The 118,887-nt window shown below is 41.0% G+C and overlaps 4 protein-coding genes across 12 annotated transcripts; all 4 read left to right on the forward strand.

The window, feature by feature from the left end:
• Positions 1–12,363: 12,363 nt before the first annotated feature.
• On the forward strand, positions 12,364–59,474 carry adamts10 (ADAM metallopeptidase with thrombospondin type 1 motif, 10). 5 transcript variants are annotated; one of them, XM_085774813.1, is made up of 26 exons: positions 12,364–12,689; positions 19,678–19,820; positions 20,630–20,839; positions 23,191–23,359; positions 23,812–24,014; positions 25,610–25,693; positions 28,632–28,777; positions 30,052–30,095; positions 30,415–30,520; positions 33,254–33,400; positions 33,684–33,825; positions 35,047–35,154; positions 35,623–35,768; positions 37,070–37,133; positions 37,315–37,417; positions 40,984–41,117; positions 44,485–44,608; positions 48,162–48,242; positions 49,765–49,928; positions 50,045–50,171; positions 51,969–52,098; positions 52,580–52,784; positions 53,587–53,763; positions 54,753–54,918; positions 55,703–55,744; positions 55,877–58,923. In XM_085774813.1, exons 1-26 carry the CDS (start codon positions 12,584–12,586, stop codon positions 55,984–55,986), a joined length of 3,381 nt encoding a protein of 1,126 aa, XP_085630939.1. In that variant the 5' UTR covers positions 12,364–12,583; the 3' UTR covers positions 55,987–58,923. The 5 variants fall into 5 exon arrangements, with proteins under 5 accessions (XP_085630939.1, XP_085630940.1, XP_085630943.1 ...); XM_085774817.1 differs by having other exon boundaries at positions 12,434–12,689; positions 23,249–23,359; XM_085774816.1 differs by lacking the exon at positions 12,364–12,689 and adding an exon at positions 17,332–17,542.
• A 2,692-nt stretch (positions 59,475–62,166) lies between these two features.
• myo1f (myosin IF) lies at positions 62,167–81,766 on the forward strand. Of its 2 annotated transcripts, XM_085774819.1 has the most exons (29): positions 62,167–62,340; positions 62,600–62,761; positions 66,424–66,552; positions 67,328–67,417; positions 67,516–67,610; positions 68,055–68,142; positions 68,272–68,361; positions 70,365–70,496; positions 70,601–70,735; positions 71,394–71,526; positions 71,949–72,145; positions 72,284–72,364; positions 72,516–72,602; positions 72,761–72,847; positions 73,479–73,646; positions 73,874–73,959; positions 74,056–74,137; positions 74,250–74,356; positions 74,441–74,539; positions 74,660–74,804; positions 75,623–75,737; positions 75,829–75,998; positions 76,600–76,745; positions 77,822–77,968; positions 78,054–78,202; positions 78,328–78,393; positions 78,884–79,091; positions 80,417–80,577; positions 80,665–81,766. In XM_085774819.1, the coding sequence occupies exons 2-29, from the start codon at positions 62,759–62,761 to the stop codon at positions 80,739–80,741; spliced, it is 3,273 nt and encodes a 1,090-aa protein (XP_085630945.1). In that variant the 5' UTR covers positions 62,167–62,340; positions 62,600–62,758; the 3' UTR covers positions 80,742–81,766. The 2 variants fall into 2 exon arrangements, with proteins under 2 accessions (XP_085630945.1, XP_085630944.1); XM_085774818.1 differs by lacking the exon at positions 62,167–62,340 and having other exon boundaries at positions 62,575–62,761.
• A 703-nt stretch (positions 81,767–82,469) lies between these two features.
• Positions 82,470–88,330, forward strand: acer1 (alkaline ceramidase 1). The gene is made up of 7 exons (XM_085775437.1): positions 82,470–82,786; positions 84,031–84,143; positions 84,249–84,363; positions 84,987–85,125; positions 86,400–86,537; positions 86,650–86,787; positions 87,204–88,330. The coding sequence occupies exons 1-7, from the start codon at positions 82,726–82,728 to the stop codon at positions 87,379–87,381; spliced, it is 882 nt and encodes a 293-aa protein (XP_085631563.1). The 5' UTR covers positions 82,470–82,725; the 3' UTR covers positions 87,382–88,330.
• Positions 88,331–94,516: 6,186 nt separating this feature from the next.
• Positions 94,517–118,628, forward strand: mllt1a (MLLT1 super elongation complex subunit a). Of its 4 annotated transcripts, none has more exons than XM_085774823.1 (12): positions 94,517–94,707; positions 99,733–99,913; positions 101,658–101,740; positions 104,165–104,308; positions 105,794–105,919; positions 109,123–109,836; positions 110,330–110,417; positions 112,973–113,084; positions 114,583–114,682; positions 115,357–115,425; positions 116,659–116,730; positions 118,430–118,628. In XM_085774823.1, the coding sequence occupies exons 1-12, from the start codon at positions 94,696–94,698 to the stop codon at positions 118,556–118,558; spliced, it is 1,830 nt and encodes a 609-aa protein (XP_085630949.1). In that variant the 5' UTR covers positions 94,517–94,695; the 3' UTR covers positions 118,559–118,628. The 4 variants fall into 4 exon arrangements, with proteins under 4 accessions (XP_085630949.1, XP_085630947.1, XP_085630948.1 ...); XM_085774821.1 differs by having other exon boundaries at positions 94,518–94,707; positions 115,357–115,434; positions 118,430–118,627; XM_085774822.1 differs by having other exon boundaries at positions 94,520–94,707; positions 110,327–110,417; positions 118,430–118,626.
• Positions 118,629–118,887: the final 259 nt, after the last annotated feature.

Genomic DNA, 118,887 nt, shown 5'->3' on the forward strand with positions numbered 1-118,887 from the left:
TTGTTTAAATTCCCAGGAGACACTGAGGATGGATCGCAGACACCACGGTGATGAACTTTCTAAACTCTCTGACATTTAATTTAAACTGAAAGAGAAAGTGAGTTTAATTACAAACCAACCAACCGCTGCTAACGCACTATGTAAAGAGTATTAGCCATGATGCTATAGGACATTTATGACATGACCGAAACGAACCAAAAACGCTTTCTCGAGACGCTTCTCCTCCAACAACAGCAACAACAGCAGCCAAGTATTGTCTCAGACCATGTTCTTTTCAAAATAAAGCTTTTAGAGCATTTGTACTTCACTGTATGTCGTGAACCAAAGCGCGAAGAGCGATGAGGTGACACATGACACAGTTACTGAGCCAGCTTTGAACCCACGATGCTGCGTGGTATACTGTAGCCTATCTCTCACACCAGGTCCGGGACTGTTCTCATCAAAAGTTACATAAAACGACAGAAACTGGCAGAACACAGTGTGAGAAAAAGATGCTTTTGTAAATGAGGTGTTGCAGAGTTAGCAGATAGTGACCGGACGAGCAGTGGAAACAGTCAATGTGAGTCACTGTGTTTTCAACAAGCGGAGGAGTAAATAAGTGACACATGCCAAAAATCCACAGGGTCAGACAGCTCGTTTTCCACTGCGAGGAGGTGATTTTATTCTGGCTGGATTCAGCTCCTCTGAGTAAAGAAATTTGTACTTGAGTACAAAGCAAAAAAGCACTTTCTCTCTGTGTGTTTTTGGAGAGAACTGGCTGTTCAGGGTTATCGGTTTTTAGTGTCAGCGATGGGGGTGTACACGAACACAGAGAGGAGATCATGCAATCCTGACCTTAATGATGACGAACTCTCTGCAAGTGACAGTAAAAGCTCAGACACGTAGCTCCACCGCAAGGTGCCCTGAGCTGTGTTTCCTCTTAGTTGTTCACATCAGCTGTCTCTCAGCAAGAAGTAAAAAATGATCGGGGCGGTGCGTGGCGCAGTGGGTAGAGCAGCCGCCCCATGTAGAGGCTGCAGTCCTCACCGCAGGCGGCCCCGGTTCGAGTCCCGTGTCGGGCGGCCCTTTCCTGCGTGTCATTCCCCCTCTCTCTGCCTCCCCCTTTCCTGTCTATCTCTACTGTGTACTATCAAATAAAAGGCAAAACGCCAAAAAAATATTTAAAAAAAAAAAAAAAAAAAAAAAGAAGTAAAAAATGATCTAAAACCTATTTTCAGGTTGTATTACAGCAAAAAGCTGCACCTGTTTGGAGTGTCATTAGTTCAAGCAGAATATCAAAACCAAAGCACGTGGAAAAATTTGACATTTTGGCCTAAAGTAAGTGAAATTCATCCTTCGAATGTCTGTACAAAATTTCATAGTACTCTATCAAATAGCTCATGAAACCTTTCACTCAAAGCCAAAGCTGTCACAACCTCATGGTGCCGTTAGAGGAAAGGTCAGGGGGTCACCAAAACTCAGCCAGATTCATCCTCTGGGGAGCACGCATGTCTGAAAATGATAGTTTACAGTTATGTATATCAACACAATAATGGCTTAGATTTATATAGCGCTTTTCATGGCACCCAAACTGCTTCACAGAAACCATTCATCATTCATACCACATTCACACCAGTGCTGGTAAGCTACATGTTGCCTAACAGCCCCTCCGACCACCACCAAATATTCATGCACATTGCCCAAGGACACTATGACATCGTGATTTGTACCGCCAACCCTCCTGTTATTGGACAACCCACTTCACCTCCAGAGCCACTGTCTCGTCCCACTGTGTCCCCACAAACTAGTTGCATTGTTTTATTTGTTGATCATTTTGTACAGTAAGTAATCAACAACACACATAAAACCTCTGATCAAGTCGTACTCTACTTCACTGTGAAGCTGCAACCAACAAGTGTTTTCATTACTAATCCACCTCACAGTTCTTTCCTTGACAACTGATTGATTACTCAGTGTACAAAATTATCCAAAAAACAGTGAAAACTCCCCTTGTTATCATGACATCACAGGTATCATGTTCGGACACGTCTCCAACACAAACATGTCGAGTCCACTGTCATAGGAAATTCTCCAATCTTCACAACTGAGAATCTGTTTTCAAGGACTTTTTGTTGTTTCTGCCCAGAATCGACAAAAAAAACAAACAACATTTTAGCTGTTTTCTTAAATTGTTGCCAAATCAAAGCCAACTGATCAGTTGATTGATCATGGGTGGGTGTCGTGTATCATGTATGTGTGGGTCGGGGTAAAATATTGGGCAGAAGGGATTTGAAGGGAAATCACAAAAAGCTAAATCAGCCCCTGAAGCGTCGCTCAACCTCGTCGCCTCATTTCACTCTCCTGAATCATACGCGTGAACTCCACCATGAGGTCAGCGATTTAATTTATCTCTCTGACTATAACACAAGCTCTGTGTGTGTTCATATGTTTTTTCTGTAGATTATGTGATTCACACCAAATCAAGCTCATTCCAGAAACAGCTAGTATACGAGCTATTATAGAGTTTATTTTAGGTCGTGATAATGTTGGGTTGTGCTATCAGGAAGTGAGCGCCGTGAAATGTTACGCAAAAACATTCCTTGATACGTGCATCAACTTTTTGAGTTTGTGTAGGCATCCACCGACAGATAGTGTGTCCTTGAGCCGTCGCGCATGAGCTGATTTTTCCCCAAACTGGTCTTTAAAAACAAGTGAAGGCGTAGGAGGGCTTGACCTGAATATCACATCAGGGGCCTAAAATGCCCCAAATTGAAGCATAATTTCCTGCAGTGATGGAAACAGTTGTCTCTCTCTGTTATGATTCACATTGTATCATGTCCCAAACTCAACCTGAGATGTAAATATAGAGTCAAAGGAGGGAAGTTAAATGTCACTTTTATGGACTTTTTTTTTTAATGGCTCAATACGGCATCTTACAGTAACATTAGCAGTAGTTCTTTCACTTCTATTAATAAGAAAAACAACATCTGCAACTGTCACTGCCATCTACCTATAAAGAGGCCCCCTGTGTCGCTTGTGGTTAAAACAACTATGTAATATTAAAACCGCCTGTGTGTGTGTGTGAAGACTCTAAACGTTACACCGAAAATTAACAAGCGCAGTTTGTCCATAAAAAAAATAAATAAAAAGTCTTTCTTTTGTCCAGACCAATATTACTCTGTGACTGTGGCTGGAACATTTTCGCAGATAGGCCATGCTTCAGTCCAGGCCCCAAAAATACATCCAGTAATTTCAAGAAAGGTTACAAGCGATAAAAGACACATACACACAGACCTCTTGGGTGTGTTAAAACCGACCCATTTTTGGTTTTCTATTCCAAGGCACAATGAAAAGCAGCTCCTTTTTTTGTTGCATTTTGCACATGTAATCTCTACTTTAGTGAGCCACAGCAACAATGCCTCGGCCCGGCTGCGGTGCACACACTTTTTTATTCTAGTCCTTTTTTTTTTTTACAGCTCGGAAACAGCTGTGGAAATGATTTTTTTTTCTTTTACTTTAATTGAAGATTTTGGATTGAACAGAACAGTGGGACTATAAATAAAGCTCACAGATCAGTGCATGTTAACAGGCTCAGTTCAGATTAAATTAGAGACGTGGTGCAGTTTAAGTTTCCCTCTTGAGGATGTTAAATTAAAATGTTAAAACACACAATGAACAAGTAGCTTGATGAGAAACAACCCACTATTAAACTGTTCTACATGAATCCCTGTTTAGTTGTCTAGGCTTGTGTTTAACAGAGAAAGAGAGACTGTCTTCAGTGCTGTCGATTTTTGTTGAATTATTTGAAGGTTTCCTCAGACTGCTGAGTTTTAACTTACTTCTCTTATCACCTGCTGCATTATTTTTGTGTTTTTCACAAAGGAAACAAGTGAAATCTAGCGATGCATAGTTGTTTTATGCTCTTAAAACAGATATAACAATCTACTTACGTGTCACTGCTTCACTGCTCAACAGAGCGATGCTGCTGCTTCAAAGATAAAAGTATATCTGTTGATCTGACAGCAGGGTGAAGTGCTGCCTACAAACCGGTGTTATAAGGAACCACACACACACACACACACACACACACACACACACACATACACATGAACACGAACACACACACCAAAGCTAACGTATACCCAGAGCTCTGAAATCAGCTTGACTGCCACCTGTTTAATCTACATTTTGTACTTTTCCCTCCATACTGACTGGACTATTAAAACAAGTAGATCACACAACAATAAAGGAACAGTTCAACACTTTCCCAAAAATAACTTTATTCTCTTGGTTTTGGTTAAATATAAAGAAAACGAGGAGCAGACATTATGGCTTCACTCAGCACAAAGACCAGAAACACAGGAAACTATTAAGCTTGGCTCTGTCCAAAGATCAAACCAGACACCACAACCTTGTATTTCATTTGTTAGTTTTTTACTTCACCCTTGCACAGAGCCAGGCTGAGCCAGGCTGAGCCAGGCTAACACTTTCCCCTGGTTTCTAGTGTTTGTGCTAAAAAATGAACAAACGCTCCGATAGGTTACAGAATTTAACTCAGTCAAGTGTCATTATCATAAAATCTGAGTTTGTCTGTGGAGCTTAACTTGACTTTTTCTTTTAATTACACAGAGAAAAATAGAAATACGGAAATGTACTCAAAAGGGTACAAACCCTTGTTGCTCCAGGCGTACCTTTTTTAGAGACAATTTTGTACCCATTGGTGCCGGTACATTTTTGTACCTTTTCAAAATGTACCAGTTTAAGTACAACTGTACTTAAGTACAGTAGTATTGTACTTGTACAATATATACGTGTACTACTTGTACTTGTACATATATACCCTGGGTATATATGTAACCGGTGTGTGTGTGCTTGCTCTGCGACCTGCCCTGAGCAAGGATAGATCCCACGACCTCCTGCACCGGAGGCGACGATGCTAACTGCTTCGCCAAGACCTTCTCCTTACTGGTACCTCGTGACTGGGGCACACCTGCAGACCTCCATTACATATATTTACAAAATAATTACTAGTTGAATGTTTAATTATTATCCCTACTTTCCTACTTAAGCTACTATTTTTTTTCTAACACACTGTCTCTGATAATGTACCTTTAGGGGGTAAATACGTGTACCTTAAGTAGGCTACATATATGTACCTTTTGCCATTCTGGAACATTTATGTGCCTTTTCTACCCCCAAAAGGTACACATAGGTACTCTAGAGTACAATAATTGGCCCTATAGGCTACAGTAGGACAGAACTGTACCTTTAAGTACAGAAATGTACCCCTATTTTTCTCTGTGTAGAAACATTGAACTAACTTTCTTCAAAGAGATTTTTCATTCTATTTGACACATAATCGAATGACACGTCAATATCACACTGTTACCATGAAATGTTTGACTTCTTTTCTTTAAATTCACATGGTTATTGTCTTCCAGTGAACTAATCAATCACTTGTTTGTTTCAGCTGTGTTTCATAAACCACTCTGACATGTAGGCCTACACACATCTTTACTCCAACACCTGTGCAGCAAACACAGCAGCAAACCGATGACAGAGATACTTTGAGTAACCTCCCCTCCCACACACACACACACACACACACACACACACACACACACACACACACACACACACACACCGGCTGTAGCTGCTTCCTTGGAGTCGTAGATCTGGCAGCCAATCATCAGGATCTAGCCGAATCAAGTCAAATAAAATCAGACCAAACACAACTGCAGAAGAAATGGTGCGCCTTCAAAATAAAACTAAAATTAAAAGCAGCATTTATGTCGACAAATCATCAGCAAAATGTGTTTCTCTCATGTTTTGTTAGTAAACTTCATTCTGCACTTTATTTGAATGTTAGCTTCTTCCTGAAGCAAAGTGTGTACGCAGTTCAAACTGTTTGAATTTGTGAAGCCTACTGCGCAGTCTTCCCCATTTTCTGTTGCTGTGATTGTATTTGAGGAATCTTAATTTAGGTGCATTTTTATTTAAGATCCATTGTTTGTGTCTATATGAAGAAATTTTAAAGTTCTGTACGGATGCGTTTGTTCTTAATTAAATGAAGCACCTTTGTGAAACATTAGGTTGATGAATGTGTTATGAAATTATGTCCTTCTTCTTACACATAAAGTGATTTGCAACTTGAAAGAAAAAAAAGTGTCAATACAGTATGGACGGCAATGAAAATGTGGCTGATTAGGGGACTTAGGAAGTATTTTATTCAGACATATTTAATCAGCATGATTAGAACCATCATGTAGATATGTCCACATCTTGGCCTGGCCTTACATGATGACCTTTGACCTTTGTATTGGCGTAATAGACCTTTTCAGAGAGTATAAACAAGGTGTTACCAAGGATACGAATTAAGGCTCCATTCCATTTAGTGTAGCAGAGCTTTTTCTAATGAGCCAGCATGCAGTTTAGCCTGAATGGAATGGAGCCTTAATTCGTATCCTTGGTAACACCTGTCTTTGTTTATCCACCTTTTTCCGAACGTCAAAAACGTAGCCTGTTTTGCCGGTTTTGGAATTTTATGTTTACGTTTCCATGGTTTCAGTAGCCGCGGTAAATGCATGGATTTTTTTTTCCCCCCCCAATGAAAATATGTAAAACGCATGGATCATCACAGCAGCTTTTAACAGTGGATATCACACAAACTGACATCCGTGTTAAAAGCCAGCGTTAATAGATCCATGCGTTTACCGCAACTATGACAACGACTGAAAACCATGGCAACGTGAACGTACAATTCCACCAAACCGGCAAACCGGAAGCCAGTTTTGACCATAGATGACGTTCAGAAACTTGTGGATACTCTCTGAAAAGGTCAAGAAAGAAAGAAAGAAAGAAAGAAAGAAACCAACCAAAAGGAAAGAGAGTTTGAACACAAGTGAACCACTTTTATTCTGAAAGCTATAACCGGACATACTGTCGTCGCAGTGCGGCCGCCTTCACGCCAGGCTGCCTGTGTGTCTCTGGTTGTGGAAGTGGAAGAAGTTGAGTCTCCTCAGTGATCCGCCGGCGCCGCCTCCTCTCCTCTCCTCTCCTCTGCTCTGCTCTGCTCTCCTCTCCTCTCCTCTCCGCTCCGCTGCTGAGGACAAACTCACACAGCGGAAAACTTCTGGGGACGCAGGAAGGTAGGTCACCGAGAACCGGCCACACTCTCTCTGCTTTTCCGTGCACAGCTCCGGAGGGGGGAGAAAAAAAAACTAAACGGCGCTGACAATGATGCTGTCAAAAAGCGGCGGTTTCTCTGAGCTCCTGCAGCCTCATTTCTCCAGAAAATATCCCTGCAGACACTTCAAGTGTGTTGCCTTCAGTTTAAGACCTACGAGTTTTGTCATAGTTGTAACATAAGGTCGTAACTTGCACCTGTATGGACTTTAAGTTGTCTTGTGGTTTTTTTGTTTGTGCAATATCTAAAAAAAGAAAAAAAAAAGAAAAGAAAAATCCACCACTGGATCATGCTGCTTGCTCATACACTGTCCCTCAAGAGCTGCATGGATCTATGGATCCCCTCAGTGCCTGATGACAGGGCAGTCAGTGTGTGTACTGTATGCGTGTGTGTGTGGATGATGTGGCCGACTGCAGACATCAGGTAGAAGGGTGGCATTGTGTCGTTGACCGGCTGGGGGAGCAGCTTGCAGTTTCTCCCTGATGTAAGAGAAGGAGTGGGCTACAGTCCTAACACCATGACTGGCTGCAGGAGAAGATATTGCACTATTAGCATAACAAACATGACTATAATTGACATCTTATAGGGATTACAGTCACCATACATCATGTTAAAGGTCACTTTTTTTAGGCTGATGGACATGCTGTAATTAGCACCAAGACATGTAGGCTACAATATGTGCATGTATGGACATGGATCATGGAATGATAGATGAGGACTTCGTTTCATCTGCTGACTTGGCAGAAATCTGCAGGTGCATGTGTTGCATTCACGGTCTTTGTGCAGCAGCATCATTATGTTTTTGTTTTTTTATTTCACTTTGGGTTAAAAGGTTTGTTAAAAGCATAATTTAGGGAGATACCAAACATCATTAACAAGATTTAGCACATGCTGTAGTTGCACACGCTGTCATTTGTGTCATCTGGATCATTTTCATGTATGCTCGGCATTTCTGTGGCACATCAACAAAGAGTCTGTATTTATCCTGGACCGATGGTGTCATGGTCGATCCTACAGCGATTTTGCCATATTGGCCAAAAAAAAAACACACCTTTTGACTGCATCGTTGTCTCTTTTGTGATCTGAGGTGGGTTGATAAGACATTATTTTGATAATTATGCATCACTCAAGAAGATTTCCAAGCGGCAAACCCCTTAATTCATAGCTGTAGCTTTTCAAATGTGAGTATTTGCTACTCTTCTTTGTCTTATGTGGTAGTAAAAAAAGGGTATTTTTAGTGTTTGGGCTTGTTGGCAGCTTTAAAGCAGATAAAAACTGCACAGAAATGAATATGATAAAAGACAGAAAGAGAAAAGCTTCCACTACCATCTGTGCTCTGTTCCCAGTGCTGCTGCTGCTGGCTGACTCACTTCGTGTCGAGTCAGCTCTCTCTCTCACTAAATATTGTTTCAGACTTGAGAGGCACATTTTCGGAGTTAGGGGAGCACATCCGAGGTTCTCCGGCCTGTTTATGTTCCCACTTTTCATCTGCACACTGTTTATTTGGGGAAATTGAGAAAGGAATGCCTGCCTCTTTCTCTTCCCTGCATTCGTACCAGACAGAGAGTTTAGTCTGAGATGTATCCCCCCAAGTTCCCTCTGTCATTTCCATCACCTGTTTTCACCTGGAGACCTGTGTGAATCTTCACTTTGTCTTCTTTCTTCTTCTTTTTCTTCAATGAGGGGAGGAAATGCTGCTGCAGCAGAAACGCTGCATCTGACTTGTGACATTCGACTCATGGGCCATTTGATCCCACAGCCTCATGGTCTTATTAGGAACGAGAAGACACACAGCTGCTTTAATGAAATAATAAACTGAACCTAAAGCTGATTCATGAGCTACTCCCTGATCAAAGTGCAGAAAGAGAGAGAGAGAGTGTGTGTGTGTGTGTTAGAGAGCAAGAGAGAGGAGAGAAGGGGGGGTGCTAGACTTGAAGCTAAGCTGAGGGACATTTAGCATCTGTTTGCTCTGCACAGACTTTACTTTGAGCCGGTCATATGGGTTTGATTAGTGTGCTAGTTTTCGGATAGCTCCGCTCTCCCTGGCAACAGTTAGAGACAAGGACAGCATAGTTAACTCCAGTCTTAAAAGAGGAAAAAAAAAACACTCACTGTACATCCTTTTCACCACATGAAAAGCACCAGTCAGTGCTCACTAGTGGATGACAAGATGAAAAAATGATGTGTCAAAACGCTTCTGCGTCCACTGGCTTGATTACATTGCAAATTTGGCCCACCCTTAAATTCCCACCTAATTATCCTGAGCGGTCCAATTTTTCTCTCTCTTGTTATAACAACGACCCCTTTCTTCTCCCCCCCCTCCTTCTTTTCTTTCTTTCTTTTTTTTTCTTTCTTTTTTGTCAAATTGTGATTGCGTTGGAAATTGTGTGGCCTGTCTGCAGCTCGGACCACTTTCTGTCTTGGCCGTGATTGCAGCTATATGCTCGATAATCATAGTTCATCCAAGCAAAACACAGAGCGAGCAGAGAGAGAGAGAGTCAGTGTATGTGCTCACTTGGCCTGCTGACAAACATACGTTTTTTATTTCGCCAGAAGTGATACAGCCCAGAGGGAAAGTTTTGCACAACACACCATGGAAGATGTACGACACCATCACCTCTGCGAGACAGCTCACTCTTAATTTAGCTGCATTTTCTGTGCGGTTCATAATGGAGCAATAATTTACGGAGGGAAGGCAGTGCAATGCGTGTTGTTGTGGGGGATCTTTTGAACGCTGTCCACAAATCTTTTTAAGCAGCTTTACTTGAAAAGCATCAAGGGACAGCGTTGGGGGGTCCGGTCTCTCCCTCCCTCTCTTGTTTAAACAAACAAGGGGAGAGTTAGTGGTAATGAAAAGCACTTGATATCAAGCTGCAAGTTTAATAACCTCACAATAAATCGAGAGCGGGAGCAGAAGTAATGAAAATGGAGGGGAGTTTGGCTTGTGCAGGAAATGACTGGGAGAAAGCCTGAGGGAGGGGAAAAGAGAAAGACTTTCAGTTGTTCCACGTATGAGCTGCAACAGTACAAAGACCCCTCAGTGTTTTTTAAGCTAGTTCTCCTTTTTCTGTACCTTCCCATTGCTGTTTGAAATGAAATGAGAGGCACATTAGTGCTTTTTTTTTTTTCTTCAACTCATTCCTCCACACTCAGTTCAGGGTATTAACACTCAAGAATGGTTGTCCCAGCTGGCTCGAGCAGCTTACACTCTTACTGTCTCTCTTTCATTCCCCTCGGGCTTTGCACTCGTTTTTTTTTCTTTCCTCCTCTTTTCAGGAGGCAACTTGTTCCCCCTGCTCTCGTCACCAAAAAGTTTCCCATCTGCTTCCGATTACCTTTGGCTGCAGTTGGTTAGCCGCCAGCCATCTGGGCCAGTGTGGCGTCTCTTGCTCGCTCCTCTCTCCCCAGACTGCTCTGAGGGTGGGGGGCCGCGGTGGTGGTGGTGGTGGTGGTGGGGGGGTGCGGGGCAGGGACATGAGTGAACTGGGTGGGCAGACTTTACTGGTGGATAGCGCAATGGTTGGGTTTTAGCTGACACTGCAGGAAACTCAAGTCAAAGAGAAAGGCACCCATGAAAATGTGACTCCTGATCCTGGCTCAGGTTTGTTTTTGTCACCGGGACTGTGGGTCTGAGGAAGTCATTTTCACTTGTTATTATAGCGCAAACATGCTCAATGTCTCTTAGTAAAAAGATCAAATGGAATAGTGCTAAGTTATGGTTTTTATAGTAGAAGACAGTCACATAAGAAGTGTGAAAAATGCGTCTGCACTTGATTTTAACATTTGATTGTGACAAATTTCAATGGCATTTTGCAGTTTTATGCAGATGATGCGCCGCTGTCTTAACCAAAAGAATTTAGATACCACCAACGTGTCCTGTATTATGTATTTCCTTATGCCACAAGTTTTCCTTCAACTTAAATTAAGTCCACTGTAACTTGAATGTTGGTCCGCATCACTTTTAGTAATGTGTTCCTATTAAACTGTCCCAGTACTTGCATTGCGAATGCGAGTCATTCTCTTCATTGGAGGAGCCTCTTGTTTGTTGCACAACTACAGTTTATTTAAAGACATCACTGGCAGGTTCCCAACACATCCTTAGGGAAGTTACTTTATTACACCTGTCCTTTTGAAATTCATTTGAAGATTTCACTGCTCATTGTTGTGGCCTTGCATCAGGCACCACTGATATCGAGTCTGAAGAACTGACTGTAATCTGTTTTTGTTGTTTATCTCATTGACTTTTGTGTTTTTGGGTTTTACTTACTCCTTTAAATCTGTGTTTTACTGTAAGGCGCCTTTTCTTTCAAATGTTTCATATAAATTAAGTTACTATGTCATTATGGCCAAGAGCCCTTGCATTTACTGCTTTGCAAAAACTCACAAATATTAATGAGCATCTGCCTTAAAAAAACTCTGCCTCTAATTATTACAGTGCTCTACCTTTTGTCACAGATGTAAACAAACTTCATATGGACACTCATACCATCCGTCTGCTGGCCAGGACACCAGCCAATTAGTAAGCTGTACAGTCAGGCAGCCAGCCAGCAAGTCACTCAGCCATACAACCAACCACCACAGTCAGCCAGCGTAGCGGTGATGGCAACCTGCTGCTCCTCTCAAATTGGCTCATTTTACCCCCAGAGCCTCTGACATAATACTCACTTCAAGCCGTGTTTGGGCATTAAGCGCAGCTTTTTACAAGATCAATGGCTTCCTTTGTGTTTGAACTCTTTCCGGTGGGCAGGCAGCTTAAAGAGTGGGGCCTCAGGGGCCCCAGGTTGGGACCTGCTGTTGTCTCTGGTCATCAGAGTGAAAGACAGGGTGTTTGCCCTTCGCCAAAGCCAAGATTGATTAGCTGAGGGAACAATGCAGGACTGGGCGGCCCTTCACTGGATGCTGAATATGAACTGGGTAGATTTGTCTTGTTAGACTGGGAACTGCATGGGTCAATGGGATCTCATGCTCTCTCTGTCTGAGCTCTACTATGTCTCCCTTGTTCCTCCCTCCTCTTTGAGCCTAAATCCGTCTCTCCCCTCCCTTTCACTCCCTTTCCTGGCTTTCCTCTTGTAGTCACTAAACAGTTTCTCCTCCACAGGGCAACACAGTGGAGTCTGAACCTGCCATTGCTACTGAGCGCCTTGGGGAGATCTGTCCAGGGTTGTTTGTTTTTCCCTACTCCTATGAGGACTTCTCCAGGATCCATCACCACTCACTCACTCACTGACCGACACACTGTAGAGGCTGCTATGTCCGTCTGAACTCTCCCCGCTCCTCCTGCAGCCATGGCCCGACAGAGCGCTGAGCTGTCCCACTGCTAGGCGACGGGGCATCCGAGAAGGGCAGGAGACATGTTGGGACAGAGGCCTGGAAACCACTGCACTGAATTCAGTTACTATAGCAACTACTGTAGTAACCATGGAAACGCTACGGAGGACTGGTCTGGTCTGCACTGTCATCGTCATCGTCATGGTTGCCACCGAGGTCGCAGGAGGTCACAGAGATGAGTTTGCTCAGTCACAAGGTGAGAGAAGGCGATTATATCTTACATTGGGTTTTTCACTTTGTGTGTGTGTGTTTCCTGTTTACTTGTATCTCTACCTTTCCGACAAACACCAGAATAACTTAACACAATAAGAAGCATCCTTCCAGTTCACATATTTTCCAATACAGCTGCAAGAGATCAATACAGAATAAAACAAGACAGGTATCTGAAAGCACAAACAAAGCCTCAGGAGTTGGATCAAATGTCCAAATCACAGTGATTCAGGTACAAGCAAACAGAAACAATAGATCCTGCAGAGACTTCACTCCAGTCCAGTCTCCAGCTCAGGGAACCAGCGCAGGTTGGACACAATGACCAACCCGGTCCAGTGGCACCTACCGACCCCCGAAGTGTTGGGTGTTTTCTTATACAAGCAGCTGTTGAGGTTTTTTTTTGCAAAAACCACATACACGACAATAGACTAAATATTGGGGAAACAAGATCACTGTTTGAAGTTACCCAACCCAACGCCACCTGTAACAACTTTTCCATTATACCTGTTGTGTTTTAAACTGAAGACAAAGCATGGCAGCCAGTCAGAACAGTTTTTCATTTTATAAAAATGTCTTTTTGGTTTCCCTAAGCAAGGGAAGGCAAGGCAATGCAATGCAATTTTATTTGTATAGCCCATTTTTACAAACAGTTTGTCTCAAAGGGCTTTACATGGCATCATAACAACATCCTCTGTCCTTAGACCCTCACATCCACTGAGGAAAAACTCCTGGGAAAACCCTTTTAACAGGGAAAAATTGGAGAAACCTCAGGGTGAGCAACAAAGGAGGGATCCCTCACCCAGGACGGGCAGACGTGCAATAGAAGTTGTACTGTATACAGACAAGAAAACAGTTTATATCACAGAATATGGGAAACATAGAAATGTTAACAAAACAACAAGCAACATGCAACAACTTAAACTCTCCCACAGAGAGAGTAATTGGCATAAACAACGGCCTATCTACTGTAAATTTCCCATCACAACTTTATAGTCTGAGTCTGAAGCCACGGTGGATAACGCAATTCAAGTTTAATTTCTCATCACTATGATGTGTGAAAAGAGTTTTAGAGACCCTAGAATAAAACACACTATTAACCTTATTCTCTTAGGTCTCTATAAATAGTGGGGAAACATCAGCGGTTTACTGTCTGTGATCCTGTTTTATAATGTGGTTTGTTCTAATTATTTTCAGTCTTTTCGAGCACAATAGCACTTTAATGTATTTTACGGTCGAGGTTCCCAGAGTGAAATCTGTTCTTCATTTCAGGAAGGAGAAAAAAAAAACCTTCTTGGTGCTACCCATGTTAAGAAATCCAGAATAAAACCTGTTTTTTTTTCAAATTTGTATTAAATGTGAATGAGTGATAAGGATTTAATTTTGTTCTAAAGATAACCACGTGTTCCATGGTTGCTGTAATTGTTTTTATTTGTAATTCACATGCAAAGTGCACCGATGAGGAAAAAACTTTGGCCAAATCAGGTTCAGGATCTGACCCACCCGGCTGCCTGACCGGGCGGAGGCACGCTCCAGGCCTGCAGGTCTGGGGCTGCTGAACTTGAACTCTTGCTTCCACAAATCATGTTGCTGCGGCACCGCCACGCGCCTGCCCCCTCCGCACCTCTCGCCACACAGTCCCTCTGTCTCTCAAATGCATGCTGAAGCTGAGGCGACTGAAATCTCCTGAAGGCAAAAGACATAAATTCCCTGAGTGTCCGTGTCTCGTTACCCTGAACAAGGCTGTGATTGTGTATTTCCTAAACTTAACCTCTGACCCCTCACCGCCATCTGTCTCCAATAGTCTGCCATGCTGCTTCCTTTAAATAACCCACTACTCAAACACTGACGTGGCTCAATCCCTCAGAGACCCAAGGACACTTTGTACAGACATCTTGGCCTTAAAAGCTGAACTAACTGATATTTTGATTTTAAAAATGGATCCAGTGACTATGTCTAATGTAAATTACTTGCTTGCAACGGTGAAACCACAGGGAATTATCACCCAACACTGCAGTTTGGTAGGGTCACTGTTTTGATTTTCGGGCCTGCATCAATTTTAGTTCCAGCGTTATTCTAGTTGCACACACAAGACACGCACCAAACAAGAGGCTGACAAAGTCTAAATAGACGAAGAACCTACTGAGGCATCAGCATCACTCTGAATATGGCTGTGTAAATATGCAACCCTATCAAGTTCACCAGAACATATCTTATCAGGTGATAATACGGAGATGCTTTGTTCTCAGCTTTCAGTTATTAATGCAGTTTAAGTAGAAATTTATGATCCTTAAGACTTAAACGTCCTTGTTTCCACACAGAAATGAAAATGTAGGTGTGTGCCGCTATCAAAATGATGATTTATTCAACTCTGAACTGTTTTTTTGGTTCAGAGTTTCTCTATCATCCATAACAAACACAACAACTCTACGTTGCCATGTGCTAATCTATCTGAAGGTGCAAGTAAAATTTGAGTTTTTTGTAAATCTGTATTTTTATTCGGTTGTCAGGATTGGTTCAATATTTACAAAACAAGAAACATCTTAGCAATAAAGTGTTTTATTTTCCCCGTCCTCTCTAACCTCTGGACTAGACTCTTGTCCAGGCTTTGGCTTGTATCTTAACACCGATGATAACCCCTTTGAGTCATTTTTGATTAAAACTCTTACAACAGCAAACGAAAATGTGGGAAAAAGTGCTAGAAGCATGAAAATCCCTTTTTCTGGTCCATTAGTCAGTGTGTGTGCTTATTTAAAAAGAGTGACCCGCTTGTTCTGTTTTGACAGAACCCACAAATTCAGTGAAGGACTGTGCTCATTTTCGCATTTTGGTTGATTTATACTTTGATACACATTTCATCATACAGTAGTTTATACAGTCATTATACAGCCACTTATCTCCGCTGTGATAAAGGAAAGGGAGGCAGGTATGGTTGAAACTACTTTGAGACCCAGTTTTTAGTGGACTATTACAGCGCCTATAACCTACATGGCCGCAGACGCTGGAACTTAACCCCCATATCTGATTGTCCAATGTCTCTTTGGAAACCGTGGGCAAAGCTTTCAATAATATTTTGGACTCTGGCTGCAGAGCTTTTGCTCCCATTCAGCCAGAAGAGCAGTGGTGAGGTCCAACACTGATGCTGGGTGATAAGACCTGGCTCCCAGTCACTGTTCCAGGGGGGAAGATTACTTGTTTATGGACCTGGCTTTGTGCACGGCTTTAAACAGGAAAGGAACCAATCCAAACTGTTGCAACAAACTTGGAAGTGCACCATTGTCTGAAATATCATTGTATGTTGTAGCAATAAGATTTCCATTATCTTGCGTGGCACAGTTCATGTATTTGGGGAGTAGAGTCCAGGAACACAAACTTGTAACATGGGCTAAAATAGAACAAAAATGAAAATGAGGCTTTAATTCAATGGCCGTAAAATCTGACTTCAAATCAGCCGTGTTGTTGCTCCATAATGTGTAAATAACCAGCTGCTTGCTAACAGGTTTTCCACATCAACCTAATATGTGATGATTTGTCAGTGCGGTGGTGAAAACTAGAGAGTACTGGACCCAAGTGACCATAAATAGTAAGTAAGTATTTTGACAGTGATGTCCACATACTTTTAAAAGACAGACACAGTCAGGTGGATAAAATGAGAGTTATCTAAGGTGATATTTGTGATATGCAACAAACTATGCCTCATTTAAAATCACTTTACTGGGATTTTTTCTCACTCTTTATTGTTTGCACTGATTGTAAATTCCTTGTGGCATAGTTTTAAAAGAAGCAGAGCAGCAGCGTTTGGTCCAAGGTGCCATGAAGGTGTGCCTGCTGGGATGGAGGGAGGGACACTTTTCCATCCAGAATATTTCCTTCCACTATTTGCATTAGGTGATAACAGGAGCAGGGTGATGCCCTGCTCATGGGTGGATGTGTATATTTATCAGCACGGAGGCCTCTGTATCTCACTCTTTTAGCCAGGGAGTGTCTCCTGTTAAATTTAGCAAGTGTGTTTCCATTCTCAATCTCTGTTATGCTGCATGATACTGTACGTCTACTGAACATTTTCAAATGCTAAATGAACACGGTGTATTTTGCACTGAGAAAATGTGATGCAAACCTTAACGCATGTTGTTATGTAATGTTTACTGTCCATATAGCTGGAGTCCTCATGTCATGTACACAATTAATTTGTCATGAATGGGCGAAACAGGCGTCTTGACAGAAAGCATTTGGAAAAACCCTTTAAATGCGTTTCTCACTTGAAAGGCATTAAACTAAACTGCTAAAAGATTAATTTGCGATAAAATTTTATATGTGAAAATAAAAAGTAAGGGTATTGTAAACTGTACACACCCAATTGTGATTAGCACACCAGTTTTATGTGATGTTTGATTCTGTCAACATTACATTGCTGCTTTCAATGCAGATGTCCTGACATCTGGTGTGTGTCTGTTACTGTGAGAAGCAACATAAACTATCAGGAACAGAAGCATGATAATGATTTTATCTTCTTCTAGTAGTTCAGCCACTGTTTTTGTTGTATTTTTAGATTAAGAAAATCTATATTAAGGACTGTTTGCATCTCTTTTTTTTTACTCTGTGAAGCAGACTGTGGGAGCCAACACACACAAAAATCCTGCAGAGAGAAGAGGTTCAAGTGGCTTTAAAAAAAAACACACACATCCGTTCAAACATAAAGCTCAAAGTGCAGACTAATTTTTTTTCCCTGGTTTTCATTAGTGCAGCAGTTTATTCTGTGTGAGGTCTGATTAATTTCTTCCATATCTACTTTATTACCCCTCCCTTCATTTTCTCTCCAGGAGCTTTTCCTGTGCTTCAAAGGTAATGGTTATACCACCTGCCTGATCAGTGGCTGTGGTTCTGTCAGAGCAGGACGGAAGTGTTGTTGTGGGAAAAAAAAGAAGCTCAGACCTTTCAGAAAGGTGATGCATTTGGGGAATTTGATGGGATTTTGGTGCCTATCAGTACAGTCAATATTGCAGTTGTTGAACATCCTGTTGCTATTTTCAACTGCTGCTAGCCTAGTGCTTAGCTTAAAAGGATAGTTCAACATTTTGGCAAATTCGCCAATTGCCACAATTCCTATAGTCATAGGAGTAGGTTCATCATTACCTTTAATTGTCGGTGCATGTTGTTTTGAGATCCGTGGGGCAGAGACGTGAGCTGCTCAGTGAACACAACGGAGGTGAACGGTACTTTCGCCTTTCCCTCATCAAACTCATCAAATACACAATCCAAATAACTCCAAAACGCTCTGCACACCTGCACATTCACCACGCTATGAAATAATCATGTATAATTATGTAAACACATGAAGCAAATACTCCGAACTACATACCTGCGCTTTTGAGATCACTCCGCCAAGCAGCCGTGTCTGTAATGTAGTTTCCGGCTACGCATTTGCCTCCAAAACAACTCTGTCTCTGTCTATTATTTCATAGCATGGTGAATGTGCAGGTCACAACTTCTCCACAAGAGCGTTTTGCAGTTGTTGGATTGTGTATTTGATGAGTTTTGAGGGACAGGGGACCTTGTACCATTCACCTCCATTGTGTTAGCTGAGCAGATTGCGTCTGCCCTGTGGATCTCAAAACAACATGCACCGATAATTAAAGGTAATGAACCTACTGCTATGACTATAGGGATTATGGCAATAGGCCAATTTGCCAAAATGTTGAACTATCCCTTTATTGTTATTGAATTACATTACATAAACCTAAGTGAGCGAGTGACAGAGAGAGACATTTGCAGTAAAAAAAAAAAAAAGGTGTCAGGACAGACAGGGCCGAGTAAAAATGATGGCGATTCTGAGACAAGACCAACACCTTGAAAATTTCTACAACACGAGTGAAAACACAGCTCTGTAATGATAAAAGTGTTGGTGTGTGTCGGACAGTAGAAATGTTGCTGCTTGTGACTGACAGTAGGAGTGAAACATTGCTTTCCACATTCTGTATAACTGTAACAGTAAGTGGGAGTATCTTCAGTCCAAATCTTGTTAAATGTATTGCATGTTTTTCCAGTTTGTAACCACTATCATTGAATTTGCTGTGTTTGTCCAATACTGTGTTCTCACAGTTTGGAAAAACTGCGCCGCTTCCAGTAAAAACTACACCGGCCATCCTGCCTTCTTGAACCCCTTTACTGGAAGCTGGTTTAGCTCGCTTCATAGTTGTGCACCTATACAGTGGAGGGAAAGAAAACCCAGACACTCATTTACCATGTCTGAAAAGAGAGCAGGCATCATCCATTTTTGTTCTCATGATTGAAACCACTTGAACACAGAGCATATTTTGTACTAAACTTCCCATGTCGAAAATACAGTACAACCTCATGAGTTCCATGTGAAGGCAGCATTTGTAATTGTGCTTGCTGTTTATTCAAGCCAGACCTATCCGCTGCCTACAGAGTGGTTTTCCCCAGTACAGAGCTCTCCAAGTCTGTACCAAGGAACTCTGATCTCTGGGTATTTACTCTGTGTGGGAATGGGCTGCTTCTCCACCGAGCGGGGCCAAAGGTTTGATTTAAAAAAGAAAAAAGAAAATCTGGGCTCATTTGCCGGTGACCTTTCCCCGTTAGTTAGCTGTTTGGAGGCTATGTGTGTTTGGACAATAAATCTCCACCGGGCCCCGGCACAGACTGGGACAGACAGGAAGTATACAGTTTCAGGGTAACTATGGCAACATCCCTTTGGCCTCACGAAGATGAGGGTACTTGGAGCGGAGGGGCCTTGTCAGGATTGGGCCGAAAAGTCAGCAAGTTTCTCTATGCCAACTGGGTTACTCTCTCAATAAAAGCCCTTACAGCTTTGTTAAAAATAAGCAACCCCCCCCACCCCTTTGTCTTCATCTGTTTTTAATTAGAGTCAATTAGATTAAGTTGAATTTGGCTTTTTTACGTTAAATTGTGAATGTGTTTTTTATGCCCTCTTTATTTCTCTTTCTCTTTCTCCCTAGCTGCCTTCCTGTCCAGTCTAGACCAGTACGAGATCGCCATCCCAGTACGTGTAGGACCAAATGGCGAGACGCTGGATGCAGAAATGCCACAACAACACCACAGGAGAAGACGACGCAGCACTGAAGACCAGCTGCCTGACTCTGTATTATGCTTTTTTTTTTTAATTTGTTGACCATAATATCATTCTTCTTTTCTTTCTGTTTTTCTCATATTGTTGAAATACTTTCAACTTCTTGAAGGGATAGTTCAACATTTTGGCAAATTGGCCCATTGCCATAATCCCTATAGTTATAGCAGTAGGTTCGTTACTTTTAATTGTCGGTGCAAGCTATTTTTAGAACGGCGGAGCAGAGCCGTGAGCTGCTCAGAGCTACGCTACGGAGGCTCATGGGATTTCTTGGTTTCCCTCATCAAACTCATCAAATACACAATCCAACAACTCCAAAACGCTCTGGTGGACAAGTTGTGACCTGCACATTCACCACGCTATGAGATAATAACAGAACGTTACCAGACAGAGTTGTTTTAGAGGTAAATTCATGCAAAATCGCTGATGTGCGTTCCCGTTGTTGGCAGTTTTTCAGCAAGCAGTCTCTGCATTTGCCTCGAAAACAACTCTGTCTCGTAACATTCTGTTATTATCTCATAGCGTGGTGAATGTGCAGGTCACAACTTGTCCACCAGAGCGTTTTGGAGTTGTTGGATTGTGTATTTGATGAGTGTGATGAGGGAAACCAAGAAATCCCATTAGTCTCCGTAGTGTAGCTCTGAGCAGCTCACAGCTCGGCTCGGCCGTTCTAAAAACAGCTCACACCGACAAATAAAGGTAACGAACCTACTGCTATGACAATAGGGATTCTGGCAATGGGCCAATTTTCCAAAATGTTGAACTATCCCTTTAAGTGGCATTCATAAACTAAACTCTCTATTTTTTTGTTTTTTTGTCCCAAGCTCTTCTACCAGCTGTCCACGTCACGTAACAACTTCCTGCTTAACCTGACGCTGCAGGGAGGCCTGCTGTCCAGACAGTTCAGGGTGGAGTACTGGAAAAGGGGTCGATTAGCCTGGAGCCACCCTTACTCTCCCCACTGCCACTACATCGGACACCTCCAAGACCAGCCGCATTCCAGCAAAGTGGCTCTGAGCAACTGTAACGGCCTGGTAAGACCTGCACCCTCCCAGTCTAATCCACAGCTAATACAGTGAGTGAGGTCAGCAGCGGCGGCAGTGCTGGCTCAGCCAATAAGGGATCAGATACGCATGATTCCAACATCAAGCGTAACATTTTAACAAACCTTAAAGTCTTAAAGCCGGCCGTAATCAACGAGTGTGATCCTCTGAGTGAAATGACCTAGAATAAAACCTCAGGTATATCTAATCTAAACCCTAATCTCAAAAGAAGCATTCACCTTTCATCTCTTTTTTTCATGAATTTTCCATATTCCTATTCTGAACAGGTCAAGTTGCACAAGTTTTTTAATGGTCACTAAGCTGTATCCATTGAGGAAGAGAAGGGATTTACATTTTATCTACTGACTGTAGCCACAATAGTACAGAATACAACTCAGCAAGTATAAATTTACTATTGCCAGACTCATGGCATGGAATGGATGGAAGCAGAGCTGGGAATATCCCAATGTATGTAACTTGTGAGTGTTTAATTCACCACACAGCTCAAGGTGGATGTGGAACAGTATAGTTGGTTGTCTGAGAGTTTGCTTTGACAAAACTGAATACTATGACCTCTAGATTTGGGTTTAATCACCTTGAACCAACTGATATGACTAACTACCTTTGCTGACTCTAATGCGACATGAAAGCGGCATCAGTGTGCTTGAATTGAAAGGGAACAGTTTACTCTACAAGAAGTGCTTGTTCAGATCGTCTAACAATGTGTGAACCAGAGAAGAGAAGAGAAGAGAGAAGTCCTAACATTGCGTGAAGGTGCCGTTCTTGTCGGGTTTGCCTGTTTTGGAAAGTTTCAGGGACGCAGCCCTTTTCAGTTCTGATGTCGGAAAGATGGGGGGGATCCAACAACCACTTCCTTTGAAGCATAATGAGTCCTTTAACATTTGCCTGTTAACACACAATGTATCAGGTTCTGGCATGTTTTCTTGAGGGTGTTCAAAGGCAGACTGGGAAATGTAGGAGATTATTAACTGAAGTCAGCAATCATGTAAGAGGAGGCAGGCAGGCAGGCACTGAGCAAAGATATGAACCGAGTGTCTGGTTTTTGAACTTGTGGAAATCTCAGCAGCTTTCCAAAGTGGACTTTTAGTTTAGCTTTTAGTGCAGCGTCAGCTCCAGCTCATTTACCTCTCGTTCTCGCAGGGGTCATCGTCTCAGCACACCACAACAGAAGACTGGCAGCTGTATGTTGATGCTATTATGAACTGCAGTGCATCATTTTGGTTGATGCATGATTTCTTTCCTGCACAGCAGCACGGTGTAACTGTGTATCCCTCTCACTCCAAACAGCCAGGTCCCACAATAACAGTTGTATACACAGTCGAGGATTAGATGTGTTCACTAAGCGTTAATAAGCAGCACACGTAATTACTGTTGGTCAAACCAGCATGAGCACATTTCACCAGTGAGCAGGCTGTGTGTCCAGAGGAGCATCACTAACTTTATTAAGGGATTAAAGGCACTTTGAAAGCTGCCGCAGTGAGTCGAGGGGAGACACACTCGCTCCGGCTGAGGCCAACACATCTGAGCAGAATCAAAGGAAGTGTTAGTGTATCCCGTCTCTGTCTCACTCTTTCATTTTTCTCGCTCTCATTCACTCTTTCATGCTCTCTCACGTGTGTTTGTCTGTCTCTCTTGTGTGTGTGTGTGCGTGTGTGTGTGCTGTGGGGTCCTGATCCTTTTCCCAGATGGGTCTGCAGTTCATCACCAGAGGACTCTATAAGAGGGACAGTCTTTGTAGTGAGACAGTGGGAACACAGAGCAACATGATCGCGATAGGCTTGTATCGCTAATATGAAAGCGTCTCCAGTTATAGGATGAATGTCAGTCCTTCAGCTCACATTATGAGTTCTCTTATTGTTCAGAAATATACACCACAGCAATACATTGAACCTTAACCTGCTGGTTTGTTTCTCGTTTCTCTGTCAATATTGAGAGTAAAGGTGATTGAAAACAGGTTCAAGTCAATTCATCGGTGGGTTGATATGTATTTATTGCTGTACTGAGTTTGTTTTGTAATGCTTATTAGGCAGCAAATGTCACTGGGATAATAAGTTAGGGATTATAATGTATCTTTGTATTCAGCCTGTGCATATTCTCATTTGTCCAGGTCATAGTATCTCAAAGGAATTTTAAATCAAAAGCAACTGGACTATTCCTAGACAAATAACCAAGTCCAGTCGCTTTCGATTTAAAATTCCTTTGAGATATCTTTGTATTGCAAATTTTGTTATATTTGTGTCATGATGGCAATTGTCCCTGTTATTCTATTCTATTCTGCTCTATTCTGCTCTACTCTGCTCTACAAATCTGTCTCTCTGCAGCAGGGGGTGATTGTTGCAGGGGGAGAGGAGTACCTGATTGAACCCCTTGTCTCAGCAGATAACCAGACCAGGACGGAGAGGGGGGAGAGAGCAGAGGGGCGCCCCCATGTGGTTTACAAGCGGTCATCGCTTCGCCATCAGTACAAGGGCCTATCCTGTGGAGTCATTGGTGAGAGAGGGGGAGGGGGGGGAAGGTGGTGGTGGTGGGGGATTTACTGATCTTTTTAGTAGCAGCGGTAATGTCCAGATGGGAATTGAAAATTTCCACAGGCTGATTTGCATAACAGCCAGCAGCCGAAGATCGTTGCGTGGTTGTGTCTGCGTTCCCAGTTGTGATTGGGTGTGACCAAGAGTCTGCGTTACAGGGCGTTGTTGAAAAAGCAAAAGAATGTTCGGAAAACCATGTTTTGACAAATAAAAGTTAAAAGAAAAACATTCGACTTTGTGATGTTGGGCTGCGTTCAGGAATCATTCTGGTTGTTCAGAAAAGTGTTTCAGATGATCATTAATCTGATGCAGTGAGCGATTCAGCTGGAATGCTGCTGAGTTATTGTCTCTGCCGTCTTTCTGTCTACATGTGTTCAAAAGTCTGTGCGTCTGTGTGTGTGTGATTTCTCTCAGATGAAAAGCCGATGAAGGGAGCATCATGGTGGCAGCGCACACTGAAGACGCCGCCACATCACGTCGGCCGCGGCCAGCTACCTCTGAAGCGCTCGGTTAGCCGGGAGCGCTACGTGGAGACACTGGTCGTGGCCGACAAGATGATGGTGGGTTACCACGGTCGCCGAGACATCGAGCAGTACATCCTGGCCGTCATGAATATTGTAAGTTTCACAACACAAATGACGTGAATAGTACACAATGCACTTTTGTTATTGGAGCACATGAATGAAAGGGGATTATTATTCCCAGTTTGACGATAAAACATAGTAAGATCACGAGGATGTGGTGGTTTCAGCAGCCGGTCGTGGTTCGGTTACTTGTCATTTGTACAAAACAGATTAACAACTTGGAGTCAACTAAGAAAGCATTTCTTTTCAAAAGACAGTTCACAAGTTTCCCTGCATCTCTGTTGCCAAATATTAATCACACATAAACTTGTTGATGCATGAAAGTGTCAAAAAATAAAGCAAACCAGATTTATTTCATGAATAATGCCCAAGAGAAAGAAAGAAAAAAGAAAGAAAGAAAGAAAGAAAGAAAGAAAGAAAGAAAGAAAGAAAGAAACACTGCAAAAACTCAAAATCTTTCCAAGAAGATTTGTCTTATTTCTTGTCAAAATGTCTCATTTCTAGTCAAAACTAATCTCTTTCCACTTAAAATAAGACTCATCACCTAAAAAATTAACTTGTTTTTAGATAATTTTCACTTGTTTCAAACAAATTTTCACTTGAAATAAGTAGAAAAATCTGCCAGTGAAAGCAAGTTTTTTGTGCTTGTAATAAGAAAGAAAAACTTGTCCCACTATCAGATTTTTCTACTTATTTCAAGTTAAAAAAAAATGCTTGATAGAAGTAAAAAGTGTCTAAAAACGAGCTACCTTTTATGTGATTTTATGTATTTGTTTTGACTAGAAATGACATTTTGACTAGAAATAAGACAAATATTCTTGGAAAGATTTTGAGTTGTTGCAGTGAAGAAAGAAAGAAAAACAAACATGTGGATTGTAGTGTGGATGATGCCACACGTTTTAGTCAGACTGGCTCAGGTTGTATGTCATCATCTGCACTATTTCTGTCACAGAGGATCACTTCACACACAGGTAATCGCTTACAAACTAACACACATACACTACACACACTTGTTAGGAATGCACTTAATGAATAGTCGGTCAGCTGCTATTGTTACAAACCAGGTTGCATCTGGAGTGTTACAGAATCATAGTAGAAACCAACAAGCGTCTCTTTAAGAGGCGTGAAGCAAAGTGGGCGAAATTACACCAGACACCAATAATGACAAGTGTCACAGTGCAGCTTTATGTGGTGCTGGTTGTGGTTTTCGCTCCAGTCTCTGTGCTGTTTACAGTTGGCTCTCTTTAATAATCTCTGGCACTTGTGATGTTATGATGCACTGACTTTACAGCTCTTATGAGACTCATATTTGTCTATTTAGTAGAGTGTTTGGTCATAACTTTAAATTAATCTCAGTAGGCTGCATAAGATACAGATGCCCTGTTAATCCACATCTGTTTGCTTTCTTAACAGGAAAATCGTAGCTGAATCAGACTGTTTTTATTTCTCAAATAGTGGTAGTTTTCCGTTCGTTTTCAAGACTGAGCTTTTTTTTCTTTTCTGTGACGACTTTCTGAGCCTTTACAAATGTTTATTTATTTACAGTGGATTACTCCAGTGTCTGTGCTGCTCGTCTGGTGTATCAGCTGTTTTTAAGACTGGTCTTTTCTTGTTTCCCTGGAGGTCAGGTTGCCAAACTGTTCCAGGATTCTAGCCTGGGGAATGCAGTCAACATTGTGGTGACACGGCTCATCCTGCTCATGGAAGATCAGGTAAATACCCCTCGTCTTTGTATGCCTCTATGCGTCCTCCTTGTCCCCCCCCCCCCCGTCTCTATCCTGGCTGCACAAAACCCCTTCCCCGAGCGAGCAGCGTCTATGCACTCCTTGTTTGTGTGTCAAATTATTGGCTTAAGCGTCTTTTCCTGCACCACTCCCGGTGGACTGTGTGTAAATGTGTCTAGTGAATAGTGGCTGTAATGAAAGGGACAAGAGGATGTAGGGAGGGAGGCGTAGAAGTGGGTGATGGGTGAGGAAAGAAACGGTTCGAGGAATGAGGGGAGTTTTGTACCTGTCAGACAGAACTGCTTTGTAACCGTCAGGCTTGTTACTGCGGTGAACAGGGACCTCTCAGACCACTGACGCACTTACAGGGTGTAGAAAATCTCAAAGTTAGATTTAGATGCTGATGGATTTAGATGCACAAAACCAAATGTTTTGAATTAAACGCGCAAGAGAACTGACTTTGTATTCATTAGATTCCTCAAGGTGAGGTCTTTTCAAGCTGCACTCACTTCAGGCGGTCGACCACTTTTGTCTAGAATGAGTGGACTTGAATGGACTGACAAAGATGTTTGTACAGACATTCATGGTCCTTGGTGTATGAATCCACCTAGTGTTGGTTATCCTCTTGCCTTTTCTTATGACATTAAGCGGATAGTTCAACATTTTGGCAAATTGGCCCATTGCCATAATCCCTATAGTCTCAGCAGTAGGTTCGTTACCTTTAATTGTCGATGTAAAATGGGATTTCTTGGTTTCCCTCATCAAACTCATCAAATACACAATCCAACAACTCCAAAACGCTCTGGTGGACAAGTTGTGACCTGCACATTCACCACGCTATGAGATAATAACAGAACGTTACGAGACAGAGTTGTTTTAGAGGTGAATTCATGCAAAACTGCTGATGCGTGTTCCTGTCAGGGGCAGTTTTTCGGCAAGCCGTCCCTGCATTTACCTCGAAAACAACTCTGTCTAGTAACGTTCTGTTATTATCTCATAGCGTGGTGAATGTGCAGGTCACAACTTGTCCACCAGAGCGTTTTGGAGTTGTTGGATTGTGTATTTGATGAGTTAGATGAGGGAAACCAAGAAATCCCATTAGCCTCCGTAGCGTAGCTCTACAGTTTGCGGCTCTGCTCCGCCGTTCTAAAAATACCTTGCACCAACAATTAAAGGTAACGAACCTAGTTCTAAGACTATAGAGATTATGGCAATGGGCCAATTTGCCAAAATGTTGAACTATCCCTTTAATGGTGGCGACAAAATATTTATCGCTACGAGATCGTTGATAACCTGATTTAACCTCTAATGCCACCAGCAGGTCAAGGTTCATTCAAAGTCATGTTCTCCTCTGGATTAATCTTAACAACTTTGATCTGTGACCTCTTTGGTTACATTTTTTTTTAAATTATCTAGTACTTACGAAGGTCTTTGACCTGATAATATCTGCAAAACAAATGACATGTCCATCAGCCTCAGCTGCACTTTGTGTTTGATGCCAATCAGCAGATTTTGGCAAGAAGATGATCTTGGAAATCATTGAAACTTTGTCATTGTGAGTATTTTATGCACCACTGTATCTAAACACAGAGCAGCTCGTATGGCTGTGCACCCTTATGTCCTGTTCCTATTTCTGTATAATACGAGTTAGTGAAAGGAGGTTAGAAAGGACACAGAGTGAGAATCCACCCCTGACCACAAGGCAGGAGTTCGGCTCATAAAAAGTGCATGACCTTACCAGCATAGCTCCGAGACGACGGAGCCCTCAGACAACCCAGTAAATGGCCTTATTAGCCTGCCATTAACAGCATGTGGCGAGACAGTGCGGCCAGCTCCATCTTGATGTTGACCTTCTTGCGATCTGACGGATGAATCAAAGTGAATAAAAGGTGCATTACAGTGTGGCTTTGCGGTTTCCTCTATAGATGTCTTATTAGGGAACATTTATGATTCATACTTTTCATACTGCCTTTAAATTAGCTCCATAATTTACCGTTCGGATGTGTTCGTCATCTGAGAGATTAAAGAAGTAAATGTTAGGATCATTAGCGGTGTGCAGTATTAGTGTTGTTATTCTTACTCCATGGACCATTGAGGTTGAGGTCGGGGACAGGACTGAGAGTAGTCTGAGTCGAGTGGTTCTGTTGCTGGTTTCCAGGTCTGAAAACGGCAAGCTGCCCCTGGAAAGGAAAACCAGGCCAGCAGTGGGCCCAGAAATGAGGGACTGTGGGATGAGGCAATTACTAGTTATGTCACCACATGCATTCCTGGGTTACGAGTTCTCGCCAGCTGTGGCCAGCAGTGCACTCCCTTCTTCTCCTCTCTGCACTCTCATAATACTAGAAAGCACCTTCGCTCTAATCCTACCTCCGCATTAGCTTCCTTTGATACAGGGGAGGGAAGTTTTTTAATCTTCTCAAGGCTGAAATCCAACGTTTAAGTGTGGTCGCACTAAGTATAGTCACTGTCCACTGAATCTCCAAATATGGGGATTTTTATTGCAAAGATGAAGTAGAGACTTGTGTGCAATGGTATGAAATGAGAAAATGTATGAGCAATGAGAAAAATCTCTTACTTTTTATGTTAAATAAACCATTAAAAGCCCACTGGATTACCTGGAAAATGATGAGTTACACAGCTGAAAACACAGCTTCTTCTTTTCTTTTTTCTTTTTGAGATGCATCTTTTTTTACGGGACACACTGGTGCAGCCTGAAACACAAATACAGGAAGAGTCGGGCTGGGTTATCAGCATTATCGGTCTATAATCTGATTGTTGAGATCATCTCTTTGTTGACACGAGAGTAACTTAACATTAATTTAGTAACTTTGCAAAAACATAAAGAGTGCTGTAGTTGTAAAATGAGTTTTTGTTTTCCTAATTTGCGATTTTTGAGTCTATGTTTCCTTTCTCAACTCTCTTTCAGCCAACACTAGAGATCAACCACCACGCAGGGAAGTCTTTAGACAGCTTCTGTAAGTGGCAGAAAACCATCCAACACAGGAGCAGCTATGGGAACGCCATACCAGACAATGGGATCGCTCACCACGACACTGCTGTGCTTATCACCAGGTTAGGCCACAAAATTACACAACAGGGCTGCTGATAATGAAAAACATGTATTTTGTCTACTAGCAAGCACTCGGTTCAACGGAGCAATAAGTTTCCAGTGATACAATAAATGAACTCAAATAACTTTCTCAGACCTTTGTGTCCATTCTCTCAGTAACACACCAAATTACATAACTTCTTCCTTGAAACTTTCCAGGAAATTATTAGGAAATTGCAGACTTATAAAATAAAATGTTACCATTTATATCGCATTGGCAAAGTGTTACTGCAGCAAGGAGCTCTGTAAAAGGTTTATTTATACAACTCTTGCCTCCTGAAACAACCTTTCGTAAATAAGAAAACGTTAAAGTCTGTTTTCCTGTTCGTATAAGCCTACGACAGTGTTATCTCTGCACTGATTTCTCACATTCCCAGCCCCTCTCAAGTCCAAGAGAATTGGCTTATGTCTTGTTCTGTCTGGGGTGACGATAGCTGAGGTCGCCGTGCCCGGCTCAGCATCTGGAGAAAAAAAAAAAAGAAAAGTGAGATCTGAGGAGTTTGCAAGAAACCATGAGAGATTTTTTAAATGCCTAAATAAAATGGTGCGACGCCCCGAGACACATGAGAATGAGAAAAGTTGTCTCTTAATGTGACAGCGCTGCTTTGTCTCAGTTGTCATTTCATTTCTTTAACTCCGCTCTGTTACTGATACTGTAGCAGGAAAACAGCCACAACCTTGGTAGGCGCATATTAAACACTGATGCTATTGACTGAGGAATGTGCATCAGCAAACAGTCCGACCACAGTTTGGTTAGTCATTCGATGCGGCCATAAATGCTTCCCTATTCTCCCAAACAGGATGTGTTATAAGCTCATGTTGCAGGAGGTTAACAGAAATGTCATTACTGATCTGTTAGTTATGGTTGTGGTGGTGGCTTTGTGGGAACATTTAGATTTTCTTTTACGATGGCACTTATCAAGCGGAGGATGGAAGCGCTCCAGACAGATGACACCACAGTGACCGTGCAAGACTTCCTGCTATTGTTCTTTTAAAACTATATCTGTCTGCTATCACTGCTGTCCACGGCCTGTCCTCAAATGTCTCTGTGTATATTTTGAATGTACTGCAGTGCATGCCTATCTCCAGTATATCTGAGCGTGTGTGAACACACATGCAAGTGGATTTTAACATCAACACACACACACACACACACACAGTCTGTTAAATGATGCTTTTGCTTATGTGTGAGTGTTAGTGTTAAACACCCTTGTTTATTTTTCTTTCCCACCTGCAGGTACGACATCTGCATCCAAAAAAACAAGCCCTGTGAAACCCTAGGTAACACCCTCTCTCACGCATTTACACACACTCCTCTCTGTGTCTGAACCCAAATGCACCCAAAACACTGATCCCAAACCTTATCATGACACTATTAACCATAAAACAAAGTCCTAACACTCAAAAAGCCGTTTGAAGCGACTGTCTGAACTAAGAGACCTGCCCAAATGTCCTCACTTTCAAGATCTAAAATCACAAGTAGTCCCAACTCTCTCTCTCTGTCTCTCTCTCTCACACACACAAGGTTCACTGAAGTTGAGATTTAAAGATGTGGTCTATAGTTCAGTCAGGTTTTATATTCATGCACTGTGTGTAACAGGTCTGGCTCCTGTAGGAGGGATGTGTGAGCCAGAGAGAAGCTGCAGCATCAATGAGGACATTGGTCTGGGAACAGCCTTTACTATCGCCCACGAGATAGGACACACGTGAGTAACACACACACACACACACACACACACACACACACACACACACACTATACATTTTATGTTGTTCAGTATACTTGTCAAACTGCCTCTTCTGTCAATTATTTATTATTTCCCGGCTCAATGAAAGCCACTTGGGTTAAAAATCAAAATGTTAATGGTTCATAACTTTCTTTTGCAAGTGGACTGCTCATAAACAAATTTATCTTCACTTCATTATTTTTGCAGCAAGATTTATGCATTGTTGAGGTCTTCAGACACCACAAAAGTTACCTAAGATCAGATAAGATAAGAAAACTTTATTGTCCAATGGTTTAAAAACACAGTGGAAATTTGCCTTTGGCATCTTGGTAGTCAGCCAACAACAACAGCTGGAAACAACCAGCACAATAACAAATAAATAAATAATCACATGCAGTACAACAATACAATATCATGCAGCAGCTGCGGTTTCACTATAGCTCAAAGTTCACTTAAAGATGCTGTGATTCAGGATATCCACTGCAGACGGCACAAATGACTTCTTGTACCCAACTTGGCTTTCCTGATGGCATCGGAGTACATTGCCTTGTCCTCAGTTAGTTGGTCAGATGGTTGGTTCACAACTTTGGTTCGGAGTGAACTATCTGTAGAAATATTGAACAGATCTGCATCTATCGGTGACGGGGATGGAAGCTGTTTGACCCTGATAACCCGGCTGAATGCCTGGTCTGCAGACCTGCATCGTACATCATACATTTGCAGTCCAGAAAGGTTATTAATTTTCTTAAACAGAATGCAATGGCAGTGACATGTTAGAAGTCTCTTAGGGTGTATTTAAACCTCACAATTTTTCATGTAGAGTTCATACTCGTGAAGCTATGACCCACTGCGTCTGTATGAGAAGTTCATAACCCCGCGTGTGGAAAAACACAGAATCCCTACCAGGTCTAAGGTTGCTGTTTTTTAGCTGAGCCTGACACACAAAATATCTATGTAGGGTTCCCTGAGGTGTCTCATGTATCTCCCTCCACAGAGAGCCTGTCCTCAGAATACATCTCCAAAGTTTTTGCAATCTTCTGAGAATGTGTTAATAGTTGTGTATTTTCTTTCAGCAACACTATTTACTTTCCAGTGGAATTTATAACATGTGGGTTTAGTACGGCGCTTGGAGAAGCCTAATTTTTTTATATCTAGATCCTCTGGGTGACTTGGAGACTGTGATTTACAAGACCAGCTGTTCTGGACCACTTAGTAACTAGTAATTGTATCTGCCTATAAGCCTTATTCCTGTCATGAATGCAGTAAATCAGCAGAGATTACTATTCATTTCTCAGTTTTTTCTGAGAAACCATCAAGTTGGTTTGTTTTGGGGGAGTATTTTTCTTGCTCAGAGAGTAATGAGTATTACTCAGTTTCACTCTGTGTGCACACACAACACTTAGAAGTTTTACAGCAGATGGTAAATCCATTGAGGTCCTGCCTCCCTAATGATTAACACAGGTAGCTTTCGAGTACTCAGACCCCAAGGCTGTCTATCCAACATGACTGGACATAGTGTGCTGATTTGTGTTTACATGTGTGTGTGTTTGTGTGAGTGTGTGTAATCAGTCAGCTTCCCCAGCCCCAACACTATCAACAGTTGTTTTTAATTGCCATATAAATTATTTAAACATCACAGTGCACATTAGATTAAACGCAGGCCTGTCTGTGGTTGAGGGCACCCACATGAAAAGACGAGACAGACCATGAGAGTAATGACTCGGCTGAGGGATAAAACATTTATATTTCAGGCTCAAACACGGCTTCTGTGAGTGCTATCACTTTCTGTCATGATTGTTCAGTGAAGAAAAACACCAAATAGATCAGGAACACTGCGAAACTTTCGACTATTTGGATCAGGATGTTGTGTCATTAATATATCATGCCATGTTGTAGATGGACCAAGACAAATTTCCCTTTGTGGGACAAATAAAGTTTATTTGATTTTGATTTATTTGATTTGATATATATCAGCAATTAATCTTACAGTGACTTTGATGACATGATCTCAAGCCAAGTCAAATCAAGTTTCTTTATTTGTCTCCCTTGGGAGAAATTTGATTTGGATGCAGGGTGCTGCTGCATAGACAATAAAAAACAGCCACAAGACAATAAATACACATGAGACAGTGCAAACACAATAAAAACATACAGAAAAACAATGTGCAAAAAACACTGGCTCATCCTGAGCTGTGCAAAGTTGCAATACATGTTTATGTTTGCTCGTTAATGAGCTTGACTGAAAGAGGGACAAATGAGTGTTTGTACCTTAGAGGAATCTCCTCCCTGGGTGCATTAGTTGGTGTTCATCATGTAAAACATGAGAAAACATGAGAAATGTTCTTCGCCTGATTGATCTAATCTAATGTCTTTGTGTTGTCTGAACAACAAAATATTTTATTTATAGTGGAAAAACTTTGTGAAACATTTAAACTTGACCACATAGTCGTCTTCTTGTTTATAAAAGGTCAGTGAGAAAACAAGTACTATGTCTAAATCAGAAAAACTGCAGGTACTAGAGGAATATCGTCCTAATAATGAAGCACGTGGTCATATATATATTTCAATGGATGAAGGTGAACACTTGTGACAGCTGTGGACTATCACATGTCTGTTCTTTAGATCCCTCTTGGTTATCCACAGTGATCTTTTTTCCACTGTCCCCATCCACACAGCCTCAAAGTGTTGTCACTGTATCATCATGGGCTTTAGGTTTGGCATGAACCATGACGGTATGGGAAACGCCTGCGGCCCTCGCAGCCAGGATACCGCCAAGCTGATGGCTGACCACATTACCATGAAGACAAACCCGTTCATCTGGTCCGCCTGTAGCCGGGATTACATCACCAGCTTCCTGGAGTGAGTCAGCCTATCAGATATCTGCAACACCACAAATAATTTGGTAATTATAGGTTTCAGATAAGAAAAAATCACTTTGGATGTCAATGTAACGTTTTTGATGGTCAGAGAAACATCGAAGTTACAGATGGGTCCTGACTGTGGGCGATTCAGTTTAATTATTGTCTGCCTGTTCAGAGCCTCAGTGAAAACAGCTTAACTTTGGATGTCCTCAAAACAAACAATTAAAACAGTAGTTACCGCGTATTTTAATCTCCATCCTCTTCTGTTTGCTGCGCTTTAGCTCAGGTATGGGATCCTGTCTGAACAACGTACCTCCCAAGCAGGAGTTCGTGTACCCCACCACAGCCCCTGGTCAGGCCTACGACGCAGACGAACAGTGCCGCTTCCAGTACGGCGTCAGATCTCGACAATGTAAATACGCGGTGAGTTGCTCCTCATTCATGTCTCAGTTTACTTTTCTTACTGTTTTTTCCTCCTTATACATAGTGAAACTCATTAAATCCTTCATCACAGCAGATTAGATTGGAATTTATTATCTTTTTGTGGTACATCGCGTTTTGCAAACTATTTTTAGAACGGCGGAGCAGAGCCGTGAGCTGCTCAGAGCTACGCTACGGTCGGAGGCGCATGGGATTTCTTGGTTTCCCTCATCAAACTCATCAAATACACAATCCAACAACTCCAAAACACTCTGGTGGACAAGTTGTGACCTGCACATTCACCACGCTACGAGATAATAACAGAACGTTACAAGACAGAGTTGTTTATGAGGTAAATTCAGAGACTGCTTGCTGAAAAACTGCCCCAAGCGGGAACACACATCAGCTGTTTTGCATGAATTTGCCTTGAAAACAACTCTGTCCCGTAACGTAACGTTATTATTTCATAGCGTGGTGAATGTGCAGGTCACAACTTGTCCACCAGAGCGTTTTGGAGTTGTTCGATTGTGTATTTGATGAGTTTGATGAGGGAAACCAAGAAATCCCATTAGCCTCCGTAGCGTAGCTCTGAGCAGCTCGCGGCTCTGCTCCGCCGTTCTAAAAGTAGCTTGCACCAACAATTAAAGGTAACGAACCTACTGCTATGACTATAGGGATTATGGCAATGGGCGAATTTGCCAAAATGTTGAACTATCCCTTTAAGTTCTCATGTGAATTTGACACAGCATACTGCATTATTGTTCAGACGTTGTCGGCAGCAGGTAGCTTAAAATGAATTTTATTGAGTGTGGTCTCTGTAAACATTATAAATAAAGCTCCTCTCTTTGTATCAGATAATTATCTCTCCGATTTGTGTTCCTCTGGCTCTCCCGTCCAAGTCCATGTCTCAGTGATGACGTGAAACATCTTGCAATACCATCGCTGAATAGCATCCACTTTATTGCATGGTCAACTTTTACAGGGCCAGGCTCAGAGCGAATGGACATCTGGAGGAGCGCACTGCTTTATAGACTCATTATTATCGATACTATGTGGTCAGAGCATATGTACACAATAAAATGTAGCCCCATGTGTTATAGACATCACTGTTGAGAGGAGTCAGCAAATCCACCGCGTGTCTCTGTAATGAGTTTCTATAGAAACACTCTTGACTTTTCGTTTTTCTTTTCCCTGTATTTCTTCTCCTTTCATTGACACACACAGGAAGTCTGCAGTGAACTCTGGTGCATGAGTAAGAGCAACCGTTGCATCACTAGCAGTATCCCTGCTGCAGAAGGAACCATCTGTCAGACCAACACGATAGAGAAAGGGGTAAATAAACACTGAAAAGACACTCTTTTTTTCCTACGTTATTCCTTTTTAAAAGTTGGACATAAGGATGTTGCTGGTGTAGATGGGACAGAGTTTGGGTTGGGAGTTGGTTTTGTTCATCTGGGACCAGTCCTGATTTTTTGCAGCAGGACTAAAAAAGCAGCACTTATTCTCATGTTGACTCATCTTCTCTGACATGTTTTCCAATAAAAATATTTATAAGAGGAACTGCTTTAAAAGGGGAAAAAAACCTCTCTGATTTTTTTTTTTTAGAAAAATCTCTTTCTGGGTCCGTGATATCTTGTACTCTTGGTTTATTTTGCTTTCCATTTGAGGTTGTGATTGATATGATGATATTTGCTCCCTACGGCCTGTTGGTTAGCTTTTTTTTTTTAACCATATACCATCCCACAGTTGTAGCTATCATAGGGAATCATAATGAATCTTTTTTTGACGCTTCCTGCACAGTGGTGCTACAAGAGGGTGTGTGTGGCCTATGGGACTCGTCCAGAGGGCGTGGACGGAGGCTGGGGACTGTGGTCGCCCTGGGAGGAGTGCAGCAGGACGTGTGGAGGTGGAGTCTCCTCTTCCATCAGACACTGTGACAGCCCCAGGTAAAGGCCTCAGCTGGATCAGTGTTGTGTCTGGTGAAACCTAATTGATTCATACTAAAGCTGACTTCAAACTTCTATAGCTTAAAAATGACAGAATCGGCAACTAGCCTGGGCTTTTGGATGCAACAGTGAAAGTACCTGGCTAATTTCTTTCTAGTTAGCTACCTAGAATGGGTTGCAGGTGAATTGTATGATTGTGCCAAATACAATACATTTCATTGCAGGATGTGTTGACTTAAAGAGATATTCACACATAGTATCGTGCAACTAATATAATGTGACAAGATAATGCGAGATAAGATAAGGTAATACAGGGGAATACAACACATAATGATGTGCGATATGATTTAACCTAATATAATGTGACAGGGTAGTGTGAGCTATAGTAAATATAGGGCAGTACAAGACATTATAATATAATATAGCCAAGTGTAATATAGCACAATATAATATATAATAGCATATTATAAGATCATATGGAGTGTCATATATACATAATTTATATTGTGGTGATAGTGATATATTGCAGATACCTGCATGATGTTGCAAACTCATTTCTTTTCCTATTAGTATTTCAAACCTATACTTTGATGTCTTTTCTGCAGGCTTGAAAAGGACACAATGGGAATGAGATCCTCTGTTATTGTTTTTTTAAAAATGAAGAAAAACTGGCAAATTGGGGCATTTTTAACAGGCTTCAAATATGTAACAGAAGCGACTGATCCACGTTAAATACTGGTTTTACCGGTCTTATGAAACTCAATTCCAAACGCTTTCCAGATATACAGTATATAATAACACATATTCAAATATCTAGCATACCTCTTTAATCGGGTATGAAATAATTCTCAGTCGGAGTCGTCTGAAAACAACTAGCAGACTTGCTTTGAATCACAGTCACCAGATCCATCATCTTGAATTGATTAAAATGGGAATGAATTGACCCAAATCTGCGGCCAACAGTGTTGTCTCCTATTATTTCTGAGCATCATCTTGCACATTTGCTTTGGCTCCATCATGTTTAAATTTGTTGAAAGTTAAGCAGAAGCAGCCATTTGATGGTGGCTGGCTCTGACTTCCTTTTCAGCTCCTTTTTTAAAATACAGAGGTGTTGTCGTGATGGTCTATGATAAACAATGAAGCAATAAAAGAGACAGACGGCAAGATTGAAAACACCCTGATGAATGCAGACAAAGCAGGGATCGGGAGCCAGCGCTGTGTGGTGATGTGATGGAGGTTAGATCTTGTTAAATTGTACTCAGATGTGACTGACTGGCCTGATTCTCTCTGTTTGGTCGCAGGCCAACCATTGGTGGAAAGTACTGTCTGGGGGAGAGAAAGCGCTTCAGGTCCTGCAATATTGATGTGAGTATCGCTGCTCTTCATCAACATCAACATCATCGTCGTCGTCGTCAGCAACTGGTCAACACTGCATCCTTAGCTTGACTTCATTTGTTGCACAGGAGTATTTGTGTATGTATAAAGTGTGTATAATATATATATATATATATACATGTATGTTTGTGTTTGTGTGTGTGTGTTTTAGGAGTGCCCTGCAGGCTCTCGGGATTTCAGGGAGATTCAATGCTCCAACTTCGACAGCGTTCCTTTCCGGGGAAAATTTTACAGCTGGAAGCCATACAGAGGGGGTGAGTGAGTAAAACCTGTGTGTGTGTGTGTGTGAATTTATATTTGCTGCAATGCGATCTCGACTGCAGATGGCCTCTTTCACCAACCAGCAGTTGTTACAGTTCGGTTCTGTGACGATGTTGTAAAGTAGTAATTGTTGCGATGTCTAATGGGTAACCAAACAGGTGGCGATCTGACACAAATACATAAAATAGCTCCATTTTGGACGTAAATAAACCAAAACCAGGAAGTAAAACGGACACTGTGAGTTGTAAAATGTGCTGTTTGTTCAGCCTGGTAGTTTTATTTACAACCTGCATGACCAGTTGTAATTCTTGCTCCAACTTTATCGTAGTGCGATACATAACACAGGTGGTACCGATAAAAGATTTGTTTTCTACATCTAGTTTACCTTAAAAAAACACAAAAGTCTCACAGCTATAGCAGCTATTAACAGGCCGTTATGAGCACAGCAGTCTGTCCACCATCGCTCTCGTCACTTCAGAGTTAACTGCCTAAACATGTGCTGTATAATCTAGTTAAAATTAGACCACATAGACCAGATATATATGCTAATACGCGATTAATAATAATCCAATCACAGAATCGTTGGTATAATATGTGCTTTTAGATTTCAAAAATCTGTTTTTGTAATAAAACTCCATGTATAAAGAAATGTGACAGTTATTATAAATACACTTGACATTTGATTGTAGGACATTTATACTTATTGTGGAATCATTTTATATTAATTTGCAACTTAAACCTCACACAGTCAGTCAAAGGAACGTGTTTTTTCCTCTAAAGACAAATTTAAGTCTTGAATGACTCTGCGATAATAAATAAGTTGATGACATGAGATGAACAGAAGTCTGGAGACAGAAAGGGTGTGTGTATGTGTGTGTGTGTGCGTGCATGCGTGTGTGTGTGTGGAGTGAAGGAGAAAGTGAATCGAAGCTGCAGACTCTCTCTCCCTCCAGTCTGGATCGCAGATGCTGGCTGCCGAGAGCCACGCATCCCACAATGCTTTGCAAGAATTCCTTGCTCCTGATGAACACTACACTGGACGTGAAAGATAAATAGTTTCAACGACATAACTGCCTTTAATCTAGCCCTCCAATAACATAATGGCTTACAGAGATGGCCGGCCAGCCAATTCCAACTTCAGGCAACAAGTGCTCCTTTCATCAAGTCAGCTGATTTTACAATGGAAATCCCTTGCAGCTGTTAAAATAGGAACAGTGCCATAGACTCTGCCCTGCGTTAAGGCCAGATCACACCGCCCAGCCCCTTCTCCGTCCTCTCTCCTCAAGTCCTCATTTCAGCTTTTCCACTTTCCACTTTCACCCTCTCACTCACTCAAGGAAGAGCTGCTTCCTCACTATTCATTCTTTGTCTTGTCTGCTCTGGATGCCTCCTCTGATTTTATTTAGTTCACCATTATGCAATCTTTCCCTCTCTCTTGTCTCTCTGTCCGGAGACATTGAGTAACACATACGGCCCTCTCTCCGCTCAGACAGCCAAGGACAGTTCATTAAAAAAGGTTCTGTCGTTTAAGGCAGTCCTTTTTCAAACTTCTTCACATTGCTGTTCTCAGTCCAGCAGCAACCTTCACATTCAACCTTCACACTCCATACAACACACCCTGCAAGTTATAATACACACACACACATGCACACATACACACACAACTACCCTGCCAAAGCTAGGCACCATGGGAATTGTAGTTTTCCGTGGTCTGACCACTTTATCGTCTGGAAGCCCTGCCAGTGCATACTCTCTTTCTCTCTTTCACTTTGCCTTTTTCTTTCTTTCTTTCTTTCTTTCTTTCTTTCTTTCTTTCTTTCTTTCTTTCTTTCTTTCTTTCTTTCTTTCTTTTTTTCTCTCTCTCTCTCTCTCTCTCCTTCCCAGTACATACTGTACCTGCTTCAGCGTTGCCAGCACAAACAAACACGGCCCAGACTGATGTCAACAGCCACTCAAATAGTGGAGCTGTTGGCAAGCTGTACAGATGAATGAAGGATATATACCACTTGGCTAGAGGAAACATCTCTACCAAGTGTGTGTGTGTGTGTGTGTGTGTGTGTGTGTGTGTGTGTGTGTGTGTGTGTGTGAGAGAGAGTGTGTGTGTGTGTAGAGTCTGAAAGGATTAAAGCATAGAGTCATGCATGTGCACCTCTTGGTACCACCTAGAATCAGCTGCCCATATTATAACTGCACGTATGCCTTTTTATGCTGCTTTTTGATTTGATGTGGTGCTACAAACAAAGTTGTGTTTTTATATACAATGACTATCTATCTATCTATCTATCTATCTATCTATCTATCTATCTATCTATCTATCTATCTATCTATCTATCTATCTATCTATCTATCTATCTATCTATCTATCTATCTATCTATCTATCTATCTATCTGCTAATAAAGGGTATTGTGTGATGCCAGGATGGTTTAATGTCTCTCTTGACTTGTCCTGTAACCTGTAATCTGCATTGCGACACGGTTATCTGTCTTCATATGTGTGTGGTTTATGTGCTTGGTTTTCAAGCAGTGCATGGATGAAGTCTGATATTAGAATTGATTAATAATGTATGTTGTTTGGCAGCCTTTGGCCCATCCACTATTTGACTGTTGGAGAATTAACTAAATAAAATAGTTAGGCATTTTGTTTCATCTCTGCTGCAATAGGTACTCTGGCTGTGTGGTGCATTAATGCCTGAATGTTAACATGCAACATCTTACAAATATATAGTATTTTAGTGTAGCGTGGACCTGCTTAGATACTTTCACACTTAATAAATGATCAAGAAGTAAACCAGCGTTGAAATGATGAAGCTTTTAATTGATAGAAAATAAATTATGTCGATGCCATTTCTACTTTTGACGAATATTTTTGTGACGAAGTAATGAATTGATCAATAGATTTATCACTACCAGAACATATCCTTAGATTAAATTAACCTTAACTTGGATTGGAGAGAAGATGAATAAAAGACTAATGACTGATAAGCATTTGTAAGAATTAGTTTGTGGTTTTCATGCTTGAGTTTATTACCTGATTACATAATTTGCAGTTACATAACTCTGCTTTATCTGCTACAGCACAAAGGTAATACTGACATTTCGGGAGTGTGTGCACATGAGTTGTTGTTGTTTTAGTCCGAATTTAATATTTCTGCTATTTCAGCTTCAGGATCAGGCATTCATTCATCTTCTTGTCAGGTCTGTCTGGGAGTCAAGCCACTGTGTTGGTGTGCTACTTGTGTGTATGTTTGTATGCATTTATTGAGGCAGAACAGTAGTCTTGTGTCTGTGGTTATATATTCCAAAGGAAGCAAAGACTTAATCACATTCAGCTGCTTGTTCTCTGGTTGTCAGCACTGAAAAACATTTCCCAGTCCCCTGTGAACTTTCTCTCTCTCTTTAATTCCGCCTTGTCACTCTACACCCGTCATTAGGACGTGATACATTCAGCAGAACAAAGACTTGCAGCAAGTTACTCATGTCAAAATGACCGAGCCTTTTCTTTTTCCTGTTGTTGTTGTTTTAAATTACATACTTCATTAAATTGTGTCTGTGTGTCCAGGTGGTGTGAAGCCCTGCTCCCTTAACTGTCTGGCAGAAGGTTACAACTTCTACACGGAGCGTGCTCCGGCTGTAGTGGACGGCACACCTTGCCGAGACGACTCCCTGGACGTGTGTGTAAACGGAGAGTGCAAGGTGAGACCAGAAGCTTCTAAATGTGTTTGTATGACTGCGATGGCAACAGCTGCGGCCCAGAAACATTATGTGTTTTCAGGTTGTCCTCCGTCCACTCATCCCGTTCTTGTGAACACGATGTCTCAGCAACGTTTTGAGGGAATTTTACTTGGACTTAAGGATGAACTGATCAGATTTTGGTGCACAAAGGTCAAGCAAATTGACCCCAAAAAGATGTTTAGGTTATAACTCTTCCAACTAATTCATATACTCAGAAGGACACAATTTAAAGAGGAACTCTGCAGGATTTGTAGCTTAAATATGCTACATTTTTGACCTGAATTAAACAGCTTTGGAGTAATTGTGATGGTTTAATAAATGAATAGTAACTTGTTACAGGGAGAATGGAGGGTCTCTGCCTTCCACGTAGCGTCTCTTGGCTGAAAAACAACCGCGTAACCCGTAACCTCTTGTTTATGGCAGATAAGACTACACAAATATACGCATCGTAACATCGAATATGATATATAACGTTAGGTACCGCTCTATTGATTGATTTCTCGCTGGCATCGTTGTAAACAAATGCACATGGCCAGGAGGAGGGTTAGTAGAACAGCGGAAAAGAGACCGGACTTGCATAGTTCCCCTTTAACACAAAGGTGTAAGAGGATAAAAGTGAGAACTTATTAAATCCCAATGGTCAAAGGTCAGCTGTTCAACACTGTGCCTTTCTGTGAACAGAAAGGGAGATTCAGACCACATATCACGCAATTTGCCTGGTTGGCAGAGACGTACAATTAGGAAACAGCGATTGTATTCTCTCTCATTGCTGGCTTTCATTGAGGAACAAGCTGTTGTAGGGCACTGTCCGTCTGCACGTGAGCAGCCCGTTTAAGCTGAAGCAGCAGAATAAGGAGTCAACACAAGACTGTCTTCTACTGAGATAGTGTTGTTTATACTCGCTGTCTAGACTCTGGACGGCCGCCACGGTTCAGTTTACACACAGGCTGCTGACGATCATCACTATCAGCTGCTGGACTGAAGAATTATCGTAACTTTGGCAGCACTCGTAGATTCCCATTACTGATGCTCCCCTCTTTAATCCCGGCTGTTAATGAAAACAAAACATCTTAACTGCTGTTCATATTAACGAAGTGGAGACCACCTGCCTGTGCTGCAACAGGTCCCTGGAACCCGTTTTGACACCCACATGACTCATTTGTCAAGGGATGTAGACAAAGAAAAACACTAATGGTAACAGCACACAGCTTACATGATTGGTGTTGATCCCCAATTTGTTGTTTTTGGATATTCTTCCAGTCTAAAAACTCAGCTGAAGCTTTGCATATGGAGTAAAGGATGTGAGGGCAAAGGCAAAAAAAAAAATGAGAAGCAGCAACTCCAAGACAGACGGCTTGTTGTTTTGTAGAGAGCCAAAGATTTTTTTTTTTTTCATTTTTTCCCCCCATTCACTTAATTTGAAGTGTCTTATAGACTGAGAGGCTGAGGAAGGCTAAGGATCCTGAACTCATCCAAAAAGACGATTTTGTTTATCAACATCCCCTCTGTTCTCTCCTCCTCCTTCACTGCTCTCTTTTTCCTGTACTCTGCTCTGTTCTGCTCTGTAGGAACTCGCTGACCCTCCAGCTCAGCTGTTAGTCTGTCTGCACTGCAGGCTGGCTCACTGCGCTCTTATTATCTGTCTCTCTTTTCCTCATTCCCTCTCTGACTCTACATTTCTCCATTCCACTCATTTTCTTACTCAATTGTTCCTCTATTTTTTTTTCCTTTATCTTTCTCTTCTTCTTTTGCACAATTTTTCTGTCTGCTATCCAGTCAGCACCTCTTCCTTTCTCTCTCTCTCTCTCTCCCTCTCCTCCTCACCTCTCTTATATTTTATGCACGCATAAAACTTCAAACACTGTGGAGAAATCTCTATCTCTTGTTTGCAGCCTCATGCTGGCGTTGGTTCAGGAGTTGGCGTCTGACAATAAGAGAGAGGGGAAAGACAGGGAGACGGGGAGAAGTGGGGGAGGCAGAAAAAGGCCTAAGAACAGATGGTCCAGTTGAACACAACATGCTGCTGCAGACGAAAGGCATGTCAGCTAGAGACGCTTTTTCCCGGATCTGTTGGACAAAATATAGTGTGTACAAAACATTAACAACACCTGTTCTTTCATGAAATGAACAGACCACGTAAATCCAGGTGAAGGCTTCGCTCTCACGAGGATCCACTGTGTAGTGTAAAGCAGGAAGCAGAAATGCAACCTACACTTTGTTGGAAAAAAAAAAAGAAGCTTTTCCTGCTGTTGGTCTGTCATTGTAAAAAAGAGTCTCATGCAGGAACGACAAAGTGTCGCATAAAATTTCAGAATTGAATTTCTCCAGTCACATCCTTAGAGCCATTAATTTACACAAAACCTTTCATTCTTGTTAGTTTTTTAAGTCATTTAAGACTAAGACGGGCCTGTGTGTCATCTGTTCATCCAATTATTTTTTCATGTGTATCAAAAATAGAATAGTTAATATAACAAATGTGATTTTTCCATTTTAGATTACCTCAAACATAAAAATGAAATGGGGTTCCAACCAACTGTTATCATCATCATCATTTATTTTCTCGATTAATCACTTTGTCTGTAAAATGTCCAAAAATAGTTTTAAAAAAAGTCAATTACAATTCCACAGAGCACAGAGAGCTGAATGAATGGATGATACACAGACGGTGTCGTTGAAACCCAGTTTTTGAATGTCACATATGCCACCACCGTAGTTTTAATATGGATTATGTGTTGTCCTATTGACTCAGATGAGCTTTAGTAATCAATACCTGCCTCCAGAGACAGCAGGTCTCCGCTGGTTGTGACCTTTCATCATTTTAAACTTTAATAAATCACAACTACCACGTTACAAACCCACCAGGTAACGACGAGGTGAATCACACTTTGAACTCTGGATTTAGTTTTGAACTGTGATCTAATCCACGTTAAAGTCATAATAAACTTAAACCTCATTATCCCTCTCTACAATAAGCAACTGTCATATGAATATATGAGAATGAGAGCAGTTGCCATTCATTTTCTGCACCTTTGTTTAGCTTTGGTTCACTGTTAAAGAGTTTGAGTAAAACCACCTGCTTTGCTCATCATGAAACTTATTTATGTCGACAGCTATGAGTTTAGCAACCTAAGAGCATTATGTCTGCACAGGATCAGAAAGCACATCTGGACTTACCATCTGATATTTCTGTGTTTTGGAAAAGTGGTCTGGAAGACATTAGAGGTAATCCCTCAGCCCGGCCTATGACACCTCTCGACTTACTGACTGTGCCCCTTCACCCATGACCCCGGGTGACCCCGCTGCTCACTCATTTCTCCCTTTCCCGCAGCACGTAGGCTGTGATCGCATCCTCGGTTCAGACGTTCGTGAGGACCGCTGCCGGATCTGTGGGGGTGACGGGAGCAGCTGCATGTCTGTGGAGGGACTCTTCAACGACTCGCTGCCTGAAGGAGGTACAGAAATAAAACACTCGACGAGTACCACTTTCACTCTCCCCGTCGTCCCAATGATTAGCACTTTGGAAACTGCTGCTGCAGACGTTTCCTCTCTTTGATGTGTCCTGTCGTCATTAGCAGAGGGGAAACATGGTTTACTCTTTGACCTCAGCATTGAAACTGTCCTCTACTGTAACAATAGGCCTTCACCAAGACAAGTTATGCAACATAACTGTTCTCTTGTACCAAAAAATGTGCACATGCAAGCTTTGGATTCGGATATTTTGGATTGGGAATGGGAATGCATCTTGGAAAGCAGCCTTGCCAAGTGAGTTAGGATACCCCAGATATTCAAAATGTATCATATAATTGTCTGCTCACATGCAAAGCAGCATACCGTCACAGATGTTTAATTGATGACGCCAATAAAACTCCACATAACACTCAGTAGTATCAGCACCTGTTTTACTGTGCATGTATATCCAGCAGTTTAAAGGGGATGCAGCTCAGGTTTAAACTTTAAATATTAGAGATAAAAACAGTCACTAGTCTTGTCAGCCTAAAAGTTTACATCAAGCAGTGTTTTAATTTCTATTTAACAAGGTTAATAACTCCGTGGCTTGTCCTGTAACACCCTGTTAGGCTTTGAATTGGGTTATCAAGAACATATACTTGTGTATCGTCTGCATACATCAATCACATTTGGGCTTTTAAACAAAGGTCCATGTATCTGTGAATTAAGATTACACTAATACCTCATAAACAAACAAACAAAGACGGTGAAACATTTGAAACTCAAGATCACATACAGATGTACAACATTATTCCTGAGCCAAACCAAGACCTCTAAGAACATAACTCCTTGAAAAAACCTCAGAGCGCATAATGAAGAGCACATAAAAAGAGGGTCCAAAAGTGCATATACATACATGCATACGTAAAGTGTATGCATGCATATATTTATCTAGCAGCCTACGAGGGACACGTGGCAGACGGATTTAGGTGAGGTCCAACCAGTGTGGCTTGAGGTCCAGCTGCTTTCGTATCTATTCTGGGTTACATTTCCCACCACAACACCAACTCCAGAGTCTCTCACCCAACTGTCAACACCACTCACCCCCTTTCAGGATTCCTCAGAGGGGACACACCCTGAGCAGGCAGCCATGCTTTGGACCACAGCGACCAGGCTTAGTCCGTCAACCCCAGCTGAGGTCTCGACAACCACCCTGAAAATATCTGAAATTATCACTGGACGGAAACAATCAGTTAGTTAGGCTGGAGTTGAAGTGTAGGTTGTGTGTGTGTGATCTGGGGATTTATTGCTACAGAAAGAGAGATGCAGCAGAGGTCAAGATTTCCTGAGGTTTTTTTTTCTACTATGACTCAAATTCAAAAAATGGTTCCTGTGTGCAACTAGATATTGTCTTAATTGGACTTTCCCTTACTAGAAAAAGGCCCCATGTCCTTTTAACTCGCACCCGCAGTTTGTAACTTTTTGTTTCTTATGTGTCGTGTCCAAGCCAAAGCCAAGACACCACCGTTAGGGTTATTTTCTCAGATTTTATAAACCTCCCGACTGAGCCGCGGACAACATTTTACATCTGTTTTCAGAGTTTAAGTAGTACAGCTCGTGACAAATAAACTGATCTTTATATGTAAAAATAGTGGAGTACCCCTTAATCAGCTGCAACCCCAGAATGTGTCGGAGGAGTCGGTCAACAACCGTTTGCAAGCAAAGATCAATGATGTCATTTATAGAGCTGCTATAACAGTCCCTTGGTCTCAGGGTTTCCACAGGGTTGTGGAGCCTGTTTGCAGCGTTTACTCCCAGTCAGAGCATTAGTGAGGTCGAACACTGATATCAGGAGACAAGTTGCGGATCTGTTTCCAGGCCTGTTCGATGTGTGAGGACCGGAGTGTCCACATACTATTGGCCACATAGTGTAAAACCAATTAGTTGTTCAGTCAAAACTATAAAACATCAGAAAACTGATATATGGCCTTCCAGCTGTTTTAGATATCAAATAATGTTGTTTTGTCTCATGCAAAACTCAATCTACTACCATGAAAAACCAAGAAAAGTAGCAAATTCTATGGAAAGTTGGACCCATAAAATGTTTGACATTGCGTAAAAAAAAACAGCTTAAATTTTCTGTCTTCTAATCGTCTAATTGATGCAGCTCTAGTGTATAATTTCACAGATGCTTTTTTGCCAATAAAACATTTAGTGAGTTCACTTGAGTTGACACTTCACTACCTGCTTAGCCATCGAAAGTCCTGAAAGGTATAAACTCAGTTGACTTGGTCAGGTTGGTGTCTTCACTAACCAAACTGTATAGGCCCAGGACTGAAGGCTTATTCTGATCCCATGATCGGCAGAATCGCCCAGTCATGTCTACAGCAAGCTTTTCATTTTTCTCTGAACTCCTAAAGCCTTAATCTAGCTCTTCTTGTCTCTGCTGCAGTGATTTAAATACGGTCTGTATGCTGGCATGGAAGGAAGCAGTGCAGATATGAGAAAGAAAACATGTGCACCAAGACAAAATAATACCAAAGCAGATCACCCAAGAAACCTTTAATCTTCAGCTGTGATGTTCAGATACTATAACTGACTGATAACAGTCTCCTTACACCATACAGTACATAGAGTGCTTTTATGATTGAGCCAAACAAACCAAAAGCTTCACTAGGGAAAGATCTCAACCACAAAGAGAGTGGAGGGTTGTTAAAGATGCAATGTTATTCAATTCATGCTCTCTGCTTTCAACTTAGATCATGCTGTGCAATAACGTCCCTTTTTTAGTCTCGTTCCTCCTGTCCGGTTCTGTGGTCCTGTGAGGCGGCGAGCGAGCGGTTACTGAGGTGTCATGGGCCAGGGGTTTACAGCTTCTTGGCTCTGTTAACAACACAGATCCTCTGATTGTTAACAGAGGAACCTCACACTCACACTTTTGCTCTCTCTCTCTGTCTCTCTCTGTGTGTGTCTGTCTCCAAAGCCAAAAAACCTCAAGCTCTGTCCCTCTAATCTTCCACACCTCCATCTAAAAAACCCAGAACAGGGTTAGTCTGACCTCTCAGAGCTCCACAGAGAGGTCACAAGCCAAGCCTCTCCTTTCCTCTTGTGGCCAAAGCACTGGAAGGAATTATTTTATTCCTCTATTTTTTTATTTTTTTTTATTCCCTCTTCGCCCAGTGAGGTTGAAGTTATTTACAGGGGGTGCAGAGCTGAGAAAAGCAGAGCGAGGCGGGCGGGGAGGAGGTGAGATGGACGTAAAAAGAAAAAGGGACAAGAGACCAAAACAGATGGAGGGAATGGAGAGAAGAAGAGAGGAGAAGCCGGCTTCTTGGCAAAGTTCTCGCTCTCTAGCAAAGAGCCGAGCTGAGCAGCTGAGGCCGGCTGCCCAGGAATGCAACTGGAATCTGAAGCCTCTGCTTAGTCCATTGGTGTCCCACAGAGCTAAACACTACTTATGAGTGGCTCTCCTGATCCCCAGTGAATAAACCTCCTTCACCTTGCTTTCATTTTTTTTAATTCTTTCTTCTTTTTGTTTTGCGTTTGTGTGGGTCTCAGGTTATGAAGAAGTGGTCCGAATTCCCAAAGGATCAGTGTTCATCCACATACAAGAGCTCAACATCTCCCTCAACTACCTTGGTAAGATGATACTCAAAGCTCAGTTTTGGTTTGTCTGTCAGGGATCAACTATGACAAGAACCACAAAACTGCACTCCTACTGCACTAATTGGCCCTTTTTTTATGTCATATTGCAATAAAATGTGTCTGTTTGAATGTCCTAACCTGCTCTGGAATAAGTCCAGCACCTCAGAAAATGCATTGTCTTACCAAGAGTTGTGGTGATTGATCATTTGTCGGTTAAAATCTCTGCATTCAAGTTGGCTTTTTTTTGTTTTCACACCAGACTTTTTGACTTGTTATTGCAGGGAAAGCACAGGTGCAGAAGTACTTCGGTTTCAGGTTTCTGCGGTGGTGCTTGCTGGCTCACCGTCCCCACTTTACTGGGATACAATAGAACAGAGCCATCATCAATGTTATTAGTAACACCTGTGCTTTTCCTACTATGACAAGTCAGAGGTCTGCTGTGGAAAAGGCCTGTATCACTGAAATATACAGGGCTGTGCAAAGGCTTAGGGAACTAAGAGCAATGAGGAAAATCAAAAATATTGGCTCAAATACGAATTTATTTACTTAATGCAAAGTAAAAAAATTAAAAAAAATCAACCACCCTGTACCTTTAAAACAGCAATACTTCTCATTGCCAGCAGTCTTTTGAAAGTTAAACATCTGCCTGATGAAGAGTCTGCCAGAAGCAGCTCATGAATAAATTTTGCTACATTTATGTCGGTTGTTGGTCAGACGATAATAGACCTTTCTCACACCAGACGTTTTGGCTCGTCATAACTGGGAATTGGCATTTCATTTAGATGAGCTAGTTTCAGGTGTGTGCGTTTGTGTCTGTGTGTCTGTGTGTGTGGTGTTGTGCGTGCTGCTGGCTCACTGTAATGGCTTACAGGGACGTTTGATGGAGAAAGATTTGTTTCACCTGCGCCTTTCCTGCTATGACAAGTCAAAATGTCCATCGTGAAAAAGATCTATAATGAGCAGCCAAGTTGGAAAAACAGTTGACGTCGCGTCTGAGATATTAGAAATTTCTAACAGCTGCAATATTTCCCACTTGGTAAAATGAATTACAGAAGTGTCTACAAACCGGTGTCAAAAACATTGTAGTGGAAAGAAGCTCGTCTAGCTCACCCAAAGTGCATTACAACCACTCCAGAGAAAGATTGTGTTACTTTGTGTGAATTTTACATGACAAGGTAGATTATGTTGCCGTCTTTGCACAGTGGTGTAAGCTACAGTAAGATAACTTTTGGATGTAGTGGTGCTAGATTGCTGCCTGGTTGTGGGATGTAATTAATAAGGATATTGTCTGCAGGATACTAGTTTTCCTCTGCTTCCAGTGTCCCGGCTTGGCTAAATTTTGGTCTGTGTTGTAAAACACCCTTGTTGTTTGAGTGTTAAATGCCAATGACTGATGATCTGTAATCTCTCAGAAAGAGAACTGAGGCAGAAGCAAATAGGAGGAATTAGGAAAACTTTAACTTTTTTACTTTAACTTCACTGTCTTCAATCAGTCTCCTTTTCCTCTGTGCCCCAGTGTTGAAGAGTAAAGGTGACCAGTATTTTATCAATGGAAAACTGACCATTGACACACCGCGCAGGTTTGATATTGCTGGTACCACCTTCCACTACAGACGTCCCACTGACGGCCCAGAAACTCTTGAAGCTCTGGGGCCAACAAACATAACCCTTATTGTCATGGTAAGAATAAAAGTACAGCACATGTTTAGACAAAAATATAAATAAGTCCAGAAATGTTTCATCATCATCATCTTGCAGTGTTTGCAAATGTTTTTGCTCGTCCTTTTGTTCGACAGGTGCTGGTGCGGGAGGAGAATCCAGGGATCCACTATCGTTTCAACCCCCCACTCAACAGAGATCTCCTGAACGGCTTTGCCTGGCACTACACCTCCTGGTCGCGGTGCTCAACCCTCTGCGCCGGAGGTAGAAACACACACTAACTAAGTCTTTTCATTTGAGAGGAAATTACATCCCCATGTACTTCACTCTAACCATAAACATTACCACTGCAGTACACACCTAACCTCAAGTCTAACTGTTCGATAAAGCTAAAAACTGAGTCTCAACCCAAAAATTTAAGAGGTGGAGAGAAATGTGGGGTTAGTCTCAATTTTGTGATTTGCCATGCATATTAGTTGATCATTTTGGTTTTAATTTGGTTCATTTAAGTTTGTTTAAAGTTATAGTTCAAGTTAAAGTTCACTTTTATTTATATAGCACAATTAAAAAGACCTGTAACAGTCATCCAAAGTACTACACAGAGCAGAGACAAAAACAAGAATAATGCATGTACAAGAAACAAGAAGTATAATTAAACATTATGGGTGTGTCCTTATTGATTGTAGGACATAAACACTCGTAAAACCACAATTTAATAATCTTACACCCTTGTTTTTGAAACGACCAAGATATAATGTGCTGATTAGTGATGCTTAGAGTTGCTGATAGGCACATTTTTGCACCTTTAGACAGATTTAGGCTGCCTTTTTTCCCTCACCTAACAAATACAAGCCCATTTCCCACAATGTCAAACAGTTCCTTAGAGTGAGTTATGTATTTAAAGCCCCATCAACCACAGTGATCGTATATTCTAATCTACTTAATTTATATATTTGAAAATATGTTTATAAGAACAGCCCAGTATATGTGTTATGAATCACATTAATCATCTCCCCCCTTTCTGTCTCTCTTTCACATGGATGTACAAATTACATACAGATGCACGAACACACACATGCAGTGGTCCATTAAAAACGCACACAGTACACAGTAAATCCCTGCTGTAAACTATCACTGACCCAGGGAAGCCACCATGGGACCAGAGTGTTTATGGAGTCCGTGCTGAAGCCAGAGGCGTTTGAGCAGCTCACAGGCTCTGAGGTTTTGGAGATATCACACATAGCTAATCTCCTTTTTCCTCTCTGGCCTTTGAGAGTTAATGATCCATGCGGCTGCACCTGATAAGAGCCAGTTTCCCCCTTTGAGAAATAAATTCTTTCACTTACCATTACGTGGAGTGGAGGGCGTGAACTGGGAGGATAAATATTTAGTTTACTGTTTTTCAAAGCAGGCAAACATTTGATCTTCTATTTCTTATTTATTTTTTGGTTCTTTTTTTTTTTTTTAATATACTTCTCATGTAATCAAAAGGGATCAGACTGAAACAGTCTCATTTAGTTTCTATGAGCGTGCATGTGCGCGCAAGTTACAGCAGTTTGGGAATTTGTTATATTTCCATAAATGTCTCGGCACAGCTCTGGTGGAATTAAACACAGCTACAATCCCCAGTACGATACATAAATTTTGTGATATAATAATTTATCACAGTTTTAAATCACACCTGTGCAGCATCACACTGTGCAGACATTAGTAGCAGTGGAGTTGCAGGTTTTCTTTAATGTGGCGATCCAGGAAGCTCAAGTGATAAACTGCTGTTTTGCAGAAGAGCTGATGCACATTAATGTGTTGTGTGTTGACTTTTAGAGTGCCAATGAAAATGATATGGGCAGTGTCAGCCAGACGTCAGCCATTGTTTCATATTTCCGTCAAGCTAACTTGTTAGTGCAGTTGGAGTATTAACATGCATGAACAGAATCACTCAATCAATGTGGCAAGTCACAGATTTAAAACAACTGACAAGGAGACTGAATCTTTATAACTAAGACTTGTGTCCTCGTGTCCTTGTATAACTTTCTATTGTTCCTTTGTCTCTCCTGTCAGGGGTGCAGATCCAGCAGGTGGTGTGCAAGAAGCAGGCCGATAATTCAGTCGTCTACAACCACTTCTGTGACAAGAAGAGCAAACCCAAAGAGAAGCGGAGGTCCTGCAACACTGAGCCGTGCTCCCCAAGGTGAGTAACCTGTCGCTGATAACATTTTCTTCATGTTCTCTTGATGAGTTTCTTTGTTCCTTGAAAGTGTGTGTTTTATGTCATATTTGTTGTGGCCTAAGTTTAAATCGTCATTTTAAGGGTTAGTTGGCAGTAGCCTCTGATGAAACACCATCATATATAATGATATCTGAATAAGGATGATTTAGTCAGTCTTTAAAGTCAGTCTAAAGAGATAAAAAAGACTGATTTCATCTTTAAGGAGATAAACTGTTGCTCATTTTTGAATTGATGTCTTCATTGAGCTTTTACTTTTTGTGCACATAGACTTTATTCATCCCACTTGACTGTATATAAAGGACATCCTACAGATCAGCAAAACAGAACATCACATAATTTGCACACAAAAGCAGAAATGGTGCATCTATAATATCACATACAAAGCATTTAAAATGAATAAGCTGAACAGAAACTAAAGCTTCCAGCTCTTCTCTGCCTCTAGCTGGTGGACAGGCGAGTGGTCAGAGTGCAGTCGCAGCTGTAACGGAGGCGTGAGGACGCGTGAAGTTTTATGCAAAAGGAGGATCTCGGTGACAGAGGAGAAAGTCCTGGATGACTCAGCATGCACCCCCCTGCGCCCCTCGCTCACTGAGCCCTGCAGCAACCACAGCTGCCCCCCCGAATGGCTGGCCCTGGACTGGTCAGAGGTAGGCGCACGTCACCTATATCCTGCATGCATGTGTTCTGCTTTCTGCACTCCTGCAATGTTTTGAGTCAACCTGGGGATAAACTTGAACCAATACTTGAGTTTTCTGAAAAATTCCTCTCAGATGAAGCAGTAGTTTCTTTTCCAGATGAACCGTACAAACCCAAACGTCTGCCAGGAGAAAGTAAGAGTACCTTCACCATGAAATACACAACAGAGGCACGGAGCAGACAAATACATCACACTGAATATGTTGTTTCAGTCATGAGTACATACTGTTACACTTGTCAGGTGGGAATCCCCAGACACTAATTCTGAACATTCGTTTGAGCCGTCTGGAGTTTTTTTTTTTTTTTACTCCTTTCGTGTAGCTATACCCTGGTAAAACTAAATGTTAAAGGCTCTTGTTGACTCTTTTCTTGTGTTCTTTAAGTGCAGTCCTTCGCCTCATGCAGACCCTGTTTTGTTCCTGGAACCAAACTCTGTTCTCACAGTTCAGGATGAATTGAAAGCAAATTAAATGGTGTCAGAAGTGCTGCAGTGTTCAACTTTGTGAGGAATTATGTCCAGCTGACTTACAGGAACTTAGCAAGCTCCCGACTTTGTTTCTTACACAACTGCTGCCCTCTGCTGAGCGGATAAAGTACATCAGTCTTCTTAAATACTTCTGACCGCAGTGACCCGATGCTGCACCCTCCCCTCGCCCACCGTCTCCCTGCCCTCCCACCTGATGTTTTTCCTTTTTTTTCTTCTTCTTCTACTTCCCCCCCTTTCTCTTTTTTTCCACTCTGTCTGCACTGTAGTGTACACCCAGTTGTGGACCTGGATACAGGCACCGTGTGGTCTTGTGTAAGAGTGGGGAGAGTGGTGACACACTGCCAGAGTCCAAGTGCCCCAAGCATGGCCGTCCCACCTCCAGGGTGCGCTGTAACCTGCAGCGCTGCCCTCCCCCTCAGTGGGTGACAGGTCCCTGGGGAGAGGTGAGACAGGCTTTCTGCTTTATTCTTGTTTGTGTTAATACTTATTCGATACAAATCAGTGTCTGTTTTTGTAATTATACAGTAGCATGCAAAAGTTTAGGCACCCATGGTCAAAATTTATGTTAATGTGAACAGTTAGCAAGTGGAAGATGAAATGATCTCCAAAAGGCATTAAAGCAGAAGTAAGCGGAATGTTTGTGTTAATATAAGTCTTAAATAGTTATATCTTCCGACAGCAATCACTTATATAGAGTGTTTGGTCTGAAACACGGGTCTGTCAGTCACTCTGCTCTGCTGTAAGCCGAGGAGAAAACTTCTTGTATACTTCCTTGTATCCTACAACCTTTATCCAATGAGGAGAGAGAACGGCATAAAGGGGCGGTCCTCTCTGTGTGTGCAGCCAAGGGATGCGCGTGAATGTGGTGACGTACTGTAGGGACGAGGGCGGTGACTGCTAACTCCATCGGCTGACAAAAAGTTAGCCAAAACGACCGGATCGCTTACTTCTGCTTTAAGTTACAGATGACACATTCCCTTTACATTTTAAACAACATTGTTTCTTTTTTCTTCTTTTACATTTTCAAAGTGACAGAAAAGGAAAAGGGTCCACAGCAAAGGTTTGGGCACCCTGCACAGTTAGTACCTAGTAGCCCCCCCATATAATAGTAAATATCTTGTCTGATACCTTGGTCAAAGTTATCTAGGGGAGCTCAAGTCTCCTAGGTTTCCTATGCTTTTGCAGAGTGCTGCTTTGTTTCCCTTTTTCACTCTAAAATTGTAGAAAACCAAAATAATACACTGATATTGCTTAAAATATTGCAAAAGAGTGATTCGTGTTTAACTTTATGCCTTTTGGAGATCATTTAATCTTCCACTTGCATAACCGTTCACATTAACAGAAATTTGGACCAGAGGTGCCCAAACCTTTGCATGATGCCACTTTATACAAAACCCTTTTTTTTTTTTTTAAATGTCGTTCTGTGTTTCAGTGTTCTGCTAAGTGTGGCCTGGGTCAAGAGATGCGTTCAGTTCAGTGTCTGACCCACACCGGCCAGCCGGCCAACGAGTGTATGGAGCATCAGAGACCAGCAGCCATGCAGCAGTGCAAGAGCAAATGTGACCTCAGTCTGCCCATCAGTACAGACAACCCCGAAGGTCAGAGGTCACAGATCAGTCCTTGTACTTCTAGTCTCATATTTCATAGAAACAATATAGACAGGTTGCATTGGAACAGAAATGGTCATGCTCAAATTAAGACTTTGATTTTAAAATGCCATCAATTGTTGACATTTTTTAGTCTTAAATGTTTCTTTCTGAAGCGGTCAGTGAAATTACTGCTGATGCCATCAAATGAAAGTCAACTGTGAAATATCTAAAATCAGAGCCAAAAAGATGATGAAGTCAGTGACAGGTTACAGTTACTGATAAACAGCATGTTATGATGATAATAAGCACTTTATAATATAAATAGTATAACCAAGATGTACAGTTTTCTTGTCAGTAACAGACATACAATGAATTTCTACTAGTTTATCAATACGTACATATTATTTATTATGTGTAAATGGTATAGATAATAATACATAGTATATAGTATTACCATTTATTGTGGTTGTATGTAGCCTATATAAAACACATTTTAAATCAATAAACATTGCCAAACAGAGCACTACAATCCCAATAGAAGATGGTGTAATTATGTAAATACAAACTAGATGAGAAGGAATATAAAGAAACACTTGAAGTGAGTATAAATAAAAAAACCAGGACATGCTACATAAAAGCATGATTAGAAAGGTGAGCATGGCAGATATTTTATAGGAAGACGCCAATATTTAAACATTTTTATATATTGCATTGAACATTTTCTTTACAATATGTGAAATATCTGATTTTCTCAAGCATCAAGAAGTTAATTAATAAATTCTTTAATCCACAGGCCATATGTCAGAGGATCTCAGGAAGTCTTTGAGCAATAAAGGTTGATAAAAGTGACTAATTTCTTGATATTTTGATTGAAATCCTGCAGTGTTTTCTGAAACATCTGCTAAAAGAAAAAGTGCATCACTCTAACGCCGTAATTAAATTGTTGCATGTGTGTCTCCCCCTGCAGAGTGTAAAGATGTGAACACTGTGGCCTACTGCCCCCTGGTGCTCAGGTTCAAGTTCTGCAGCCGGCCATATTTCAGACAAATGTGCTGCAAGACGTGCCAGGGACACTGACACCACGAGAAAAAAAAAAAAAAAACACACACACAGCATCCAACCTTTGGGTCCTGTTACACATTTCACACACAGTAAAGCCTGAAACCCTCCCACTGAGCCGTTGTAAACAGCAGCCCTCACGCTACCTCTGTCGGAGGAGGGTGAGATCTAACTGGGATGCTGTCAGACTGACCCGGTCCTGTCACTGGTCAGAGGGACTTTTTCTTTTTTTCCAGCCAGACTCTGGACCAGGCCAGACGCAGACGCCGACGCCTCTTCGGGCCGAGCTGAGGCTAAAACAGCCTGAGATGAGTTTATACATTCCACTGGAGGGAGGGCTGCTGAAAAACCTGGAGAGGCAGAGAGAGGGAGGGAGTAACTTTCCTACAAGCGTCTACTGGGATGAACCCTCTCTCTCTGTCTCTCTAAACAATCTCTGTTGTAATATTTTTGGTGCTACTTATATTTCACTTTTGGCCGCAGGACTGGTCGCCGTACTCTTTGAGTTTTGCCTTTGCTTTAGTGGCCTATTGTTTCTTCTTAAAAACCTGTATGTCAACAGGTGATATCTGCTTAGGTATGAATTATAAGAAAAAAAATCCACTTTGTAAAGAAAATGATTTTCCAGATATCTTTGCCCATGAAAAGGATTATCGTATATCAATGAAATGAGAGGTTTTGTCTCTATGTTATCTGATAGTTTGTTACTTGACCATGTTGTTTCCTGCTATTGCTTTGTTCTGTATCATTGTATTGAGTCCTCGCTGTTATTCAGCTGAAGTATGAGCAGAGTTTGATTTGCACAAAGTGTCAGCAGTCAGAGGACTTGTGTTAACTTTTATGTTTGTTTTGATGTGATTTGACTTGATGTCTCCATGGAAGCTATAATTGTCTCACTGCAGTGAACCTGCCATAGTCTTGCCATTTTGGTTAGTTTGCCTTACATGTTATTGCCTCTGCAGTAAAAAAAAAAAAAAAACAGTGCTTGTTGTATGTTGCACGCTGCCTTTAGCAATGTGAGTAAAAGGCAGGGCTCACATCACCAGGACATCTTTACATTATGGGATGTTGTATTGTGCTGTGTGGCTGCAGACTGTGGCAGAAAGTCTTTAAAAAAATGAACTCTAATAGCTCAGCTGATTGTCATTATCTGAAAACCCCCCAGTGTGGGCATTGCTGTTTTGATTTTGATTTCTTTTTTTCCCCTTCTTCTTCTTCTTCTTCTTCTTCTTCTTTTTGCCACATGTTACCACTTACTCGCCAGTGCTAGTAACTTTTACTGTGAGTGGAAATTCACAGCACAGTGAGACACAGTGAGTCAGCTCTGCCAGCAGGAACAGGCCCAGTGTAGAGGAGCGAAGACCTTTGACTCCGCTGCTTTCAAAAAGTGTTTTATAGTCAGAGCGCTAATCTGAGGATGGATTTACACACATATAAAATATACACACACATAAAATATCTGGTTTCTATGTGGCACAGATCTGGTGTACAGTATTCATGGCTGTGTGAAACCATCATTCACACAAACTGTGAGAACGTTTATGCTGCACAAGTAAAACTAAGTTTATCTACCAGTGTGCTAATTTTACATCTGCGATCAACCTTTTTTTTTTTCTTTTCTTTTTTCGCCACTTGGGTGTTTGAAAAGAAGTTGTGAACACAAACACTGACACATTTTCACCCTTTGATAACAAACTGGCAAACCGTTGCCAACTGTGATTTACACATCCAGCAGTTACAGAGCTACTCGTTCATTGATTTGGAGTTTGGTGAATGTAATCCCAGTATTAAGTCTTTTTATTTACAGTACCTCTGTTTTTGTTCTCCACCAGCTCCTACAGGAAATATATGGCCTTTTTTTAGCCGCTGAAACATCCACTATGTTCACAAGCTAATTGCTGACTGTGTCTGTTTGGTGCTGAACATGAAGTGTACAGATGTTTCTCTAATTAACGACTGTCTGTGAGCAGTGAGAGCGAACCAAAACACTTGCATTGTGGGCCAGATGGCTTAATCAACTCAGTATCATCAATTTTCCTCCATAGGTAATGACCCTACATTGTTTTCACATTTGATCCACTACAATGAAAAATATTGATTATTGCTGCTTTAATGGATCAACACTCCCAGTGTACAGCCGGGTGCTGAATTCTCTAAAACATCATCTAAAAAAAATAATCAGCAGGACAGAACAGTGGTTTAGATGAATCATTAATGCACAGATACGTAGGCCAGATGTTTCCCTTCGCTGCACAAAAACCGTCCTTTCCTGTGTGAATCCATGTTAGCTATTTCCCTTTTGTGGTATGAATATGTGCTATTTGCAGGAAGGGATGTCACCTGACCCAAAGTTGTGCAGTACAGATTTCATTTAAGAGTTTTATTGACGTCATGTTTAAAGATGCAGTTTTGGCTGTTTTGTTTTTTTTTGTTTTTCCGATCCTGCAGAGAATATTTTTAGAAATGCTGCCTCAGCGTCTGATTAGTCATCAGGTCTGACGGCATCACTGCGACATCCACTGTGCTCTGATGTCCACTGTGGCCGGACACTTCACAAACGTTCACACTGATGACAGCTGAAAGCAGCTCCACTAAATGTCACATAATTTCATTGTAAACAGAGGAAGCTACAGTGTGTCTTTTACGGGGAGTATTGTTGTTCCTTTTTTTTTTTTATTGTGGTGCTCTGGTTTGGATTGGTGCTACTAGTTCACTGTTGTTGTTTCTGGATTGTTGTTTTAGCAGTTTAGTCATTCAGTCAGACAAATCAGTTTTAGCCTTTTGTAATAATACCAATCTGCAGAGCTGGCCTGAGGTGTAAGAGTGCAGCTGCTCATTCTTTTTAACTTTTATCATATTTTCCATTACCTGAACTTGGTAAAGGGTCAGAAAGTACTCCTACAATGCAGCTTTTCAAACTAATTTTGGTATTATATGACAAATATTGTGGAAAAAAATAAAATAATGATTCGTAATGCAAAAGGATTTCCATGTCCTAAGAAAAATGGATAAAAAAAACAAAACAAAACAAACACCAATTCTTGGGACAAGAAACAAACTTTGGGATGATTAACTCATGTTTGTCTTGGGCCAGCCCTTCTGATCCAGCATAGAAACATAGATTCAATATGAAATTTTAGCACCTCCCTGCAATTATTCAGGAATGAAAAGATGGGAATACTATTTATATCATTTTCAGTTGCACATACTGTCGGACATACAACATTTCAGACTCAAAGGATAATTGCCAGTGGTCATTTGTTTTGTGTCTACCTGGGCCTAGAATAAAGGTTCACACTGAGTGGTGAACCTGTTTTGTTTTTGTTTGTTTTTTCTGAGTAAATAAGAGGGACAGTACCGGTAACTATTGTTTTGTTTTTCCACATGTTAATTATAACATGACATGTACTGTATGTTGTTCAATACTATAGAAGATGAATCCATTTGTCCCCCATGTACATCTTTTTAAAAGGAAATATTAAATTGATTAAACATGGTGCATTGTTGATTTGAAGAAATGGGATGTGATCATTTTAGCTCTCTGTCCTCGACACCCGTCGACCCCTCGTTGTTATATTTGTATCAGTGTTACAAACAATTCTCTGTACTTGAACTGAAATAGCTCAGTTCATCATATCCTCATCCATCCGGTGGTGGCGAGGAGTGCTGAGATCATTAGTGATGGTTTCCTATTTTTGGACCAGACAATCTTCGCGGAAAAGTTGAGGAAACAATGTCTTCCTTTGGTCTCATTGGGGCTGAGACACGTCTTTCATGTGACCTTAATGACAAAGACCAAAAGTGAAAGAAGGGGCCAGTCATAAAAGTAGCTATTTAATATGTGTGCAGACATGAAACAGGAAAAGAAACAGGTGGTTGATGGTGGCTACCATAAATGGATTAGAAATGTCTAAAACTAGACTAGAAACTTCAAAAGAAAAAGAAAAACTGAATTATAAAAACACCAACCAACATTTACCCATATTTATAAGTAGTAGACAAATATTTCATAAACCTTTTATAACACACTATGTGAAGAGCTAAAAGAGCATTTTTGAAATATTCATTAAATACAGTATAGTGTAAGGACTGCGTCAAGGAGGAAAACACCTTGCATCAGTTCAGTGCATGATGGTACGTGCAGTGTCTTTCTATGGGATGTCCCGCCCCGGCAGGCCCGCAAACTTTAAATTTAGTTCCCAGGTGTCTTGTCTGTGACATGTTTTGGTCAAAATACCCCAAGGATCAAACATCACAGCTCTTTTCATCCTCTCAAAACAGCAGCACGGCTGGTTTCAGTGCCTGTCCCTTTAAATGCAAATGAACCACTACTTGCCCCGCCCCTTCTACCGGTAACAGGTAGGGGTGGTATTATGCAAATTCGAGTCCAGTTACATCACTGGAAGACAACTGAGGGAACAGCTCGTAAAACCAAGTGGATTTCAACCTAGGAGCCTGCACATTAGGCTACCGATTTTTTTGTCAATTCTCACATGTTGGTGGCCGGAAGTCAAGACCAACACCCAAATATATGTTAAGAGCTTTCAAAAAGTGATTTCATATGTCCCCTTTAAGGTAAGAAGAACCACTTGTTTAACTGTATAATAACCTTTAAAGCAGTTAAGCTTGGTGTTGTTCACTAGGCCTACTAGGACGACTACACGAATTAGCCCACACTAGCCGTCACAGTTTAGCTTTGACATCAGGTGCTAACCGTTTTAAAAACATGTTGTTTCCATGGAGACCTTCAGTTAGCTATTAGTGCTGTGACCAGGCTACATCCATGGCTGTGACCGTTACTGCCATTGGTGTGGTTGAAAGTAACAAAGTACAAAAATATTCAAGTATAAATTTAAGTTACTCGTACTTACATTGAGTACTTACATTTTATGTTACCTTTATACTTCCACTCACTACATATTTCAAGGTAACGCTCCCCGCCCTCAAACGCAATGAGCCAATCACAGTGCGTATACCATACACTCGGACTCTGACTGACTCTGCCTGGACGTCCACTGAAATGCATTAGAGAAAGTCATTTTCACACGGTTTTTCTTTTCTTTTCTTTTTTTTAAAGATTTTAAGTTTTTAAAAATGGTGAACAGTGTGCATGGGGTGAATGACAGAGCAAGATTGTAAAACACATTTAATCCAGTTATTTTCAATCTTGTTGAAGTGTGAAGTTGCATTTCCCTCTCTGAAGACCTGTTAATGTTTAATTTTAGTAAGTGTTCATATGATCCAGTTGCTATTTCACTAGAAATCAAAGATTAGGGGATTTCTTTTTTTTCCAGTCCAAAGATTGAAAACTTATTTATAGCTACATCAGGACAAAGTTTGTATGTGTCCAACAGCTACAACAGTCATTTGCTGATTAAACACTGATGCCTTAGTGTTTAACATGTAATATGATGTCATACTTAATAATATACCAGTCAGCAGGACCAAACCAGTAGTTACTCAAGAAGGATTTTTTTTCATGAGGGACTTTAAAGGAGTAGCAGACTTTCATATAGTATAGGCTAGTATAGTTTTTTGGCACATGAATTTCATTCCCAATACAACTAACATATAAAAACCACACATACCACATACTGTTCACACCTTTGCCACCTTTTTCACAGAGTAACAACTCGGTAGCACTTGCTCTAGATCTCCTCATAACTACAGTACCAATTCAAAAGAGATAGAACAACTTCAGAGTAGCAACAAAATTAAGACCAACACAGACATGTACAGTACAGTCACCACTATACAGTATGAATAGATTGACCACAGAAAGATGCACAATGACCCAAAAAAACATGTGATACTGTATGGTGGCAAACAGATACAAAACTACAAACAAACGACTAGATAGGGTGGAGACATTTTACATATCCTGGGTCCCAAAGTCTCAAGAGCCAGGGTTTTAGATATGAATCTTGACACATTGACAAACCAAATGTGCCCTCTTGTTAACACCACCCAAAACAAGCATCCGTATGAGATCTGTTCCTTGTTGGTTTGGGTTTGCGGTGATTTCTCACTCAAAGCGACATAAAACATGGGACACACACTACAGTTTGACACCTACACACACACACAAAGTCCTGTCAGCACAGTGTACACCCTGTGTGAACCTGCATCAGTTATTACGGGCGTTGGATGCACCAGCTGCTCTGACGACACCAACACAACATGAAGTAACCACAGCCTGGGTGGAGCCGGCAGCTCACAACTGAAACACCATCATTTGGCAACAGGTTGTTGTAATTATCACTTTACAGTTCTTGTTGTCGTTGCCATCAAGACTCGAGTACAAATTTGATGGATTGATTAATTGCACCTTTAACATTTTGGATCAGCTGACACAGGAACTGCCCACAGCTGGTAAGGTTATTATTTTATTCTCTGGGCGACAGCTTTTTTAATATCATAGAAATACAGAAGTAGTGGCCTGACTTGCATGGTTGAGCATCTATGCATGCTTGCGTGTGTTGGTGTGTTGGTGTGCGTGCGTGAATGTGTGTGTGTGTGTGTGTGTGTGTGTGTGTGTCTGTGTCTGTTATCTCAGAGCAGTTCTTGTTTCACACACATTTGTGGGAGTATGAGGAAGTAGGTTTTGAATGTTGCACTGGATGTCTTGCAGGTCGCTGGCTGCTGTCGGCTCTCACCGTTCTGCCGGGTGATGGCTACAATCTGAAGAGGTCAACTTGTGGATTTTAACGACACACAACCACATCAAAAACGCACTGTCTGGGCAGTGGACACCTGAGGAGGAGGAGGGGAGGCTCACAGGACAGGAACAATGGTACGGTACCACCTTCGTTTTCCCCCCCCTAACATCTGTAACATGTGTATTATCTTAAAACTACAGCTTTTCTAAGTCCTTCATCTGCCTGCTGATAATTTAACAATCACATGTCTGAGGAGGTTAAAATGTGGATGTTTGTCCATCAAAAGGGACAATTTTCTATTTGAGAAGGTGAAACTAACTCACGATGAACTTCATGTCATCTCGGTAGATTCCCATTAGAAGCGACAAGAGTAGATTTTATGGTTTTAAATCATCAATTTCGAAGCGATTATGAATTAAGTAGTGTTTCCTAAAAGACCATCAATTCAGGGAACTCACTTCAGGGAACATGAGCTCCTTCTCAGCAGCAGCAGCAGCAGCAGCACCAGTGTGAGTTTCCTCTTTTTCAGGACAAGCCCTTTCATTGAAACAACTTCAAGGTAGCAAAATGCATTATTATCACGTTGTTGTGTAAGTTTGATCTGAGTACATTTCAACAACAACACTTAAGTGGATTTCTGACAGTGAAACAACACAGATTCGTACACAGAAACCCACACGTGAGAGGAAATTGGTTAAATAATGTTAATGCTTTGAATGAATTGAGTTGCACTTTAATCTCAGTTCACACGATTCAACGCACAGCTTCAGTGCTTTTTTGCTCGAGGGGTCTCTGATAAAAAACGATCCGCGGGCAGATGCAGGAAGAGAACTGGTAGCATGTACAAAGTTTATAAGTTTCACAAGAGGCAACAGTGAGGTGCGAGAGGGGGAAGTGGACTACAGGAGCGGCCTCAACACTTCCTCCTCACACTCAGAAGGGTCTTCACACATCCAAAATCTCACAGTCTGCTGCACTCAGGCAGATATCCTCCTTATTATGCGTGACAACATGCTGCAGGAAATGTATTAAAGCTCTTAAATCTGTCCAAACATGCAGATTGTGAAGTTAAAAATTAGAAATAGGCTGTGGCTCAGGAGGTACAGTTGGGTTTTCCACTAAGCAGAGGTTTAGTGGTTTGATCCCTGGCTCCTCACACCCATTTGTCAATGTGTCATTGGGCGAGATATAGTGCCCCCAATTATCTCTGAGGATTTACAATTGTTGTATCTGCATACAGTCCATTTGTTTTTCAGAGTATAAGAGTCACCAGTGTGGTTGATGTTAAAGTGAAGTCAAAGAAATGGGTCTGCTTCTCCAGTAAGATGTGGCCAATATGCTAATAGCAGAGTGAAACGCAGACAGCATCTCTGACCGAAATAACTTCTGATGAGTTGACATGGTGCAAAAGGGTAAACTTTTTTCTTTTCTTTTTTTTGGTCTTTCAACGCCAGGCTGAAAGTTCCTGTTTTTTTTTTTTTATTTAACCTTTATTTAACCAGGCGAAAAATCATTAAGAACAGGTTCTTATTTGCAATGAATGTTTAACAAGGCGAGAGTTTGAGATGTTGGATTTTAGTGACTTCTGCCGAAACCACAATAAAATAGAGGTTGGGTGGCATTCTGTTTGTGGTTTTTTAAAGCTTCAATCATTTGCATTTTTAACGTCTTTCTAGTAACTGTGTGAGAAGATCGAGACGTTTCTCATTGAAAAGTGGCTCCAGTGATGTCATCTGAGTATTGCAAATATTAGGAACTTTTTTTCACTGCAGTATTACAAATAAAATGGCCACAGCCAGAAGTGGGTTTTTTTGAGTGACGTTAAAGTCACAGTTCATTCACAGAGCAAAACTTAATCAAACAAAGAAAGTAGTAGCTGGGGTTACAAACAATTCAGGTAGCCTACACTTTTTAACATCTACATTTCGGCAACAACTGAGGTAAACTTCATTTACTGATGTAGATCAAAATGTTGTTTTCTGTTTCTTCAGGTTCTTGACATTGCATCATGTTAATTGTGCCTTATTGTGACATTCAGCCCTGATACAGTGATAGATTTTCAGCCAGAGGTGAGGAGAGCCTGAACCAATCAGAGGACAGCTGTTGTTGTGACATCACAAAGTAACAGAAGTCCTAACAGTTTGTTTCAAGGCACAGTTCCTGAACGTGGGACTGTTTTGGGTCCTTCACCGGACTGGACTTTCCCTATTGTCAACAAGTCCCGTGAAAAGACAAAAAACCAACAGATTTTATACTAAGTACTAAGAGATAGACTAATACGTTGTTGATTTTGGTACTTGGATAGAATAGGACAAGTTTACATCATGTAAACATCTATGAGACTGCTTTTTGCATAAGTGTGACAGTTTAAAAAAAACTGTGCAGTTTTTAGTTTTGTGGGGTTTAAGCAGCTTTTAGCTTATGACTTCCGTCTTGAATTTGGTGTGACCGATATATCTGGTAGGTGTTAAGACTTTAATTCAAGCAACAGAACTTAACAATAAACCCAGATTCAACCATGAGGGACTTAGTTTTGTAAGTTAACAAATAAAACTTTATAGCCATTTACAAAACAATAGAGGAAAAAGTAAATGCGAATGGAGGAGGGGAGCTGATGTGACGACTGTAGGTGGATGATGTGGAGGAGGGTTGCAACTAATCGCAAGTGAAATGAGACTAGACAGCAGGAGAGGGCAGAAAAGTGTTTCAAAGTTTGACTGGGACTGAACGGGATTGGCTGTTGTTTAGATCATGGTTAGATCTGATTGGTTGCAGAAAACACCTGAACTCACCTGACCACAAGAAGTGAGCCAAGTGACCTTGGTGACACTATGGATGGTTGTCAATGATGGATTGACATTGTGGTGGTAACAACACCTGTGCTGCATTAACACAGATGTGAAGAGGTTTGTTATGACGTTCAGCTCTTTACTTTGTGATGTGATTGGATGTTTTTTTTGTTTGTTTTTTTTGCAAGCTTCAATCAGTGACACAGTAAATACAAGACTAGTTAGTCTTCACACATCAAACAGACTTAGATCTTTTAGGGAAATCCAAAAACACAGGATATGAGTTCAGCTCAACTATGAAAAGTGTCGATGACATTTTAAACTGGAACCCGATCAGGCCTCGGGATCAATAACACAACACAACACAACAACCATGAATATAAAACATGTGGGTACTGTTTCATCACCATGGTATTTATTATCAGGTGCCGTACATGTTGTGTTGTTGTGTTGTTGGTTAAAAGGTTTGGTGTTTCTTCTCTAAAATGTCCAAGTTAGAAAATGAGCTCACCTCCTCTGTGACTTGTTGCCTGGCAACCTGCCTCAGCTTCCTGTAATGACAACCACACAGGGTTACATTTTTAAAGTACAGCAACACTGATGCTAGACCTGTGTCTGTTGCTACGTAAATGAAGTGTATTTCTCACAGTCTCTGTTTTTTCTTTCTTTCTTTCTTTCTTTCTTTCTTTCTTTCTTTCTTTGTCTTTCTTTCTTTCTGTCTGTCTTTCTGTCTTTGTCTTTCTTTCTTTCTGTCTGTCTTTCTGTCTTTGTCTTTCTTTCTTTCTGTCTGTCTTTCTGTCTTTGTCTTTCTGTCTGTCTTTCTTTCTTTCTTTCTTTCGTGCGTTCATTCGTTTATTCGTTTTCTCTAAACTTTAAACCAAAATCAATTATTCAACCTAAAAGTGGTTAAAATGTCAGTAAATTACAGATAATTACAACTGCAGATAAAAGCAGCCTCCCATCCTTTGTCTAAAATGTGTCTGTTTTCTTCCTGCTGTGTGATTTAGGCGAAGTACCACTGGCAGAGTCAAAATGTTAAGCAGAGTGGGGTGGACGACATGGTCCTGCTGTCCAAGATCACAGAGGATGCCATTGTGGAAAATCTCAAGAAACGATACATGGACGACTACATCTTTGTATCCTAAAGTCTGACGTCACCGCTGTGTTATTGTGGTTGTGAATGGCTTGTATTTTTGTTTGTCTCAAATGTTGATTTGACATTTTTACCACTACTGCATGTGAGATGTCTGTAAACAAACAAACGCATTGGAATCTTTGTTTAGATTCATGATGACAGGAAGTTTTAATAACCGGGGGACAGGAAGTTAAGTCTCAATGTGTCAGTTATGTAGCTGTCATCAGATAGCAGCTACATGCCTACCTTCATTTTTTGACGCCTCAAAGCACCTAAAAGTGACATTACCAAAAAAAAAAAACATATAAGGGCATCAATACAAGGACATTACTCTTCTCTGTTCTGCATTGGTCGATGACTCAACGGCTCACTTCCGTCTTCTTAGAGCACAGCTGAACTTACTTCAAACCCATATATAGAGCACAAAAAAAAGAAAGAAATAGCACATCAAATCAGCAAGCGAGAGCAGCTGACATCACCTCAAGTTAAAACACACTGCTATAAAAAAGTCATTAATGACTAATATACATGATCACTGATCAGAATGAGCCCCTACAGCTTAGTTTTTACCACATGACTGTCGTATTTGTCTGGTTTTCAGGAAATACTGAGGTTGCTGTGGGCCAGTAATTCCCCAACACCTACACTCACAGTCTGTCACCCCGCCGCCGAAATATCACTCATCACCAAATTTTTGTCTGTTCATCTCATTCTTAGTATCATTGTATTGATAAAGGTTAGGGTTTTTCATCATGTTCCTTAACTCCACTGCTCAGACTTACATCGGCCCCGTGTTGATATCAGTTAACCCATTCAAACAGATGCCCTATTTCACTGAAAGAGAAATCGAACTTTATCAAGGAGCTGTGAGTACAACCCTCCAATATTTTATCACCAACTCATGTCATGTGTGTTTAGTGTGTGGTAGACGTCGTCCATTAACTTGATCTGTTCATCTCCACAGGCCCAATATGAGAACCCACCTCACATCTACGCCTTGACAGACAACATGTACAGAAACATGATGATCGATGGAGAAAATCAATGTGTCATCATCAGGTGTGTGTGTGTGTGTTCGTCTTGTGTCGAGCCGCCGCAGGTCTCTCTTGAAAACAAAATGTTCGAACTTGATTGGTATAAGGTAAAAGTATTTTTTCCTTAGGTCCACTCATTTTGTCAAAGGGCTCATACAGTAGGTTTTAAGGGTTACTTATATTTCATTACACAACCTCTTGTCCTAAGGTTGGTTTGCATGCATTTTTAATGTTTTTATGTTTTATTTTCACATTGAATAAGCTACATGTAAAACTATCAATATATTCTTTCTTTCTTTTGCTTTTTCCAGCATTATATTGCACATGTGTAGTGACAGGATGATATCAGAACATTATAGGGCACTTCACGTCTTTGCCACGTGCTGGTGCAGTTTGTGGAATAATGTGTTTGTCTTTGTGACGTGTTTTGTCCTCTTTTTCATGCTTTTATGGTGTTGTGGTACTGTAGCGGTGAGAGTGGCGCTGGGAAGACTGTGGCCGCCAAATACATCATGGGTTACATTTCCAAAGTATCAGGAGGAGGATCAAAAGTGCAGGTATAGAGACAGGACGCTGCACTTGCTGCTTCACTATGACTCAAGACCTTTGAACTTCCTGCAGTGTGGTGTGTGGTATCTCTGCCGCGTCTCAAACGATCTCATTCAGTTTGTCTCTGTGTGTTGCAGCATGTTAAAGACATCATCCTAAAGTCAAATCCTCTGCTGGAAGCTTTTGGTAACGCCAAGACTGTACGAAACAACAACTCTAGTCGTTTTGTGAGTAAGATCTTTACCTCCGCACCAACTACAGATCATTTCTATGGATCTCAATTAACCGCTGTGTTCAATATTCATTAGGACATGCACATGTAGCCGTTTTATTACAGTAATAACAAGTCAAATCAGGTCAAATTTTATTTAGCACATTTCAGACTTTTGTGCTTAAAGCAGAAGTAAGTGGTCCGGTCGTTTTCGCTAATGCTGCGTTCCAGGCAGGCTTTTGAAATCGTAAATTACAGCTTCAAGTCACAACTTACGACTTTGTAGCGTTCCAGGCAACCCACTCGTGTTTTTCCGACCTGTTTTACCGGTGAAAGTCACTATAACGGCCACTCGTAACTTCCGACCGGTGAACTCGTACCAGATCGAACTGGTACCACTTCACGGTCGGAAAAATACGAGTTTCCTTGAACGCACCATAACAGTCCTCGTCCCTACGTCGCCACATTCACGGCGTTCCTTGGCTGCACACACAGCCCTGCATGCCGTTCTCTCTCCTCATTGGATAAAAACTGTAGGATACGATAAATGTTTTCTCCTCGGCTCAGAGCAGAGCAGAGTGACTGACAGACCCGTGTTTCAGTCCAAACACTCTATGTAAGTGATTGCTGTCGGAAGATATAACTATTTAAGACTTATATTAACACAAATATATCACTTACTTCTGCTTTAATGTGCTTAACAATAAAAGTGAGCACCATACAAGATACAAAAGATGCACACATGACATTAAAAAGAAATACATAAAAACAGATTAAAAAGTAAAATTAGAAACAAAATTAATAAGGTGTCCATCGAGCCAGTTATAGGCTTATGCAAATAGGTACATTTTAATATTGCTTTTAATAGATACAGTTGCGGCAGATCTCTAGTGGTAAATTATTCCAGATAGTAGGTGGAAACTAAAAACACAATTAGCTGAGTGTAGATGCGAGGTATGACAAGAAGGCGTTTATACAGTGAGCATGTCATCAACATACAGTAGGAGGGGGCTAAACCATTTTAGCCACTTTAAAATCAATTCTTTGTTTTATGGGGAGCCAGTGCAGCGAGGTTAAAATAGGAGTAATACAGCATGTTCAACAAGAACAAGAATTTAACAAAACATAAGGACTACAGTATCTAATAGGGGCGAGGGCTAGCTGCCAAGATTCAAATCTCAACAAGGACAGCACAGCCATGAAATTTTGTGCAAATATTCACGGCTCCCAAATAACTAAGAAAAAAGCTTTTGCATTGATTGTTGCTAAATTTGATACAGACATTGACATCACCCCTCGGGATGAAATAAAATAACTTTTGTTTTCCCTGCCTGCATCGTAGTTTGTCTTTGTTTCATGACCTAATACCTAGGGGTGGAACCTATGTACAAGCCAACCGGCTTCGTTCCCTCCTTGCACCATTGAAATTTGTGTGCTAAATAAATAAACTCTCTAAACCTGCCGTAACAATAACATCCCCATCAGCCTCACTTTGTGTTTAGCGCTGTTAGTAATGTCAGAATGCAAAACGCCAACAGTGTAAACAGCATGTTGCAATATGAACATTAGCAGCCAGAGACCCCCATGTCCGTAGACTCTTACTCTTCAAAAAGACTCAGCGTCAAGTATCAAGTATTCATTCAAATAGTTACACTAATGGCAATAAAACTTTTTAACGTATATCACCTACAAATGAATATGTAAACAAGAGATGTAATATATGGAAAACTGCTTTCTCATCTGTGGGGTCCCAGCGCTGTAATTTCACACCTTTAGACCACATGCATGTGTGCATCTTAGGTGCAATCCACCTATTTGTTTCCTGTTGATGTAGTGCAAGATAAATTGCAGTAGTGTGTCTGTCCATGCAAGTTGTGCAGGGAGGTGTGTGACTGATGATCTAGACATTGTTGTGCTTTGATCGCGCGGCCGTTGAGTGTAATCAGATTTGACAGATTTATCTTCTGACAGTGTGTTTGTCGCATCCAGCTGTTGACTGTTGATTTTTGAATCTACCAGGGGAAATACTTTGAGATTCAGTTCAGCAGAGGAGGGGAGCCAGACGGAGGCAAAATCTCAAACTTCCTGCTTGAGAAATCGAGGGTGGTGAGCCAGAATGAGAACGAGAGGAACTTCCACATTTACTATCAGGTCAGAGACTAATGTGTTACAGATCATTTGCAGATGCTGCATGCAAAAAGAGGAATTCAAATAAAAGCTTCTTTCCTACTCTGCACTGCACTGTTGTCTTCCAGCTGATAGAGGGCGCCAACGCTCAGCAGAGAGAGAGTCTGGGCCTCGTGACCCCGGACTACTACTACTACCTCAACCAGTCTGAGACCTACAAGGTGGATGGGACCAACGATAGCAAAGACTTTGAAGAAACTATGGTAAATATCCTGAAAACAAATACAGTAATTTCAAGAAATTAAACAATAAAACAATAACAAAAAACAGAAACATATAAATAACATATAAATAACAACAATAGAATATAAATAACAGCCTATCAGTAACTGAAATAAGAGAGTTCAGCTAAAACAGGAACATCTGGAAGTAAATTGTGATGTAATTACAGATTTAAAGTGCTCTGAAGATAAAAGTGAAGAAGGTTTCAAATTATTCTAGAGTTGTTCCATGTTGTAGATGCACAATAAGAAAAAAAAAAGATCCTCTGAGTTAAAATCTGCTCTTAGGGGTTTCAAAGTACATTATGATTAAAGGCAATAGAAAGTAGAGAAATATTTTTATTCCACAGAAGTTTTTGTTCTGACTTTTTTTTCTTCTTTTTGTCTCTAACGGTTATTCAGATTAAACGGTTTAATATGTTTGGTGGGGTATCAATCTGTAGATGAGGGGGTTGCAAAGTGGGGAACGCTATAAATCACGGCCCCAGGTTTGTTGTCTGGTTATATGATTAAACCAATCAGCTGAAATTAATTTTGGCACAAAAGTAGTAACTCAAGGGCAATCTTTCTGCTTTCATTACTTCTTTAAGTACTTTTTTGTCCTTACTTTGTCCGTACCTTTTTACGATGTGGTCTTCAGGAAGCCATGGAGGTGATCGGGATCCCAGGCGACATCCAGAATCAGGTGCGGCAGATCATCGCAGGCATCCTCCACCTGGGAAACATCAGCTTCATCGAGGCCGGCAACTATGCCCAAGTGGAAAGCACAGACTGTGAGTGAAATACACACACACACACACACCCAGACACACCTTCACACTCCTTACACATCCATGTTCACACCAGACACACACACGGATTAACTCAGCCGTTCATGCATGTGCACATTCTCACCTTGCACATAAAATTGCCCATTTTCTCCCAAAGGGATCGGAGTCAATTAGAGCTCACCACGGCTAAACCGGTCCCACGGCGGAAACTCCGCTAATTGAGAGAATCCGTGTGCACCAGCACTGCTTGTTGTTGTTTATCTTTCCTATTGTCGCTTACCACTAAATCCGTGCTGCACTGACTCATTATTTCAAGTCAGAATCACATTTATAGCAGATTTATTTCCATATTAAGTCTCATTTTGACACATTTGATATACTTATATCAAAATTTTGAATGCAACTTTTCCCTTTGTTTGCTCCAGTGCTCGCCTTCCCCGCCTATCTGCTGGGCATCGACCCCACCCGTCTTCAGGACAAGCTGACCAGCAGGAAAATGGATTCAAAGTGGGGAGGGAAGTCTGAGTCCATCAACGTGACCCTGAACAAGGAGCAAGCCACCTACACAAGAGACGCTCTGGCCAAAGCCCTCTATGCACGACTCTTTGACTATCTGGTTGAGGTACACGTACACTCGAGACAAAAACAGATGAAATAACTTTCGCTATTTATCCGCTTGAGATCCCTGCATGTATGGAGATAGATAAATGTGTTTGTGTTTAATATTTCTCTTCTGCTCTGCCTCTGTCTGTTTTTCCAGGCCATAAATAAAGCCATCCAGAAACCGTATGAAGAATTCAGTATTGGAGTACTTGACATTTATGGCTTTGAGATATTCAAGGTTAGCCCCTCTTACAACATAATGACCCATGATTTATTAGGCAGCCACTAAATTGCCATGATAGTTTTATGGTTGATTCATCACAGCAGGGTTTGTTTTATGTACTGTGGTGATAATCTGACATTGACTGGATTATCTACTCCTCCTACAGAAAAATGGCTTTGAGCAGTTTTGTATCAACTTTGTCAACGAGAAACTTCAACAGATCTTCATTGAACTCACTCTGAAGGCTGAGCAGGTAGATCCCATTCACATTCATTTGCTCTGCCTTTGTAAATCCTGTGTCCTGTTTCTCTCTCCTCTGTGCTCAGTAACTGAACTTGAACTGTTTAAAATCAATGTCTAAGTGTTTTCCTTTTGCATTTGTTTCTTTTCTGTCCTGTAATTTCCTCACAGGAAGAGTATGTGCAGGAGGGCATCAAGTGGACACCCATCGAGTACTTCAACAACAAGATTGTGTGCGATCTCATCGAGAATAAATTAGTAAGTCCTAAACTACCTCACCTTAACCAGCAGAGATGGATTTGAAGTGGCTCATATGAGGAAACAGGTGCACTAAACTAATTTGGTGCTCTGCTATTTAAAAAAAAAAAAGGCTCTGTCAACACTGACAAGAAAAAGAGTTAAAAAACACAGAGGATTTATCCCCTGGGACTGAGATATCTAAATATTATGGCTTTTGTTTGTTAAACCTAGATATCTTTAAGTGGTCTTTCTGGATGTTTATGGTTTTTCCATTATAAAATAACATATTTAATACACTGTGCGTGGAGAAAATTAGTTATTCAGCAAGAGCAGTCCAAATAAATTCATAGAAATATAAATGAAAAAGAAATGAAATAAAATAAATTACAAAATTTCAGACTGCACCATGTACAAGAAAGCATGGCTTGTTGTCTTAGCCATTAAACTTTTATAATATCATTGTCACATTCTCTGTGACACAATGTGAATTTGTAGATGTAGCTGGTTAGTTAGTTTATTAGTTTTCTAGCAGAAATAACAAACAAAATATATCTATTTATATATATATAATATATACATGTATATCTTTTGTCGTACATAATCTCAGATGTGAATGGTGATATTTGACAATAAAATTCCCTCCTTACAGAACCCGACTGGTATAATGAGCGTGCTGGATGATGTTTGTGCCACCATGCACGCTAAAGGAGAGGGTGCAGATGGCACGCTGCTGCAGAAACTGCAGGGCACTGTGGGGACGCACGAACATTTCAACAGCTGGAACTCCGGCTTCGTCATACATCACTACGCCGGCAAGGTAGGAACCTGGACTTAGAGAAACAGACTCAACGCAGCCGATCTGCATTGACATACAAGTGAACAGCTGCCTGTTAGGCTTGTACTTACATTAGACCACAAGCAATTTGAATTCAAAGTTGTATCAAAAAATAACCCGATAATGTTTTTCTTTGTTTTTATTATCAGTTCCTATCTGACTGCTAATCTTCTTAGCACCTTTAACTTTAACTTTTTTTGTCATCTCAGGTATCATACGACGTCAACGGCTTCTGTGAGAGGAACCGGGATGTGCTTTTCACTGACCTCATAGAGCTCATGCAAAGCAGTGAATAGTGAGTCTCCTATACACTTTCCAGGGGTTTTCACTTATTGTTGTATTTTGCAAAGAATATTGTTTAAGTAATTTCTCCTCTACTTGTTTCTTTTAGTGATTTCATCCGCAGCTTATTCCCTGAAAACCTCAACACAGATAAGAAAAGCAGGCCGACCACAGCCAGCTCCAAGATCAAGGTGAGAGTTGAACCTGGGAGTAACCATGTGGTAAAAACTTGAGGCGCTGTGATCCTTCCAGCTGCCTTTTCTTTTCAACGACATTTAGATTTCACGTTGATGCTTCCAACAGAAACAAGCTAACGACCTGGTTAACACCCTGATGAAGTGCACTCCGCACTACATCCGCTGCATCAAACCCAACGAGACAAAAAGGCCTAAAGACTGGGAGGAGAGCAGGTCAGTGTCGTCTTTGTCAAACGTGTACACATGGACGTTTAGCAAACACTTCTTAATAAATGGTGTGACTCCATCTGTTTGTAGGGCGAGACATCAGGTCGAGTATCTAGGGCTGCGGGAAAACATACGTGTAAGACGAGCAGGCTTCGCTTATCGCAGACTCTTTCATAAGTTTCTGTTGAGGTGAGTTTAATTCCACACGTGCTTCGTTTCACATGTTTGCCTGGAAATAAGAGCACAGTTTAAAGTGGTGATTGGTGATATGTGTGTGTGTTTGTGTGTGTGTGTGTGTGTGCACTGCAGGTATGCCATTCTGACGGCAGAAACGTGGCCGCACTGGAGGGGTCCGGAGCAGCAGGGCGTCCTTCACCTCCTCCGGTCGGTCAACATGGATAACGACCAGTATCAGATGGGGCGCACCAAAGTGTTTGTCAAGAACCCTGAATCGGTAACACACTGCTTATATATTTCATTCTGGGTCTCACAAATTTGAGTAATTCCAGTATATGTCACTTTTTATTTTATTACTATATGAAGAAGAGTAATAATTTGTTCATCAAAATATGTAAAAGTATATTTTATATATATATTAAGTAATGTTTTCAATGTGGGACCTGTAACTTGTATTTTTGCAATGTAATATTACTACTTAGGTATAAATCAATCTTCTTATTAGCAGTGCATCAAATGATACTGTGTGAAAACAGTATGAAAGAAGTCACAGTTTTCTGCTGCAAATCATATTCAGCCTTTTGCTGTATGTCATCTCTTCTCTCCCTCTGACTTTTCTGTCTATGCCCGCAAACAAAGATAAATAAATTAAAAAGTATATCACACATGAAATGCTGAGGCTTAAGAATCATTATATCAATACACATTTCCAAATAGTGACATATTTAAAGCAGTAATCACTTAAAAAATGTGTTTAGAAGCAGAATTAAGAATTAAAAGCTCATAGTTTAGGAGTCTGGTTACGGCTTTACCACTGTGACCTTCTCACTGAGTTGTTCTCAGTAACAGGCAGCAGGCAGCTGTTTTTGACAAACCACTGAAAACTAGTGTGCACCTGCTCTGCAGAAAACAGCAAACAGTGGGCAGACACACAGAGTATTATTTTTCTCATGATGGTGGTAGAGGTCAAAAGCAAAACTAAAAGAGAGAAAATGTGTGAATGTGTGGCTGCAAGTGTTGTTGTTGTTGTGTAACTGCTGGATGTAAAACTTGACAAAAACAATGATGAATGACACATGTAAATTCCCTCCTCAGCTGTTTCTGCTCGAGGAGATGAGGGAGAGGAAGTTCGACACTTTTGCCCGGACCATCCAGAAAGCCTGGAGACGATACATCGCCAGGAGGAAGTATGAGCAAATGAGAGAGGAGGGTGAGTGAGGGCAAACACACTGTCTATACCGTATCCACCTAATAACGTAATAATAAGTGTTTCTGACATGATTCTGGTGGCCCTCCCTCAGCCTCGGACATCCTGTACAACTCCAAGGAGCGGAGGAAGAACAGCATCAACAGGAACTTTGTTGGAGACTACCTCGGTCTGGAGCAGAGGCCGGAGCTGCGGCAGTTTCTGGCCAAGAGGGAGCGCGTCGACTTTGCAGATTCGGTCAATAAATTTGACCGCAGGTTCAAGGTGAAGCTTCATGAAGCACTGTGTTATTATCATTACAATGTTTTGACTCGTGTCTTAAATCAGCTGTAAAATACACATCTGTTTTTCATGTCTTTGTTACATTGTTAGGCTTCCTTATCCATGAAGATGTTGGTTTTAATATTTTTGATGTGGGCCCCTGGGCCTTTTTTGTCAGTATACCCCCTTGACTTCAATTCAATCTTCCTCTTGTTAGCCGTTTGCTACCATCTCTTGTGTTAGACTTGGCTTTGACTTGAGTCTTAAATCAGCTGTAGAATACACTAAAAACAATAATTTATCATCCCATTTGTTTCTCGTCTCTTTGTTACGTTGTTAGGCTTCCTTATCCATGAAATGATTGGTTTTGCACATAATGATTTCAGTTTTAACTCTAATTATTGTTCGTATCATTATAACCGGGTCGAAACCGACCCTAACAACACAAATGTCACCCAAACACAAGAGGAGGGTTAAAGTAAATGATCAGAACAATTGCTTTCTGGATTCATCAGAAAGGTCATGCAATACCTCTTCTGTTTTCTCACGTTGCTTATATTTCTCACTTCCTTTTTTTGCTTTCTATTTTGTTTTTACGACCCAGTCCATCAAGAGAGATTTGATCTTGACCCCCAAAGGCATCTATCTGATTGGTCGAGAGAAGGTGAAGAAAGGACCCGAGAAAGGACTGATAAAGGAGGTGCTGAAACGAAAACTGGAGTTCGTAAGCATCAGTGGCGTCTCTCTCAGGTCGGTCTGGCGCTCGCACACGATACACTACTAAAGCGGGTAACTGTAACTTTCGTGGTTGCTGTTTGTGGGTGGAAATACAAGAACTGGTGTGCTGCTCTGCTGCCATTAACCACTGCATTAGAAGCCGCTGTTGCAGCCACAGTAAAGACAGGAAATGAGCATATTCTTCAGAAGTCAGAATTCACAGAATGTGTTGTTATTTTTATCACTTTGCATGTTGTGTTGCAACGATGTCACTCAATTTGCACTGGAGACACTTTTCTAACACTTAGATACAGTAATAACCCTGACCCTGAGAAAAGAGTGCATCCTTCAGTCATAAGTGTCTTTAAACTTGTAGATAAAAAGCTGTAAATTACTACTACAGAACATAAACAGGAATGACTAAGAATGATAAACTACATGCTAAACTATTGCTACAGCTCATATTACTATAAGCACTTTAAATTGTAGCATGAAACAAAAAGGTTCATATATGGACCGACGTGTCTCCACAGTGCTGTGCCAGAATTTCTGTTTCAAAGTCTGATTACATTTATGGGTTCACACACTTTTGTACTGTTATTAAACAATAATCAGGTGCCGACATGAACATCGAAGCCAGTTTTGCTGCTTGCTGTAATCGTTCCTCCTGTTCATACCGGATATTAAAAGATCCCCTCGATCTAATAAAATAGAACTGAGAAACCGGAAAAATAAAACTGAGAACTGTGGATTTTTTTTCCTCCATCACTTATAATAAATGCAAATCGGGATGTTTAGGAGAAAAATTACGCCGAGCAGAAACTACTTCACTTCATATGAGCTGAGATGAAAAATCTACTGACATTTCATTTCGTTGGATTTTCAGTGTCTGTCAGTGCTTCACCCTCAGCAATTCACGCTAAGATCCGGACATAGTTCTCACTTGGCACCTGCAAATAATCCTTCACAAAACATTGTTGATTCATTAATGGAAAAAAGTCACAGTTGCTATTAAAACCGTGAGAGTGCAACATGCGGTCAGCAGCACGCACCAAACCAGGAGCCTCAAAGTGAAACTCTGCTATAAATACTTGTTTGTTTTTCTGCAGCACGAGACAGGACGACTTTTTCATCCTGCACGAGGCGCAATACGACAGCCTGCTGGAGTCCAACTTCAAGACCGAGTTCCTCAGCCTGCTCTCTAAACGCTACGAGGAGGTGACCAAGAGAAAACTGACAATCTCCTTCACTGACAGGTGGAGCAACACACTCGTACTCACATCCACTTAAACTGTGTTTGCACTGACACTCAGACCACTAATGCCTTTTCTTTGGTGTCAGACTGGAGTTCAGAGTGAAGAAGGAGGGCTGGGGTGGAGGAGGCTCGAGGGTGGTGGCCTTCCAGAGGGGGCAAGGAGACCTGGCCCAGCTCAAACCTGGAGGGAAGACCCTCACCATCACAGTAGGAGACGGTCTCCCCAAGTCCTCCAGTAAGTCAAAAAAATGATAATGTTCAGGATGGATGAAGCTAATGTTGTAGAAAATGTCACATACAAGACAAACGATCACTACAAAGAGTGCAAATGTTGCCCTAACTGAGTTTCTGTTTTATCAGAGCCGACCAGGAAGGGCGCCCCACAGGCTCGTGGTGGTGGAGGGAGAAATCACGCACCCAGCAGAGGTAACGCTTTCATTTTCATCGACAGATGCAGATAATACATGACAGTTTTAGACTTGATAAAAACAAGAAAGTATGTACATTACATAGGCTATAGTCCACTCAAATACAACACTTAGGTATATTTTTTATCGTGTTTTTAAGGCATTTTATGTAATTTAACCTTCGACTCCATTGCTTTTGAGAGGCAAATATTATACAACACTACAACACAGCTGCAGGCACACGTTGCTTTATAGCAATATCTCATACTGTTATATAGCCTATTTAAATTATATAAACAAGTAAAAGATAAACTTCAAATAATGACAGAAAATAAAATATCTGAATACTTCTTCCACCACTGATCATTTCTGCAACATTTCTACAAAGTACAATACAGTATCATAAGTTTAAAGGTAGGATTTTTTGTAGTATTTTTTATTTAGCAACAGTTGTACTAAAGTCTTTTATGGGTTTAATCTTACTTTTATTCCACTTTTTCTCTACTCAGGTCACCAAAATGGAGCACCCCAGTTTTCCAGAGCCTCCCCCGGACAACAATCAAACGTCACATATTCCACCCCGCACAAACAGGGCCGGCCACCCAGCACCGGCCCGCCCAAGCTCGGTGCCCACAAGGCCCCGAGAGCCCCGGCACAGAACCAGTACAACCAAGGGAACATGGACTTCCTCAATGTGCCCGACCAGGGCATGTCAGGGTGAGAGAGATCACTGCATCACATACGACAAAAACAAAACAAAACAAGACAAGAAAGCAGTGACTGCAGCATGTGTGGGTGGAGCTGATTAGTCACTGAGCGTCAGTGCAGTGACAGGTAAAATGACCTGTCGCGACACGTCAAGGTGAGGCTCAACGTTCAGTGAGCCCAGACAAACGAATACCAAGACAGTGATAAACCTGTTTTATTTCCATGTGGATGAAACAAAAGGGAAAAAATGTAGCATTCAGATGTTTTTGGTACGCACCCAATAAACGAACATCTGTTAACAAAAGGATATCTCAAAGGAATTTTAAATCGAAAGCTACTGGACTTGGTTATTTGTCTAGGACAAATTCCTAGACAAATAACCAAGTCCAGTTGAGATACTATGACCTGGACAAATGAGAATATGCACAGGCTAACAAAAGGATAGTTGATACTAACCAACACCTAAATATTTGATACTCAATTCATTCTTAACTAAAGTTTCAAAATCTTTTTGACCACTTCTGGAAGAGGCGCTGCAGAAAATATGTATTCAATGTTATGATGTATTAACATTTAACTAGCTGTGTTAAAAGGCCATTATTAATCATTTGATAACATGTATGAGTGTCGATTATTAGAAAGTCAGAAACTCACTGGTATGTATTAACAGATATACTGTATAACAAAAATGGAAAGATGAGCACCAGACAATGTGATTTTTTTTTAAAGCCTAGAAACCAAAAATATGCTCTAATTCTTTGCTCATAACTGAACGTGGCACGTTTGCATAAAATTGCATAATTTTGCTCTATTCCTTAGAATTATGTCTGATATTTAGCATTAATTAGGTCTGAAATCTAATTCTGTTGATAGATGTGATGTCACAAAACCTTCAGGGGGCTTCATACTGGCTGAGTCAGTACTACAGAAAGGATAATGTAGACATTACATTACTGTGGATCTCATTATTATTATTCAGTGCTCTGAAGTCAGTGTGGTCAGACTTTGATAAACGTTAATGTTGCTTTTTCTACAAAATCAAACCTTAAACTTCTTGCTCAGAAAGTCACATTTTAGAATATTTTAATTTATGGTAAAAACTGGTTCTAATAAATAAATAGCCTACAGTATTTTTGTGGGCATTTATGAAGTCATTAGTTGCTCTTGTTAATTATCTAGAAAAGATCTAAAATGTGTTGACGATAATGTGCAACAGTAATGCCCCAGCAGCCCCACCTCAGTTTTCCTGTGGCGTTTGTCTCAAAGAAACTTTACGCATTCCTGTCACCTCGGGCTCGTTTAATCTCTTTGTTGTTTCTCTCTCGTTATCACAGGAAGCAGAGGAAAAGGAGCATCAGCCATCGACCTCCCCCTGCTCCTAAACCGCAGCCTCGACCCCAGGGGCCTCGTTGCCGGGCGATATACCAGTATGTCGGCCAGGACACAGACGAGATCAGCTTCGACGTCAACGAGGTCTTCGACCTGGTCAAAGAAGGTGTGTGTGAATAAATAACCAGGAGGCTCTAAAGCGATTTGATAGATTTGATTCTGTTTGACAATGTGTGTAATATTTTCTGTGCAGATCCTTCAGGCTGGTGGACGGGCAGGATCCACGGGCGGGAAGGTCTCTTCCCTGGGAACTATGTTGAAAAGATCTGATGAAGAGGCCTTGATGGTTCCTGGTGGACGTCGTCGTGTCTGTGTTTGTTTGAGAATTATGAGTAATTTGTTGAAAGCAGCACACACTGTTTGCTAAAGAAAAAGCGCCTGTGAAGAATTGTTCGTGGTTGCGTGTTGGGTCGTCATCCACAATGGAAACGGGGCTGTTGGAGGTTGGACCTTCGCTGACATTTGAGCCACATCTAACTTGTTTGGCAGCGTGCTGTACAAGCAGAGCAGAGCAGAGCAGAGGAGACTGTTCACTGTTACGGTCATTATCATGAAAACACACATCCACTGCAAACAGCTGCTCAGGTTTCATGTCGGACCGTCCAGCTCAGAAAGACCCAGGAACAAGATCTTTGACTTCACACACCGGTCCCTACAGCTCGTTTATTTGAGACGTTACTTTGCTGAAAATGACTTAAAGCTAAAGTTACAGCCTTGAGGGAAAAGAGACCTGAAAATACTGCATTGCTTTATGGTGTCTACAGTGTTCATATCTGAGGCTTTTCTCCAGAGCATCGGCCGATACTGCTCAGTATTCTCCATTAAGTCACCAGCTCAATATCATGTGATGAAGATGCTGTATGAAAACAATGATGATTATGCAACAAGTGAACTTGACAGTTACATTTGTACTGTAATAAACCTGCTTCAGATGACTCATCAGTATTTACATAGACGATACTTCTGATTCACTTTTAAAAAATCATGGATTATTACTAATTTCTTGTCATAGTTTTTTGTTTCCATAAAAAAAGAAAAACAAATTTGTTTTCATATTTTACCTCAATGACTTTTGCACTGGTCTAGATTGTATCATCGCTGAGATTTCTGAATAACGAAGTACAAGTAGAACAAGGTGACTGAATCATTTGTTGTGTTTAATTCTGCCAAATTAGCATTTTGTTTGTCTTATTTGTCTTTTATTTCTGTAAAATAATGTGATTCCTCACAATCAATCAATATCTGTTTTTGTATAAGAGTAAAAGCAATAAAGAGGTTTTATTATTAACAGAAAATTGTACACCTGTTTTTTTACAGAGGTAATAGAAAATATTTTGTTATTAAAAGTTAGTTACAAATTCTTTTTTTTCCTCCTCTTGAATGAAGCATTTCAGAAACATTGCAACATACCAAAAGTGAAAATAACTACATCAGTCAAATTTAGGTTAATTTAAATTTCAACAATGTCACAAACACATGCACTGTAATTCAGCACACGTTTTTGCATTTTCTCCTATTATACATCAGTCAGTCAGTTTTAGTTACCACTTACTTTACAGATTCAGATAGGCTATAATGAGATTTTAAAGTGTTATGTGCTTTTATACAATTATTCACGCTTCATCTCAATCCCCTTCAGTAATATGCTGTTTAGTTACGTGTTTGCTTTTTCTTCCATCATTGTACAGTAACCCTAACCCTAGCGATGGTTTGCATATAGCCACACAGACAAACAGAGAGGAGGAGGGAAACAAAAAAAAAATTCCATACCTGCTCTTTCCACCCACTCAGAGCGCCCGTGCTTTTATTTTGAAATCTGCATCCCTGGTATTGGCCTGTCGTCTCCGGAGCAGATGGACCGGTTGAGCCTCATCTCTCTGAACACAACGTGAGATTACACAGTCGCGCACAACAGCCAATTTTAAAACTCTTGTAATGCTGTCACTAGTCTGTACAGAGATCATTCTGCCTGTCCTTTTAGACATTTGTCAAATGTAATGACACTTCAGTCCAACTGTCAGTGGCACCTTTATTTGCTTTGTCCCCCCTCAAACTGATTGATTTTTTTTTTAAATCTCTCAATCAAGTGTTTTCATTTGTTTAGGTTTTACAGGTGTGTTTCCCCATTGGGAACAACAGGCTAAGAAAAAAAAAAAAAACAGGACCCGTCCATTCTGGACATTTTCCCCCGATGACACAGTGAGGGAGAGTTTCGAGGCTCCGCCCCCGTGAATGCACCTGTCGCTCCACCTGGATGAGCTCCACACAGACGGTCCACAGAGGCTGTGACAGCAGCAGCAGCAGCAACATGGGAGGTAAGAAGATCCATTCATTCTCATACTCTATAGCCCTGTAAAATGACACATTTTTACTTAATGTTAATTAGACTTGGACTTTATTTATTTATTTATGGCTTTTAATTTTTTTCCGACTTGATGTGAAAGTGTCAAAGCTCTAAGGAAATCACTGGAATATTCCTGTTGTTTCTCCCCATGGGACTGAGAGTGGATGTGTGGTGATTAGCAGCGGCTGAGTCTACAGGGTCTCTGTGATGTTTCAGTTTCCTATTATAATAATAATAACAATGGCTCTTTGATTTACTAAGGCACAATGTATTCAATCAAGTCATATCCACTCTATCTAATGTATCTTATCTCTAATCTTATATCGTGTTTACATATGTGCAATCTATTATAATTTAATACAATAGTACAACACTACTGTCTAATTGTTTCTAATTAATTATCATAAATATTTAAGTTTTATAGATCAGTTATTAGTCATTAGAGCAACAGTCGGGTTGCCAGGTTGGGAAAATCCTCCTCCAGTGTGATTATTCTATAGGAAGCTTATTCTTTGGACAAGTGCTGCAGCACATCTGGACTTATAGGTACAATCATTAACTGCTTCTTACAACCATTATTGTGACTTATTATTGTGGTGTCACCGTATACGAACAGTGTAAACCTGTTGTGACTGTTGAGCTCTTTGCAAAACTTTGTTAGGAAATAGAAATAGAAATAGAAATAGAAATGTACAGTCAAACAATCAAAGTTCAGCCTTCAAAGTATTAGTGTAGATGTAGATTGCCATAACACATAATGTTCAGATTGTTTTTGTTGTTGTTTTCATTATGATTACTGGTGTTATGTACAGATGGTAAAGATGGAACTCATTTTAATTCTCATGTCAATAAAGTTTTATCTCATCCTGTAACAATACACTATAATTTATATATTCTAATAGTGTAGAGGGATCAAAAGTAAAACATTAGCCTATGAACTAGGTGAGGAAAAAGTATAATAGAGAAGGGAACATTTTGTCCCTTGTTAATTTACTCTGTCATAATTGTTTTTATATTATATGACTCTATGAGAAGGTGCAAAGCCGTGTTTGAATAAAAGTAGAAACCCAGCTCAGTGGGCAGTGAGAACTGATTTCCATAAACCAAAGGCTCTGCGAGGACACACACCCGACGTTGTTCACAGGTGCACCGACTGAGGTGTAATTGACCGTTTAGAAGTCAGTGGTTATTGTTTCCCATCTCTGTGTCTGACAGGCGTCTACTCTGGTGAAAAGATGGTGGAAGTTTTTGCCTACGAGAGTTCGGAGGTCGACTGGTGCGAAGACAACTACAAACACTCTGAACATGTGGTGGAGTACTTCAACACTGTAAGTTCTGTATACTGCAATATTTATGATCTTCCTGATTAATATCTAAAATCATAATCATGCAAAACTACGAGTTATAAACCTTTTTTTTTTATTGTCCTGCAGGTGAGCAGCTTTTTCTTCTTCATCGTGTCGCCTGTCATGCTCTACCTCCTCCACCCTTACGCCAAAGAGAGGAGTCTGGCAATCCACATAGTTTGGATTATGATGATTTTTGTAGGTCAGTTTATTCATACATATTTCTTTCTTTGAATATTTGCATATATCTGATTTACTATTGTCCATCATGTTTTCTTAAATAGTAAATGAACACGAGTCACTAAGACATGAGTTGTTGGTTCAGTAATCATTTAAAAAGTGCATGAGTGAATTTTATTTGGTGTACATCCATTTCATACAGATAAAACATTGCTACAAGTAGACAAATGAAGTGGTCCTAGTATGGACCCCTGGGGCACTCCAGCATTATGATGTTAGGTAGAAGAAAACCAATCACAGGCTTCAGAAAGTGGTTTATTCTGTTTAAGAAGAAAACAACCCATAAGACAAAACAAAATAATTATTTTATGGCTCACAGCACTGCTTCTTAACTTTATGTAGGTTAGTTTCTTTAAAAAATTATCTTTGATCATTTTCTTACAATTATGTGACTGTGACCTAAATTGCTAAACCAAATGAGACGTTTGATGGACTTGTTGCTAAGGTTTTTATAAACTAAACCACTAACTGAGAAAATGATCTGTAAATTAATGTACGGTGAATTTTCTGAACTTTTTATGTGAATAAACGAGTAGAAGTAAAATGATCAAATGTTACTATAAATCACCCTCTCTCTCTCTGCAGGCCTCTTCTCGGCGTACTTCCACATGACTCTCAGTTTTGTTGGCCAGATGTTGGACGAGCTGTCGATCCTGTGGGTGCTGGCGATGGGCTACGCTGTCTGGTTCCCCCGCAGGATGTTCCCCTCTTTTATAAAAGACAGGTGAGATAACGTTGTAGCAATCAACCCAACAACAGGTGACTAATTTGTTGTGTTTCCACTGTTAGTTGCTTCTGCCTGTAATACGTATCTCCATGTGTTGCTGAGGACTCACACACAGCTCAATAATCCTTTAATAAGACCATGCAAAAAACAAAACAAACAAAACAATGACATTGTGTTGGTAAGGCACGCCACTGTGAAACCTGAAGCTGTGCAGCCTGACAGGCATCACCACAAAAACACAATATGGTGTTGCTGTCTTTACCTGAATGTGACAGATAGGGGGTGGTCACTATTGTAAAAGAGGGGAGCTCCACCCTCCTCGTGTAAATATTTAATCTCAAGGTGGGGGGGAAAAGATAAATGAAATTTTGATGAGCGCCTGAAAAGAGTCCTATGCAGCCGTGACTCAAAGAGTTCCCACATTGATTTTTACAGCGTTTCAAGATAATAATGTGCCATCTCAAAATGAATGGACTCTGAAAACCGCCCCCACAGTCTGAGAGGTCAAAGGTAGTTGTTTGGCCACAGCCTCGGCATAAAGTAACTATTAACATCTGGATCTGCTCCTTTATGGGGATTTACAGTAAATTTCAATTTAGTGTTTTAGCTTCTGGCCACAATTTCACTCATTCATTCATTTTTGGTTTACTCTCTCGCCCTTAAATCCTCTTCTGTACCAAATAACAGACAGACACATTTAACACTAGCTGGTGTGGAGCTAATAATATATAACATATAATATACATGTAACATAAGGGGTTTAAAGGAATAGTTCAACATTTTGGCAAATTGGCCCATTGCCATAATCCTTATAGTCTTAGTAGTAGATTTGTTACCTTTAATTGTCGGTGCAAGCTGTTTTTAGAACGGTGGAGCAGAGCCACGAGCTGCTCAGAGCTACGCTATGGGATTTCTTGGTTTCCCTCATCAAACTCATCAAATACACAATCCAACAACTCGTGGTGAATGTGCAGGTCACAACTTGTCCACCAGAGCGTTATGGAGTTGTTGGATTGTGTATTTGATGAGTTACGCTACGGACTAGCCTCCGTAGTGTAGCTCTGAGCAGCTCGTGACTCTGCTCTACCGTTCTAAAAATAGCTTGCACCGACAATTAAAGGTAACGAACCTACTCCTAAAACTATAGGGATTATGTCAATGGGTCAATTTGCCAAAATGTTGAACTATCCCTTTAAGAGTCAGATGTTTCCCTCAGAAGTTGGTGGAGACCAAAATCATGCTGCTTTTTCTTTCTCTCTGTTAAACCTCAGGTCGACGTTCTCCAGGCTCGTCCTGTTGGTCACGGTCGTCACCTCAGTGTCATCGTTCCTCAAACCTACAGCCAATGCCTACGCTCTAAACTGCTTCGGCCTCCACCTGCTCTACACCCTGGCCGTCGAGATGAGATGGTGTGAAAACTATTTCCTTTTTTCCAGCAGCTGTTGCTCTGTTTGATTGATGCAGTTTTGGTTTCCTGTACTGACTACTGTACTGAATGTTTTCTCTCTCTCTCTCTCTCAGCTGCACTGACCAGAAGGCTTTGCGCCTGGCCAAGCTGTCAGTCGCCCTGTGGGTCCTCGCCATCTCCTGCTGGATTAGTGACCGATTTGGCTGCAGCTTCTGGCAGCGGCTAAACTTCTGCTACCTTCATGGTATCTGGTGAGTCCTGGTTTATTTGTTTCCTTCCCTGTTGTTTTGTTTCCTTTCCTTTCTTTTTACTCGTACCTTCCCTTTCTCTTCTTTCCTCTCTCTGCTAATTTGCAACAGCCAAACTAAACGTATTATCTAATCATTATCTTATCATTATTAACGTATTTCTTTACTTTGAGCATTGCTGCAAAATGTTTTTCTCTTATAATTCAATATGCTTTATTCTTATGTTTAGTTGGTTATAGTTTTAAAAATTGTCAGGACTTACATGTGTGAAGGTCAATATGAATATAACATTCAATCAAAGCCACAGACTTTAAGTGCAACCTTAACCAAATTGCCTATGTTGCCTATAATCACACAGTGGATTCAGACTGCAGAGGAGCAGTGGATGTGTATTAATCTTCATTTTCCGTCTCCTCTAGGCACATTCTCATTGTGATGGCGGTGGCTTACGGCAGCACCTTGATTGCTTACCTGGACGCTAACTATGAGATACCGTACTCTCTGCCTGGACTGCAGTACTGGCCCTGTGATAAGTGGGCCATCGGATTACCTCACATCGTCCTGAAAGGCACGACCAAGACACGGAAACGGTGCTAAGAAACTCTGGTGTAACTTTGGCAGAACATTTCGCACTTGTGATCTCCGTCATTAATGAAGAGCTCCTCAGCACCAGCTTCTTGTGTTAAACACACAATCTTTGATCCAAAAACTTCTTCCTATTGCTAGTATTTAAAACATGGGGACCTAATGTCACTCCCAGATGGATTGACACATGTTTTAATTTACAAATTTATACCAAACAATGACTAAATATCAGTTATTCTAGTTTTATGAGCGTATAAATGGATCATCAAATGGGCCAAATTTACATAAATGAAATATCTATTTCAGATTAAATTTATAATCTATACTTTAATATGTCCATGATTTATACCAGACTGATATTTCTAGAACAGTAGCAAATGCATAACTCTTAATGCAGTGCTATTACTGTTTTTGTTCCTAGTTGTTCTTTTCAAGCCATGATTGTGTTTTCAGGAAATCCGTGAGTGAGTTTGGATTGTCTTGAACTTTGACATAGGTGAAACAACAATCGGTTTCATTGACGTTTTTCAGGTTTCAACGAGGCAACAACTGGACTGTGCAATACTTCAAGTTTTGCAAGTTATGAATGACCTCATAAAATATCTGCAGGCAACCAGTTTGACAGCATGTGTGTGTGTGTGTGTGTGTGTGTGTGTGTGTGTTTGTAAATATGAATCAGTCGTTTTTTTATTTATTTCCAAGATATGAATGCACATTTGATCCTGCACCTAAATGATTGTATTGACGTACTGTATGTTTCCTGATGATGAAACAATAGCTAATGTTGTTCCTCTGCAGTCTCAGTGAGTGAGGCGAGTTTTAAAATACCTCAGCATGCGGTGGCTTCACTGTCATACACCCTGTCCTTAGGGCTCGTTTGAGCTGTAACCTGAACTGAGCTTGGTCTCATTTGAATCTAATAAAAGCACAGTAATAATAAAGTTGTCTGTCTAATGTGTTAAAATTAAGACATCCGTTTTCTGCCCTTAATTTAGATCTTTCATTAACACGCATTTTAACCTGCTGGTCACTTTCTCCCTAAACTAATATTGTAGTCTCATTCAGGACCTTTTGAAATTTGACTCTGAAGTGCATTTGTGTGAGTGACAGTTCCCACAGCAGTCACATGTAGATCTGTTTCTTTTGTATGTCTGCCCCCCCCCCCCCCCCCCCCCCCCCAAAATTCACCAAAATGACCTGTTTTGTTGATTTTTGGTGATGTTTTGAGAATATTCAGGTGAGCTGAGCTCCATTCACGTCATCTTTCCGGAAGGATACAACAGACACAGACAAAAGATCTGTCACACAAAGGAAATCACAGACTCTCTCTGCTCCACAGTGTTCAACAGTGACCTCCTGTGGGTGGGGATGCTTTCAAAGGAAACCTGTGCTCTTGGAAATATATAATGTTTGACTATTAAACCAGCTATAGCTAAACAATATGCTCAGAGTCAAATAACACTGAGTTTGTTGACACTGATTTCAAATGGTGTAATAATGTCTGTAACTTTTCAGTGACGTTTGGATTTACTGAAGTAACAAGAAACTGTTGGTCTGTCTGTGTGGATCAGTTGTTGTTTTTTCCCAACCTGGAGATCGTGACCTCTCAATTTTCAGGTCCATCACTTTGCTGTATACTGAAATAACTACTACTGGATATGCTGCTGTGAATTTCTGTTCAGGTGTTCATGGTGCACAGATAGTGAATCCTGCTGACTTTTCAATCTATCTCTCTCCGTCTGTGAAAGTTGACAAAACAGCAGTTGAGATATAACTTTACTCATTTATCCTATAAATAGGCTATATCCACAACTGCCAGATGAACTGGAACAAAAAAAAATCTTTTACAGACATTCATTGTCTCCTGATGATGAATCAGTCTTGACCTCCCTGACTTTTCCTCTAGCACTGCAAAGATGATAACAACGTTTTACTTTGTGTGTGAAATCTCTGGTGCACGACTCATTTCCTTCTCAGATTTTGTGGATGCTACTGTGACTGCAGTGACTCAACAGGCAGAAGCAGAATCAGAGGGTCGGTGGTTCGATCCCCGGCTCCTCCAGTCTGCCTTGCCTAAGTGTTCTTGGGCAAAATCCTGGGCACCATTTTGCCTCTGTATCTGTGTGTGGTGTTACTGTTGTGAATGCGTGAATAAAACTTGCATTGTACAGTATTTGAGTGATCAATAAAATTATATCACTGACTTTTTTACTGGTCTCTGCTGCTGCCTCCTGTAAGTGTACATGTTTCACATTTTGATTTAAACACTTAAATTAATTTTCTGTGTTACTGGTACTACAGCATAAGATTAGAAGTTAGAAGACCACAGAAAGTAACACTTTCATAAGTCATCAGGTTAATATTTTGGGGGAGTAAATGATGCACATTGCCCTATTTACAGTGGCATATCATGTGTTTGTTCTGCAGTGCTGTGGCCAAAAAGATGTATAACATCAAATACTTGTAAACTTGTTAACATACAGATGTGCAGCCAGGGGGAGATAAACAATCAGATATCCTGGCCCCAGACTGGGTGAGTGTGAGCGGCAGCAGGAGGAGAAGCGGAGGCACCGAGCCAGTGAGAGAGTGGTGACCCTGTGTCCCTCAGCTGAGGCCTGATAATCTCACATCAAAGTCTGAGCGCCGCCGAGACTTGACTGCAACGGGCCCTCACTCCCCGACTGCTGAAAAGAGGCGTCTTTAATTTGGAAAAACTGCTTTTGTCTTCCTGCTTCTTTCTCAGATTCAACATGGACAAATGGACGTTGAGACAGAGGCTGAGTGAGACAACTGTGACAACCTGTGGCGTTATGAATAACAACATATGTATTAATTAGATATTTACAGGGAAGGTTTCAAAAGAGACATACTGTCACAAATTCCTCTCTGACTGGTCTGTTAGTGGTATCTACCACATTAAATCTTAACGATTGTGAGCAGTGCTCCAGATTCATGGGCAGGTCTACTTAAATATGAAATAAAGAAGAAAAAAAACTGAACTGATACAAAATAAACCATCATACAGGATTTAAAAGTGCCCTCTTCTGTTACAATACAATAGACTTCAGGCATGCAGTTTGAAACACTTAACCAAGTATATTTAAACTTTGCTTTAGTTTGTTATGGTTTTGTAAACAGCAGCTGGAAGTGAATTAAAAGGAAAGACTCATATAAAGACATACATACATTAATATATACCTGTATATATATATATATAGGTAAAGCAGCATAAGTAAGATATAACCCTCTTTATTAGTGCTATTTCATCAACAACTTAAAAACTGTTGAGCTACAACTCAATTATCATGGTTGAACACAAACTGCTGTAGCCACAAGTGTTTCCATCAGGACAGATGTGTCTGTCTGCAGGTGTTACGGTGTCGCCCCCTGCTGGTCATGAAGTGTAAACGATCCTTTAATCAATTATCCTCTCTCTCTCAGGTGAGTTTAGTCTGGTCTGATTGATGGGGAAACCAATAAAGAGGCTGCAGCAGGGACACGAGCACTCTGTCCTCCACCTCTCAGTGGTTGTTACAGCAGGTAATGATTTACAGCTCAGTCCTGTCATGTTTTAGTGATTCAGTAATTCAGTACTGTTCAATGCTTTTGATGTTGGGTTAGAGGGAAGTCACCAGACGCTATGACCCTCTGTGGGTTTGTCTGAGTGGCTTCACTTCTGTTTGTTAATCATCAGCCATCTGTTGTTTTTTTGTGGATGTTGATTTTGGTCATTTTCTTCCAGTTTTGTTGAATTATAAACAGAAGTTCCACTGCTGCAACAGCTTTTCTCTCTCACAGAAAAGATTATGTTGGACCTTTAAAGAGTTTTGCTGGGGAGTGTGGGGGTGTAGGGTTTAGCTACACAGGCCTCCTCGTGCTTATCTAGGTTTCCTTCCAGGGCAAGACGACAAAATCTGTCAAGATGCTCAAGAAAATCACAAAAAAAGGGTTTTTTATTTATGAAAATTCTCCAGAGCATCGTACTTGCCTGCATCTCTGCAGCTGCAGCTGGATTGTTATCTGGAGCCAGGAGGACACTAGGATGAAACGTCTTCTCCTGACTTCTTGGGTTGTCGTTCATTCATTCAGCTTTTTTATCTTTTCTTGTGAAATGTCCAAGTACGGAGGGATGATGACTGTATCTAGGGGAATAATCCAAAAGGACAAAATACAAAAATGCTGTCAAAAGAAGCTTAAAATCACTTCTTCCAGGAACAACCAACAAAAGAACAGTGTGTTTCAAATCGACCTGTTGCTCAACAACACACGGGGGGAAGCTGCTGTCGACCACCTGGAGGCGGCTAAGGCGGCGGCGCCAAGGCCGAGTTCAGACGGCCTATAGTGCCCCGACCAGGGCAGATCAAGGCCTCTCATGTGTCAGAGGTTGGTCAACGTGCCAACACAAAACTCTTGTCATGATCCCAGCGCACTGTAAATACTGTGATGTTCTGACCCCACCACAACTCCTTTTGAAAAATGCATTAGACAACTTGTTTTGAGTTTTATCATATATTAAAAACTAAATTTACCCCAGCTATACAACTTACTGTATCAAAAGTCATAGTACTAATGTTTTTTTTTTCAAGACTATTTGGTTTTCCATTGAGGGAATAGATCTCAGTCTGTTTAATTTGGGGTTAAGGTCAACCTCATGCAAGCAGTAAATAAGTAAGTAAGTAAGTAAAATTTGATTTATATAGCACTTCTCACAGAGAAGACTCACAAAGTGCTTCACAGACTTATAACTTACTAGCTACATCACACACTAAAACTGAAGAGACAGTTTCTCTCTGGGGGTTGAGATAGTTTTCTTATGTCATGACTGTGCTTTTCTAGCTACACCTTGCAAAGAAGGAAGTGGAGGAAGTGTCAAGGCTGCACAAAAATGACCATGCATGCACCACCATGCAAACGACTCTGAAACTGAGAACAAAGGTGCCTTGAAAGAGGGACAATGACCGCAGCAGTGGTAAAGTGAGAGCGTTGTTGTTTTTGTCTCCAAATTACAGGTGCACTACAAGCCACAATATTTCATATGCAAAGAGATGCATGCCTCCATTCACCTTACCTTCAAAACATCAATATATCCTTGACAGAGAAACGCTCAGGTGTTTGGGCAGATAACTAAAACCCAGAGGAACATTTGGAGGAAAATGTGAGTGTGCAGACCCACTACTCCCCCTGTGGCCACAGAAATCCCTGTCCCTTGTTCCCCATATCTATCTTTTAGATGGTAAAGACCCATGATGAGGTGCAAATATCAAACATGTTTGAGTCGTGTCAGAGACAGCTGTGTGTCAGGGTGAAAAGAGATCTAACTGTATCCCTCCCAGAACCGTCGTGAATCACTATCATTAATGAGGACCACAAAGTCACTTTTTTTTTCTCATTTCATGTCAGAAAAGGTAGAAAGGGGTTTCACCTGTGAAGTTCAAAGACTTTCTCCCACTCAAACTGCATTAATCGTGTTATAAGGTGACACCTTGAGACAGAAGTTGAGGCCTCACTGATGATCAATTGAAAGATAAAGAAAGCTGGGATGGCACCTCAGCTGTCCTACAGTTATACACTTATTTATTTAGAGATATTTTTCCTCTAATTAATTCTCAGGGGCTTGTTCAGGTCCAGATAATTATAATTTTTCACACACTAGGTCTCAGTTTTACTATATTTTGTGTGTGAAGCCTGTGCGACATGTCTTCATTTTGCATATCTGTCTCTTCCACACATATAGAAAAGGAGGATTTAAAGGTTGACGTCTCAATACAAGTGGGACACCCTCCTGTCTGACAGCCAGGTGGAACTTTCTTTGACTAAGAGGGAGACTGGAATCAGTTTGAGCGGCGGGAGGAGAAGGGGGGAGGCACCAAGCCAGTGAGAGAGTGGTGACCTTCTGTCCCAGAGCTGAGGCCCGATAATCTCACATCAAAGTCTGAGCGCAGCCGAGACTTGACTGCAACGGGCCCTCACTCCCTGACTCTGTAGAAAAGAGACGTCATCAATCAGAGGATGTGCTGCTTTCTTCTCCACATGGAGAATCTGAAACTGAACCAGAGCACTAGGCCATTTGAGATTGAGGCCGTATAAGCTCATTACGACTACCTGTTGAGTTGGACGTAATATTTCATTTATCCACATAGACACAGGTTTTTACAGATCCTTTATCGCAGTGACACAAAATGCATGGTGCAATCACATGCAACTTCTTTGGATGTCACATTTTCATATGTTATACAGTATGTTTTTATGAAAAAAAACAAAAACAAATAGCTTTTAGCTTTCAAAACGTTTACCCAAAAACTCAAAACTACAAAGCAGAAAAACATTGACATCAACATGACATTTTTGCTTGACAAGTGGCTGAAAATATAAATCCATTACAAAAATAGAAACAGTTGCTTTACATAAATATTATACTGAATGAAAATTTCTGAAGAAAATGAACAAGCGTGTACAGATCCACTGCTCCCCATGTGGCCGAACCACTGCACCTCTGTTTTCTGGGCCTGGCAAACATCCATGATATGTTTGACTCAGTGATTCAGACACTCTTGTGTTGCAGGTTTTGAGCAACAACAACAACAATAACTATATTCATACACAACTTATAAAAAAATAAGTTACAGAGAGCTTTCCAGATACATAAAACTAAGAAAATACCAGATAAATGAGAATAAAGAAATGAAATAATCTGTACGGGAGACATGTGTTAAATTAACTGTCATTTTATATGCACAACTTGGATTTTTTTGTACTATATATTCTTGTATTGGTGTTTATACATAAGAAAAGGAACTGACTGCTTCTTCCACCTCTGCATATTAAGACTTATTTATGAACTTGCTTGTTCATGATGCTGCATTTACAGCACTAATAGCTAATAGTTAAATTGTGAATCCCATAGAGTTGAATTAATCAATTAGCATCATGTGCATTTTACAATTGAAACAGAGCTGTAGCCATTGGGACAAGTCCGCTGTCACTCGAGAAAACCTCCAGTAAATGCTTTAATTGTATTTGCAGCTCGGGGACTGTCCCGCCTCCCGAGCGCTCTGATTGGCCGTTTTCAAGCGTTGCTTGAATTCCTCGCTCTCTGATTGGTCGAGAGAGCTTTCTGTTTTGGTCGCCTGCCAGCGGCCCCGTCTGGAAGGGGAGGGGAGGGGAGCCGTCGCCGTCTGCCTTGCCTTGCCTTGCCTTCCGCTTCTGGGGCTGGATTGACACACAATGAGGAGCCGAGGCTGGGGAGACGCTCCACAAACGCCGCCGCTGCTGTAAATAAATAAATAAATAAATACAACAATCACTGAGGCCGGGAGAAACATCACCATGGAGAACCAGGTACAGTGGCTTTGTGTCTCCTTCTGGGATCTGAACTTTTTTTTTTTTTAAATAATGGTTAAAAAAAATGGCAGCAGCAGCAGCAGGAGAAGCAGGAGCAGGAATGAATCCTCTGTTCTGGTCGCCAGAAGAAAAAAAAAAGGAAAAAAAAACGCTCCTGCTCCTGCTGCTGCTGCTGCTAATGAACTCGTAGTTGTTTGGCTCCGGAGCTATGCTATGCTAAGTGGGCAGCGCTCATACATCGGTATTTACCGCTAGCTAGCTAGCTTCAATGAACCACCACCACCACCGCTGCATAGCTAGCTTCAGTGAACCAGAGCTGCTGTAGCTACACAAAGAGATCCACACCGGTGTGTTTGCTTGTTTGTTTGCTTGTTTGTTTATTCTGCAGTGTGCTGTGTGTGGGAGTGTGTGTGTTTGTTTTTATTATTTAAAAAAAAGCACATGCACTCAATTAAAGAGTACAGAAAGAGCGAGGGTTTGTGTATAGCTAATGGCTAATGTTAGCTGTTAGCCGTTGGCTAAGGGGCTAAGGAGCCGCTACAAGGCGCCGGGGAAAAGATTTGTCCTCCCCGGGTTGGAGGGCTGCAGAGGCGGCGTGGTGGTGGTGGTAATGCCGGTGGTGGAGGTGGTGGTGGTGGTGGTGTCTCCATTGCCAGCGGCCCTCTCAAAATCTCAACATTACACTTAATAATAAACCCAGCAAGGGCCACATAACTTATGTAATTAATATGTATACATCTGTATTATTTGCCCCACCACCCCCTCTCCCCACCCCAACAGTTGGTTAATGTTAAGTGCAAGTGATTGTGGAGTAAAAAAGAAAAAGAAAAAATGAAGCATGGTGGAAAAGCTGAGAAATTCAGTGTGTGTGTGTGTGTGTGTGTGTGTGTGTGTGTGTGGCAAACGTTGAACTTGAATCTAGTCATGATGACCACCCAACCAACCAACCACTCCTCCTCCACCTCCTGCTCCTGCATTGGGCTGGTCATTTTACATTACACAGCAAAGATACCTAGATTTATAAAGCATAATTTTAAGGAGAAGCATGTACCACTTTGATGTTGCAAGCTCATGCCTTCACATGTTTTTCTTTCATGTGTATACATTTGCACACACAAGATTTATGTCTTCGTAAAAAGGCTGCATAATTTGTTTTGCAGAAAACTGAAAAGTGGGTAAACCGAATTACATATCTGCAAGCTGTAAGGGAGATATGGCTTCGGAAAGGGTAACTCTAAATGCCTGAGGTTATTCAGGACTATATTTCAGATGGGTAGGCCACACACACCCATGGAAAGTGGCTCAGCCACTTTCTTGGAACTAGTCCCCATTCAGTGTTGGTCCCTTTGAAGTTTTAACTAGATCTCTGAATGTGCATCCAGAGGAAGTCTTCTGCTGCGAGTTAAAACCATAGTCAAGTTGTACTTCAGTCATGAATGTTACCTGTGTTGCATGTGAAAGATGCGTGTTAGATCTTATGTTCGATTTCCAGTTTATTGGTACATAAAGCGAAAAAACAATGAGCCTTGCATTAACCCTAACCTTCATGAATGTAATAATGTTAAGTTCTTGTTAAAACAATTTGGGAGAGGTGTTAATTCAGCTTCAGGGTTTATGACATTGTATTGTATTGCTTTATAGTAGTAGTAGGTATTATTTTATGTGATAGTATAAAATGAACTGCCACTAGGTCGTGTTTCATCGGCCCTCACTCATACAAGGTGAAGGCAATACCCTTCATTTCGTACTCCCCACACAGTCATTCACTCACCCCATTTGTAATACTCACCGTTTTCCTCTGGTGCTGCAGATAGGCTATTTTTGACCTCCCTGTGGCTCCGACAGGATTGACTGCTCTCCAATACAAGTAACTCTTTCCTCTCGTTTGATGTCATCCTTCAGATATTTGAGGTTCGGTTTCGATGAAGCATTCAGCCCCGAGCCGACAGATCCATCAAAGCCAAACTGCTTTGCTGTCACAGTTGTAATTGTTTGTTTTGTGTGTGTGTGTGTGTGTGTCTTCTTCTGGGGAAACTTTCTGACTTTTCATTTCACCCATTTATTAGCTGGAAGAGATTAACACGGTCATGAGGGGTGTTATTTACATGGCAGCTGGGAGTTCATTGTTTTCATGGGAGCCACTGTGTCTGCCAAAATTTGTATTTCCCCTCAATCAGAGCACTGTGTATGAGAAAGAGAGAGAGAGGGAGAGGGAGGGCATGCATGCACACATCATGTCAATGTTAGTGGCTTTGTTTGATTTGTTTTTGTATCGTCTGCATTGCCTTTAGTCAAGGATGGATAAATAAATGCTCTGCCACCAGACATGTTGATCGTCTGATACTGGTGAACCTGAATGAACAGGAAACAGAGCCGTTATTTTCTAGATATGTGTCTGCAGGGTGTCGTATATTTTTCAGGCAGTTCGATTAATATCCATCTCTATCAGTCGTCAGTTTTTACCCTGAACCTCTCAGGTGTTTGACCACTTGCTTTGTTTTGCAGTTTCACTCAATTCACTTCCAGTTTCTCTCGTGAAGGGATCAATCGGTTACTGTATTCGCTGATCGACAGAAAAGCTTTTTAATTGGAGCTTTGTTTTGTGTTTATATCGTTTTAAATTCAAATCATCTTGGTTATTGCACAAAACAAGACATTAGAAGACAAGACATCACATTAAAAACTTTTGATGTCACGTTTCAGTATTTTCTGCCATCAAATAATGAATCAAAAATCGTTAGGATAGCCTTTATTAAACAATTAGTGTTAATTGTAGCCTGAGGTTAGTTATTTTCTTGCGGATTAATCAACAACTAATTTCACAATTTGTACTTTGTTAAAAAATGACAAATATTGCTCTCTTCTAGGCCTTTTTCTGGTAAATTCAATATTTTGTGTGAGAAAAGAAAACACTGATAGATACCACTGATTAATAGGGAAAATAATCATTAACTTGCTGCTGCACTAGTATTTTCCCTAGAGCTGAAACAATTAGTCAATTAATTGATTCTTTGATTTGCTTTTCTCATGCTCATGTTTCCTGCGTGGAAACGACTTGTTTGAGTTTATTGTTCCTGTTATTTTTTTTATTGCAGAATCACTTTTCCTGTTTCTTTTTTTCCTTTTTTTTGGAGGGGTCGGGGGGGGGGGGGGGGCTCATTATCATCCAGATTTTTTCTGTTGTCCTTATCACATTCCTGATTTTTGCAGACGCCTCAGGGGGAGAGGGGTGTTGATGATTGGAGGGGTGGGTTGGTGAGGTGGTGGTGGGCTGCACGGCTGCTCACTGTGGGTGTGGTGGAGTCTGGAGTTTAAGGGCATTACTGCCACAGAATGGCCGGGCAGAGTGCCAGGCAGGGGAGGTGTGTGTGTGTCTGTGTGTGTGTGTGTGTGTCTGTGTGTGTGAGTGTGTGTGTGTGTGTGTGTGAGTGTGTAAGTGAGCGAGCTGGAGAGTGCCAGACCAGCTCATCTCAATCCTGTCCCCTCTAATCCCCCCACTCAGTCCCAGCTCACGAGCTGCTCAGTGCCGGGGCCAAATCCCCACATTCTTCAGTCCTCCCCTGGACATAAAGTGCCTTTCTGTCCCCTCTCGTCACCCACCCACCCCTCGGTCCTTTTTTCTGCGCTCCATCTCCATAGCCTCTTCACTTGCTATGCCAATCACCACCGCCGCTGCAACCAGCACGGTGTCATTTGCGTGTCTCGTCGCAGTCATTGTTCTTGGCAGAGCAAGCGAGCGAGGTAGCCCAGCAATGTTGCCCCTCTTCTGGACAAACCTTTTGAGATCTGTCCGACTGGGCGGCCGCCATGGGCCGGCTAATCACTCCCCGTTCCACAGGGAGCGTCTCGACACCAGACCGGCTTTGTGTTGCGTCCAGGGCCGAGTGTCTGTTCGGCCTCCTTTTCCTCTTCACTGTTAAGTCCAAACACTTCAAAATAGAGATTTGGCGGTTTTTTGTTTAAGGTGGAATCAGAAACCAATGAATAATGGGGCCCTTTGGATTAATCGCACCACTGGTTTACACTTGTATGTTTCAAGGCGTTTAGAAAAAAGTTTTCAAGAGCATTGGATTAAAAAGTCTTAAATTTCATGAACACAAAACTTTTTTTCTCGCCAGCTTTAGGCGCTAATTTATCACTGGAAGATCCTCAGTGCTGATGTTACAGACATCTGAGCTTAGATTTAGTTATTTTATAATTAGTCAAGTCATAGTTTATTTATAAAGCACATTTACAACAACCTCAGTCGACCAAAGTGCTTAACAGTTGTAAAATACAATCATAAACACTATAATAAAAACAAAACAAGGAATATTAATCGCTCAATTAGTTAATCATTCATCCATCCCTTTTTATGCTGCCTGTCCAGCTCCAGGTCTGTTTGTCTAATTATTAATGAATTATTTGTATTCTTAGGATATGCTGGGAAATAATTGGGAAAATGTGAATTAAATGTAAATGAATTGATTTTTTATTTCACATTGCATTTGGTAAATACTTCTAGGTCTTATCCTCTTACTGGGTTTTATCTTTCTTGGGGCAGTATGACTGGGAAATGAGAGTTGAATCATATTTTGTGTTGATTAATTTATTCAACCTCGAAAGAATTAGTCATTTTGCATTCGCAATTGTTATGTAATTTATTTGAATTTCAACTGACTCAGCTGCTCGTATATGTTTTTTTTGTGTGTGTGTTATTACCGGTAGTCAGAAAAGAAAATCTACCTCTAGCGTTTTCATTTCGAGAAAGCAAGAAAACCATGTTCAGTTTAAACAGGAGCAGAAAAACTTATGGCATTTATTTGACCTTCTTCTGCTCACCACAAAGTGTTGATAGTGGCAGAAAAATATTTTTGCTTCTACACTATCTGAATAAATCTGTTGCTTCTCAAGCTTGCCCTTGAAGTTGATACTATACCTATTTTTTGCTCGTGTATATGCTCTCACGCCTACAGCCTCCCAAGTATAGCAGTATAAAATATACAGCCTGTGACTCTTTGGTTTCTTCTCGTCTGTTTGCAGTGCACGGTGCAGGTGAAGCTGGAGTTGGGCCACAGAGCTCAGCTCAGGAAGAAAGTGACATCAGAAGGTTTCACCCACGACTGGATGGTGTTTGTCCGAGGGCCAGAGACCGGCGACATCCAGCACTTTGTAGAGAAGGTTGTCTTCCGCCTGCACGAGAGCTTCCCTAAACCCAAGAGAGGTGAGACGAGGAGATGATAACGTGTGAACACTCTTTGCTCTTCTTGTAACACATCATGGTACATTTATTAATATAGAGTGTTTCATTCACAAAGGGAACTAGAGATCATCACACCGGTCTGAAAGCCTGTCGACATGTTGACCCATGAGTCCTCAGTCATTAGTCATTATCACATTATTACACACGCACGCAGCACTCGTGGGTCAGACGACCACACCCACGTTCAAACGCAGCCTTTATGAGTCGATTGTCGATGACACATCTTTATAAGTTTTATCACAGCATCTCGCAAAATATACGAAAAAAGAAAGAAAAAACACAGACTAATAGAGGAAAGCGTAGGATGAACATGTCATGTGGATGATTGCCAAAGTACAGATAGATAGATAGATAGATAGATAGATAGATAGATAGATAGATAGATAGATAGATAGATAGATACTTACTTGAATAATCCTGTGCAGGAAACTACAAAGTTATGGCAACAGCAACATCTAACATTCATCGCATACAGGCAGTTAATTAATATGCAGTGTGAAAATTGTGGCCAGTATAGATGAATAATATCTACGTATATTTATATTCTAAGATTTTCCGAAGCTTTGACATGTTTCTAAATGGTAACTTTTATATTGACAACAGGTACCATTGTTGAAATAATGGCTTCATGTGAAACTGTCAGAGACTAGTGATGTGTCTGCAGTCAGACTGTTTGTTCTGCGCAGAAATCAAAATACTGAGTTAATGACTAGATATGACAAAAAAAAAAGCACCAAATTATCACATGTGTTACGTTTTAAGTGTAATTCAGGTATAAAGACTCATAATAGTGGCTGATTTAATTATATATGTATCAATTAATCCACTAATCAATGCAGCTTTAGAGGATCAAAGGTGTGTAAAGTCATGTAATGAAAAGTTTGTATCAGTGTGATGTTCATCACCTTCGTGTTAGTGCATTGTAAAGTTTGACAGGGCCACAGTCGTCAGATAATGTCTCATTTTGCAAGAGACATTAGAGTGTTTTAGTTTCTTGGAATTAATTTAGTTAATTAAATGATGAGCGTTTCAAGGTCGGCCGCGAAGGGAGCTTGTCGAATCCCTAAAAGAAGCTCTGCCTCTGCACAAATCTGCCTTTTCATTTAAGGCCATCAGGAACGGAGCAGGCTCCCTGCTGCTTTGAAAACATAAGTAGATTTCCATATTTCCTCCTGTGACGCCAAACAAAGGATTTGAAGAAATCAGTCTTGTCAACATTAATTTGATACCAACTCAGTATCTCAGAATATTTATGTGTAATGCTGCTTAATGTTGGGCACAATGGTTGAACATTGATTTTATTCTCGAGTGTATTGTATTCAGTGTTTGCCGTCATTTTAACTTTTATCATTTGTATTTGTTACGTTAGTGTTACAGCAGTTTTTGTCTACATGCACAGTAAATGCAGATTGTTATGTTATGTTAAACTTTACTACGGACTCGGGTAATAGTAAAATAATACAACAACAATACACACAATACATATAATAAGTGAAGGTGAAAGCTAAAAGTTCAAATTCTTCATCGTTTAACTATATCTATGAGATTAATGTTTTTTTGTTTTTTTACATGGTCCTGACAGAATCTATGAACTAAACCGGTCGATCATTATTTCAGTTTGCAGCTCTATTTTTAAGAGCGATCAGAGTGTGAGAACAGTGTAATGATTGATTATTGCCATTGGCACGTCTTTGTCTGTCTCCAGTATGCAAGGAGCCTCCGTACAAAGTGGAGGAGTCGGGCTACGCAGGCTTCCTCATGCCTATTGAGGTTTACTTCAAAAACAAGGTAAGATACATTTGGACACAAATACTCAACTGTGGGCTGCTGACATGTTTATTATTGATCATGTATTGATAAAACAAACAAATCTAGGCCGTATGATATATATGTGAAAGCAAGAGCAGGACGTCTCCAGCACGTCTTTGTTGCTAATTTGTTGTCCATTCAAACTTTAAACTCCACCGAGTGGAGGAAAATGATCTAAAGACTCTGCTGTTTCGACAGGCTTTTAGTTAGTGGTGGGTTTTTATGACAACTTTTTTTTGCTTTCATGTTCTTATGTACCTGTTTTTAACTGTGTGTCTTTGTTTTATACCATGTATTCTGCTCTTTTCTGATTTGACTGTGAAGCAGTTTGTGAACCCCTTCTGCAAAAAGGTGCTATAGAAACAAAGTTTACTTACTTACTTAATGTTATTATGCAGTCTGCTAATGAAAACAAACAGACATGTAACATTGTGTAGTTATTTACTTATCAATAAGAAGAAAAGTCGGAGCTCTTTGTGGAGCCAGACCAGTGTTGGCTCCGCAGTCAGGCTGAGAGAGAAACAGGGACTTTGATTTATCTGCTAAAAGCGGTCTGCACGGCAGAGAGCAACACAGAAATGGTCAGTAAAGACATTGACTGTAAAAACTTGGATGTTTTGATGACGATCCACCGGCCAACCACAGTCAGAGCCTGTAACATTTTGCTCATCTCGTTCATCTTAGCTAAAAAAAAAAAAAACGTGGCTTCTTCTTCTCTTTCTGGAGGAAATCCTGTGTAGCTGCTTTCTCGTAAGAAGCATGCACCAAAGATATATTTTTATAAACTAGCTTTTTTAATTCCTCAGTGTCTCGTAAATTAATTTTGATGATTCCCTGTGCAAATTATTCTCCCACGTATGGTTTTTTGACCATCTTTTCTGTGAACTGTGAAAAATGAAAACTTAAAATCTAAACAGCTCCTGAACTACACATCTTACAGAGACAACTGACGCCATATTCTTTTAACCTTGACATGAGGAATTGGTAGAGATGGAGATTGCCATAATGAAATCATGTATGGTACATAAAAACTCAAATAAACACAAAGAAAGGGGGAAAAATGGCAAAACCATTTTATATTTTTACTTGACTGTGCCGTCCTCAGTACTGTTGACGGTCACTGTTTCCTTATGAACGTGCAGAGGCCATTGGTTTAACACAGAGGTGCTCATGAACAAGCACATGCACTAACATGGATACACAGCCAGACCAGAAACCAAAGCAGAGAAACCTGATTACAACACGCAGACAGAGAGTGTGACTTCCTCTCTTTGCAGATTTCATCATTCACACTCGCTCTGCTCATATCTTTTATATATGTAACCTTTTAAATAAGTGGAACTAATGTTGAGCGTAACTCATCGACTGCAGTTTGAAGTTAAAGGACAGATTGAAGCCTCATTTGGGTGAGATAAATGTTACAGGGAGAATAAAGTATTCACTGCGCTGCTCAGTAATTTAACTCATTGTGCCAGACTTTATATATTAACCACTGCACAAAATAGTCTGAAATAGACATTCCCCAGGATCCAGGAGGACTTTCCTGCAGGAATCAACCCATGTAAACCAGTTTAATCCTGTAATTTGATAAAGAAAACCGAGTCTCCCTTTTACTTGATGTGTTTGAAATCAGGTTACCAGGAATAATCCGATTGCTTGAGTACGTATCGGGGGCAGCGATGGTTGAGGCGCTTTGATGGGAGCAATATTTTTGGTGAATGGTTCCTCATTGGGACAGATGCACGTCCACTGAGTATGTTCGATTATGTTAGTGAAACATTTCTTGGGTGTGGGGGGACATTTCCCCCTTCAAGTGAAACAATTAAAACATGCACACCCCATTATACTGGCACCATTAAGTCTCTGTCAGCCATTGAAATGAATCATGAAAGAAAAAAAAAACACTTTACCCTCACTTCAAGATAAAGACAACACTTAAGAGTTATTGTGCACATTAGTGGACTATAGTCTCCTGCTAGTCTTCATCATATTAAAACACTACGTACTCCTTTTGTGTGCAATTAACTTGTGCACAGTGGACGAATCTGTCAAGAAGATCAAGACAATACACTCCAAAGGAAGCATGAGGAGTGTACGTGTGCAGCCATTAATCCACGTTTAGAAGAAGACATTTCGTTTATAAAGTCTCTGAAGAGTATTTTGATACCTTTTTCCTTGGCTGTAATCGTCCCCTCCCTCCTACAACAACCGCAGCTCATGTCAGGAATGTAAGTTGCGTCTTATCAGTGTGTCTTTCCTATTGACCGAGGTGAGAGTTCATGTGTTCAGCTTTTATCTATTGTTGTGTCATGTGTGGGTTATTGAAAAGGAGATTGTATGGCTGAATGGACAGGAATGTTAAAATGACACACAATCAACTTCATTTTTTTTATGTAATTGCAGGAGGAGCCAAAAAAGGTGTGTTTCAACTACGACCTGTTCCTTAACTTGGAGGGAAACCCTCCGGTCAACCACCTACGCTGTGAGAAGCTCACCTTCAACAACCCCACCAAAGAATTCAGGAGAAAGCTGATCAAAGCTGGAGGGGTGAGGCCACGAAACACACCGTCTGGTTGACTTAACTCATTGCTGAGTAACTAACTAACTATTAGTCCATCTGAGACAATAAATCATCAATCGTCTCCTCATTCTGGGTATTACACTAAACTATATGGAAATATAAATTCATTTTCCTCAAAATATACCAGACCTGTCTCTTCACCGATTCCAATCTAAACATTATCCTAAACGCACGTTGTCTGCACGCTTTAAAATCTAAAACACTGAATATAGTTTCTTCTAAAAAAAAAGCTATAAAACGTAATTGACGTCTTATATTTCATTTACAAAAGTCTTGCATGTTGTCTCTTGCCTGCTCTGGGGCAAGAGTACCATCTTAATTTAATCTCTTCTCTCAGTCTTTTCTCTAAATTATGTCCTAATTGTAAAAGTATCTGATCGGTTGATCCTTAAATAATTGAAAGTTTTTGATTTTCTGTATTGTTAAGAGTTGCCAATATGCTTCATGTGCCCTGTTAAGCCTCATTTGGTACAAATTCTGAATCATATGTATGTATTTGCGTCGTGAAGCCCTACAATGTGTTTTCAGTCTATTTTTTGTAATTGTCTCAGTTCAAATCGTCAGGAATATTTCCCATCCGTGGTTTCATCTCCTCTTAGTTTATTCTCACCTATTATAGCCTGTATAGGAACGCCATCTGTTGCACTACCTCCAGTTCCTGTGTAGGAGGGATTGCACAGATTGAAATGTGTTTTTTTTATTTTTATTTGTGCAGCTTGGTAATAACTCTTCAAACAGGGCAGAGCTAACACTCTTCTTGATGCAAAGTTTGTCCTTCGCTACATATATTCATCTGTTGCTTCCTACTGGTAGAATCTGCAGCAGATACAATAACCTTTGGAGTACATTAATTTTAATGAATCACATCCACTCTTGAAGTAATACTCATAAAAAGAAGTAGATTTCATTTTACAACATTCAAATTTTATCCTAGAGAGAAACTGATCATAAATTAATGGATTTTACTTGACGATTGACCCCAAGGTACTTCATTGATTTCAATTATTGGCCAAGTCAGTTTTATTTCTCTGATTGCTCGGTCTGGTCCGTTATGAAAAAGTAGGAACCCCTTGAAAAAATCACAGCCTTGCTTCTACCTGTTTCTCAGTTTTATGACACATGTCTCCTATGACACAGTCTACGGGAGAAATAATATTGCCTTTATTGTCATTGCATCACAGTAATATACAACGAAAATTATTACGAGTGCTTCTCGTGTAAGGTGCTTATAAAAGTAACATTTAAATACTACAGCAGCCGTTCACACACATATGCAGACATACTGTAATGTACGTGTTAATAAATAGTTTAAAAGAAAAAAGTATATAAAAGAGTCAAACTTTTGGAAACAGAGGCGTCCAAAATTCACACAATCCTCCTGTGCACTACATGGAAATGTACTGTTTATATTAACACCGATACTGTGTTAACTGCCGTCTCTTTATTTCCAGGTGTTGGTGGTCCCAGAGGGAGCTGAAGCCGTGTCCAGACCCAGTCCGGATTACCCGATGCTCCCCACCATCCCCCTCTCTGCCTTTTCAGACCCCAAGAAGACCAAGACCTCTCATGTGTCAAAGGTTCGTTATCTTAACTAAACATAAAATAATCCTGGCTGCCATAACCATCGTCTTATTGGTGAGAATATTTAACCAGCAAGTCGCAACTTTATTGATTAAATGATTCCAGTCATTTTTAATTAAAATTTAGATTTAAAAATAAATAAATACAGCGGTGTAAACGTCTTAATGAACATAGTATACCCTGAACCAAATCATTAAAATCAGTCTACAGTCGGAGTTGGCTCACTCAAGCTACTAATCATTACCAGCTGTTTTCTTGAGCATCTGTATGCATGTATGCAGAATTACTCATCCTGCTTATCTGCCAGGAGAGGGGACATATCAGGAGAAAACAGGAAACTGATCCCCAGCTTACATTTTCCAGTGTTGCCACTGTTGTTATTATATCATCCATTCCTAAGCCAGAACAGTCGTCTTTGTGCGTGACTCAAATGAAATGGCGCTGGTTGTTTTATTCACGTGGACGTCCGACAGGCAGTTTTGTTTTGAGACGCAGTTTGATTTAGGGTAAGTAACAAAACTTTTAAGACAGATTGGTGCCTGGCCTCAGGTTGGACTGATGGTAAACTGTAAACTAGATTTCATCCTTCTTCTTTTTTTTATTACAAAGGAAGACGTGTTTCTTGAATCGATCTTATTACTGCGACAGCCCGTGGGTGTTTTGCTGAGCTCCTGCTTGAGGCAGATAGATAGAGGACTTGGTTTCATCCTGATGTGTCCATCTAGTGACAGAAAAAGTAAATGAGTGCTTCCTGTGAAGACTCGGTCACACACATGGCTGCTTTCTCCATGTCTCTGAATTTAATAAAGTCTCTCATGTGCATATTGAGTTTAATGCATCCGTTTGAAAAACCTGTTAAACTGTTTACTGATACGTGGGAGGACAGTGTGGAAACATCATCCTATCATCCCCTCCTCCCTCTCTCCCGTCTCGCTGTGCCAGGTACAAGCCTCTGATAACAGCCGCTCCTGTGCCTCGTCGGGGTTTGTTTACACATTTACCTCCGTTTTTAAACCGCAAATTTTAAGTTTGCTTTTTGTGTCTGACTGCTCTCAGGCCAAAGATTCAAATGACTACAGAGGTTCAACCAGTTTAGTCCGTCGGGCCACTTCCTCAGTAGTCGGTCCAGACCGGACCGGCAGTTGGCAGCGGGATGAGTGTGTACATAGGTGTAGTGTGTCCTTGTCACTGTTGAAGTGGTGTGGGATGAAATGTCTTTTTATGATCAGCAGCAGTGTGTAGTATTGTGTGTATTGTGTGTAGTGTGGTGCTGGAGACGCCTACTGTAGCCAGAATGTGATTGTGTTACATCAGTGTAAGATACAGCCTGGTAACTTAACAGATGTGTAGTGGATATGGTTTGACCCATAATTACTGACCCTATTAATGTTTAATAATATAATAATGACTATAATATATAATAATGACTGAGTACAGTGGCTCAGAACATCAATATGTTGATTTCATTGATTGATTTTAGTATTTATTCAGTCACAACAACTGTCAATGTCAACACTTCAAACATTGTCAACAAGGTCGTGACTGAAAGGGCAAAGAAGGAAACATGTTTATATTTATTTATGCCTCTCCTACATAGCAAATTGAGCAAATTAAGCTACTATTCAGCATTTTTACAATATAGGAAAAACAAACAAACAAACATAAAAAGCAAAATTTAACCGGGAAAAAAAGACTACAACCAACAAAGTTAACAGTAATTAAATACAGGAGTTTAAAATTAATCATTAAATAACAGAGAGAGAAAAAAGAGAGAAAAAAATCATTTGTAACCTTCAAAAATTGCCCCACATACCGGTACCTTTTTTTTTTTTTTTTTTGTGAAAACCGAAAATCAGCTGAACATGTTGATTTATAGTTGACATTTTTAGCCACTGAGCAGCGCGGCTCTATGGTCGACTATATCAGTCATGATAATTTATACAAACATTCATTCACGTTCCCCAGAGGAAGAACGCAGACGACTTTGATCCCAGTGACTCTTCTTCTAGTGACACCATGAGGTTTTGAGTGAAATGTCTGCACAATAATCAGATTATTGCCACGTAGAGTGCGATACAGACATCCATGTATTTTTTTTTACCTGTCAGGAGGATGAATTATTATAACTTCCTTGATCCTTCTCTTTTCATCTTAGGTCACCATCAGGTCAAAATGTCAGATCTGTAACACTTCACAGACGCCTGCAAAATTAATAATGACATTCCCAGTGGGTTTGGTGTTTCGTGCTTATCAGCAAATGTCAGTTTGCTAACATGCTAAAAGATAAATAAGTGTTATACACAATATAACTGATAATGGAGCATGTAAGCATGTTTTAACTGTAAATGTGCTGCATTTATGTAGCGCTCTTCTTCTAGTATTGATGATCCCTCGAAGCTGCTTGTTCATAAACCAGAGCTGTCAGAACGAACTTCGCTATTCGAACAGAATTCAAATTATTATAAAATGAGAAGATTCAAAGGTGGAAACTGACGTCCGTTGCCCGATTATTCAGCTGGGGAAGTGCGTCTACGTGTTCCACACTACACACACACACCTTTATTTATTTATTTATTTATTTATTTATTTAGAATCCGCAGACCACTTGCATGCTCAACTGATCAACTGCAATCCGTTGCACCACTATTTATATCATTTCGATTTCCCTTCTTGAAGTTTTATATTGAGTTGCAAATATTACATAACAGATTTGGTTGTAATACCCTTGAGTGGACGCGGGACGTAATAATAAGCTGGTATAGGTGTATACAATGAGATAAAAGAAAAACGTTAGAAAATTTGAATATTTAAAATAAGAAGCATTAGAAATTTGAATCTGATTTGGGGGGAAGATTGACAGTCCTATCATATACATATTCATGACGCACCTGTTCACCTGTCACAGCGGTCTGATGTTAACATTTAGAGAGAAAGAAAGAAATAAAGGTTTAGGTTCATGTTTTTCTCTTTACAGCTTTTTTTTTTAGCTAATTTGAGAAAGTGATGCAGTTTGAAGTTCATACCAACTAAATGATTATATTACAGGGTTGACTGGCAAGGCCTGATTTAGGAACGATGTCTTTGAACTCCTTGGCGAGGTCCTGGAGCAGCTCGGCCCGTTTCCGTTTTATGGGGCCTTGAGTCTGGCGTCTGAGGAGTAAAGTGTCACTGACAGTTGTTGTTGTTTTTCTCTCTGCAGGAACCCAGCAAAGAAGGAAGTGGTGGCAGCAGCAAAGGACCCAAACCACACAAGCTGACCAAGGAACATCGCGAACGGCCCCGAAAAGACTCTGAGAGCAAAACCACGTCGAAAGGAGACAACGACAGAGACGGGAGCAGCAAGAGCGGCCGCGATCCTTCCTCTTCCTCATCCTCGTCTTCGAAAAAGCCGCCAGAGATCAAAGTGAAAGATGAGGTGAAGGTCCTGCCCAAGGCGGCATTCAAGGAGCCTAAACTCACCCTGAAGGAGTCGAAGATGGAGGGCATGTCCCCAAAAGGAGGGGGGGCTGGGAGTGGAGGGGGTGGCGGCGGGGGTGGGGGAGGAGGGGGAGGAGGAGGAGGAGGGGGAGGAGGGGGAGGGGGAGGGGGGCCTGGGCCTACAGAGTCCAAAGCTCCAGGGAAACGGCCCTCCACCGTGGAGTCTCCCAAACCCAGCGCCAAGAAGCAGAAGAAGGCCAGCAGCTCCGAGGGGCCGAAGGGGCCGGCGAGCGGCGGCGGCGGCTTCACGGGGACTTCCCCTCGCGTCTCCTCGTCTTCCGCAGCGAGCCAGCCCTACGCCGAGAAGAAGCCCCCCAAGGAGAAAGGTCGCTGGGCCAGTAAAAGTAAAAATGACACGCAGGAGCTGAAGGAGCCGAAGAAACCGCCAGAGTCGGAGGAGTCGAATTCAGAGGACGAAGCATCGTCGAAGTCAGAGGTAGTAATAATAATAATAATAATAATAATGATAATAATAATACATTTTATTTATAGGCGCCTTTCTGGACACCCAAGGACACTATACATTGGTTAAAACCAGCACAACACAAACAATAAGAACAATGGGGAGTAAACAAAATATAAAAATGATGATGGGAAAAAAAATTTGGTTAAAATTAGACAGAAAACCAAGAGCCAGAAAAAGTGTCTTCTTTGATTGTTACATTTCATTTAGTGGTGCAAATAACTATTCTCATTATCTTTTGTTTCTTTATCACATAAGACAAAGGAAAGAAAATCCCAGTTTTAATTCCAGGTGTTGGCTCTTTTAACGTGACACTCGCTCCAGAGGTCAATAACACCTCGACCTTGAACTCAACGCCGACAGAGCTCATCAGTCTTTTTTTTTCTTATCTCACCAACCTTCTGTCCGTCTCCTTCCTCTCTCCTTGACTGGTCATTTGCTTCTCGTCCTTCTCGTCTCACAGCAGTCGGCACCTTCCAGTCCCTCCAACTCCAGCTCCAGTTCTGACTCCAGTTCAGACTCGGACTTCGAGCCGGGACAGAAACCAGGGCAAGGTACAGTCAGTCAATATTTAAATTGTTATGTTATTGAATTTAATGACGCCTGACAATTAAAGGACAATTCTGGGCAAATCCAACCTGGGGCTTTAGTTTCTTAATATTTTAGGTCTAAAAGAATTAATATATATATTAATATACTTTCTCCTGTTATGCAGTAGCTCTGTCTGTCCTCACGTCGCCACAGTAGCGTATAATGGGAGTGGACGGATCTTGCGCTGTTTACATCCCACAAAACAGCAATTTTTCCCCCACAGACAACGTCAGATGGATATTCAAACATACACCGAGGGGTTTGTTTACTTCAAGAAAGCCGACATGTTTGTAAACGGAAGTCTCGCGCAAGAGTCAAGTTGACGTCTCGGTATGTTTATAGGCAGGATAAAAAGATATCCAGACTTATTGCTACGAAAACGTTGTGCCTTCCAGTTGATATTCCTTTGTAGACAAAAGAAACGGGAGCTTCAGATGACCTGTAAACATACTTACCCCTCAACTTGACTCTCACGCGAGACTTTGTATTACAGCTCCGTTTTATAAACATGTCGGCTTTCTTGAAGTAAACAAACCCCTCGATGTATGTTTGAATAGTCATCTGACGTTGTCTGTAAAAAAAAAAAAAAATAGCGATTTTGTGGGATGTAAATACCAAACAGCAGAAGATTTGTCCGCTCCCATTATACGCTGCTGTGGCGAAGCGGTGACAGACAGAACTACTGGATAACAGGATCAATTAAAAAGAAAATCTTAAGATTCATTCTTTTAGACCTAAAATATTACAGGGTATCCGCGGATCCTTAAAAAGTCTTAAATTCATGTATCTAAAATGAAGGCCTTAAAAAGTATTAAACTTATTAGAAAATTCTAAGATGGTCTTAAATACAGTACTCAATGGTCTTAAATTCATGGATTAAAGTTCTCCGTCGCCACAACGGATTTCCGTCAGTGGGAAAAATGAGGGGGGGGAAAAGGCTACACGTGTTTTTGTTGTGGTTTACTAATGCTGCTCTCAACCAGGTCGGTAATTTCTCTCGCTAATCAATGAAGGAAAAAAGTAAGAGTGTGGGGGATATTTTTCGCACTGATGACTTACGCCGGAATATCCCTTTAAGTTTCATTCACTCCAGCCATTCTTGCCTTGTTGTCTTACAATGATAGGAACCTCAGTCAGTACTCAATGTGCTTTTTATTTTTTTTTTATCTGAAACAAATGATCCCTTCATGTTCTTCTCAGAGTACATTTATGTGTTAAAATCACAAATTTTGCATCTCAATAAATTAGAATATATATATATATATATATATTCTAATAATTTACTGAGATGCACCAGAATAACATGGAAAACTCTATTTCCAGTAGTTCAAGTCAAAAAGCCCCCACCAAGTATTAAGAGCATATAGATGGACAAACTTATCAGAAACATTCCACAGTCTACATTTATTCTAATTCATTGAGTTGCACCTGTATGCCCTCCTACAGCCTTCTGGTACTCATTTCAATACTTAGAACTGCTCATTTTTCCATTTGTCCTTGAGTAAAAGTTGTGTGAGTGATTTCAGTGTCAGTCACAAGCAGACTCCTTCCTTTCTTCCTTGGTGCTTTTTCTAGTTTTGTATTGATTATCAGCTTGTTTACTAATAACAGACAACAAGTAAACTTGACTGATTGTCAATGAGGTTGTACAGTGGGATCCCCAACCATCGCTTAAATATTTATAGGATTTTTTAAATTTTTTCGGTCTTAAATTTAATTCAAGGTGGCATTAAAAAGGTCTTAAAAAGTCTTGAATTTGACTTGCTGAAACCTGCAGAAACCCTGGTTTAGTATAGATGCTGGTATTGCCAAAGGTGAAGTGTTGGTGTTTTTACTGTTCTCCAATGTAAAAATGGGTCACGTTTGACCCTTAACATTATTCAAGGCTTAAAGCCATCTGCCTGTTGGTTGCCAGTGAATTAAATAAATAATATGTTCCATAAACATTTTTAATTTCGCTCCCCAATTTCTTTTTGTGCCCCCCAATTTTTTTTTTTTTCACTTTAGGCGTGCTCCTTGGGGAAAATGTTATGGTAGAGCCCTCGCTACCGCAAATGTTCAATGAAATGCTCCTGCGACGCTTCATTGTGCTTTATTGAATGTATTTTCAACTACAAACAAGCCTAACACGCAACTTATATATTGCAATCAATTTTTAATTTTGTGACTCCGCATTTCTTTTGTACGTTTTTTATTTGTCATGATAGGTCTTAAATTTCATCCATAATGGTCTTAAAAAAGGTCTTAAAAAGTCTTAAATTTGAGCTGGTGAAACCTGCAGAGACCCTGTATTAGGAAACGACAGTAAAGCCCCAGGTTGAATTTGCCTGGAATTGTCCTTTAAGACCTGTATGCTGTGAGAAAAAGCTGTCACTGCTGCAGACAGGATGACATAAAGATTTGTGTATAAAAGAGAAGAAGGGTATTTGTTCCCCTTCTCTGTGTGTGACGGAGACTTAATCAGCTTGGATTGAGATTTTCCAGATCAATATTGATCGTTTGTGTGATTCTGCCTCAGGGCCCCTACGATCCATGGTGGAGGAAATCCAGTCGGAAGAGTCGGACGATGACGACAGCAGCTCAGAGGAGGAGACCCCCATCAAGACCAACCCCCCCAACCGCGACTCCCGGTCAGTTCTCCCCTTTAAGACCCTTTTGAGACTGAGGGGATTACGGGGCTGTTGTCAGGCAGAAGCTGTGATCCAAGTTTAGAAAGAAATTGTATCATTGTCACCCACCGGCTGATTTAGACCTTGTTAAGCAAAGACTGCACATAAAAAAACATCAGAAATCAATTGCTTTTGCCCGTTTTCACAAATCAATTATTAAGAAAGAGATTATTTTCTTTCTTTTGGACACAAGTGTTCTGGTCAAAGCTTATTGTTTTGCTGCGTTTCCATACAAGAGAGCATATGGACGGTTGTAGCTGACATCCAGATTTTGCACAAATTATAGAATCAGCATAAGAGAAGATGAACTGGTGCATGTTTCCATCCACTATTGTTATTTACTGTTGTTGTATTTGAGGCGCTCATCTCCGGTTGGAGCCATTAAACCCCTGTGGAAGAGGAGGGCGCTGTGAGAGAGCGCCAGTCAGGCGGAGAAAAGAAACAATGCGAAAACCATGATGGAAATATGACATGTTGATTTCGTGCACCGATGTGAGGAATGTTACAGTCCGTACCAACGCACACAGATGTGCCGTTTCATCTGCAGCCATTTTTATTCGCTTCTTGGACTTTTAAATTACATGTTTTATGTTTTGCCCTGATTTATTTTCCCTGGTTTGTTTTCATTGCTTTCATTTTTTTGGTCATGTTTCAACTTCTTATTTTGAATTCTTTAACGTTTTCCACTCAGGTTTTTGTTTTGGACACACATTGAAATAGGCACACACAAAAAAAAACAGCTGGATGAAAACAAACCATCTGCTTTCATGTGTGTGTGTGTGTTTTTATTAATAGTAAATCGTTTCACTGCAAGTCACCTGACGTTCATCTGACATACTTCCAAACTGATATCATTAAGATTTCATGCAGCAAATGTGTCAGATTGCAGGCGCCTTAATTCTTCTCCGCCAACCTCAGAAGTTCTTTAATGTCAAATAATCTGAGTATAATATTGCAGAGTTGTTGTTTTATGAGACCGCTGGCGCTGTGTTCCCTGCAAGATTTATGCAAATGAAGCCCACAACTCAAAAGGATTAAAAATCAAATAAATCTCATACATAAATCTCAGACACATCAGGGCTCCAGACTAACTTTTTTTTTTTTACCAGGAGCACAGTGGCCCTCTAACTTAAACTTTTAGGAGCACAAACATAAAATTTAGGGGAAACATCGTAAATCAACTTGCAAAGCAAATATTCACATTTCCTTTTCATTCATGATCCTCACAAACATTAGCCTGACACCTGTAATGACAGATACCAGATTCTTTGAGTTGCCTCTTCCATGTTTCACCAGTGTCAAAACAAAAAAAAAAAAACAGCAAATTTTGTTGGTTGCACATGTGCAAGTCGATGAAAACTACAACTACAATGCTGAGCCGGTGTGACAATGTGTTTCTGTCCGTCAGTCTGTGTGTGATTGACCTCTGAGTCCGACCTCGCCCTTGTCCCCCTCTCAGACTCAGCCTGGACAGTGAGAGTGACAGCAGCGACGGCTCGCACCGCCCCAGTCGAGACCCCGCCCCGCCCCCACAGAAACACAGCTCGTCTAATAACAAAGTGAGTCACACACAGACCTCTCATTTTACTGCCTATTTTCATTGACATATCGACGGCGGCTGGAGTAGTTTGACTAGAAAATGAGCGTTTAAACCCACACATGTAACATTTACTGTCTGAGTCAGAGTGGGACCTACTGTTTACAATTCTGGTTTTACTTGTCTATAATAGTATTACTGTGTTAGTGTTTCTTCATGCTGTATGTAATATGAATTCTTCAGCTGTCAATACGATCTTAGGATTTTCCTGAAGCATTATATGGTCTAATAACGAGGGGAAATTTGTTCCATGTGTTTGAGAGAGCCATTTCTGAGTAATGCTGTCAAAACAAAACGCTCCAACTCTTTTTGTTTAGACAGAAAGGACTCATTTAGGATTTTTAATAGATGATATATTTTTAATGGATATTTTTTAATGTTCCCTCCCTGTGCAAAATAGCCTGAAACCATTTGGCACGCAGACGTGGAAACCGCAGTGTTTCAGCCCTGCACCAGGCTTCCACTTACATTTCAGCTCCATTCACTGTCACTGGTGTCCCAGATAGTCTCATGGTCTCACACCGCTGCCTCTGTCTCTTTTCTTTGTATCCTCTCTTTCTCTCTATATACGTCTCTCCCCTCCCCTCCCTCCCCTTTACCTCTGTTCGTTGTCTCCGTCTGATCTCTGCTCTGCAGGTGTCGGGGAGAAAGAGTCCAGACTCCTCGTTTCGGTCGGAGAAGGTGTTGAAGAAGGGATACGACAAGGTAGGAAGGGTAAATCAAACTTTTTTATGTTTTTAACTCTCGCACCAACACGCACACATGCAGCGTTTTGTCATCGTTCAAGGAGAACATTAATGAGCCCAAGATGCGGTAATGGACAGTGAACTGATCCAAATGTGCAGACGAGACTGCGACCCGTGATCCCTTTGAAAAGAAATCCCCTCTTCCCTCTCAGTTACGAGATGATTTAAGTGGTGATAAAGCGAAACTCTGGTAAACTGATCCTGTTTCTTTCTTTCACATTAAAACATATGCTGGGTGTAATGGATTTTATTGAGCCGCTAAATTACACAGTGACAAAAGGCAAAGAAAGGGGTCGACTTTAGGGTGTAGTTTTAAAAGCAAGAAAGTTTAAAAGTTAAACCTCAAATTGCAAATGTAAAGTTTATCTTTTCACTTTCAGATATTTCCTGCAGCACTTGGAACAGATCAGTTCATATACAATACAAGGAAAAAAACCTTTAGGCAAAGTACACTTAACACATTTGCGCAGTAATGTATATAGGCTCTTTTATCAGACGGTTAGGAAATGGGGACAACATATGAAATCCTTCTGCAGAGTTTCCCTTTGGAAAAATTTGGTTAGCTGAGACGCTGAGTGCTGCCCACATCGACTCCGGATTTTTAACCAAAAGGGCTGATGATCGTCTCTGCTTTTCCCAGCTTCCTCGTCACATTGGGACGCACTGCTGGGACTAATCACTGTGAGGCAAACACACCATGTAATCAATCAATCACTCCGCCGTCTACCGAGCTGAATCGGACAAATCCTGATGCACCACATCTCATTATCGCCGTACTTAGGCAGATGAGTCATTCAATACAGCTCCTCAGTGCGTCACTCTTCCGCGGGTCGTTTTCCTTAGAGCTTAATTAGCCTTAAATTATATCTCACAAGAATTGTATTTCATAACTATGTCTGACATTAAAGCAGAGGATCTTTGATTAGACCAGGTGAGCCACAGCAGGAAACCCAATCTTTAAAAGGCCGTTATACGCCATGAAACGAGTTTGAAGGAGGCTCAAACGACAAAAGGCCAAGTGGCAATTTATTATTCAATCACCCAGATAATTTCAGCCTAATAATTAGAAATCAATCATTTTTTTTCTGCACTGAATCTTGACAAACGTCTCCTCCTCCTCCTCTTTTCTGCTCTTTAACACCATGCCGAGTGTGTTGACACTCCTGTCTAACTTCCTACCTGATCCCAGCAGGCCTACACGGAAGAACTGGTGGACCTCCATCGCAGACTGATGGCGTTAAGAGAGCGCAACGTCCTACAGCAGGTGTGTGTTCACGCCTCCCTTTTTATTTTAATGACCCATTGTGTCGTATTGAATGGTAACTAGGGATGTCACGATTACGTGTTTTCACAATTAATCGCGGTAATAAAATGTCACTTTGCAAAAGAGATCATGTCGGAACCAAACAGGCAGATCAGTGCAACACGCAGGGATCGAAAACAAAGTTACACAACAACCGTATGTGTAACTTTGTTTTCGTTTCGTGTGAGTTGCAGAACAGAGACAACGAGCCCGAATGGTAAAACATCTCGCCAGTCTGTAAAACATGCACGGAAAACTGAATTGGTAGGAATTTAAATGTTAGTGTGTCATTTGTAAAAAGAAAAAAGAGAGAGAAGAGAAAAGATTAAAATAAACTTAAACATTTGTTGTAGATGACAATTAATGACTTGAGTATTTCAAACACTTCCCCTGGAGGATTGATTATTGGTCCTATATGAGGCCCCGTCCACACGAATACGCGGCTTCACCGAATCCGATCTTTTTCTTAATCGTTTTGAAAAAAATCTCCGTAAACACGCCATCGTTTTCAGAAATATCTGCGTCCACACGGATCCACTGAAAACGACCCAAAACGCTGTAGTACATCCTCCAGGCGTGTGTGGAGCGGGTGGAGCGGGTGGAGCGGGTGGAGCGTGTGTGGTGCTGTTGCGCTGCCACACATAAACACTTCAGACAGAGAAGAAGATGGGAAGTCCCCGCTGAAATTCAATAGAAGAAGAAGTCCCCCGCTGTCTTCAAACCATGATTCAAACTCAAACATGGGATTAAATGTTGACAGGGACGGGGCGGTGTTTAGCTCAGTTGGTAGAGCACCCGCCCCATGTGTTGAGGCTATAGTCCTCGCTGCAGGCGGCCCCGGTTCGAGTCCCGTGTCGGACGGCCCTATCCTGCATGTCATTCCCCCCATCTCTGCCTCCCATTTCCTGTCACACTCTCAACTGTCCTATCGAATAAAGGCATGAAAAGCCAAAAAAAATATACAAAAAAAAATGTTGACAGGGAGTCGTGTCAGAGTAAATATGACGATCAGTGATGATTATACAGACGCGATTCCGCCGCAGCGTCTGAGCGACGCGACGGCAGTCGGCCGTTGTTGTTACGTCCCGACTGTGCAGCTGCTGCAGCGGTGTGTGTGTGTGTGTGTGTGTGTGTGTGTGTCTCAGGTTACAGGTAGAGCGGCGGGGGGTATGACATCATCGTTTCAGAAAAAACCCGTATTGGCCGTCCAGACGAAAACGCTGGGGCGGCGTTTTCAAATTTTCCCACTCTGGGACCCGTTTTGAAAAAATACCGTTTTCACCCCCTGAAAACGCCGTATTCGTGTGGACGCGAGGCCAATCCGATAAAGTTTTTATCCGGATTCGAAAAAAACGGATTCGTACTTCAAATATTTTGTCTATATAATAAATAATGTAATTGTGATTTGGCTATATTTGATTTTATACATTTATAGTGTTGTGAAATTGATTAATGCATAATAATATTGATAATCGTCATACCGTGATTATTTCTCTGATGATAATTGTACCAAGAAAATCTATAATCGCGACATCCCGAATGGTAACTGACATTACTGTACACAAGTACCTGAATAAAACTTTATTAATGACACCACAGAAGTTGGTGTGAGTGGTAAAAGACGATAACTGACCTTTCTTCTTCTCTCTCCGTCCGTCAGATTGTCAACCTGATCGAGGAGACGGGCCACTTCAACGTGACCAACACCACCTTTGACTTTGACCTCTTTTCACTGGACGAGTCCACTGTCCGCAAACTACAGAGCTACCTGGAGGCGACGGCCACGTGACAGGAAGTGGAAAGCGGCGTGGTGTGCGACGCGGGGAACGCCTGCAGCGACGAACACGGCGGCGGCAGTGGCGGCGGTGTAGGTAGATTTTGTCACTGCTCCTCCTCCTCCTCCTCCTCTGTAAGGAGGCAGGGGGGCGACTGGGCCGCCGCGTCCCGTCGGCAGCAGCTGTTTCTCGCAGCCCTGACTGAACCATCGAACAACTACCACACAAACAGAAACACATGAACGAACAAACAAACACAAGCACACATGAAGACACACCACCTTCACGTGACGCTGGGGAGGGAGGAGGAGGAGGAGGAGGAGGAGGATGGGGAGGTGTGGAG

This window comes from Trachurus japonicus, chromosome 4 (assembly GCF_045865225.1).
Source record: "Trachurus japonicus isolate A0001 chromosome 4, Traja_1.0".
NCBI lineage: Eukaryota > Metazoa > Chordata > Actinopteri > Carangiformes > Carangidae > Trachurus > Trachurus japonicus.

Coding starts and splice junctions, on each gene's coding strand:
- adamts10 (XM_085774813.1), top strand. CDS start 12,584: ATGGAAACGCTACGGAGGACTGGTCTGGTCTGCACTGTCATCGTCATC. Junction 35,769..37,069: donor AGACACTGTGACAGCCCCAG/GTAAAGGCCTCA, acceptor GTTTGGTCGCAG/GCCAACCATTGGTGGAAAGT. Junction 49,929..50,044: donor ACATAACCCTTATTGTCATG/GTAAGAATAAAA, acceptor TTTGTTCGACAG/GTGCTGGTGCGGGAGGAGAA.
- myo1f (XM_085774819.1), top strand. Junction 71,527..71,948: donor CCAAGTGGAAAGCACAGACT/GTGAGTGAAATA, acceptor TGTTTGCTCCAG/TGCTCGCCTTCCCCGCCTAT. Junction 78,394..78,883: donor AAATCACGCACCCAGCAGAG/GTAACGCTTTCA, acceptor TTCTCTACTCAG/GTCACCAAAATGGAGCACCC.
- acer1 (XM_085775437.1), top strand. CDS start 82,726: ATGAGCTCCACACAGACGGTCCACAGAGGCTGTGACAGCAGCAGCAGC. Junction 84,364..84,986: donor GATTATGATGATTTTTGTAG/GTCAGTTTATTC, acceptor CTCTCTCTGCAG/GCCTCTTCTCGGCGTACTTC. Junction 86,788..87,203: donor TGCTACCTTCATGGTATCTG/GTGAGTCCTGGT, acceptor CGTCTCCTCTAG/GCACATTCTCATTGTGATGG.
- mllt1a (XM_085774820.1), top strand. Junction 99,914..101,657: donor CTTCCCTAAACCCAAGAGAG/GTGAGACGAGGA, acceptor GTCTGTCTCCAG/TATGCAAGGAGCCTCCGTAC. Junction 101,741..104,164: donor AGGTTTACTTCAAAAACAAG/GTAAGATACATT, acceptor ATGTAATTGCAG/GAGGAGCCAAAAAAGGTGTG.